The sequence below is a fragment of the Trachurus japonicus genome, chromosome 23 (assembly GCF_045865225.1).
Source record: "Trachurus japonicus isolate A0001 chromosome 23, Traja_1.0".
NCBI classification, from domain to species: Eukaryota; Metazoa; Chordata; class Actinopteri; order Carangiformes; family Carangidae; genus Trachurus; species Trachurus japonicus.
The window spans coordinates 20,605,197-20,749,375 of NC_140929.1; the positions used below are offsets into that span (position 1 = coordinate 20,605,197).

Below are 144,179 nucleotides of genomic sequence, written 5' to 3' on the forward strand. Positions count from 1 at the left end.
CCTGGTTATCCAGTGGGATGTACCTTATAGTCCCAAAATAGTTGCTGTGGAAATCTCCTCTGAGTGGCAAACACATCACCAGCTTTGGCACCACAATCAAACCTGTCCTCCTGCTTGAAGCCAAAGTTATCTGTGAAAAGAAAAGACACGAGTGTTAAAGATCGAAGGTAATTAAAGTGAATAGAAGCAGGAAGACGTTCAAAGTCAAACTCCCAAAGCAGTACTGCATGTCTTTGGTAGATGTGGTCCAAATGTGGTTTATTCATGATAACAGATATCTCTAAAATATCAACCAATTGAACATGTTTGAGCAGGTAAAAATAAAACTCCTCACGTCAATCTACGTAAAACAACGTAAGCAAAAACGTGAATGGAACCTTAATATTAAATTACTGCCTTTTACTGCAATTTTTGCAGTACCATAATCTTTTTTTAAAGGTCATGGTCCTCTGCTGTTCATGGCTGACCTTCTGTTAGAGGAAAGCAAGACTTCCAGTAACAACTAATCAAATTGTGTGAGAGTCTGCTATATTCGCCATAGGTAATTCTGTGGTGTCCTCTGGTGGTAAAAGCTTAAACTACACAATGTTGTCATGTTGTGTTCTATATAGAAATGTTAAGAATTACATGTTAAGAAATGTATACTGTTTTTTTTTGTAATTCACCACATACCAACCACAGTAAGGCCCAGGGAATCCCAAGTAAAGTACCCTTTGTTACATTGCCTTATGGTACAACAGGCAAACAACACACAATTTTGTAATTTTTCTGTCAAGTCTAAACATCTTTTTGACTTTTGGCAGATCAGTGAAAACACAGTGGGAAATAAGACATGAGATCAAACTTTCATCAGCACTGACTCAGAGATACCCACAACACTATTTTGGCTGCAGTCTCAGATTAGACTTCCTGGGTTTGTCATCGCCTCCGTCAGTGTCAGCAAAAAACATGCGCCTTTACAACTTGTTAGTGTTATTGATTATAATTCCTATAATATAGCTATTATGATTTGTGTTACATAGCAGCTGTCTTTTCACTTACTGTATTAATCCTGCTTAATTCTTCAATCAAGGAAAACAAGAAACCAAATATAAAATTAATGAAAAAAAGATATGGCATTAGGTGTAAATAACTTCTATTGCCCACTTTAAACAGCTGTCATATTTGAGGATGCACACTGTCACACATCAACTAAGAATGTGCTTCATAGGATAACTATCTTCAGATGCAGTTCTAGGAGGGACTGCAACATGCGCCTACCGTTTTCTCCACCCTCACTTTTAGATGGCCTGCTGACAGGTCTCTGTGTGCGCGGTGGAGGTTTGCTCCTTAGGGGCTGCTTGTTCAGGAGTTTGATGGGGATTCGTCTTCGAACATCTGGGCCACCCAAATTCCCAGAGCCGTCGCTTCCTTGAAGATCATTGTCTGTAGAGAAAAGAAGGTACAGTTACACTTTGAGTAATCTTTGTAAATGATGAGCACAGATCTGAAATGATTTAAGAAAGAGCTGAGGTCCTGCAAAATGAGGGATTTCTCATGGCAATAGTAGTCAAACTAATATAATGTAACATAACTCATATGGAGACATGATCATTATTTTTAAAAGTAGTGTACAGGAAAAGATGCATGAAGTCAGCATTTGTAAAAGCACTGTAGCAGGGCGTGTAGCAGTGGCCTGCTTATTGACAATGTTAAAATTATATTACACACTAGTATGACACCTTCTAGTAACTTTTAGCTAACCAGCGGAGTTTACATTATCTAAATCCATCTGGTACGGACTTAAATGTACTGTTTTCTGGAGAAGAGCCTGTGAAGCAACGTCAGACTTTCACATCCCTGCCAATATTTTGAAGTCATGCTCTCAGTTATGACAGCAGCCATCGCAACAACATCTCAGCTAGCTCAGTTAGCATCATGCTAACACTGCTCAGGTAGCATTCGCGCCCCAACTCAGTAGCAGCTTTCGGTTACGCCTCCTAACATACGGTAAATGTACCACTCTGCATTCAATATCACAGCTGCACACACATAGCTGCAACCCGACGTGTGTCCCCGTGGGTTTCTACAAGACTCAATGTTGACTCGTGGGTGAACAGAAGTGATTTAGCTTTATTGCAGCGCTAGCCAGCGTTTCTAGCTAGCCTGGACCGAGCTAGCTTCAGCGCTGCCCCGGCGGATAACGGGAAACCGCAGCGAGCTCGTACACTGAAAGAGAGGTGTGTGGTTATCTGAGGAAGATGTTATAACAGCAGCTGTAAATGCATATCCACGTATATAGAGAGGTAAAAGAAGAAGTTTGCTAACGCCGTCCTTACTGGGCATTTTCCTTACCGCTTTGGTCCATGATCCAACGAGTGAACACAATGCATTGTGGGACGGAACAGGCGAGGAGGAGAGGAAGCGAGGAGAGAGGGAAGGAAACGAGCGAGGAAGGAAAGATAGTGAGGAAGCAAGCAAGAGTGAGATGAGACAAGTAATGAGTGGAGGCAATAAGTTAAGTCAGGAGGGGAAAAGGGAATTAAATATTAAAACAAATATTTAGGATATAATGTAGAAAGAAGAGGCGACATCTTAATTTTGTGCAAAGATAATGCGTTTGGGACATGAGTTAAATTGATGCCAGGGTAATAGAGCCACCCTGCAAAGTTGCATCTATAGTCAGATTTGGTTTAAAGTTTTTTTTTATTCTTTAAATATGTTTTAAAATGTTTTGTATTCTTTTTTATTGTATTTTACTGATGATACTTACTCTTATGGTGATATGGACCTCTCTTTGGGGTGTCTTAAATGAAGTTCTTAAAATATTATTAAAATCTATCTATCTATCTATCTATCTATCTATCTATCTATCTATCTATCTATCTATCTATCTATCTATCTATCTATCTATCTATCTATCTATCTATCTAGAGCAGTTGATTCAATTGTACTTTGGTTTTGGAGACAATATAGATGGTGTATTATACTTAAGTTCCCCCAATATTGTATCCACCATGTTTTTATGTTAAAGGGATAGCTACATAAATGACACAAAATTACAAAGTGAATTATTCAGAAAAGTAATAGATTTAAACTTTAAACTTATTCATATTGAATTAAACAAAACATACAGTAGCCTACCTACACTGTCTGTAAGGCATTCCAACTTAATCCTGTATCGCACTTTGTTTACTTTAGTTCAGATACAAAATAGGAAACCAGTTAAAGACTAAACCAGATTAAATCATTGTTAGGTAGGGGCCCCAATAAAGCGTTAAGAAAGAAAGTGTTGTCTTGAGTGTAAGTACAGCTGACGTCAACTTTGATCACTTGAAATCACGCCATCGATCTGCAGGGCTGACGACGACTAGGGCAAAAAGTTTGATTGTGCGAACCAGAAAGTCTGGTCTGACTCTTTACATCAACGTATGTGTACTATTGACATCACATGAAACCTTATAAATGTATAATCAATATGAGTTACGACTTAAATCTCCAATGTTAGTTTAAATGGATGTAACAGGCTGGCTGTCGCGTCATTCAATACACTGTCTGAAGTCGGTGCTCGTCCCCGCGGTGTAGCTCTACTGCGCGCTCCCGTAACCATGTCGCCATTTTGATTCGAAAAATATGACTGAGTTTTTCCTGCCTTGCATGCTAAAGTTAGCCCCGCGTTTGAATTACTTTGTGCGTGAGTACGAACCATACACTCTCTATCTGAAATAACAGGCATTGCTGTTTAGGTCAAGAAGGCGCTGACGTCGGAGAACTCTTTATTTGCTAGACTTCAAAGCAACATTTGGCTAACGTTAGCTAAGTTGAGCTAGCTACCAGCAGCCAGTGTTGTCGCAGACTGAGCCTTCTTCAAAACAAATCACTATCCGCTCACAGGCTAATGTGTGTCAGCTAACACAGATAGCTAATAGTTAGCTGGGTAGCTAGTGACTTCATAGCTGGTTTGCTTGACGCGAAACTCCACCAACAATCCAGCACAGACGGGAGGAATAGCAACGGACTTTGAATCAAAGGTAAGTTTTTGAACGAAAAGATCGTCCCGAGTTGGAGCAACTAGCGAGCGTTTACTCTGCTGCTGCTGCTGCATCGACAAAGTTCAACCTAAAGTTGGAGAGCTATTTAAGTTGGCTACCTCTGCTCGGTACACGTTAACTGTTGGTGGCTAATTAGCTTACGTGCTAATCAGAGTAAAGGAGGAACTAACGTGAATGTTACCCAAACTGGTTGCCAAATCTATAAATAAGTGCCTAACAACCGCCAACTAACGCTGATCGAGAGCCCGACGACGGCCAATCGGCCACATTTACCAAATCAAACTGTTAAATTGTTAGATTAGTCAAGGCTAGTTAACGTAACACAGTCGCAAAGTTAGGGACGATCAGCTGTGTTTTGCTACCATCGATGTTGGTGTGTTTTTTACCCCCCCCTCGTTGACATGTTATGTGTATTTTCGTTGTTATCCAGTAGTTACCTAACCGACGGTATAAGTAGTGTTCAGTGCAGCTTCTCTGATTTGGCAGAGGCCAGCAACAACGAAGCCTTTGCTGAGTTAGTAAATCAAGTACACACCGTGTTAGGTCGGTTTGTACGTTAGTTACCGGTGGATTAAAAAGAAGAAGACGACTGGGTGTTTGTACAGCAGCTGTGCAGTGTAATTAACCGAGAGCACTTCAATTACTGTAACGTTAATCTAAGTCCAGTTTTTTTAATTCTTTAATCTCTGGTAGTGGTGCCTCCACTGGAGTTGAAGTAAACAGAAATCTGAGCTCCTGCCACAAGTCAGTTGATGTGCACTTCATGCCAAGGCTAAGGCAGCTCGGTTTACATTTTTTTAGCTACATATCAGCATGTCTCTCATTGTTTGATAGTCTTGGTGAAGGAGATACATACATACATATTATTATTATTAATTGATCTGTCATGTTAAAGTGCATAGGATTTAAAGTACATTTTGACAAGCGTCCCACTCAGTGCATCAAAGTCTGAAGCCCTGGCTTATTTAGTTTGACAGCTAACCAAGATAATCAGTGATGTGACTGAAGCAGCACCAGGGACTCTTTACATCTGTGAGGGAATATCACACAGCACGAGTTAACAGACCGGCCTTTACTCTCATAAAGATCTCCTTCAGTGCTCTGGGACCATCAACTTGGTATCAAGCACAAGGTACAGGTCTGGTCATCTCATTTTACAACTTCAAGGCACATAAGTGCAAGTGAGCAGCAACAGGCTGACGAAAACTGTAGCTTTTGTTTGTACTCTGAAGTGCACTATTGCAGATTGGTTGATCATTTGCTAGCACAGGCTGCTAAGTATCTGGAACAACATGTTAAACATTCGGTTGTCACCAGTTGCATCTTTATTTACCTTCAGCATGCAAAGGGGAGCTCACATATGGAACAGGGGGGGCGGTTGAAATTCATTTTGCTTGCTGCGTTTTAAATTGCCTAATTACAGACTGCTGTCGACTTGCAACATTTACACGTATGCCCCTTTATGTGTACCATTGTTCCTCTTTTCATCGTCTGTTATATGTGCCAGTAGACTGTTTTTGTTGCGATCGCCTCTAGCGGGTTCTATTTTGGATGTAAAGTCAAGCATTTGCTGCCCTGCTCAGTGTCCACAGGGAGCGTTCAACAGGGTTATTACTGCACTTGTGTACTCTGTAAATGTATGCCAGATGGACGCTGCTCCTGCTGCATGTGCAAGGAAAGGTCCTCCCCAGGAAAAAAGGAAAAGAAAAAGGAGGAAGCACTTTGATTTCCTCCCCGTGCTTTACTTCCACGATCAACAGTTGAGAGCATGTTGCCCAGAGAAGTTTGTTAGGTTCGACAAAACAAAACCAATGCAATTATATTTGCCACTGCCGCTGTACTAGATTGTCCAGAGGTAGCTGCCATAGTTACCACGTGAGGAAAAACAAACCAAACATACTTGCTTAGTCACGAAAGCATCAAGTACTCTTTCTCCATCATTTAAAGATGCATCCTCTGTTTACTATAGTCTGATGGTGTGCACTTCATTGCAGTGCAACGAGAGACCAAAAGGAGACGTTGATTAAATCTTGGTTAGTTGTTTGTGTTGTGTAGCAGTTTAAAATCAGCATGTCCTCAATCTTAAGCTTTATGTTTTGCTAAAGCATATCCTGTAGAACTGTCATGTCCTTACAAGTTGATTACTGAAAGTTAGATAAATTGTTAGCATTTTATTGAAACTGACAACACTAATATTTGTTCAAATATTTAAATACGTCGTGACATGATGTGTTTTAACCATTACATTACCTTTTCATTGACATGAAAACTGAAATCCATGTACGGTATGCATGTGTATTATTTGTTAGGCTATTTCTTTTCATATTTTCCTTTGTTGCAATTTAGTGTAATATGTCTGTGGAGAGGGATGATTGGATTTGCTGTGGCACTGTAGATCAAATACAGGATCACAGCAACAACATGGATGTGTGGGGCGCCTGCAAAATGTGGCAGAAGAGCAAAACAATAGATTGGGTTTTATATAGTTTATTTAATTGTCATCAGTTTATCAAAAATTGAAGACATTTGTCATATATATAATTCAAATGCCTTGTTAACACATGGACACAGTGTTTCATCTATTTCTTCAATAGAAATCTGCATTCTGTAGATTTGAATGTATTAATTTTCTTTGAAGAGATTACTTTATACTAAGGACCAGGATGCATCGTGCTTCACAGATGTATCAGTTTCTTCTGATCGATTTTAGGCTTTTAAAATACGTTTGGGGATCTCAAACTACTATCATGAAGAAATTCACATTTATTTGCAGTATATATGTTTTGTGTGAGTGATGACCAGCAGCAGGGAACAGTGAGAGTCTGCTCCCTGGATATTGTGAGCTTTGAATAAGAAGAAGACCACAAGTAGGGATGGGTGTGGTTAGAATATTTTAACAGCTTTATTGATACTGTTAGAGCTAGATAATGTATCATTTTGGCATCATCATCATCCTGTGTGCATGCCCAATAGTCCCATTATATGACGAGTGAGGCAAATAAACTCAGACATGTCATAGTACAACTTGCAGAGTGAATATGGAAGCGATCAGATCTCACTCTGGTGTTATTTTGTGTGTGAATCCAACTTTCTCAAGTGCTTAAAGCTTTTGCACAGTTTATGCACTGTAGTACTGTATGTAACTGATTTCTTTTTGAGGACAATCAACTCCACATTTTCTTTTGTACAGATCTGAAATCGTATCTGAATTGTTTGATAACAAGGCCATTCTTCTCTTTGTGTTTTGCAGGTTATGGTGAGCGTCTCAGTGTCTCATCTCCTAAAGAGGCCTGTGTTTTAAGAGGAGACCCATGCTGATAAATGCCAGGCCTCGCCACACTCTCTGTTGTCTGCACAAACACAAATGCCTGCCTGCCCGTGGGGGAGGTCTGATTAAAGATATCCACATTTCATCCACTGGTACGTATGAGCACGTTGCCGTTTTGTAATATATAGACTATGACTACATTGACTTGGACCACAGTAATCCAACAGTTGCGTTCATGGTAAACCACGTCCTATTTTCTCAGATCAACATTTTGATGTTTTGTGGAGTCTCACTAGAAGTAAAAAGTTAATGTAAACTTTAAACCGACTATTCCAAAGTTGAATTCAACACCCCCCTCCTCTAAGTGTTCATCTTGTAGCTTAATTTAGCTTTGACTTTTTCCACAAAAACTAGTATGGTACATTAGTGTGAGTATAAACACAACCAGACTGTAAAGTCAGGTCTCTGTAGTCTCATACAGTATAAGCCTATAGGATATGTTTTTGATCACAACTACATGAATTCCTGAAGAGAAAAAGTTTTGGGTTTAGAACTAGGTGAGGAATCAACAGGGTTGCCAGGTTTACTTTTTTAGTGCCGTGGGTTAAAAAAAATTGTCTGCGGGTTTGGCAGACCTGTTGCATACAGATTATATGAATAATGGTTATGAATAAAGATTTCTATTTTGAATGACAAATGTTTATACCCAAATTCTGTTAAACTGACTCTGAGTCAGATCAGCATATACCCAGATACGTCACCTGCATGCCCCCACAGACACACACATAATATTCCAACGCTGTGTGACGCCACCGCAGCACATAACCAACCCGGTCCGGCGGGTTTTCAGTTGCTGTTTGGCTGCTTTTGCCGCACAGACCTGGCAACCCTGGGAATCAGGGTTCTGAGGGTATGAGAGGAGAGGATTTACCACAGTAGCACATGTACAGCAATATGTCATCCACATAAACTTTAACTAGTAGAAACTTACTAGTAGATAATAGTATAACATAATAGCAACCTATAGCTCTAACTGCAGCAGCATCTTCAACAGTAGTAGGGGAAACTGATCACCAACTGCTCTGTTGAATATATCATTGATTCAGCTGACTGAAACTGTGCTGAAAATATTATATAATTGGATACTCAAAACAGCTGTAGGTGATCTACAGGTGTGAAAGAAAAGTTCATTTATTTCAGTTGTCCAATTCAAATAGTGAAACTCATAAATGTATAGATTCATTGATTGCACACAGACAATATTTCATGTCTTTATTTCTTTTAATTGAAATGATTATGGCTTACATTTAATTAAAAAAAACAACAACAACCTAAATTCTTACCATAACCCTTAAAAATGTTAGAATAAAGTGAAAAAGTTCACCTAACCTAATGATGTCACACTCTAATCAGCTGATTAACTCCAAACACCTGCAAAGGTTTCCTGAGTCTGGTTCAGTAGCTGCACTATCATGGAGGACACTGCTGACCTCTATCATATTAGTAGTTATCGTCTTAAATGCTCTAGTTTCCAGTCTGAAGCGTGAGGCCGGTTTAGTTACCTACGAGGTGTGTTAAGCAAACATTTTTATGCATTGCGTCAAAGTGCGGCTTGGAGGACAGGCCTGAGAGAAGTGATTCTAGTCTACATGAGATGAAGATTGTGCTATTTCTGAAAGCCATTCAACTGCTCTTACTCTGTCTGTCCTCCTCTTCCTATTATTGGCAACATAAGAAATAACCACACCCTGAGTGTAGGCCTTAGCCGTGGTCCAAAGAAGATTGGAGGAAACGTCGGGTTTATTATTTTCACTCAAAAAAAAAAAGCATAAACTGCTCATTTAGTGTCTAAATTAACAAAAAACTGAACCGATTGCCAATCTGGGCTGCAGGGCCAAATCAAGAAACATAGGAGCGTGATCAGAGCGAATGATGTCATCAGTGGAACAATAAAACATACACTTTCCTCAGATGTGGTGAGCGGTCAATAATAAATACGAAGAAGCTGACGTCAGTGGAGGCTAAAAATTGGTGCTTGTTTTCCAATTTTATCACCAGTGCTTCAACTGCTTAGCTTATCCCCCAGAGAGCACCGTGACTCAACACTCGAGTCCCTGTGAGATGACTGAAGGAGTCACAGCTCAGCCGACCACCACCGACTGTAGTGGTGTAGGTGTAGCCTGTTGACAAACTTTATTGTTTTTGCCTATTTTTGAAACGATCAAGAAATCCTAGTAGATAAATCAATATAATTTTCTCTTTTGTCATTGATAACAGTTTTAAACACAAGCGTCTTGTAGTTTTTTTTTGTAGTGAACTGAGCTGGAGCTGGACCCCCATCAGCTGCAGTGAGGCTTTGGATGGAGGCGTCATGATTAATGTGGTGTTATCTCTATGATCTCATTGAAGATTGTCTTTCATGCATATTGAACATGTGGAACCTCTTGACAAGTCAAGGTTATCCGCCTTAACTCCCAGGCAGCGTTGTCAGCTGGTAGCTGCATGGAAAGAGCTTTCAGAGGCGTTCGTGGTTGTTGTCAGATCACCAGGTGAAGCCTGAATTTTCCTATCAGCGCAGCCACCACAGACAGGGACGGTTTGTCACTGTGTTGTGAAGAGGCAACAGCGCTGCAGACTTAACACTGAGCAGTCCATGCACACATAAAGGAACAAGATTCAAATCTACAGAAGCCCTGGGCAACATGAAAGCACCGTATAACAGTAGAGACCGTCTTGTTTCTATTGCAGAATCCCATGGAAACTTCAAAACAGTTTTATTTTCATCCAAACCTATACAGATCTTAAATATTCGTCATTATTTCTGCACAAACTGAAATATCTTCCACTTTAATTAGATTTTGCTGAATCAGAATATCAAGACTGTCTCATTACAATAACATTGCACTCCATGTAAACACAGCCTGTGACATAAAAGGACAGGAAAGAGTAATCCTCAAGCTGACATCTTTGTTTACATCAGTGTCTCTCCCCTGCTTCCTTCCCCACCTCTACTCTTCCCTTCCTCACCCGTTTCTTTTTATTTCTGGCCTCTGCTGGCCCTCCCTATGCCTCCCCCCCTCTCTTCCCCTCTACCTGCCTGTTTTCTTCACCATCCCTCCCCTTTGTCTTCCAACGACCTAGGGTTGTGTCCCCCGTCCCAGCGGCAACCATGTTTTGGAAGTTTGACCTGCACACCACCTCCCACATCGACCAGCTGCTGGACAGGGAGGACGTGACGCTGAGAGAACTGATGGAGGAGGACGACGTCCTGCAGGAATGCAAGGCCCAGAACCGTCGGCTGCTCCTCTTCCTCTCCCAGGACCACTGCATGCAGGAGCTGGTCAGCCTCATCACCACAGAGCCGCCGGCTGACCTGGAGGAGCGCAGCCGCTTCAAGTGAGTCCACACGACAATCAGAAAGTAGAAATATTAAGTGCAGTTTACACGTGTTTTATTGTCATTTTTATTTGAAGCAATTGAGTACACATTCAGAATATATATTGGCTTTTACATGAACATATGAACAAAGCTCAATACAGATGCAAAGAGGAAGTAAAAGAATGATAATAAAAAAGGGTGGAGAGAGAGAAAAGACCCCCTCTTGTAGAAAAAAAAAAGGCCTGAAAGTTCAGATAGTCAGAAACCAACTTCTGTGTTTTCCCCCTAAGATTTCCCAACATTGCTTGTGAGCTCCTGACGTCAGACGTGTCCATTATAAACGATAAGCTGGGCGCCGACGACTCTCTCCTGGAGATGCTCTACCACTTCTTGGAGCAGGACCCGCCTCTCAACCCGTTACTTGCCAGCTTCTTCAGCAAAACTATCGGCAATCTGATTGCCAGGAAAACTGAGCAGGTACAAGTGGAACAGATCGCAGCTCACCGTGTTGATCCATTGTCGTGTCAAAACGGACCAAAACAAAAAATACTTATTCATTTTCCCAGGTGATCACCTTTCTAAAGAAAAAGGAAGGCTTCATAGGTCTGGTGCTGAAACATATTGACGCCTCTGCCATGATGGACCTGCTGCTTCGCCTCATCAGCTGTGTGGAGCCTGCCCCCTTGAGGCAGGAGGTCCTCCATGTAAGCAAATAAGCTATCTTTGTGTAACCCCTCCCCACCCCCCCTTCTTTTTTTAAAAAGAGCCTTGAACTCATCTTAATGCAACTTATTGATTTTCCCCTCCCAGTGGCTGAACGAGGAGAAGCTGGTACAGAGACTCACAGAGCTCATCCATACTGGTAAAGATGAGGAGGTGAGTGCAAAGCCCGCTGCGCCGTCAGTCGACCTGTCACCACGTAGCAGTGTTACTAATATACTCAACAATCTTATCTTTCAGAGACAATCAAACGCATCACAGACGCTTTGTGACATCATCCGCCTTAGTCGAGACCAGGCCAATCAGATGCAGGAGAATGTGGAGGCTGACCCACTATTGGCCGTACTAGAGTCGTAAGTATGCTGCGCCTTATTGGTAATACGTCCAAATAGTATTTGGAATGAGAGTGAATTGAAAAATCTGGCATTTACAGTAACTGGCTGCATGAAAGATTTATTTTCAAATAACACCAGATTGGTTTGTTTGGTTGGTTTGGACCACTTCTAAGGTATTGGGGGGGAAACAAGCAAATTCCCCAAGCTGGAATGAATTAGCCTTGAAAAGAAACAGTTTTGATGTTGTGAAATGTGACTTGACCTAAACTTTCTCCACAACATCCCAACCATGAATTTTCCATCAAAAACAAACAGTGTGGTCCAAAAAGTCTGTGGTCACTTCAACAGAATGAGGAAGTGGTCTCAGGTATTTGGACCCCACTGTGAACAGCAGACTAACGGGAGTGTGTGGGGTGTGTTTGCCACCTCATTACAAACTATAATCTCTGAAATATGCTGCAGCGTAATCCTGTGTACGTTTCAGGCAGGAGAGTGTGGCGGGGCTCCTCAAGAACTTGTTTGAGGGGGAGAGGAGTGAGGCCTCCATTGTTAACGGAACTCAAGTGCTACTTACCTTACTGGAGACCAGGAGGTCTGGGTGAGTCCTGTCAAGCTCCTCGTTGGAAATGCTGGAGGCTCAGATCACTTTGGTTTCAGCAGATGTGATTCAAGTCTTATTTTATTTAAGTTTAAAGTCTGGAGGCCTCATGTCTTTGCCTGCTTGTGTCTCCTAGGTTGGAAGGGCTGATGGATCTGTATTCTCAGGGTTATGAAAGGTCTTACACTGTCAACAGCAGTATTTTAAATGCCATTGAGCCCCATTTAAAGGACTTCCAGCAGCTTCTTCTGGACCCCCCCAAGGTAAAGCTGCACCCCAGACTCAACTCACAACACTAGAGCATCTTGCGATGGAATAACACCAACACACATTTTATCACACTCATCTTTAAAGGGATATTTTGGCAAATTGGCCCATTGCCATAATCCCTATAGTTTTAGGAGTAGGTTGTGGAGGTCACAACTTGTCCACCAGAGCGTTTTGGAGTTGTTGGGTTGTGTGTTTGATGAGTTTGATGAGGGAAACCAAGAAATCCCATTAGCCTCCGTAGCGTAGCTCTGAGCAGCTTGCAGCTCTGCTCTGCCATTCTAAAAATAGCTTGCATCGACAATTAAAGGTAACGAACCTACTGCTGTGACTATAGAGATTATGGCAATGGGCCAATTTGCCAAAATGTTGAACTATCCCTTTTAGATACTGGAGTAGCTGATGTTGAGTTGACAGCGCTAATCATTTTTCTGTTAATAATTCTTGCTGATGCTCTTTTCTTTTTGTGTCCACAGAAAAGTGCAATATTGACGACCGTTGGCGTTCTAGAGCAGCCACTGGGGAACGCTCGCCTTCACGTGGCCCGGCTGGTGGCCGCTCTGCTGCAGACCAATGCCCCCAGTATCTGCCAGGAGCTCTGCAATCTTGCCACCATGGACCTACTACTGGTAGGCATTAGGCTAAGCCCGGCTTGACTCTGGGCCGGAAACTCTGTAGCTCCTTCTTGTCGCTGCACACATCCATTTGGCCCGACTCTGTTTGTACGGCTGAAAAGAGTTGCATCAGATTTGCACAAGGTTAGTCATGAGGCAGGGAACCATTGATTATCTTATCACACTCCCTGACCAAAGGGCAGTGGGTGTGACCTCTGTGGAGTAGGTTCAGTCAAACATCATGGGGCAGTGGAGAGTTTCTGGTTCAGATGTTAACACCGTGACTGCTTTCATGACTGTGACAGAAGGGCACAGACGTACTGTATATGTTGCTACAGCGATGGTCAAACAATGCCCTTTGTCTCTCCCAACAGGATCTGTTCTTCAAATACTCCTGGAATAATTTTTTGCACTTCCAAGTGGAGCTGTGTGTGGCGGCTATCCTGAACCACCCTTCCTCAGAGGAGCGGCCCAGCCCGGGCCTCCAGAACCACGATGGGAAGCCCGCAGCGTCCGGCTCGGAGGGGCAGGCGGAGGCAGTGGAGACAGGCAGGACCACGGACCCACAGACCTCCATCCACAACGCCCTCGTGGCACATGTAGGTGGCTTCAGCAGCTCCGTACCAGGAGAATCATACTGCAGAAAAAGTCCCTGAAAGTGGAGTCAACACATAAGACCCAGAGTGACTGTCAGTCTGTCAGTCAAGTCACAGCCACCAGAAAATTCTGCTGCTGATTATTAACGGCTGATATTGAAGATAGTGATTGGCAGATTGGAATGAATGATTCTAGACACCTGCCATCCTAAAACCACCGCTGGTTAAAACTCTAGTCCCCCTGCTCTGTAAATGACAGGACATCAAAACAAAACATGTTGGCCATGGGTCAGCCAATCACACAGAGATGTAGATGATGGGTATTGATATCAGAGGCAATTAATGTGATTGCAGCATCCCTAAATATGTTGTTAATTATTTTATAGTGTAGTCCAGTTGTCCTTACTGTAAGACACTTGTTGCTGCTAGAGCAAAACACAGAAGGTGACTGATAGATGATTGATACTGGTGGGAAAAAAAATCATGATCTGCCATTTTTGAAATGCTCGCTTTCAATTACTTCCTGAAAATCCAGACTGAGGTTTTTATCTCTGCCTAGATGTTCATGTTCTGTATGTGTGTGTTTTCTCACTCTTTGTGTTGTTCAGCTTTTCCAGAAGTGTCGACTGGTACAAAGGATCCTTGACGCCTGGGAGGAAAATGACAGAATACAGTGAGTGTCTTCATGTGCAACAATGAGCTAAACTCCATTAAAACTACAACACTGCTGTGCCGATGCGTTGGATTGTCATACACACTGTGTATTGTTATGCATCTAATGACCATGTGTTATTGATCAGGCCTTATTTTTGTAATAAGCACTTGTGAGGTTGGAAAATTTGTGTCTACAAAACTTTTTTGTATAATTTTACCTTTTCTTCTGACAAATTCTTTGACTTTTTTCAGAAATATTACCTTCTTTCTGAAATTTCAGAATTTTTTCCCTCAGATTTGCCCTAATTTGAACATACAGACTAAGAAATTAACGTTATTCAGTCTCAGAACAAATATTTGTGAATTTCTTATGTTTGTTTCAAAATTTTGTCCAGTGGGGGTCCGTGGTCTAACTTGCGTCAGTTTAGGGGTTCTTGATGTAAAAAAAAACTACTGACATAAACAACTTTAACAGCACAATGAAAATTCATCAAATCACATTCTTCTTCCATAAAGGGGAACAAGTTCACAAGCAAAAATATTTGAATGTATTTGAATACAAAAAGTACAGAGTTACTGCGTTGAAGGTAACCAGAGTGTACCTGTCGATCTCAGGTCTGAGGGCGGTACCAGGAGAGGCAACATGGGCCATCTGACCAGAATCGCCAACATGGTGGTCCAGAACCTGGAGAAAGGACCAGTCCAGGCCCAGATCTCTGACCTCATCAAAGGTAATACCATATTTCACAGTAATGACCCGCTGTACAGTAAACCCAGTGAGTGTTAACAACCCCCCTGTGGCCCCCTCCTCACAGAGCTGCCAGAGGACTGCAGAGGTCGCTGGGAGAGCTTCGTGGACGAGACCCTGAGAGAGACTAACAGGAGGAACACAGTAGAGCTGGTGAGTCGTCTGTCAGTTGCACTCTTTTTTTTTTTTTTTTTTTTTTCTTCCCCCCCCTGAATAAATAACTTTTTCTTAACTGGCTCTTGTTTCCCCTCCCTCTCTCCCAGTGAAGCAGCAGCAGCAGGAGTTACTCAGAAAGAGTTCAGCTCAATGTCAGATGGTCTAATAAATCCAGAAACATGTTCAACAGAAGTCAGAAGTGTTTTTGATTTTAAGACTGTAGAGAAAAGTTATACTTACACTCAGTGTTGCTCATCAACACATATTCAGTTCAACTCATATTCCTTCCTCTTCAATCTTATTTTTATGAAGTGAAATTAAGTATTTTTAACTCTACACTGTTTACACGGTGTTTACTCAGCAACAGTATACTTCCTCCTTGTCTTTGATGGTGCATTGCAGCACTTCCTGCTGTGTAACTGCCACCAGTAGATCAGTGCAGTCAGTGTAGTGTGAACCCGTCGGCAGGAACGTGTACTGCACCTTAACACATGATGTTTCTGCATCACTGCGTGTCCTGGTACTCATGTGTGTAACATGCAATACATCAGGACCCACTCATAGAAAACAGCTGCACAGCACAAGTAGAGGTCCCACAGCCCACAGGGAAGCTTTTAAATCATAGTTCATTTTACAATAAACAGAACTTCAGCTTCACAAAAGACACAGACCATTAAAATGGAAGAAGGAGGAAATTGTGGCGACAACAACAATTACACACAAAGCATAAACAAGAGATAAGGAGGACAAACTGAGATGAGGGCAAGGAGAGAAAAAGGCCAGTGTGAAGTTTACAGTGAAGTCTTCCTCTAACTTAGTCTCACAGATAACTGTTCATTGTTGAGTTAGGAAGGGCTTTAAACACTAGACAGACAGACAGACAGGTAGAGAGACAGGTGGACGGTCTAAACAGAGAACAGTATTGATCCCGTCGCACAACAGAGAACCTCTTAAAGTAGCATTGATCTAACATTCAACAGCCCCCCCCCGCCCCCCCGTCCATAATGCCAGTGTAACGGACCCTTGTGTCCTGTGAGCCCGGTGGACACTGGTAACACACTAACACTGTGTCCTGCAGGTCAGCACCCACAACATGCACTCGTCCAGCGAGGACGACGACATGGAGAGCCCCTTCCCCAACGACCTGTCTCTGCAGCAGGTAGGACGGGCTCAGCGCCATGGCAACGGCATGACAGTACATTGTTTTGGTCCATTTTCAGATTGGGTTATTGAAAGATGCTTGATCTAGTTGTTTTTTCTTTCTTCTTGTTCTTGTTCTTACTATTACTATTACTATTATTACACAGATTAACACAGCAGTCATCAATCTCTTGGTTCACAGTTTTTATCAAGAAAAAAACAGCGTATCAAAACACACAGTCATGGTACTGTAAACATGTAATGTGTAAAGTGCTGAAAACAAGATGTAGATTTTTAAAAATTATTTGTAAAACTTCAGTTGGTGCTAACATTAGCTAAGCAGCTAACTGCTGCGGGTTGGAAACAGCAGATGAGGAGCAGCGGTGACATTTGAAGGAAGCGTCCAATCAGGGGAAAGATCCAAATGCCCCCCCCCTGTGTGTCCGTACCCACATGAGCTCATTAGTGTGGTGTTGTCCCCCCCCAGGCCTTCTCTGACTATCAGATCCAGCAGATGACGGCCAACTTCGTGGATCAGTTTGGGTTCAACGACGAGGAGTTCAGTGAGCACGATGAAAACATCAAGTGAGTCCAACAGCTCAGCTCAGCTCCTCTGTTTCTGTTGTTCTCAGTTAACACTGTTTGGTTCTGTGTGTCTCATCTGTAACCTTGAAGTGTAGTTGTGTTAATCTTCACATCCTCCTTGCCTCTCTTTCCTCAGCGCCACCTTTGACAGAATTGCCGAAATAAACTTCAATCTAGATGCTGATGATAATAGTGTAAGTCTTCACTATGTTAGTTCAAAGATACTGTAACAGGGTAATACTTTATACATGTATGGCATATTTAATTTTAATTTGTTACATTCAAGATGTTTAAAACAGTCTTCTGGTGTCACCAACCATTTTTCCAAATCCAATATGTACTGTCTGTGTCTAATTTAAATTTAATTTGTGGTTTGTGCGCAGGCCAACGCGGCTGCTTTTGAAGCCTGCTGTAAAGAGAGGATACGCCAGTTTGATGATGCTGAGGAGGAGGAGGACATTTGGGAGGAGAAGGAGATCAACTATGCAACACAAGCTAAATCCAGAACAAGGTAAAGACGGAGGGGACATGTCCCGGCCTCTGGTTCCACGGGTTTCAGCGTCCGTCTTGTCTTTGTGAGCTCAGTCCTCTGTCTGTCTCATTCAGGTTTGGAGTGTCCCAGACCTCAGAGGGCAGCTCCAGGAGCAGCATGGAGAACGGAGGCAGGGAGCAGGACCGCGGCTCCGAGTCGGACGAGGACGAGGACTCTGAGCAGAACACGTCAGAAACAGGTAGACGCAGAGACACAGAGGAGGACGGAGGAGGACGGCCGCTCACAGAGCACGGCCTCGTCTCACATCAGCCTGAGAACGACGCTCCAGACTCTGCTTCGTCTCAAGCTGTGTCCACTGTTCGTCTTGTCTCCAGGTCCAGGCTGGACAGCAAACTTCAGGGAATCTGGAGGGACAGCGCCGTCCCAGACCCAGGCAGGCTGGGACAGCTCGGCGGGGGGCGGGGCGGAGACACAGGGGTCGGGCTGGGCCAACTTCACTGAGTTCCAGCCTTTCTCCGGGTGAGACACAGACACAACATTTTCATTTTTCATTTTCCTGTCCAACATCGATGTTGTTTTAATAGCAGAGACACACATGCTCATCTGAGAGGAAACATGGGATTGTGGGTAATAGATGAAGGTGTGGAGAAACACACTGTTGATGCTTGGTTAACTTCAGGCAGTAGAAAGTGACTGACCAACAACAAGATAGAAACGATAGAAACAACGGTCTGTGTGATCATACAGAACGCTTATGGCGCTTTTCCACTAGCACGGTATGGCACGGCATGGATCTACTCGTTTTTTTTGCTTTTCCACCAGCCCCTAGTACCTGGTACCTGGTACTTTTTTGGTAACGCCTCGGCCCTGGTTCCAAGCGAGCCGAAGCGATACTGAAACGTGACGTCAGCCGACTGCCTTCCACTGATTGGCCAGAGCGTTGTCACTGGAAGAGCCTCAAGCACAACGTCCAACACCAGAATCAAACCGGCTAATTTAAAAAACACACTGACAACAGTACTGAGACTGTTGTTATTGTTTTATTGAGTTAAATATCCGCTGTTTGGAAAACTATGCTGTTGTCCGTATTCGAGGTGCAGACGAGTGTGATTGGAGCTGACGCAAGGATCGAAAAGAGAAAGCGAGACGACGAAGCCGTAGACATCATGATAGGACGACCCCGCCCACACCGAGGAGGAGGAATGAAGAATTCAGTTGTGATAGAAAAGCACCTAAACCTAGTCGAGCCGTGTCGAGCCGTGACTGTGTAGTGGAAAAGCGCCATTAGAGATCTGTGGTGTGTAGAGATGTTGATTGTTGTGGTTGTTGGATGAAAACTGACAAAATCCACAACACAGGAGTCTGAAACCTGACGAAGCTGCTAGAAGAGAAGGTGTGAGGTGGAGTTTGTGTCCTTCAGCTTGTTAACACGGATTCTTCTTCTCCCACAGCACAGAAACTAATCCCAGGTGCAGCTCTCCTGTGGACTCGGCCAGCGGGGCCACAGATAAACAAGCCAAACAGAACCACGAGAAGAGCGGTGAGTGCTGTGTTGCGTTGTGTTAAGGCCTTTGCACACTGGGTCCGTTTTTTTTCGTCCGAATTTGCCGCACGTCAAAAAATAAATTCGACCTCATGTTGTGTCGATCATGTTTACACACCGAGTCCGAAACTTTCGTCCCTGATAAAAGTTTTCGGAACAGGTTCGATTTAATGCGTTTTTCGCATCCGTGAAAAGACTTTTGACCAATCACATCAGCGTTTCGAGGTTGGAGAGGGAGAGAGGGTCACCGCTGAGTGTGTGTGTGTGCGCCAGCCACTGTTCAGGGTCATGGAAACTGGTCGTCTTCTGTTTACTGTGTGAGCTAATAATCAATATCTATCAAACTGGACCACTGACATCCTAAAATAAACTGTTGAAGTGATGATGATAGTTCCGCTGCTCATTAAGCAGCAGATCCCCTCGCTACTGCGTCCTCTCAGGATGGACACAATATTTTAATGTTTCTCTTTCATTTCTCAACAAGTGAGAGAACCACAAAGTGCATCACTGCGTGACGATTTTTGTCTCCCTCTCCGAAATTTGGAACAGAATAAAAACGCATGGGAATAAAACGCAACGGACTCAGTGTGCAAGGAGCCTGCACGTTACGTTTTTTGTTGGATGACGGATACGAAAAAAGCATGCGAAAAAAACAGACTCAGTGTGCAAAGACCTTTACTCTGCCTCTCTGACGGAGACGCACGCTGAAATCCCTCACAACAACCCTCCCGTCCGTCAGCAGATGCAGGCGGTGCGTGTCCTGGTGCCTGGCCCGTGGGAGAAGGGAAGAAGCCTCCTACCGCGGCCTCAGACGGCAGCTCCTCCGGGGGGTCGGACAGCGAGGAGGACGACAAGAAATCCGCTGCCACCGCCGCAGCAGCTGCCGCCCCGACCGTGGCCGTCGCCTCGGAAACGGCCGGCGCCCCCAAGACCGCTGACCTCAAAAGGTTTGTGTGTGTTACAGTGTTTAGTGTTGGAAGGAGCAGGAACAGAGAGTGAGAGTGTGACGCAGAGTCAGACGTTAACTCTTTGACTTCCTGTTTGTGTGCCAGTGAGGAGAGTCCGCTGTCTCTGGAGAAACTGTCTCTGTCGGAGCAGCCGCCTGCCGAGGGCTCGCCTGCAAACACACAGACTGACAGGAAGTAAGTACCACTCACTCTACTCATTCATTGTTGTCATGGATGGATGTGATCAGTTTGGTATCAACCTGTAACCACGGCTTTAATTTATGTTCTGTCACTAATGTTTTTTTTTTCCTTCTTTTTTTTTTTAATTAAACTTTTTATTTGAAGAAAAAGTAGGTTATACATGTTGCTCTTACATTTGTATACACATCATTAAAGGAATAGTTCAACATTTTGGCAAATTGGCCCATTGCCATAATCCCTATAGTCATAGCAGTAGGTTCATTACCCTTAATGGTCGGTGCAAGCTATTTTTAGAACGGCGAAGGAGAGCCGTGAGCTGCTCAGAGCTACGCTACGGAGGCTAATGGGATTTCTTGGTTTCCCTCATCAAACTCATCAAATACACAAACCAACAACTCCAAAACGCTCTGGTGGACAAGTTGTGAGCTGCACATTCACCACGCTATGAGATAATAACACAACGTTACCAGACAGAGTTGTTTTCGAGGCAAATTCATATTGTTGGATTGTGTATTTCATGAGTTTGATGAGGGAAACCAAGAAATTCCATTAGCCTCCGTAGTGTAGCTCTGAGCAGCTCACCGCTCTGCTCCGCTGTTCTAAAAATAGCTTGTACCGACAATTAAAGGAAACAAACCTACTCCTAAAACTATAGGGATTATGGCAATGGGCCACTTTGCCAAAATGTTGAACTATCCCTTTAAGTCTTATCATCCAAGTAGATCATGAAAGAAAAATTGATATTTAGGTAAAAAATGAATTGTGTGAAACAGATGTGGACAGCTGAGTCTTAACATAGATGTGTGTGTGTGTGTGTGTGTGTGTGTGTGTGTCCTGACAGAGAGGAGACGCCACCTCCACAGGAAGTGTCAGTGAACGGGCCGGTGTGAGCGCGGACCCCCCCCTCTCCCCCCGGCACAGGAAGCCCCCTCCCCCCCCTCCCACCGAGCGACGGAGCCGCGGACCGTCAGCCTCCTCCAGAGTGACGCCCCCCCGAAAATAACCTCACTGCAACTACGGTGTTTTTACTGAATCACTCTGCCATGTTATTGGACCTGGACACTGCCAATCAACACCAATAATGAGGCGGCGGAACATGTAAAAAAAAACAACAACAACAACAAACAAAACAAAACAAAAATCTCTATATATGAAAAATGAGAAAAAACCAACAGACAGGACGGAGAGTAGAGGAATCATCTTCAAAGCCTTTTTTTTCCAGATGTTGCACATAATGACGTGCGGTTTTAATGTAGCAGCGACAGAATCCGAGGGGTAACATCATTATAATTATTATTATTTTTTTATGTCCTGACAGATTTCTCTCTACCTGTTCACGGCTGTTGGAGCCCACCTGTTAGGGATTTTACATTGTCGCCCCCGAGTGGATAGCACAGGCTAACTTTTAACGATGCCTCAACAATAAACACCGTTTTTGAAACCTTTTTTTTTTTTTCCTCTTCGAGCTTAAGAAAAAGCACTTATGCAGCCATTTTACTGTACATGATAGCACAATGTAAGTGTTCTACCCTCATCTCTGCTGGCTGTCTTATCTGCCCCCCCCCCCAACCACCACCACCACCACCACCATGGTCCCACCCCCCCACTCCCCCCTTTATTTTTTTCTCTCTCTTTGGTTGCTGTTGATGAAACATCTCTTGTCGTACATCACCAGGTTTCTGAATGTTTTGAAGTGCTTCAGGAGGGTCCGAGGAGGGGGCGGGTCAATGAACAGAGTTCTAATAGTATTACTGTCTTTTTGCTCATGTGCAATAATGTCAATTAGCCATTTTATTTAAAAATGAAATTCAACTTTTTTTTTTTTGTTGTTCTTTTTTTTTTTTTAAGAATCAATCTAGCATTGGAGACTCATTTGGTAGTTTGGAGCAAACAAATCTGGATTTAATCTCAACTTGAGGTTTCTGATTTTAAATTCTTTTCTTTCTTTTTTTGTTGTAGTGCATGTATAACTGGTTCTCTGTTGACCTAGCTAGTGAGCTAAGACCTTCTGATTGTATTGACCTTTAAGTTCTTATTGCTATCCCCCTTAAATCAACCAAACATTATCTACCTATATACAAATATTATCTACATTTAAAAGTAATTTTACAAGCAATCTTGAGATTACTATTGTTGTCTGTTCCTTTTTTCTCTCTCTCTCTCTCTCCACCAAGCACTTACTCACAGGGCGAGAGTGGCATCTGTTCAGAGTGATGCTGTACGTTTTTCTTTTTTTTTGTTTTTTTGTTTTTTTCCTCTTTTTTAAAAAAAGTTTTAATTTTATTTCTCTCTGAGCAGCAGGAGTGGAAAGAGGACAGGTCTGGGCTCTGCAGAGCTCCAGGCCTCTTTGGTGTACTTACTTAAATCATTTGACAGCGATCAGGTTCTACGATCATTGTTAAACAATTTGAAATTAAAAGCGTCTGGTTGACCACATTAATACCAAAAGCTCCTCTTCACCCGTCTGTTGTTCTCTGTCCGCAAACACCCACGGCGCCGCCGGCAGCACGGCTGTCGGCCGGCGTCATCCTCACAGGAGCTGGTCTGAGGTCAGAGGTCAGGGTCGGCTACAGAGCAACACCTCGACCTGTGAGCAACTTTATTAATGCTTTTAACCTCTAAACATTTGAGTCGTTGGTATAGACTTTATACAATTTAAAGGGGACATGGAAATATCACTTTTTGAAGACTCAATAACATATATCTGGGTGTTTGTTTTGCCTTCCGGCCCCTAAAATGTGAGAATTGACACAAAATCTGTAATTTTCAGGCTCCTGAGGTTGAAATCCATGTGGTTTTACGAGCTGTTCCCTCAGTTGTCTTCCAGTGATGTAACTAGTTTTTGAATTTGCATAAAACCACCCCTACCTGGTACCAGTAGAAGGGGCGGGGCTAGCAGTGGTTCATTTGCATTTAAAGGGACAGGCACTGAAACCAGCCGTTCTGAACAGGGCTGTTTAGAGAGGATGAAAAGAGCTGTGAGGTTTGATCCTTGGGGTATTTTGACCAAAGCATGTCACAGACATGTCTTTAAGACATCTGGGAACTATTTTAATTTGTGGAAAAGGGGCAGAATATGTCTCCTTTAATTTCCAAACATCAGGCGACGTCCTGCAGCTCTTATCTAAGACCTCAGGTTTACTTCATGTGGGAAAAACAGCCTTGTTTGTGTTTGTGTTTTGTATTGTCACTGATGGAGGTCAAATGTTGAAGGGTCCTTGAACGCACCAGCTGAAGATCATTAACACAACTACAGACCCACACAGACACACTGACCTCATTAGGAACCATGCTGCTGCTCTCTAACTCCACATGATGTTAGAAACTTTCCTCTGAGACTCTTCTCCATGTCAATAGACGTGACGTAGCTGCTGGTAAAATAACAAGGTGGCAAGAGGTCATATTGATATCGTATTGATATTTTACAGCAGGAAGAAGCTGATCACTGATCAATCAGCTGAGCTATAGAAAGCTGTACACTGCTGTGATAAAGGAATCAGTTCAGTTTACTTTGTATATAGTCTAGTTGTGGGCAGCTGTGGTTCAGGAAAAGATACTGAATCATGAGAAAAACCACGATGGGTCATCAGTGTGTGAAGAGTCAGATAGAAACACACAGGATGTAGATAAAAGTGATGTGTGAATGTGACTAGTAGTGTAAAGAATAATAATAATGCAGAGGCATGTTTATATCTAAATCATCTCAGGTACATTGTGATGTCACTCTGATCCTCTGTGTCTAATCTGGTGCTTTAAAGGGGACATATTATGGAAATATCACTTTTTGAAGGCTCTTTAACATGTGGGTGTTTGTTTTGCCTTCCAGCCCCCAAAATGTGAGAATTGACAAAAAAATCTGTCATTTGCTCCTGAGGTTGAAATCCATCTGGTTTTACGAGCTGTTCCCTCTGTTGTCGGAGAGTGATGTCATTAGTTTTTGAATTTGCATAATACCACCACTACCTGTGAGTACCTGTACTGGTAGAGGGAGTGGCTGATTTGCATTTAAAGGGACAGGCAGTGAAACCAGCCGTCCTGAACAGGGCTGATTTGAGAGGATGAAAAGAGCTGTGATGATTGATTCTTGGGGTATTCCGACCAAAGCATGTCACAGACATGTCTTTAAAGGGATAGTTCAACATTTTGGCAAATTGGCCCATTGCCATGATCCCTATAGTTTTAGGAGAAGGTTCATTACCTTTAATTGTCGGTGCAAGCTGTTTTTAGAATGGCAGAGCAGAGCCGAGGCTAATGGGATTTCTTGGTTTCCCTCATCAAACTCATCAAATACACAATCCAACAACTCCAAAACGCTCTGGTGGACAAGTTGTGACCTACACATTCACCACGCTATGAGATAATAACGGAACGTCGTTACAAGACGGAGTTGTTTTAGAGGTAAATTCATGCAATCATCCGTTAGGGGCAGTTTTTCGGCAAGCAGTCTCTGCATTTACCACAAAAACAACTCTGTCTCGTAACGTTGTGTTATTATCTCATAGCGTGGTGAATGTGCAGGTCACAACTTGTCCACCAGAGCGTTTTGGAGTTGTTGGATTGTGTATTTGATGAGTTTGATGAGGGAAACCAAGAAATCCCATTAGCCTCCATAGCGTAGCTCTGAGCAGCTCATGGCTCTGCTCCGCCGTTCTAAAAACAACTTGCACCGACAATTAAAGATAACGAACCTACTCCTAAAACTATAGGGATTATGGCAATGGGCCAATTTGCCAAAATGTTGAACTATCCCTTTAAGACACCTGTGAACTATTTTAATTTGTGCAAAAGGGGCAGAATATGTTTCCTTTAAGAGATGATACACTCTGACTGTGTGAACATCCATCAGCCACTGGTAGAGCCGACACTTCTACTGATGATGATGGTTTATAAAGAGTCAAATCAGCTGCTGAAGGCGGCAACAACAGACAGACTGAGGATTGACTGACTGATTGGTTGGTAGCAGCATCTCCCGTCTGCTGACTCAGCACAGATCCATCGGACCCGGTCTTCAACACTTGAATGGAACCTGGCTTCGTCCATCCACCTGAAGGTTGGACGTGTTGTTCCCTCTACAGCTTCCCTGCTCCAACCAGTCTGTCCAGTTCTGCTGTTGTGTGGGAAAATCAGGAGATCAGCAGTTTGAGAAAGACGATCAACACTCACGTCACTGATGATCAGCTCTAATGTGGATTAACACTGTGATGCACAGACGCCGGTATGATCCTTGTAAACCTGCTGAGTCATGTGTGAATCTGGTCTCTACATCCAAAGGAAACGATTCCAGTCTCTCTCCTCTTTGCTTTAGGAGGAAAATCACAACATAGAAACATCTAGAGCTTCTCAACTAGTCTCACTCTGTGACCCACTTTTATAGAATTCAAACCAAGAATTTTTTTTTAAAGCCTTTAAAAACTCATTTTGCTCCTTATTGAGCAAAGTGCATTTCAGAGCACATGAATGAAACTGAGGAGTTACCATGACAACTGCATGTACGGAAGTGAATAAAATAATATCAAACTGCACAAAATGGAGACAAACAAAACGATATATTTGACTTCTAATGCATCTCTGCATTCAGAGCATGTTCACAAAAGTGAATAAATATCAAATTGCACAAAATAAAGACCCACACAACAAGGTATTTTCACTGCATTCAGGCCACATTAATAAGAAACTGATATCTTTGCATTCAGAGCAAATGGAGCAAATAAGAAACTGAGGAGCATTACAACTGCATGTGTTCACGTGTCTCGTGCCTTTCAAAATAAGTTATTTTTCAAAATAAAAGACATGTCCAACATCAGATGTGCATTAAATATTATTTACTTTTTTGACCAGCTGTCCGCGACCCATCCAGAACGGGTCCACGACCCACCAGTTGAGAACCACTGATCTGGAGAACTGATAACTACCATGTTATGTTCGAGGCGAGCTGAGTCGACAATAAACAGACGTCACAGATGAACATTTAAACCCACGGTTTTTATTTGGATTCTAAAAACTATATTGACATGATTGACAACATAACCCGGCTCAGAATGTCATTTCTAATTAAAAAAAAAAAACAAAAACAAAAAAACCCAAAATAAATAAAAAAGGATTATGTCATATTGCTGTGGTTAATTTAGCCGTCGACTGTTGTAGAGTTACCATGGAGATGAGTAAACTAGAGTGAGAAGAGGAGCTGCGTCTGACTGGATGTGGAACAACAGTCTGAACGCCACACAGGGAGCTCCTGCTCTGAGGGGGGGGGGGGCAGACGGATGATGTCATGTTTTAATTTAGTTATAAAACTGCAACTTAAATATTCATCATTTTTAAATTTAAATCATCAATTCTCATCAATTTAAATCGTTTCTTCAATTTGAAGAATTGATGAAACTAGTTGATTGACAGGTGAGTGATGTTAGCGACATTAGAAGTGTGACATCACGGGTGGGCGGGGCTTTAGGATTTTGAACGATTTATTTCTAAATATCTCTACATTTCAACATCTGGATCTGAGCAGCTGTTCCACATGTGAGCGTTCAGATTCGTGTGATCCACAGCCACACACAGACACAGACACACACACACCCATCGCCGTGGGTGACCAACACAGTCAAAAAATCCAACCAGCCTTTAAAAAAAAAAAAAAAAAAACCACCCCAGAGGCTTTTTTTTTTCTTCTTTTTGTTTTACTCTTCCACTAACACACCACTTCCACTCGTTCATTAACGGTTGGTGTTGAGTAAGGACAACTGTGTTCAGAGAAAAAAAAAAAAAAAAGAATACACTGAGGGTTTACTTGTACATTTTCTTCCAAAAAAAACAAAAAACAAAAGAAAACATAACAAAACCCATTAGTCACATTAATACAGAAATAAACAAATGGCACATTGAATTCCTAATTTTTAAAAATAAAGTGGTGGAACTTTCTTACGGAGGAGACAAGTTAAATAAATTACTACCATAAACGTTACATACAAATCTGGAGTAGTATATACAAAGGAGTTATTAGACAAAAAAAATCTACAATTTCAAATTTTTATGTTCAAGGAGACAGCAGTAGAACCATATTTTACATAGCAGGGGTTGTGTTAACACGTGTGGGTCTCGAGTGGTTTCTCTTTTTCTGGAGGAAGAGGAGGAGGAGGAGGAGGGTGAGTACAGGTGGAGGTGGTGGTGGAGGGGGGGCGGTGGGGGTGCAGTCTGACAAACCATTTAAAAAAATAAAAGAGAGAAAGAGGATGTTTGAAAGCTTCCAGCTACACGTCCAGTTTCTCTACCACTCTACAGATACAGAGAGGACCAGTCTGAGTCCACGCCGACCGACGCCCCCAACGATATGTGATGTCTCCAGCTGTGATGAGACATTTATGGAAACTTTTCGACAAGAATCGTCTCGTGTTCGTCTCCAGGTCCAGATATTTGCTGCTGCAGCTACAGTCGATCAAAATCTAGTGCATGTCAGGTTTGTTAATGTGTGTGTGTGTGTTTTTTAACTGGAATCTTGTTAGAGATGAAATGAAAAGTGACAGATGTTTCTTCCTACAGATGAATAATAATATTGTGTTGGTGATGAAGCAGCAGGAGCTGGAGACGAGTGTTTGAAACGGCTTCATGTCCAATTAACCGTGCGACAGTGAACGCAGCAGCAGCAGCAGCATCACCCAGAGACGCGCGGACGCAGCTACGGGAGCGAGACCCATAGATATATATATTGACTAGATGCCGCGTTCTGCTTCTCAGCGTACGTCAATAGCGCCGCCATCTTGGTCCGGGGTTCTGACCATAGACACATAAACATCTGACCAGCAGTCAGACCCGGTCAGACCCTGTAGAACACATCTCAGTGTATTTATGCATGTGGGTGTGTGTCTGAGTATGTAAGTGTATGTTTAATACATAAAAACAAAAATTATAAAAAAAAATTCAACATTTTTGTTGTTGTTGTATCATAAATATATGTCTGACATTTATAATAAACCAAACGGCTTGAAAATCGGTTGATTATTCGGTGAGTTATGGTGATTTTAATGGTTGATAGTCGTCTGCCTCTGTTGACTAGACACGGCTTCCCCCTGACCAAGATGGCCGCCGTGTTGACGTATTCCACTCAATAGAGCTGCCTGGGAACGCGGCATCTAGTCAGTCTATATATCTATGAGCGAGACCGAGGTGGAAACACGCCGGCAAGCCTGTCTGAAACATCCCATAATATATCACCTGCTCCTCTTTAATGAATTCCCTTCCACATCATCATCACTACAAAACAAACCCGTCCTCCTTCAGCCTCCCTTCGACATGTGAGTATGAGCAGTGGTTGGTTAGGAGAGGGGAGGGGGCGGGGTCACAGGTGTGTGGGGGCGGGGTCAGAGGTCACAGGTGTGTGGGGGCGGGGTCACAGGTCACAGGTGTGAGGGGGTGGGGTCACAGGTGGGGAGGGGGCGGGGTCAGAGGGGTGGGGGGGCGGGGTCACAGGTCACAGGTGTGTGGGGGCGGGGTCACAGGAGGGGAGGGGGGCGGGGTCACAGGTCACAGGTGTGTGGGGGCGGGGTCACAGGTCACAGGTGTGTGTAGCTTAGTGAGGGAGGTTTAGTCTTTGTAAACACCTGACAGGTTCTAATCTCCCACTGGCTCCTCCTGCTTTGATCTCTACGACTGATTCATGGCTTTCACAGTATGTCATCACCATCATCATCATCACCACCATCATCATCACCATCATCATCATCACCACCATCATCATCATCACCATCATCATCATCATCGCCGACATCCTCTTCATCCTCGTCCTGCTGAGGTGATGAGCGTTGATCGCTGTCTGGTACAAATTAAGAGATTTTTAGAAAAGAAAAGAAAAAGGAAATCCTTCATGAGCCGCTGAGGAGCCCCCCCCCCCCCCTCCTCCTCCTCCTCCCTCCTCCCCCCCTCCTCCTCCTCCCTCCTCCCCCCCTCCTCCTCCTCTCCCTCCTCCTCCTACACAGTCCACCTGTCTGAGTCTTCTTCTAGTCCCAGGGGCCCCCGGGGGCCCGGCCGGGGCAGTGAGAGGCAAAGGGAGCGCGGCGCTCCGTCCTCGGGGTCGTTTTGGTCCGTCAACCCGTCAGTCAGTCACTTAGATCCATCTCAGCCTCGGTGTGTGTGTGTGTGTGTGTGTGTGTGGCGGAGTGTTTTACAGGGCGAGCGAGGTGTGTTAGTAGGAAGGAGAGCGAGTGGTTGCTGGGTTACAACAGGCGGAGGTTCTGCAGAGGTTCTTCATGCCGAGGCGGCCAGATGCAGCGAGGGGCCGCAGCGGGAATCGATCCTGTGCTCACGCTGCCAAGTGGTTCTTCAGGGACACAGTTGTTGTTGTTCTGGTTTTTTGTTTGTTTGTTTGTTTGTTTGTTTTTTTTTGTCTTTTTCTGGATTTTTTTTATAACAAAAACACTGAAACGTGACGCGGGGGGGGGGGGGGGGGCGGGTGGCGGGGGGTATTAGTCCAACACTAGCCGACAGAACAGAGCTTTAAGTGGTGAAAGGCCCCTTCCCCTCCCCGTTCCCCCTCCCCTCCCCTCCCCTCCCCCGGCTTCGCTGGGATTGGCTGGCAGAGGTGTCCGTCGGGGGGGAGGGGGGAGGGGGGGCAGTCGCCCGCGGCAACGCTCGGTCCTTTCCTGTTTTTATATTTTATGTTTCCCCGTGCGGCTGCGTACTGAGCCCCTCCTCCTCCTCCTCCTCCTCCTCCTCCTCCTCCTCTAGGCGTCAGACAGGCAGCTCTGCACGCTGTCCATCCACAGCTGAGCGTTCAGGCTGTCCTGGGCACAGAAGTTATACACTCGCTTGGTCGTCTTGAGCTGAGGACACAGAGAGGGACACGTCAGACATGTACACACACACACACACACACACACACACACACACGCACACACACGCGCACACACACGCGCACACACACACACACACACCAGGGTATATACAGGAATCCTGAAGTTAATTTTAATACCCTTTTTAGACTTTTTCAAGACCTTCTCAATATTTTCCAACACCTCACCGCCACTTCAAGCTGTAACCATTTACATCAGTGACACTTTTAACGTAACAGTTTTAGTTTGTGATAAAGACTCTAGACCACTATGATACAACAGAATTCAAAATAGGCTGGGATAATAAATCAAAGGCAAAGTTTATCAAAAAACTAAACAAAAAAACATTGCGCCACTCAAAAAACTAAAATCTTCTTTTTATGTACCGGTTCATCTTTGGTTTTTAATAAAATGAATAAATTCACACACTTTCACAATGTTTTTTAGGACTCAAACTCTTGGACAGCTAATTCAGAAAATATACCTTAAAAATTTAAGACTTTATAAAGTTGTGAAAAGACTTTTTAATACTTTTTAAGGGTCTTAATTTTCCCAAAATTGATTTATCACCTTTTAATACTTTTCAAGACCCCGTGGACACGCTGCACACACACACACACACACACACACACACAGGCAACTGGAAACAGGTAACATCACATGAATGATTTTTCTGAATAGAACTTGTGGACTTTGGGCACGATGTGTTCAAGGACCTCACGGAGACATGAACTTACTGTGTCTTTGTACTTTACTGTCGTGTGTGTTGTTTTATTTCAAACTAAAGGTGCTGCAGCTCAGAGCCTGAAGAACAACATGGAGCTGTTCTCTCTCTGGGTGATGCTGCATCAGATGGAATCTGGCAGACGGCAAACCGGATGTCGCTTTAGTGGACGAAGAGAAGGACGGTTAACTTGGACTTAACTTTTGTTTTTACCGTCCACCGCCAAGGAATTCACCAGATGTGAGGTTTTGGAGGGAATTTAAAGAGGAATTATTCAAGTCCAGTCACTTCTCCTCTGTGTCACTAACCCTCCACCTGGCCATGTGCATTAGTTTTTAACAAAGTTGGCGGAAAATCAATCCATGGAGCAGTAGATAACGTTATATAACATAAACAATGTTACGACGTGTATATCTGTGTAGTCTTAACTGTCATAAACAGAAGATTACGGGTTACGGAGCACGTTTGTGTCGCAGCGCAGAGAGACGAGAGCTCGCAGCAGCCAGGTACTACACTGATGTTGCCAGGTTGGTTTTCAGCCGTGAGACACCAGGTGAAGACAGAGAGCCTCCGTTCTCACTCTAACAAGTCACAAGTCATGTAGTTAACTATCACAACTATCACAACTACTCCGGAGCTGTTTAATGAAGGTAAAAATGTAGCAAAGCCACGGGAGAAATCCTGCTTAGTTCCTCTTTAACATAAGTTTGCGATGCAGTATCAAGAGAAATTAGAATTTTATAGCCATATATGTATAGCTATGATAATAACATGAAATAATACATGAGAATTTGTTGTAAACCATACGGCATCGGCATAGCAACATATTGTCAGGTGTGTATTGTTTTGCCGTTCTGTCGGACCGCTTGTTTGTCTTTGTAGTCCGTCTGCCAGATTCCATGTGAATGCAGCATCAGTCTGGACTGGAAGTTCAGAAAACATTTACAACTAAGAATCCTTTTTGTCCAGAGGAAACTCTCCACATCTGTCAGCGTCCTCCTGCACCGCCGTGTGAGGGAGTTGTGTGAGGGAGTTGTGTGAGGGAGTTGTGTGAGGGAGTTGTGTGAGGGAGTTGTTGTGTTGTGTTCTTCCAGCCGGGTGAACTCATGTTGTGTTAAAACCAGAGCAGAACTTGTTGTAACAGCAGAGACGTCACCGGTCGGTGCTGAGCTGGTGTTCTGGGTCGTGACTGAAGCAACAGACCGACAGACGGACCGGTCGGTGGATCAGGTGACGTGTGGTCAGGCTGCTTCCTGTTACCTGGGTTACCTGGGTTACCTGGGTTACCTGGCTGCACTCGTCACCCAGCTGCTACAAACACAATGAAGGAGTTCCTTTGAATTCTCCTCTTCTCGTGTGTTGTGACGTCACCGTGCTGGAGTTGTGCGTGTTGTTGTTCTCTCTGTGCTGACAGGACGTGAACACGGTGACACACACACACACACACACACACACACACACACACACCGTGGCTCAGTGACTCACATCAAAGAAGGCTTTCTCCTCGATGTTCTTGGGCGCTCCCATGGCCGGTGTTCCCGGGGTGACCGACTCCACGTCAGCCAGCTCGATGACGCCTTTACAGTCCTTATCCTGCCTGCTCTCGTAGTATCTCAGCTGCACACACACACACACACACACACACACACACGGTGTTAGACACAAACACGTCTCATCGGTCTGTAACTTCAGGGTCACTTCAGGTCACCTCGACTCCCTCTCACCTGATGTTTGGTCTTGTCCAGCACAAACCACCGAGGTTTCCATGGTTTCAACAATGCCCCTTTCTTGAACAAGATGCCTTCAAAACTCCTGGTGGAACAAGGTGAAACACTTCATTACACACAAGTTGCCAAAGATGGAGACCCCAGTGATGGAGGGTCACCACAGGTTAGATTCTTCTGAGCCGGCTCTGTTTCCATGGGGACTGGAGAGCGAGCTGTTGTGTGTTAATCAGAGGTGTTATATGTAGGGGTGGTGAATGAAAGTGTATTAAATTCCCAAAAATCGATTATTTTTTGCTTTTTTTTCTCCATTGTTTTTAAATGTTTTTTTTTACTTTTTTGTTCTCTTGTAGAACGGATGAGTTACTATTATGTTTTCTCCATCCAGAACGTCCTGTCAGCTTTAGCTTTAGGACCGATGACTTGTGACTAATGTTGACGAATGATGATTTTATTGTGTTAAATTTTTAAAGTTCCAAAGCTGCATCTTCTGTAGGAAAAAACTCAAACTTATTTGCAAGTGTGGACACTGTGACACACAATTGGACACACAATCTACATTACACAAATTGAAGGCGCAGTGCGGTCTAACTCAATAAAAGAGAAGTTAAGTAGTATTTTAATGGTGTATTTTGGTTTACTGTTACTGTCCAATGGAAAATCAATAATCGGCAATAATCGAAAATCAAATTGATAACCGTTAATAATCAAAAATTGGTTGGTAATCGAGTAGAGACCTCAATAATCGTAATCGAATCGGGACCGATCGGACCGATTACCCACCCCTAGTTATATGTATTATCAACTTAACTTTAAAGAGATAGTTCAACATTTTGGCAAATTTGCCCATTGCCATGATCCCTATAGTTTTAGCAGTAGGTTCGTTACCTTTAATTGTCGGTGCAAGCTGTGTTTTTAGAACGGCGGAGCAGAGCCGCGAGCTGCTCAGAGCTACGCTACGGTTTCTTCTTGGTTTCCCTCATCAAACTCATCAAATACACAATCCAACAAAAAGCAGCTAAAACATATTTAAAAAGTAGGATGTGAATCAGGCTGTGGCTCATAAATACAGTTAGAGAACGTGTGTGTGTGTGTGTGTGGGGGGGGGGGGGGTGGATCTCTGAGTCCCAGTCTCAGCTGTGGTACGGACCTGTTCTCGCTCTCGGTGCTCTGGAACTGGCTGTAGAGGGTGCTGGTGCTGGGCCGGCCGGCGACGGGCGTGGAGGTGGCGCTGGCCTCGCAGTCCAGGGCCAGGTTGATGGACGAGCCCACGCCGCTCTCCTGCAGGTACACGCCCTGAGACCGCCGCTGGTGGCTCAGGTTGGACGACATGAGCAGAGAGCTGGAGAACGACGGCTGTGGAGGAGGAGAGGAGACGGAGAGGAGCAGCGGTGAGAAGAACACATCAACTTCAACAACAAAAGCCGGTCTGTGTGACTTTGATTTCACTCATTTTAGGTTCATTTGAGCTGAAACGCATTGATCCTTGTTTTTTAACCTTTTACATTTGTACCTGGCGATGTTTATAAAATAAAGGCATTTTAATTTTTATCTCAAAACGGAGCTGCCTTGGAATCTTTCAAATCTATAAAAAACAAAACAATATTTAACTTCACTTTGCTTTTGGAAAGAGAGTTTACATCTTAAAAACCAGTGTCTGGTCCTTTAAGCTGCATTCTGCTGTGTCACCTGAAGAGGGCAGCACAACCCACCTGCCTCCACTTGCCTCCATCACTCCCTGTGTTTGTATCGGTGTGGTCTGACTCTGACAGGGCTGAGGTCACTGTGGAGGTTCGTTAGTCGTCACTCAGCTCATTTAGTAACGACTTGTAGTTTCTGCTGTGATAGTTGGAGTTCAGAGGACGTGTGCTGACAGCAGGAGATCACAGAGCTCAGTGTAGCACCGTGCTGTACATAACGACCAGGGAGGTTTTACACCAGGAACACACTGCACTGGTGTGTGTGTGTGTGTGTGTGTGACAGCCGACGTCACTGAAACGTCACTGAGTTGTTGCAGATTCTTTTCAATATGAATTTAATTCTTTCATATTTTTTCTTTTCTTTTTTTTTTACATAAAACACCAATATAATATTGTTGCATGTTGTTGTGACGTCAATATGACATCAACAGGTGTTTTTGTCTGGATGTTTTGCTTAAATGATATTTTGGGGGCATTTTTTTGCCTTTATTTTGATAGAAGAGTGGAGAGAGACAGTGAAGGGCTGGTTGGGAGACGAACAGCGATCAGCGTCATGAGATGTGCTTTCTTCTCTGGTTGTTTTTACAGGTAAACAGGCATCACAGTTGTTACATCCCTTCTTGATTCATCATTGTTCTTTTGTTATCCCACCTTCTGTCTATCTTAAGTTTTATTTTTTACAAACATATATACTTTGCAGGTTTTGTTTTCAGCACTTTTTTTTTAATATTACACAATTATAGTACTGTAACAGCTCGTTTTGATATGCTGATGTTTTCCTTTTATTTTATTTTTTCTTGACAATAACTGTGAACCAAGAAATCAATCTTTATGTCTCCTGTGTCCCTGTTTTTATGTATTCTGATCCTTGTGTCCCTGTTGTTAATTTTAATGGCTTTTTAACATCTTGCCGGACGACTGCAGTTTAGGGACCCCCTCGAAAACGAGATGCTGCATCTCAAGGAGCTATCCTAAATAAACTTAAACTTAAAACTAGCCTCTGGCTAACACTGGCACTTTTACAGAAATGTTAATTAATGTGCACTGTCCTCTCCAAATGAAACAAATAAAGTAAAATAAAATACCAGCTGTGTAATGTATTCTTTGAGAATAATAATAAAGAAAATTTTGGAAAAAAAAAAAGAAAAAAGGCGAGAGCATCTTGAGATCACCGCAGCATGAGACACGTGTCTTGTAGACAGTGTGTTCTGTGTTGCTGAATAGAATAGAGGAACTTTCCCAGCCGACTGCACCTGAATGCAGCACCTGACTGTTTCCTGTGTAGCTGTGAGTTAAACCGAACCCCCCCCTCCGCCTCACCTTGCTCTCCAGTTTGGTCTCGGTCCTCTGCGTGGTCTTGATCTTGTCCCACGTGTCCTTCCACTTCTCCGCCGTCTGTCCCAGCTCGGCCTCCAGACTCTGCAGGTCCTGCAGCAGCTTGGTGATGGCGTCGGGCACCGCCTTGCTCAGGCTGTCGTAGCACGGCCACACGATCTTCCGATGGGACTTGGGCCCGGTGTCGGGCTTCTCCGCCGTCTCCTCGGCGACGCGCTCCTGCCGGCCCCTGGTCTCCCAGTCGTAGGACGGCCCCTCGGACAGCGTCTCCTCCATGTAGAAGTCCCACACCTTCAGGTTGGAGATGAAGGTGTACGGCCGCAGAACCTGCACGACACAGTCACTCACGTTTTAATTCTTTCCTTTGAGACGTTATTTAGCATCTGAATGTTTCTGGGCTCAGCGTCACGTATCCCATCATGCCGTTGGGCGGCAGCGGCGGCGGAGGCTCACCTCGTCATCCTCAGGAGCAAACATGTAGTTGTAGAAGACGGGCGTCTTCTTGTTGAGTCTGTCGATGTAGTCCCACACAGACTTACACACCTGAGGGCTCTTCCTCTCGCCTTTCTCCTCGTACAGCACTCCTACACACACACACACACACACACACACACACACACACACACACACACACACACACACACACACACACACACACACACACACACACACACACACACACACACACACACACACACACACACACACACACACACACACACACACACACACACACACACACACGGTCATCAGAACAACAGAATCTAATCTATCTAAATAAATAATATTTTGGAAAATGGAAAGAATTATGTATAGAATCAGAAATCAAGAACCAAAATGTCTGAAAAGATGGAATAAGTGGATTGACTCTATAAATAAATAAAACTGAAGAGTCCAGCTCTGAAGACATGTTTAGTAGATCTCTGAAGAGAATGTACTGGACATACAGCTCTGGAAAAAATTAAGAGACCACTTCAAAATGATCAGTTCCTCTGGTTTTACTATTCATAGCTATGTGTTTGAGTAAAATGAACACCTTTGTTTCATTCTATAACCTACTGACAAAATTTCTCCCAAATTGGAAATAAAAATATTGTCATTTAGAGCATTTATTTGCAGAAAATGGCAACAGGTCAAAATAACAAAAAACATTCTGTTTTCAGATCTTGTATAATGCAAAGAAAACTGGTTCATATTCATTTTAAAACAACACAACACTACTTTTTAAACTTAGGAAGAGTTTAGAATTAATCAACATTGGTGGAATAATCCCAATTTTTAATCACAGCAGTGTGTTTTTAATTTATTTAGAATCTTTCTTCCTCATTGAATATGATTTGGTTCAGGTGATCAGCTCAGTAGAGTGAGGTGTGTTTGTGTTGGAGTTCAATAGACACTGGAATCGATGGCTGCCATACATGTAGAGAAGCTGATTTATTAAGAACATTTTGGAGTGCTCTCTTTATTTTTTCCAGAGCTGTATATTTTTGTTTATCTTATGCTTATTTCTTTATTTTACTGTCTTTGTCCTACCTTTCTTTTTCTTTTCCTTTATTATTATTATTACAGGTGTTCCTTTTTTTTATTTTTTTTTCTCTGTTACCATGAACTTTTTCATTTTCTTTGATTTTTTTTCACTACAAAATACATTTTGTGGGATCGCTCCAACGGCTAAAAAGATGTGTAATGGAACATGAATCAACAACTTGTGCAATCCTGCAATAAAGTAAACAAAACAAAAAGAACAACAGGATGTGTATGTGACGTGTCCTCACCCAGCTCGATGCGCTCGTAGTCCGAGTCCAGCAGGAAGGTGCGGAAGCGGTTGGACACGTAGTGGTACGCCAAGAACTTCAGGTAGTACTGACTGAACTCAAACTCCATGGGGAACTGGAGGTGGATCTGAGGGACAGAGACACAGAGAGGCGGGGGGGGGTTACATCATCTCACTGTGGTTTGTTTTAGAAACATCGCTCACAGTTTATTCAACCTGAGATCTGATAAAGACGTTTACACGGCGTCTGATTTCACTCTGACTTCAGCTGCACCTGAGTCACTTTTATCTTCAGCTCCTCTGTTGTTACACAGTCACAGTGGAGCAACAGCAGCATCAACAGCAGCATCAACAGCAGCATCAACAGCAGCAGCAACAGCAGCATCAACAGCAGCATCAACAGCAGCATCAACAGCAGCATCAACAGCAGCATCAACAGCAGCAGCAACAGCAGCATCAACAGCAGCATCAACAGCAGCATCAACAGCAGCATCAACAGCAGCATCAACAGCAGCATCAACAGCAGCATCAACAGCAGCATCAACAGCAGCATCAACAGCAGCATCAACAGCAGCATCAACAGCAGCATCAACAGCAGCATCAACAGCAGCATCAACAGCAGCATCAACATCTCTAATTAAAGCCCCGAGCTGCCAGACAGAATATTAACGAGCCTGTCAGACAGCGAGGTCGACAACGTGTAAAGAAACCACACATCCTGTGTGTGAGGAGGACGACGATGAGCCCACGTCACTCAGCAACACAGGAAACAGAGACATACAGACACACACACACACAGTGTTATCAACATATATGGTAAGAGGAAGAAGAAGTTAATTCCTGTTCTGGTCACTGCAGAAAACCTGCTGCTCTTTGTTCTTTAATAATTATACATGTATAGTTGAATAAACTGAGGATATTTAAGCCTCTGGTCTTGTAGGAATCAACAAAGTACAAAATGAAATGAAATAATTTTATTGCTTTTGTGTTTTCCTTCTTTTTCAAGTATATTGTTGGGGCTTTTTTCCCTTTGACATTTAGTTGAGAGAGAGAGGAAATGGGGGCGGGGGGGGCAGAAAGGGGGAAAGTGCCACCTGATGTGGGATTCGAACCAGGGCCGGCTGCAGAGAGGACTGTAGCCTCTGCACATGGGGAGCCTGCTCTACCCACTGAGCTAAACGGCGCCTTTTATCTTCTTCTTTATTCACATTTATAATAAGTACACACTATTTAGCATTAGTTAAGCATTAATAAATACTGAGTTCTTCATTTATAACACATGAATACTCATTAGTATGTAGTTTATAAATACAGTTAGTGCTGATCAATGATGAGTAAAACATTTAACTGTGTTTATAAACTACATACTAATGAGTATGCCAACTTTCAATGTGTAATAAATGATGAAGTCAGTATTTAATGCTTAATAGTGTGTAGTTATTATAAAGTGTTGCCCATTTATCTTGTCATTGCCCTTTTTCTATTGACACCAACCTGCTAGTTGGACTGGAGCCTCAGCTACAATCTCATGTATATTTACATGGAAATGTTCATCAGTAGGTCCTATTTAAAGGCCCAGTATGTAACTTATTTGGCTTTTTATTAGCAAAAATAAAATATTGCTTTCATAAACATGTATTTCACTTAAAGCAGATATCAGTGGAATGTTTTTGTTAATATAAGTCCTAAATAGTCCTATTTTCCGTCAGCAATCACTTACATGAAGTATTTCAGCCTAAACACGAGTCTCTCCGTCACTCTGCTCTGCTGTAACCCGAGGAGAAAATTGTCCTTGTGGGATACAAGTGTTATCCAATGAGGGGAGAGAACGGCATGAAGGGCTGTGTGTGCAGCCAAGGGATGCGCGTGAATGTGGTGACGTAGCACGAGGACCAATTGATGCCTGACAAGGGCGGGGGCTGCTAACTCATGGTGCGTTCAAGGAAACTCGTACTTTGTGTTTTTCCTTCCTGTGAAGTCATACCAGTTCGATCTGGTACGAGTTCACGGGTCGGAAGTTACGAGTGGCCGTTATAGGGAACTTTCACAGACAACAGGACGGTAAAAACACGAGCTACGGGTTACCTGGAACGCTACCAAGTCGTAGTTGTGACTTGAAGCTGTAACTTACGGTTTCAAAAGCCTGCCTTGAACGCAGCATTAGCCGAAACGGCCGTGCCGCTGTTATCTGCTTTAAGTTGAATCACACCCGCATACAAATGAAAGCTTTCTGGTTCCTTAGAATGAGTTGTTACAAGTCGTTACAAATACATAAGGCCGGGGGCGCACTGAACCGAGGCGGCCAAATCTCAAGTCTGAAATCCCAGGACCCAGTAAGAGGACGTGTTCACCTGGTGCACACAGTCGAGGAACTGCAGGAAGACGGGCGTGAAGCCGCTGCTCTGGCTGTTGAGCGTCTGAGCTCCCCGGTGGCTGAACCTGTGACCGAACGACAGCCACTCCTTCTCCACCAGCAGCCGGAAGCCGTCGAAGGTCCTGTAGTAGGGATCAGACAGCAGCTGCACCAGGGACACCACCTGCACACACACACACACACACACACACACACACACACACACACACACACACACACACACAGAGAGGAGTGTGTGTTAACGCTGAGCCTCACTCAGACAGACCACAGCAGCTCGTTGTCTGGGCGTCGGGTCCGACCTGCGTGGTGACGTCCCAGCCGTCCTCCAGGCTGACCATGACCGACGAGCCGGCCTCCAGGAGCTCCACCACCAGGACCGACACCTGCAGCACCCGGTGCAGCTGGACACACACACACACACACACACACAAGCAGGGTCAGAATGAACGGTGCAACAACAACGCTGTGTGAGCAGAGACGGGGAAGCGGCGCCACTGACCAGGGCCATCCACTCCGAGTCCTCCAGGCAGCGCAGGAAGCTCATGTTGGGGTCTGAGAGCTGCGAGCTGGGCACGCAGGCCTTCATCAGCTTCTTGAAGCTGTTCTTCACCTGCCGCACGTCACACACCTCGATGGGAACCACCTCCCACTGCTGGAACGAGTCCTGCTTCCCTCCCTGAACACAACACAACACAAGACTGAGTCAACCACCTGAACCTCTACGGCTCTTTACCTTTACAGTGTCGGCCATTTAAAGAGGAACTAAGAAGGTCTGGTCTCTGCTCCTCTGTGCTGCTAACCCTCCTCCCGCCCATGTGCATTCGTTTTTAACGAAGCCTGTGAGAAATCAATCCATGGAGCGGTGGATAAGTAAGGGATAATGCCCGACGAGGTGTCCATTATCAGAAATTAATGGACGACGCGGAGGCGAAGTCCATTAATCTCTGATAATCGGACACCTCGAAGGGCATTATCCCGCTTATACCATGGTCACTTACGAGATAAATACATATTAAATCAATTACTTGTAATTTAATGTTGTTTTTACCGTTAAAATGTTGTTTTTACCGTTAAAATCATACGTCTTTAAGCGGCTGAGCCGAGCGGACTATTTAATAACTCTAGTCGGCGATAAAAGAGAAAAAAAGAGGGGCCCGCTGTGACCGCAGCGTAACGTTACACAGCCAGTGACTCTGCCACAGCCTGATAGTTGATCAGTGAAGGGAGGTGAGGTGACGGCTTAAATGTTACGGTGACACAAAGTATTATTTCAGACGGCCAGTGCACTTCTTACCGCTGGTGTGTTTACAGACTCCAGTGCCGTGATGCGCTGAAAAAAAGTTGTTTTGGTCCGAGTGTCCGTTGCCATGGTTACTAACAAGCGTTTGAGCCAGCGCAGTAATATTTAGAACGTAATCAGGCAATTTTACCGGAACATCTTTATGGGTGTCCATTATCACTTTTTAATGGACACCCAGCAGCCAATCAGAATCGAGGATTCACCCAGACCATGGTATAATGTTAGATATCACATATACAGTACGTCACAACGTGTATATTTGTGTAGTCTTATCTGCAGTGTTGGGCACGTTACTTTAAAAAAAGGAATTAGTTATAGTTACTTTCCCAAAAAAGTAACTGAGTTAGTTACTGAGTTCCTAGGGTTCCTACACATTTCAAATTTGTGACATTTGAGTAATCATATGTGTATTAATTTAATTTATAAATGTTCATTATTCTGAATTTGTATGCCATTATGTCATCAAATTGTAAGTATTAAGATAAATATATTTCCATGCAATAGTCTACATTTTCCATACATTTCCAGACCTGGACATGTATAAAATCAAATTCAATACTTTTCCATACTTTCCATACTTGCATAGGAACCCTGTATAAAAGTAAATATTGCGTTTCTTTTTTATGAAATGTTCAAATATGTCAAATTACTTGGACTTGTGCTCCTAACCCTAACCGCCCGTTTATCTGGAACAGGAATACTAAGTTAGTGAGTTTTATTGTCAGTATCGGTAACGGCAACGGCAACGGCAAAACGGTAACCTTTTTGATTACTCGTTACTGAAAAAAGTAGCACCGTTTATTTATAACTGTATTGTTCCCATCACTGCTCATCTGTCATAAACAAGAGATCATGTGTTTCAGGTCGCGGTGCTGCAGAGACGAGAGAGAACTGAGACGAGACGAGAACTGACACCGGGTCAGAGGCTCTGATTTTACAAGGTTGGATTTCGGTCAAGAGACGTTAGGTGGAGCTTCCATCCTCCCTGTAACAAGTTACAAGTCATTTATTTAACCATCATAGTTATTCTGAAGCTGTTTAATTAAGGTAACAATCCTCCATAGTTCCTCTTTAAAGCCCAGAAACACACTCCACTGTGTTTGAGCACCTTGAGCTGGGCCTTGTCTCCGATGATGTAGAGGTAGGCCTTCTGCGGGCGGAGGAACAGAGCCTCACTCGGTCCTCCGTTGGGCTGTGGAGACTCTTTTCCAGCCAGACGTGTCCCCACATCTGGATTGTAGGCACTTAGACGCCCGCTGCCTCGGATGCTGCCCCATTTACCTGCAACGTGCACACACACACACACACACACACACACACACACACAGACAGAGAAGGAGTTTACTTTCCAGAGGAATCGTGACACGATGACTGAATCATCTCCAGACTTAATCAGCCATTAAAGCATCATTCCACCTTAAGGAGCTGGAATGATGCTTTAAAACACACGGCGTGTTGTGTTGTGTTGTGTTGTGTTGTGTTGTGTTGTGTTGTGTTGTGTTGTGTTGTGTTGTGTTGTGTTGTGTTGAACGTCCACAGCTTAGTAACGGCCATGCTGCTACACACAGGCAGAGATGGTGTAGAACTACTGAGTCCAGTCTGCTACATGGAGCCCAGCCACAGCTACAGGACGCCGACACGCTGATCGTTGTCCACATTCAACAGAGAAAAGAATCAAACGGCAAACAGACAGTCAGAGCTGCGGCGGCAGCGTCATGCACACACACACACACACACACACACACCCACACACAGCAGCTCTCTGATGGACACAAGCAGGAACAACAGACCATTAGTCTGCAGAGACAGCACACTACCAGGGACGACGCCAGACACACTCAGTCGGTGCTACTGTTAAAGAGATCTGATTGGTTAGACAGGAGGGAAGGGGGAGAGGTGTGGGAGGGAGGGAGGGAGGGAGGAGGAGGAGGAGGAGGAGGAGGGGGCGTGGCCTACTGTACCTCTAGGAGGGTTCCTGGCCTTGCCAGACACTTTGGGCTGAGAGAGGGAGATGACTTTGGCCCTTTGACCCAGAGCTGAGGTCAAATGACAGAGATGACCCGTTAACCAACAACGCCACACAATGGAGGATGGTTACAGGCACAGGCACACACACACACACACTCTCAGATCCTACAGTGGGTGGATCGCCTCATTCACCATCCTCCTGGTCCAGTCCCAGTTTTAGTAACAGCTTTCAGACTTGAAGGGATATTTCAACATTTTGGGCAAATTTGCCTATTGCAATAATCCCTATAGTTCATAACCTTTAATTATCGGTGCATGTTGTTTTGAGATCGGCGGGGCAGAGACGTGAGCTCTACGCAGGGTGCGGTATTTCCGGCTTTCCCTCATCAAACTCATCAAATACACAATCCAACAACTCCAAAACGCTCTGGTGGACAAGTTGTGACCTGCACATTCACCACGCTATGAGATAATAATGTAACATCGGAGCTGTTTTGGAGGCAAATGCATAGCCGGAACTACATCCCAGACACGGCTGCTCGGCAGAGTGACTTCATAAGTGCAAGAAGTTCCAAGTATTTGCTTCATGTGTCGAAATGTTACATAATTATACGTTATTATCTCATAGCGTGGTGAATGTGCAGGTCACAACTTGTCCACCGGAGCGTTTTGGAGTTGTTGGATTGTGTATTTGATGAGTTTAATGAGGGAAACGTGGAAATGCCATTAGCCTCCGTTGCGTTAGCTGAGCAGCCCGCGTCTCTGCTCCACCGATCTAAAACCAGCTTGCACCGACAATTAAAGGTAATGAACCTACTCCTAAAACTATAGGGATTATGGCATTGGGCAAATTTGCCAAAATGTTGAAATATCCCTTTAAAACACAATTCTTCAGGACTTTGATGGAGCACATGATGCGAACAGAACCGACAGCCACACTCACGTCTCTCACCTCTGCTGAAGGTCCCAGGAACGTCCTCCTTGGTGCCCATCACCTGCTTCATCAGAGCGCCGATCTTGGGCTGCCGCAGTTTATCTGACGAGTCTGTGAACACAAGACACCAACAGCTCTGTCACCCTGGCACGTTAAAGACGGGGAGTCCCCGTGTGGCCGAGTGAACGGTGTGTGCGTCCAACCCACCAGAGGTGCTCATGTGAGTGGAGGTGAAGCCGCTGAGCGTGTTCCTGCCGCTGCTCTCGCTGTAGGAAGGCATGGAGCTGATGATGGCCTGCAGGTACTTCTCCTGCTCCAGACTGGTGGAGTCGGCCTGGGAGGGCACTGCAGCCAGAGGAGACAGTGTTTAGTTTAGGGCGAACCGATTAATCGTATTTTCATCGTCATCGCAATATGAACATGCATGATAAACACCGTCTGTTTAACTGATTGATCATTCATGTGCAATTTGTTCAATAAAAGTATGCTCAAATATTTTTTTCTATTATTCTATTCAGTGTTTCAGTACCTATTAAAGAGAAAGACTCAGGGCCTGTATAGTTAATATGCACACTAGGCATGTGTCATCGCACATCAAACATTTTGCTGATATCAGACATGTAGGCCTAATTGGATATATTCTAAATTGTGGCAAAAAGTGGCATATGAGCAGCAAAAGATTGCTCTAAATTTTGAACACTGGAAAATGCACATTATTTGATTCATACAGGTGCATCTCAATACATTTTAATATCATGGCAAAGTTTATTTATGTTAGTAATTCAGATCAAAAAGTCAGTTAGTTTCACTTTTTGATTTGAATTACTGACATAAATAAACTTTTCCATGATATTCTAATTTATTGAGATGCACCTGTAATTAAATGTATTATGGATGTATTTTAAATCCATCCATGAAACATTTCATGTCTTTTGAATTTCTCTTAATCGTAATGATTATGGTTTACATTTAAAGGTTGAATATGTAGAATATTTATTAAAAGCTATATTTTTTCAAAAATAATACATCCATGGGGCCTTTAGAGGGGTACAGAATGAAAGTATTGCTTTTCCATAAAAAATTTTTTTTTAGTCTGAATTATTATTTTTAATTTTTTTGACGGGCTCGACAATGACTTTCTGCCAACGTTCTGTTTACATTCGTACCTGCCTGTAGCCGACACGTGGCTCAGTTCTCCGCTGTTTTCCTGCCTCCTCCCGGTCGGATGCGTTTGTTTCCAACCAAGCCTTTTTAATAATCAATCGGTGAATCAATGGATTATCATATACTACTTGTTAGGATGGGTGTATTTGTGTAGTCTTATCTGTCATAAACACGTTTATCGTCGCGGACTTTCGGTGCCACGGAGCTCCTTTTTTTTTTTTTTTTCCAACTTGAGGAGAGCAGTGACAGCGGAGGCTCTGAGGCTCTGAGCAGCAGCGGTGTGGAAGCAGAGAGCCTCCACTGTCCCTGTAACAAGCTACAAGTCATTTATTATGCTGTTAATGACGGTAAAAATGAAACATAAGGTAAATATCCTGCTTAGCTCTCCTCCTCTGTGTCCTCTGATCAGAGCGGAGTCCCTAGCAACGGCCCGTTTTACCTAGCAACGGTCTGGCAATCGACTGCTGGAATTCTTTTTCTGTTGTTTTTCTTGTAATTCTACATAGTCAACCTTTAATGAACACCTAAAATTCAGTATCTCAAAAAAAAAAGAAGAAGAATATTACAAAAGACGAATTAAAAAAACATTTTTAATATGGAAATGTTGGCCCTCTGAACAGTATGTCCATCTATTCTATATACTTGGTTGGGTCTATTTGACTTGAACTACTGGAAATGAACCTCTCCATGATATTCTAATTTATTGAGATGCATCATTTCCACCAGGGGGAGGGGCTGTGAGCGTCTTTAAGGACCGATGAAGACATGAGGACTAATCCACAAAATATCTAAGCAGCAGCAGCAGCATCGTCAGCTGGATGCAGAGAGTAGAGCTGAGTGTTGTACCTGAAGAGGGGGCGTTGGGGGACTTGAAGAAGCCCACCACCCCCTTAGCGTGGAGGCCTGCGGAGCGCAGCAGGACGGCCTTGGTTCTTGAATTCCTCCAGCAAACCACAGGGAAGCGGTTCTGTCGGTAGCAGCGGCAGATTCTATGGATGGTGGAGTCGGGGATGCTCTGAGGCACTATCAGCAGGCCGGGGTAGCTGTGACACACACACACACAGAGTGAATGAAGCGCTGTGGAGATACACACCGTGTACGCAGCCAGACCACCTCCTCACTGCAAAAACTCAAAATCTTACCAAGAATATTTGTCTTATTTCTAGTCAAAATGTCATTTCTAGTCAAAACAAATCTCATTCTACTTAAAATAAGACTCATCACATTAAAAAGCAGCTTGTTTTTAGACACTTTTTACTTCTTTCAAGCAGATTTTCACTTGAAATAAGTAGAAAAATCTGATAGTGGAGCAAGTTTTTCTTTCTTATTAAAAGCACAAAAAACTTGCTTTCACTGGCAGATTTTTCTACTTATTTCAAGTGAAAATTAGTTTGAAACAAGTGAAAATGATCTAAAAACAAGTTAATTTTTAGGTGATGAGTCTTATTTTAAGTGAAAAGTGTTTAGTTTTGACTAGAAATGAGACATTTTGACAAGAAATAAGACAAATATTCTTGGAAAGATTTTGAGTTTTTGCAGCGCTGCCCCTCGTGGCCCCGCGGCCCCCTGCGGTGTCTTACCTCCGGCAGACGGTGTACATGCGGTTGGCGGTGGAAATCCTGAAGGGCTCGTTCTTGGAGCGTGTCAGGCTGTTACTGAGCGTGCCCAGACCCAGGCGCTGGTAGTCGCGACAACAGGCCCGCTCCACCACGTTGCCCATGGTCTGTCTGTCCGACGAGCGGATGGTGGAGGAGAGGGTGAGGGAGCTCTGGTCCACCTCCTCTGAGACTGGGAGGACACACAACACGTTTCACTGCACAGTCCGCTTTTTATTTCACACTTGTCTTGATCCATGAGAGGACATATTTGTAGTTTTAAAAACCAAGAACCATCTCAGTGTAGTTTAAATCTCCTCTCTCAGGCTTCTCTGAGTGATTTAATTAAAGATAAACTACTATATAATAATATAATACATATTTTAGAAACACACAAGAGAAACCAAATCCTGCTAAGTGTGCAAGGTCTGGGTCGCAGTGGAGAGTGGTGACTGTTTTGTTGTGACATCACAAAGTCACAGGAAGTCCTGACAACTGGTTTTTAAGGCTCAGTTTCTGAATACAGGCTGTGTGCATCACTCTGTGGACTGAGACTTTGATACTTTCACAGTGTTAATATAGAAACAAGAGCTGATTTATAACCCAAAAACAACAAGGAGAACTTCCTTTATACTAAGTGGGACCTTTAAAAAATAAGGTAAATTTCCCTTGTTTTTTAAAGGTCCCACTTAGTATACAGTAAGTGTAGTTTTCACTGTCAATAACAAACATAGTTGCTGCAAAGATTCTGTTACATTTCTGAGTAAAATGTATTTTACCTCGACCCCCTCACAGAGGACAGAGATTCTTAATGTTTGGTATGAAGGCAAGACTTCCTATTTATGTATGTGTGCTAACACTGAAGCAGATGAAATGCAAGTTTAATGGCTGTCAAAGTCAAATAGTGACAGAAGCTGACAGGCATGATAATTAAATGGAAGTGATGAGAGAAGCTGAGATGTCAATGAAGTGTCCAAAGTGTGTGTGTCCTGGATGAAGTGTCAGTTAGGATGTGCTCCCTGACAGCTGATGAACTCTCTATTGAGTTGGTTCAAACTAAAAAGGAAAGCAGTGCAAGTTTGAATTCTGAAAACAATTAAACTGTCATTTGAATAATATTGTATCATATGAATTGGCCTTATGTGTAAGCGGTTAAACCAGAGTTTTTCAACCTTGGGGTTGGGACCCCACGTGGGGTCGCCTGGAATTCAAATGGGGTCGCCAGAAGTCTAGTAATTGATTTTAAAAAATGACTGATAAAAATATATTTTTCAACTAATTATCATTCTTTTTAAAATTATGATTTAAAACATCACAGACAATATAAAATAACTGTATTCTATACTTTCGCTTTCTCGAATATAAATCGAGTTCAAATAAAATGCAGCATATACAAATATCTGAGCTGGAGCATCTTGATTGACGCGGGTCGCCAGAAATTTGTGATGTCATAATGGGGTCACGAGCCAGAAACGGTTGGGAATCACTGAGTTAAACTGAAATTTCACCAGTTGAAGCTTTGAGGTGGACTGAGGGGTATAATCTGAACCATGTCAGCGAAAGCGACATATAAACAATGTGAAAAACGCTCCACTGTCATCACCTGAGATCTCATCCTCGTCCATCTCTGACTGGAAGCTGCTCCTGTTCTCCCAGGTGGGCGGAGAATACTTCTTCTTGGTCACGTACTGCCGACCGATGGTCCGTTTGGCACTCTTCACCAGGTTCTTGGAAAGAGTCCTGAAAGAAAGAGATGAGACGAGATGAGACGGGACAGAGATGAGCTGGACGTTTCAAACACATGGCGGAGCTGATTCAGCTGCACGTCCCGTCCACTTGACGAGCGCTTCCTGTCCAGTGTTTCTGCAGCAGTCTGCAGCTCCGGCTCACAATGAGCCGATTCGACTCAGTGTTCGTCTCGGCGCATAATCGAATTCAATGGGCTGTTGCTGGTTTGGCGTGCCACAGGGCCAGAGTCACAACTAATGTCTGAATGGAGGTTTTTAGCAATCACACACATACACACACACTCAGACACACACACATACACACTCACACACACACACACACTTTTCCCCTCTTTCTGTTCTGGAGAATGAAAGGAGCATGAGAGAAGCCTTTGAATAATTCATCAGTGGAAAAATGTGGCAGCTGGTTTATCAGCCCTGTTGTTTCCATCTCTGCATGGTGTGTGTGAGAGTGTGTGTGTGAGAGTGTGTGTGTGTGGCCCAGGAGCAGGAGGGGACTTAGAGCTGGGTGTTAGGACTTTGTACAAAGATGAAACAAATTATAGAGATCACCAATAGGAAACTAACCTGTATAAGTTAAGATGTAAATTAGTTACAGGTGCGACAGGAAGTAAAAACTCAATATCTCTGGATCTAACAAGACATAAAAAAAAAACTAGATCCTAAATGAGATGACCACAGGATTTCTCTGGGTTACCGTGGTGTTGTTTTGATGCATCATGCTGATGAACTCTCAGTGTGAGGTCACAGGTGATGGGATGCAGCCAGCTGAACTAAAAGCTGTTTCCACTCAGACTCTGCAGACCTGAGCTCACGTTTTCACACTAAAGGCCTGGAGCCCTGAGCTGTGACTGAGGTGAAAACAGCCATGCACATGCATAATATAAAGTACAATGTTTTAGAACAAAAGCTGCTCTGATCCAGACCTGCCTCCTGACCTGCATGAAGTTAAAAACCAAAGACAAAGGAGCAGAGGACGGAGCGAAGCGGTTGTTGTAGATGTTCTGGCTCCTCTCTTAGGATTTTATTATAAATGGTTGAATGTTAATTGGCCTCAACTAGACAATAGAAACTGAGAAAAAGGTGATTGGACTGTTAACATGACTCTGACAAATCTGTAGATTCAACATGATGCCAGCTGGACTATTTTAGCACAGTGGCTGGAAACAGCTCACTGCTCTGTCCATGTTAGAAGTCATTTGTTTTATCTATTCAAGCACCAGAATGGAAAAGGTTACAAATGTTAATGTTTTTTTTTGTTTTTTTTCTTCTCCGTTTTCTTTTTTTCTCTGATATTTAATAATTTCTTTAGTACTATATATTTAAATACTGTATGTTTGTTTGTTTTTATATTGTAAGAATGCTGGGTAGCTTAAAGGGATAGTTCACCTTAGAATGATATTTCGCTCATTATCTACTCACCCTCATGTTGACTAAGGGCTGGAAGAAGTTTCAGAGTCCTCCGTGGCTTCTCTGAGTTACAGGGGGTCTCGGCATAGCAGTGCATGTCCATATAACGGTTGCAAAGGGACACCGGAGCTCTTCGTAAAAAAACACACACAAAAAAACATCCAAATACCTCCATGCTGCTCGTATGTAATGTCCGTCTTGTGCTGAAGCCCCAAATTGCGTAATTGTCCCGAAAAAAATTAAATAAGTCTATATTTTAAGCTTGTTTGTAGCGGAAGCTTCTCGAAGCTCCTCTTCCTGGTCCGTCCAAATCTCGCGTGATTTGCGCCGGCGTCAGCATGCGTCAGTGCGGTTACTGCGAATCACGCGAGATTTGGACGGACCAGGAAGAGGAGCTTCGAGAAGCTTCCGCTACAAACAAGCTTAAAATATAGACTTATTTAATTTTTTTCGGGACAATTATGCAATTTGGGGCTTCAGCACAAGACGGACATTACATACGAGCATCATGGAGGTATTTGGATGTTTTTTTGTGTGTGTTTTTTTACGAAGAGCTCCGGTGTCCCTTTGCAACCGTTATATGGACATGCACTGCTATGCCGAGACCCCCTGTAACTCAGAGAAGCCACGGAGGACTCTGAAACTTCTTCCAGCCCTTAGTCAACATGAGGGTGAGTAGATAATGAGCGAAATATCATTCTAGGGTGAACTATCCCTTTAATTTGGTATGTAGGACAGACATTAATATGCATTATGCTTCTGCCTTTTCAGTCATTACCTTGTTGATAATGTTTGTAGCTATTATGTGATGTGACTGAATAAAGAATTTCATCATCATCATCATCTAACAGGAGGTTCCTGGAGGTCAGTGCTACAGAGCTGTTCTTTTACATTAATAAAAACACCAACACTAGTATTTATTAAGCCTTGAATATGTGTCCTGTGCAGTTTCTGGTCAGTAGAGCTGTTGTACTGTAACAGGTGGGTTCTTTTTCATGTGTTTTCATGTGTTTTCTGTGTGTTTCAGGAGGCTGTCACACACATACAAGTCAGGCTCTGAATCAACAAAAGTTGTGTAGAAGCAGAAGCCTGGTAGTCAGCAACAAGGATGTAAACACTCAAATGAATAACATTTAAATTTCAACTCTGAGGATGTTTTATGAGGAGGACAAATACACTCAACATGTTTGTTAGACCTCAAGGATATGTACACTGAGCACCACTGAATGCTAATAAAGTTTTGTTTGTTTACAAGAGAAATCCTCCTGCTTCTCTTCGTATGTGTGTGTAAATGTAGAGGATGTTTGAGCTGTCACTCTGCCCACAACAACATCAACTTCATTTTTTCAAAAAGTCAACTTCACGCTGTGAGACCCCACCAGTCCCTCTCTATATCCTGTTACAACTGACTTTACAGAAACAACATTTGGCTCCTTAAACAGAAAGATTTGCATTTTGACGTTGTTTTCTTGCAGATTTTTCTCTGTATTTCTATTTAACTGCACAGATCAGATGAACAGAACTGGACTTGACTTTTCCAGTCCCACTTGTTGGTGTCTTGTTGGAGCTTACACAACACGCTGTAACTTCATACGACCTTTCCCCCAGCTCAAACACCAGGTGAAAATTCTTCAGCCTGAGGTGCAAATTAGTGACTCGGGTAAGTAGGGCAAATATGAGCCCAACATCTGGAGCCTGCTGTAAATATAGCTGATATTACAGATGTGAAGTATCGTCTAGGGAACGAGCGCTCCGTGCCCACAGGATGTGATGGGGACAAAGGTCGGGAGTGATTTAACAGCCTGTCAGCTCCCTCTGTGTCACACTGATGGATGGACTCTCAGAGGTGAAGGAGAATGTTTTTCACTTTTTTTTTTTTGTTTCTTACTTGAGCGACTGGTTCTTGTCCTTGGTCTTGTGCTCCACCACCATCTTCCCGCACTGACCCACGGTGAAGGCGAAGGTGCCCTGGACGTGCTGAGGATAACGCAGCTTGTGCATGTGTTTCCTGAAAACCTCGGCCAGGTCTGACGCAACCTCCTCGTCGAACGCGATCTTCATGAGCTGCAGTCGGACGGAGAGACGGTGAAAGTCAGAGAAAGGAGCGGAGGAATGAACATTCTTATTTGTGATGGAGAGGAACAATGGGCCTCATTCACCAATATCTTCTTAAGTATTTTCTTAAATTCATTCTTCACGTTTTGGCAAATTAGCCCATTGTCATAATCCCTATAGTTTTAGGAGTAGGTTTGTTACCTTTAATTTTCAGAACGGCGGAGCAGAGCCGTGAGCTGCTCAGAGCTATGCTACAGAGGCTAATGGGATTTCTTGGTTTCCCTCATCAAACTCATCAAATACACAATCCAACAACTCCAAAATGCTCTGGTGGACAAGTTGTGACCTGCACATTCACCACGCTATGAGATAATAACGGAACGTTATGAGATGGAGTTGTTTTTGAGGTAAATTCATGCAAAACCGCAGTTTTTCAGCAAGTAGTCTCTACATTTGCCTCTAAAACAACTCTGTCTCTTAACGATGTGTTATTATCTCATAGCGTGATGAATGTGCAGGTCACAACTTGTCCACCAGAGCGTTTTGAAGTTGTTGGATTGTGTATTTGATGAGTTTGATGAGAGAAACCAAGAAATCCCATTGGCCTCCGTAGCGTAGCTCTGAGCAGCTCATGGCTCTGCTCCGCCGTTCTAAAAACAGCTTGCACCGACAATTAAAGGTAACAAACCTACTCCTATGACTATAGGGATTATGGCAATGGGGAAATTTGCCAAAATGTTGAACTATCCCTTTAAGAACGGTTTGTGAATGAGGGCCGATGTGGGGGTACGGTACCTGGAAGGTGCAGGATCGTAGCTGCAGCCCCTCCTGGACAAACTGGTCCATGGGTAAAGTGACTGAGATCCTCTTCTCCTTGGTCAGAGAGGCTATGGGGAAGGAGCGGGTGACCACCTGCTCCCCCACTGAGGACGAAGACACGGTTCAGAGGACTGACAGGTCACTTCATACTGACCAGTGTAATCTGTGTGTGTGCGTCATGTCTCACCTAGCGGGTCCGTGGGCGTGCCCTTGAAGATGAGTCTGTAGGTGGTGAGGAAGATGGCCCCCTCGGCGGGGAGCAGGGGGGGGCCTCCCATCGCCCCCGTGGCCTCCTCGCGCCCGTCGGGGATCAGGTGGACCCGCATGCCGTCCATCACCAGCTCCTCACCTGGCAACAATGTCGGCGTCAGCAGCTTCGGCTGCGCGGAGACAAAGACAACAAGCGGAGGTGTTACTGGTGCAGCGGTGGAAGGAAAAGGAATGAAAACAGAGTGAAATGGAAGAATCCCACTGATGGAAACTTTCACTATAGAACTGCAGTTTCTGCATTTTAAGATATGAGACCATCGGCCACTTTTCAACTCTTTGTGAAGCACCAGTTTTGTGGAAGACCAAAGATTTACAGTATATCAACCCAATGTCCACTCATCATGCAGAGTTACTGGTTAAATCACTGTAGTCGTTGCACAACAAGCAGGTCGGTCACGTCAGCACAGGTCATGTTGCAGACAAGACAATAATACACAGCAAAAACATAACTGATGCCGTCTCTATATGAATATTCATGAGGCTGCTTCTTCATTTCATATATCTTTAAAGGGATAGTTCAACATTTTGGCAAATTGGCCCATAGTAGGTTTGTTACCTTTAATTGTCAGTGCAAGCTATTTTTAGAACGGCGGAGCAGAGCTGCTCAGAGCTACGCTATGGAGGCTAAAGCCTACCACACACATAAAGATAATCTGTCTGATTTTGCCCTGATTTTCCGCCTTCCGACCAAGGACAAAAATCGGCTGATTATTTCATAGCGTGGTGAATGTGCAGGTCACAGCTTGTCCACCAGAGCGTTTTGGAGTTGTTGGATTGTGTATTTGATGAGTTTGATGAGGGAAACCAAGAAATCCCATGAGCCTCTGTAGTGTAGCTCTGAGCAGCTCGCGGCTCTGCTCCGCCGTTCTAAAAATAGCTTGCACTGACAATTAAAGGTAACAAACCTACTCCTAAAACTATAGGGATTATGACAATGGGCCAAATTGCCAAAATGTCCCTTTAAAAATGAGAAGCACTGTTGTGTTATGAGGAGTCTTCTTCCCTCACTCCTCACTGTGCTGCTGAGCTTTTCTAAATATGAGCGGATTGAAATATGAAGCCGGCTTTGTCCTCTGCTCCCTTACATCACTTCCTGCCTCCCCCACCCCCCCCACCCCCAAGTCAGGCCCCCGGCAGCTTCCTAAGGAACTCGGCCTGTGATAGGAAATGAATTACAACCTTGGTAACCTGTTTCATAATGTGTTGCACAACACCTCATGCCACACAGACACAGGGGGGAGTTTCCTCTGGACCGTCACTGAGCTTCAACTCGGGGCCTGATCCTTAATGCTCAGGATGTTTACGTGTGTGTTACAAACGCTGACAGACACCCCCACCCCCCCCTCTCTTGGACACACTGCACCCTTCACACAGAAGGCACTCAGGGTCTGCGTCTCCACCGAGCCACACAGACCGGACAGCACGACAAGGGACAGGAATCACCCAGCATGCACTGCTCAGGCGTGCTTTGCGAGTCACACGGTACCTGTCGGGATTCTGTGTGCCTGAGCTGTTGGGATTGGTGGAGAGGGGAGTGGGCGGGGCAGGCTGGGGCTCGGCACGGCTCTATCCAGTGGGACGTAAAATAAGGAATTGGTTACCTTTTGGATCGGAGGCAGTCTCTTACTCTCCCTGTGGACTGCGTCTAGCGTCTCGATGTGCATCTGAACGATATCTGCGGGGACAAAGGAGGGAAAAGGTGTCGTGGGTGACGGATCGCAGATTCCACGGTGACGTCTTGGCCGTGGTGCGTCGGCGCTCTCTTACCTGGTATCATGGTGTGGAGCGCCTTCAGGTGCTCGTTGGTCACGCCGCTCTCGTTACACACTTTGTCTACGAAGCGGTTGATGAAGCGCACCACGGAGTTGGCCACGTCCGAGCTCTCGGCGTCTTCGAAGCCGCTCTCCGTGTCGTAGCTCTCCGCCATGCTGCCTGCAATACTGGGAAACAAACACAACCTGGTTTCAAATTCTGACCATCCACCATTGGCTGTTTTTGAAAACTTGCCTTTATATACCACATAAAAAATCTTGACCATACCCATGTGTTGGTATGACCAACACATCTTTTCCCTGTGTTGTATCATTTTTCCACAGCTGTATCGCTTTACTCTAATTACAGGGAAGGATATTTAAAGATGGCGCCTCCATTAATAACCATTGTAAAGTCAGAGGAAGAGCCTCTAGGCTTGAAATGTTACACACTGATTAATACATGTCTAAAATGGGAGCTCAATGGTGTTCAGATTCCTTTGTTTTGTTTTTTGCTGGTATCGTTTTTACAGCATAACTTCACCGATATTATCTGACAATTATTTTTTCACTTAATTATTATATTTATATAATATTTTTATTAACATATTCGGCCCAAAAATACACAAAAATCATCAAATCCAAAATCCAGTAATTCGATTACTTTTTGTAAAATGAGAAAACATTACGAACATATCGACAATTAAATCTTTATCGCAATTATTTGCACAGCAATTAATTGCAACTAAAGAAGATTGTGGAAGCCCTACTTGATCATTATGACAACATTCTAGTTACAGACTGATAATTGGACTTTTAAATGGATGGATGAGCAGACAGTGAAGGTCTGTGTACCTGTTTGTGACGTAGCTGTTGCTCACGCTCTCCACGTCTCCGAGGCCCGAGCTCCTGAGCAGCCGGTTCTTGCTGGTGTCGAGCGGCAGCAGCAGGTAGCTCATCCTGTTGGCGTAGTGGATGGCCTGACTGAACACCGTGCTCTCCTCCTTCTGCACGCGCTCCGTCTGCATCTCCTTGCTGAGCGTGGGCCACAGCCGGTTCTGCTCCGACGCCAGGTCCAAGGCGCTGATCTCCCTCGCGCCGCCCGAGCCGTCCTGCTGCTCCTGGAGGACACGGCAGAGGAAGGTCAGGGATGAACCGAGACAAATAAAACACCGGACTCGTGACCAACTTTCAACAAAATAATAGAGGTGCGCCAAAAAATCGATTCATATAAGAATCGCAATTCTCATTTAATACGATTCAGAATCGTTATAAAATATCCCAAAATCGATTTTAAAGAATAAAAAAATGAAACAAATCTGCTGGCTGTCGGCCTCCATTTCCTCAGAATTTAAAAGGCAGCATGTTTAACTGCACTATTTTTTTAAATAAAGAGGCACTTTTAATTTTGTTACTTAAGCAATATGTGATATTGCTTTTATGCAACAGTTTCAACAATTGCATCTAAGCATGGATAAATGTTTAAAACTCAATAAAAAAGACACTTTAGTTATTCTGTCTTGCAAAGCAGACTGGAGTAGATCATGAGGATCCTCTAACACAGACAGACTGAAGGAGAACTCATTAGGAATCAAATCGTTTTGAATCGAAAATCAATTTTGAATCGAATCGTAGCCCCAAAATCAGAATCAAATCGAATCGTGAGATAGTAAAAGATTCCCACCCCTACAGAATAAGGTGCAGGATTATATCTGACCGAGTTCTTCTGCTGCTGTCCGTCGTCCGTCTCCAGGTACAGAGCCCTGATGTGGCTCTGGACGTCGCTGTAGAACATGGCCTCCCAGAACTGCATGTTGGTCCACACCATGTGCTCCTGGACGCAGCTGTAGGCGAACTGAGTGATGCCGGCGCCCAGTTTCTGCCAGAGACAGGGAGAGGGACGTTTAGAGCTGAAAGCTGAATGACACATGAAATGACTGACGCTGATGCTTGGTCATGAACTCACTCTGCAGAAGGCCGTGACCAGCGGGAGCAGAGCCGCTGCAATGCCGTGTTCATCCATATGGGAACAGTCCTGAACAGAAAACAGATAGAAACACATGATCACACCAGAGCTGGGACAGTTCCAATGATACGGCAACGACAAGAAAACAGAAGTGCATCCAAGATAGAAGAAGAAATGGAATAAGGGTAGGCAAAATAAGCCGATGCTTCAGCCTACATCTTTCGGTCAAAGTGCATTGTATTGCTTTGTTGTGTTTTGTTTTGTATCTATACTTGTATACTTCTATACTTTGTCTATTGTACTTGTTTTTACAAGACCGAAACAAACCCACTAAATAAAAAAAAAAAAAGAGAGAATCTATGAGTAATATGACAGACCTCCTTCACTGCCCACACAGTCATTCCCAAAATTAATGTGAAAAGAACAAGTTGTTGCAGATGACTCTGCGTGTTTGACTGAGACATAATAACACAAATAAATGTTATCATTATCGATTGCTAACCATCACCACCAAATGTAAATGTTGTTCACAGTAAAAAGATGTAATCAGTTGTCTTTAGTATAGAGAAGTATAAAGTAAAATGACGCACATGAGAGAAAAAACTGAAACTCTTTCTCAAGTTTGTCCCTTTATGATACTGATTTAAGACATGGAGTTTACAGAACACATCTGTTTGATGAAGCAGAAAAAAATTGTTAATAAAATAGTTGATCATTTAATTTGTATTTGAACTATTTAATTTGAGTAGTTGGCACCAGCATTTTAAAGCTGCAGTGAAAATGATTAAGTTCATTTCTTGGTTATTAAATAAAGTGATATAGTTTTGTGGGTCAAAGGATGTTGGGGTCGGCCATGTTTCCTCCACAAAAAGCCAATGAGAGTTTTACTTTGGTTGATACAGAAAATAAACTGTGAAAACAACAGATTATGATACTGATACATTTGTTGTGTTGTTTTTTTTGCCTGTATAATTTTAGCTTGTGTTAAACACAACCATCTAACCAAAAACCCTCTGAACAAACCATCAGCACCAGAGGAGCTGAAATGTTAAATTATTCCTGGGCTGTGTGACTCAGTCCCACGGCAGCTCCATCAGTGTGCAGTTTACATGCAGTGTGGAAGTGGGACGCAGCATATGCTTCACTGCCATGATTCAATCTCCCATGAAAATTTAATGAAGTGCAGGTCATGGTACGTGCTTCAGCTCTCTGAGCTGAGCTCCTGTTGTTCAGAGTATTTTACCTGTAAGGTGCAGTTCATCATGCGGACGATGTAGTCGAACTGCTGGTCGTCCAGCACCGCTCGGTTCTGCAGCACGTGCTGGTTCAGCTCCTGGGTCAAACAAACTCGAGCTGCACGACCCTTCAGAGCCCGCAGGACGGCCGGCATCAGCTGGGGACAGGAGATACAACAACACAAAACATCACATACACAGCAAAGAATCTAAGAATTAAACACCAAAACATACAACTCTGGAAAAAAATCAAAATGATAAGTTTCTCTGGTTTCACTAATTATAGGTATATGTTTGAGTAAAATGAACATTTTTGTACAACTACTGACAACATTTCTCCCAAATTTGAAATAAAGATATTGTCATGTGGAGCATTTATTTGCAGAAAATGACTGGTTAAAATAACAAAGAAGTTCCAGTGTCTTCAGACCTCGAAAGACGCAAACAAGTTCATCATCATTTTTAAACAAAACAACATTAAGTTTTTAACTTAGGAAGAGATCAGGAATCAACATTGATGGAATAACCCCAATTCTTTTTATCGCAGCAGTGGTTTTTATAATCTTCATTAAATATGATTTAGTGCCTCATTAAGTAGAGTGAGATGAGCTTGTGTTGGAATTCAATAGAAATAGAATAGATAGAAATAATAATAGAATCAAATGGCTGCCAATCATGTAGAGAAGGTGATTTATTCAGACACTTTGGAGTGGTCTCTTATTTTTTTTCCCAGAGTTGTAGATTTAGGGAAAATATATTTAAAGGTCAGAGCTACTGGAGAGTGGGTCATCTCTTTGGCAACAATCCTCACATCTTAGCAGCATCACAATAAATAGGGAATGGATAAAAAATACTGAAAACAATAAGAAGAAATACCAAAACACATTAAATCAATAAAAGAGAAGCTAAAAACCATAAAGTGCCTTTAAGCAGCATTTTGTGACAGGATTCACTCAACCGAGTGAAGCTCCTCTCTCCCTGCAGAGCGGCACCACGCTCACCTTCTTTGCCTCCAGCATCTTGTTCTCAAAGATGTACGTGATGCAGTTCCTGACCACCTCCAGCCTGCGGGCGCTGTTGGCCATCACGTTACCGTTCCTGTCCACGAAGTCTCCTGCGGGGACGAGCAGAGGGAGGAAATCAGACGCTCATTCATCACTGTAGCACCCAACTCAACCCCATTAGACTCACCCTGTGAGACAGATTGTTCAAGTCAAAAGTTCACACAGGAAGTTTGAGGTGGAAGAGAGTGAGATGAACTTGGTGTAACAGTTTTTTAAGTTTTACCCACGCCACCATGGAACCCAGCACCCGCAGGAAATACGATTTTAGAAAGTGTTTGCCATTCTGTGTTTCACCAACACCGACATCAGTGCAAATCTTTATGATTTTACTGACTGTCTCGGGATAGTTCAACATTTGGCAAATTGGCCCATTGCCATAATCCCTATAGTCTTACGAGTATGTTTGTTACCTTTAATTGTCGGTGCAAGAAATCTTTAGAACAGCGGAGCAGAGCTACGCTACGGAGGCTAATGGGATTTCTTGGTTTCCCTCATCAAACTCATCAAATACACAATCCAACAACTCCAAAACGCTCTGGTGGACAAGTTGTGACCTGCACATTCACCACGCTATGAGATAATAACACAACGTTACGAGACAGAGTTGTTTTCGAGGTAAATGCAGAGACTGCTTGCTGATAAATTGTCCCCGACAGGAACGCGCATCAGCGGTTTTACATGAATTTTCCTCTAAAAAACAACTCTGTCTCGTAACGTTACGTTATTATCTCATATTGTGGTGAATGTGCAGGTCACAACTTGTCCACGAGAGTGTTTTTGAGTTGTTGGATTGTGTATTTGATAAGTTTGATGAGCTAAAAACAGCTTGCACCGACAATTAAAGGTAACGAACCTACTGCTACGACCATAGGGATTATGGCAATGGGCCAATTTGTCAGAATGTTGAACTATCCCTTTAACTGCTTCACACCAGTGCTAGAAACAGTTTCAGCCCCCCCAGCTCACCCAGAGGGGGCCCAGATGGCACCATGCCCTTGGCCTCGGCCTTGACCACAGGAGGCGCCGTCTTGAGCTTGGCGGCGGCGTGGTCGATGAAGAGCTGCACCCCCACGTCGTCCAGCACGGGGAAGGGCGTTTGAATCTGCGCAGCGCTCTGGCTGTTTTCTGACGGCCGCTGGACCTTGTGCATGGCCACGGCGGGGTAGGGGTTCTCCTGGACGACGGGGAAACAAACAATAGTCATTAACTGATATGAGGAGGAACAAAGAAACCGGACAAAGCACCGAGAGAGGAAGAGAAACTGTTCTAGCGTACGTTTTTGAAGAGCTGCTCCGCCAGCTCCTTCACGTGGCTCATCACTTTCTGCGGACACGTTTCCTCTGATCGTATCCGCTCCACCTCATTGGCCACCAGCTGTGACAACAGGACAGAGAAGCTCAAATGTCGGCATCGATTTCTGTTTCATTCAGCTGCAGCCAGATCACACAGTCACACAGACAAACACATTAAGGCACCTGCTGTAGATGAGGCTGAAGAAGAGTGTATGAGAACAAACTTTCTGTGGTGGTCAAGTGGTAGAAACCAGCAACGCAATGCTAAAATAATGGGAGCTACTACAAAGCTAAACAAAGCAAACTTTAGGATACTCAAAAATTTTACAAATGTTTAATAACTGGTTTATTATATTATTAGGATTTTAAAATAAATGATCACAAGTCTTTGTAAAGCCTACATGTTTCTTAATAATTGATGTGGTAAAGCAGCCAAACGCTAGTGAATTCTAGAGTAAATGATATTCATGGTTCACATACTAATCGGATCATGAAGCGTACAATTACTCAATGGCTCCTATTCAGCCATCTGCTTTTAAATTCAGCCTGAGTGTTTAGACAGCTGAGGATATTACTGTCCGGTGATCAAATATGAAAAGGAGGCTGAAAATCACAGGACATGTCTGTTCTGATGATACAAGTCAGTCGTCTTGAAATGTGTGTTTCTCTTCTCGGAGGAAACGTCTTTCCACATACAGGGTTTTTAATTAATCGTTGCACCCCTTGTTTCGACTATGAGACACTGGTTGGTGCGAGAAAAAGCCAGTCCCACTCACAATGACGTTTATCAAGTGTAAACTGGTTTTACTTTGAAAGTCATGACAGAATCAGAGCGGTGCAGTGACAGACTCACCTCGTCGAACAGGTCGGTGGCTCTGTACGGAGGCCCCCGCTCCGACACGAAGCCTGCGAACGCCATGCCGTCCAACACCTTCATGAGGAAGTCGTCCTCCGACAGCGCCCTCTGACCCAGGAAGGCGGCCTGTGGAAACACACACAGTCGCTGAGCCGATCTGATCTGATCTGACCACACACACACACACACACACACACACAGCTCCTACAGTACTGTACGACTGAGAGCCGGGTTTTCTCCCCGTACCTTATGGAAGCGGATCACTGGTTCGGGGTGGATGCGAATGATGTGTAAACACCAGCGATAGCCCTGGAAGAGGCGAGCGAACAGCCACAGGAAGACGCCCCGGATCTCCTTATCCTGAAACAACAACAACAACACACACAGCAGCTGAGTTAAAGGTCCCGAATACTTCTGATTGGCTTATAGACTCCAGAGAGAGATATAAAACCATACTGAGATGGCCATTTGTCTTCAGTTGGCATAAAACTGGACATGCATTTTTAAGTTAAGGCCAAAATGTGTTTTGTGGGGTCACGGTGACATTTGACCTTTAAATAACCAAATCAAAACCAGTTCATTCTCAACTCCAAAGTGATTTTTTTGCACCAAATGTGAAGATCTTTGTTAATGTTTCTCTTACCTGGATCTTTAGTGCAGAGGGCTGTGTGGACACCGGGGGGAAGGCGTGATCAGCAACTTCCAGCTCTGGGTCCAAAACCTACAACAACAGGAAGCCAAACACTGTCAAACACCACCGACTACATCTCCCTGCTGCTCTGCTGCTGTTGTCTCTGCTCTGGTCAATGGAGTCAGTACCTAAGAAAATCAACAGGAAACTTTGTCGTTGCCTTGGCAACTTGCTGATACCACTGCAGCAAGTTGGATTGCTGTATTATTTGTGCACTACACCTTCTATGGTAATGATAAGTATCATGTTCTCTTACAATAATACAGGGACCAACCAAATTTATGAGGAACACCTGCTGATTCATGCAATTATAATCACTTTAAAATATGTGAAATGTCTTTTTAAGTTGCCGTTACTGCTTATTCTTTTTGTAAAGAGGAGGAAACAGCCGGAATAATCACAGTTTTTTCTAGCTTTAAAGGTCCAATGTGTAATATTTGTCAAAGTTTATTGGCAAAATCTGAATATGTATAGTGTATAATCGCTATAAAATAAAATCTGTTTGGTTTTCATAGCCTTATAATTCTTCTTTTATATAAACATATAGCAAAGAGTGTCGCCATCTTACGTCGCCATGTTTGTACGGAATGGAAAATCCAGCCAACCAGAGAGCACGATTCAAGAGTTTCACGTTCATTAATAAAAATTAAAATTATTTAATAGATAAATGATAGAATCGGAATGCTAAATGTCACTGTTTTCCCTTCATTTTACACACTGGACCTTTAACCCTTTATAGAGTCTCATTTAAATACTTGAAAATTCAAAATTTTAACCCTGGAGTGTTATAGAGGGTATTAGAAGTCTTTTTTTTACTTTAATAAATTCTTCTTTTTTCACTGCAAATTAAGGTCAATGAAGTTTCCATATATGGGTCTTCACCTTTGATGAAGTAAAAAAAAAAAATTAAATAAAAAAACATAAAGATAAAGTTAAAGGAACATTTATTAAACCATAAAAATATGTTAAAAATACAAAAAGAAATATTTATTCTAAACTTAAGCACTTAGCATAAACTTAAATAACTTTATTTATTTGTTACTGAATGTGGTTACTTGTCTGATAAAGGGTTAAGTAAAAGAAAATAATTCCGATCCTCTGTTATGAGACAGAAACAGAAACAGTGGCAGTAGTAACATATCCAGGCCTAAATAAATACTATCTGTGGTAAACAGCCTCTGGACGCTGGCTAATTACATGAACATCCATTCAGCTGAGTGTAAGAGGAGCGGAGCGGCTAAGCCCCGGTCCCTGGTTGCTGCCCAACTATCTGCAGCATCTTCGTTCCCACAGCCCGGCCCCTCACTCACACACCTCCCTCCTTCGATCTCTGTTCTACATCCACAGTTATCTATCTGCTGCTGTGTCTGGTTTCAGTGATGGGGGTCAGTCTGATCACACTGCCTGATACTTTTCAGTGAGTCCAGCAGGTCATTAGTCCTCCACCCAGGTCTGACGGTGGAACCAGGTACAGACCAGCGCTGTTGACAGAAGCTGCTGTGCTGGCTCTGGACCGAGACCCTTCACCCAGTGAACTTCTCTCGTTTCTGACTCGTTTCCAGTTTGACTTCCAACAACACGGAGCAATGACCACAACACAGAAGAGTCTCCAGGTTAGAAGTCACAACACGAAACAGTCCAAAACACTGAACCACCAGAGAGGGTGGTCGTTAGCTTTCACAATTACCTCTTTTATTAGACCTGAGGTTTGTTTTGGAGGGTTTTTTGTTTTGTTTTGTTTGTTTTTAGCTTTGTGCTCTTGGCCGATGCAGTAAGTAAGTCACAGTTCAGTCACAGTTCAGTTCAGGAAACGGTAACTCGTGTCTGTTCAAACACAGCAGCTGTTGTCAGGAGTGGACTGTAGAAAGTAACACATTTTGTTACAGTTTTAGTGGGACAGCAGCTCTAAACCTTCACAAGATCATGTAGAGAATAGGCAGGAATGTGTATTCAGCTGTAATACCATTACAACCGGATGGACATGGGAAAATGATGAATGAAAAGAGAGTAGCATTTGTCTTAACTTGAATATGATATGAAATAGGGACCTTTCAATTAATGAAGTAGTTGTTCATACTTTTTCAAAACTCCTCTGTTATTAATTATTACTGATAACTGCTGTCACTTTCCTTGAAATGCTAAATGTTATCTAATAACTATATTGTTATTTTGCATTAAGTTAATTCATTCTACATGTTTCTTTTTATATAATTTTACACAATACCATCTTATATCACAATTATTATTATGACTATGTGTATTCTCCACAGACTACAGACCATGATGTGTATATATTTATATTTCTTCTTATTTATTATTACTCTATTACAAATACTGCTTTCTTTTTACTGCTATTGCTATCTGCTATTTATTATTTGGCCCATACATTTCTTTTCCGTTGTCTGCTGCTGCTGCAACCTTGTAAATTTCCTCACTGTGGGACAAATAAAGGATTATCTCATCTTATCTTATCTAATCTTATTTTATGATGTTGATGTTAAGTAACATTACAGTCAGTGATGCTCTGTCCTCCTCTCCATCATCTCTGCTTTCCGGGCCAGACTGTCAGGGCGTCCCAGAGCTCTTGAATAATGTATTTTTACAACATGAACAGTCAGTTTAAATTAACACTGTACTTTTTCATTTTATGTTAACCACCCTCCCACGCCCTAAGATAATTAACCATGAGAGAAACTAACCCTGCAGCCCTGCTGAGCATATTAAAATGTGATATTAGGATTTATTGTGGTTCTGCTGCTGTAGACATGACTCTATCTACTGTTCAAGAAGCAAAATCAGGACAATGCAAAGCAGGATTAGAGAAGATCTCAGTATCAAATATTATAAATACTGCAAGAGTTCGTGGGAAGAGCACGTCCAGTTTCGAAACCCCGGGCAAGAACCAAACACGCTGGGCATCTCAGAGCCGAGACGGAGAAGGGAACGCCAACCCCGGCCTCTCCCAAATAAACACATGCTGACCTCTGCCTCAGTGACATCACAGCTGCAGAGCGTGCAGCCCCCCGAGGAAAACCCAGCCAAGCTCTCAGCAGACACACAACAATAACCTAATAAAATGAATCATGTTTTACACGTGACTGCAATCACAACAGACTCCAGAGGGCATGACTGACTGGCTGAGGCATCGGAAGAATTTTCCCACAAGTGACCTTGAGTAATCAAAGAAAGGATTGATGATGTTTTTCCTGAGTTAATTTTTATCTTAATTTGCGATCGGAAGCTTTAATTTGGTTTGTGATCTGTGCAGCTCTGGATTTCTGCTACGGCTTTTACTGTAATCCTGCTGGGAAATAACTGTTCAGTTGCAGTTAAACAGTGTCATAACATCTTTATTATCCAGTAAAGGAATAAAATGAAAGATGGTGAATTATTTTTATCTGTATATAGCTGTAATAATGACTTGAAGTCTCTTATAAACAGTGTCATCACTGCCAGTTGTTTGTCTTAGAGTGAGTATACAGAGTCAGCTCCCACCATTCAGCAGATGTCATTCAATAAACTCCCACCAGACGCCTGACAAGCCCAGTATTGTCTGATTACATAAGTATTCATGTGAAGGTGACTGTAATCATAATATTTTATTGTGCCTCCAGTGAATTATGAGAATTATGGGACAATTTCCTCCAACAGTTCTGTTTTAATCATCATAAACACCATATTCAATGAGGTGACTAACAAGAAAGTCCCGCTGTTTAAATGTATCCCATCCCATAATTGTAATAAAACACATGTGCAGTAAACAGTGCCCCCGGGAAGGGAGGCGTGGAAGAAAATCAGTGCGTAGATCAATGGGATAATAAGGAAGTTGGAAAAATCATTTGTTTACACAGTCAAAGAGATAAAAGTGTTTGTGAGAACGGGCTGAAGCTGCAGGAACGGCCTGGTGTTGGATGAGAGGTGGCGCTGGTTCAAGAGTGTGATAGGAGCTCAACAGAAAGGACGTTCTCTACTGTTCAGGGTGATGTGGTTGGTGCGACAAGAGAATCAATGATAAAACTTGTTTTAGCCCAGAAAGAGTTCATTTTATCTACTGAATTATTACATTATGTGATGTCAACTATATTCTTATTCCTGCACACAAGTAGGAACAGAAGGATTTAGGCAACTCTGGTCAAAATGTCTGTTAATGTGAACAGTGGAAGATGAACTGATCTCCAAAAGGCATAAAGTTAAACATCAAACTTTTTTTGTTGCAATATTTTAGCAATATCAGTGTATTATTTTAGTTCTCTACAGTTTTAGAGTGAAAAGGGGAAACAAAGCAGCAGCCTGCAAAAGAATAGGAAACCCAGGAGACTGCAGCTCTCAGATAACTTTGACCAAGGAATCAGACAAGATATTTACTATTTACACCTGTGATAGTTTCCAAAGGTGGGCTACTAGGTAGGCTACTAACTATGCAGGTGGCCAAACCTTTGCTGAAGGCCCTTTTACTTTTCTGTCATTTTGAAAATGTAAAAGATGAAAATAAAAAAATATATATATATTGTTTAAAATGTAAAAGTGTGTCATCTGTAACTTTATGCCTTTTGGAGATCATTTCATCTTCCTCTTGCTGAACTGTTCACATTAACAGAACTGTTGACCAGGGGTGCCCAAACTTGTGCATACCACTGTACATGGCACACAGGTCAGACAGAGGAGCTGAAGGACTGAATACAGTCGTGCAACAGATGCAAATTCAAAAGAAATGAAAAGTCCAGTTTGAGGACAACATAGAGTATAAACACTCAAAATGAACCACTTTAACCGAGACTAACCTTTCTCTGCCAGTGTGTTACCTCACATGACCTCACATCCCATAACCCAGACTGTCACTTTAAAGTGGATAATGAATCAAATGTTTACAGGAATGATTAAAAAATAAAACAGAGAGTGGTTTTCCACCTCAAAGTTTTGTCTCTAGTGCCTCCTGGAATCTCAACCCATTATCCACCACTGAGGGTTTTATTGGTTGGTAGAAGAAAAAACCCACAGTGGAAGTTAATGAGATTTCCCAGCACTCAGGGGCAGTGTGTGTGTTGTGTGTGTGTTGTGTGTGTGTCGTGGGTGTGTTTTGGTGCGTTCAGATTCCAGCTCTTACCATGGAGAGCGCCGTCTGGATCTGCTGCAGCAGCGGTTCAGGCAGCAGGGAGATGTGCACGCACTCGGGGATGGTCACCGTGCCGCCGTCCAGGTCGGCGATGATCACGTCCAACTGCACAAAACACACACACACACACACAGAGAGAGAGAGAGAGAGAAACACACTTTTTTTTTTAGACGGTTGATAAAAGCGCATGACATGAGCAAGACAAACAGAGAGACAAACAGAGAGACAGACGGAGGACAAACACCGAGACAGACGGAGGGGACAGACGGAGGGGACAGTGGTCTCTGTCAACAGCTGCTCATTACATTAAGCTCCAACAACAGAACACACATTCATGTCTGACTGCAGACGGCAGGAAAGACTGCCCACACCGTAACCTCCCAACTCTAACCCCGACCGCTGCTCGTACACTGATGAGGGGTGTGTGTGTGTGTGTGTGTGTGTGTGTGTGTGTGTGTGTGTGTGTGTGTGAGTACTGTACAAAACACAGCATCTCCTTGTTGTATCAAACAATGGCTCGGTCAGAAGTGTGCAGCAGCAGAATACGCCCCGAGTCTTTATTACACAACTCATCGGACTCTAATCAGATAGCAGCAAATTATTTTCTTTGATCAGTGGATCTGGACACTAATTATTGTGGTTTATGTTGGTGTAATTTATCTTGACGGAGCTGGATCAGAACATACAGAGGTAAACGGGTATCAGATGATACCAGACGGCAGCAGGGGCAGCTTTAATAAAAGACGGATGAACCGTTGCTTAATGGGTCACTAAGAGTTTACATGAAACATAGTCCAGACTGTAATCACCACTCTGATCCACTGCACAACGGTACAGTATGTAAATTTATGATAGAACAGAGTGTCTTCATAGAAATGCTATGGAACAATGTTTTCAGCATTTAAAACTAAAATAATTTCTTTCCTGCAGATGGAAACTCACAGCATAGCAAGTGTTTAATTGAGTCCATCCTCCACACAGTGCATGCTGGGAGTTTTAAATGGTATTGCTAGTTTGTTGTTGACATGATCCAATGTGTTGTTAGTCGTCTATGGAGATACATTCGTGTCTTTATTATTCAATCAAAAAAAAAGTTGATTTAAAGAAAAACAACATTTCAATCAAAGAAAAAAAGGGTTTGAATGCAACGAAATATTTGAGATCCAAAAAATTGCATTTGAGCAATTTTTTTTGATTGAAAAGGTTTCTTTTTGATTGAGGCGAGTTCTTATTTGATTGAAAATATCTTTTTGGATTAAAGTAATCTTTTTTGTATTTGGGCCATATTATGGGTAGGATATTTGTGTCTTTATTATTCAATCAAAAAAAAAGTTGATTTAAACAAAACAGATATTTTCAATCAAATAATAACTCACCTTCCAATCAAAGAAAAAAAGGGCTCAATATACTAAAATACTTTTTTTGCATTCAAACACTTTTTTTCTGATTGAAAAAGTTTTTTTTGATTGAACTGAGTTTGTTTTGACTGAAAATATCTTTTTTGTTTAAATCAACCTTTTTTTGATTGAATAATAAAGACACAAATGTATCTCCATAGTCGTCTACCTGGCAACCCGTTGCCTTGAATACTAATTATTTGGCCCTGAAAATGAATCAGTCGACCCCTCGTCTTCAGGCTGCGTCGGTCATTTTCTGCTCAAAGCTTTTTCATTGTGTCTTTGCCTGCTGCTCCTAATAAAGTGCTCAATGAGCGTAACTGCTCAATAATTGACCAATTACAGATGAGCATGTGTAATACCGGTACATGTTTGATGCTAATTCAGAGAGACAAAGACTCTCTGTCTCCACAATAATAATTCATAGCGGATGGTTCTTTGTTGCTACGGTGACGTACTTGTCACTCTGGTCTATCTACAGCTTAGTGATGAGGACCCACCAGTTCTTGTGTCTCAGAGCGGAAGAAGGAGTTGACACCGATGATGAAGGGAGTGGGGGTGCTCAGGACCTCTAGTAGTTTTCCCGGCAGAATGGGAACGTAGGTGAAGCTGAAAGACACACAACACATCAACACATCAACACAACTAGTTATCAAGTATCTTGTGAAAGTACACAATAAGAGCAGAGTGGAGCAGAGCGGAGAGGAGAGGAGACCGACCTGTATTTGAGGGGGAACATGATGGCCAGCAGTCCTCGGCAGGCGTCCGTCAGCCTCTGGTAGCTGCTGGACAGGAACAGGATCTTATGTTCCGTCAGCGCCGCGCAGAACAGATACAAGACGTTGATGATACCTGAGGGAGAGAGAGAACAGACAGAACATCACAGATGGTCCAGGAGGTAGAACCCTACACATCCTTCACATCCTCATGGGTGAAAGGTTCACTGTCTATTTTAATACAGACCTCCTCTGCCATCTGGATTCACTCTTTAATCTTATTTTATATTTCTTTAACCTTCTTCTTTTTATTCCTGCACTATTCCAGAGCCATTGCAACATAATTTAGTTCTGATGCTCATTGTGTTGTGTACAATCTGAATGACAATAAAGACTGAGTCCTACCTACTATATTTATAAGTTTAAAGGGATAGTTTAACAACATGGGCAAATTGGCCCATTGTCATAATCCATATAGTCATAGCAGTAGGTTTGTTACCTTTATTTTTCAGTGCAAGCTATTGTTAGAACGGCGGAGCAGAGCCGCGAGCTGCTCAGAGCTACGCTACGGAGGCTAATGGGATTTCTTGGTTTCCCTCATCAAACTCATCAAATACACAATCCAAGGCAAGGCAATTTTATTTGTATAGCCCGTTTTTACAAACAGTTTGTCTCAAAGGGCAACAACTCCACAACGCTCTGGTGGACAAGTTGTGACAACTCAGTCTGGTAACGTTGTGTTATTATCTCATAGCGTGGTGAATGTGCAGGTCACAACTTGTCCACCAGAGCGTTTTGGAGTTGTTGTATTGTGTATTTGATGAGTTTGATGAGGGAAACCAAGAAATCCCATGAGCCTCCATAGTGTAGCTCTGAGCAGCTCACCGCTCGGCCCGGCCGTTCTAAAAATAGCTTGCAACAACAAAGAAAGATAACGAACCTACTCCCAAAACTATAGGGATTATGGCTATGGGCCAATTTGCCAAAATGTTGATCTATCCCTTTAAGTAATAAACAACATGTTTATTTTGGAGATTTTAGTAATATTCTGTCTCCAATATGTTTATAAATGAGGTGGTCAAAGCTGTTGTTGTGGATTGAATCAGACTGCACAGAAGCAACAGGAGCTTGTAAAGTAGACACTAGATTTAATGACCTCACAAATTTACACAGAATCCATTGAGGAAATATTGAGCTATCTGCATGACTGGGCAAACACAACTCAACACAGATCTGAAACTCTGGAAACATGAAACCTAACCCTAACTGATAACTGAGAAAATATAATACTTATTACTGTTGGAAATGTTGAATAACTCTGTCTGACAGTCATCATATTCACCACTAATAACTCTTAAATTGGACTCTGGAAAACACCATTTAGAACTGGGACAGGTGTTGAAATCCCATATACGTAACGGTTGTCCGTACCAAGCTGTCTGAAGAGCTGGGCCACGCTGCTGCCGCTGACAGGAAGCGAGTCATTGATGGGAGTCTGGATAACTTGCCGGTCGCCAGCGCCTAATGTTATAGTCCTCTATAGATGGAGAGAGAGAGAAAGAGGGGGGGGGGGACAGATTAAAAACAGGCAGGTGAGAAAATCAGAGGAGGAGTGTCGTTTCTCAGAAAAAAACCGGGGTTTGATAATCACAGCTGTGCGTCAGAGCAGCGTTACTCGGCGACAGAGAGAGATGGAGAATCCCAGAAGCTTAGCAGGTACATGACAATTAAGGCACAAGCCATTCTCAACTCCATGCCAACAACCTGACTGCAAAACAACAACAGCAGCAGCAGCAGCAACAGCAACAGCAGCAGCCGGATCAATCAGCCTTTGTGGGGAAACTGGAACCCCGGTGACATGGCAGGTGTCATGCGCAGGTGATTTTCCACTGCAGGGCGGTTGTCAGGGCGACTGTACGGACGAGTCATCGAACAGGTCAAATCTTCAACATTTAACACTGTGGACGGGCTCAACTGAGCTGATGTGTCCTCCTTAAAGGGACATTGTGTAGGAATTCCTCCCATCTAGCGTTGCGGTTGTATATCGCAAGCAACTCAGTCGTATTTTACATGCTGCATTCACGTGAAATTGGGCAGATGGCAGACGGACGACAGCCGCTGCACGTGACGGCATAAACAAGCCTCTATGTAAACAAGTGGTCGGTCATCACGAGGCAAAACAATACACGTGACAATATGTTGTCATGGTGATGTCGTATTGTTTTACCTGACCCACGTTTTACCGGCTTTCTCTGGACTTCTGTGACTAAAATGACATCTGGTTTGTTACCGACGGCCGTCTGCCCGACTGCAGGTGAATGCAGCATCAGTGTAACGCTCCATTCCTCCTCACTGCGTTACCGCGGTGACTTTTCACAGACGCCACCTTGACCTGAGCCGACAGCACCGAGCTTACCCGCTCCATGGAGATATGAATGATATGAACGGCTCATTCAGAGCTGAAAGGAACACTTCACTTTGTTGATGGGGGGATTACTGATTATTGAAAAACATACGAAAAAAAACGAAATAATCGATTTTCGTGATAAGATAACAGGAGAAGTTACACAATGTACCTTTAAAAAACATACAACTCAACACCTCACGCTGAACACTGTGTGTGATCTGAACTGATTTCTAACTGGATATGTACTGTGCTGCAGAGAGAAGCCGATAAATATCGACCTGTGTGTGGTGTAGATAATAGAGATGATTTAAACCAATCCATACAGTACAGCTACAATCATGGAGTTAACACAGTGTACCACAGCTACTGAACACAGCAGAGCTCGGGGACACGATCTCTGCTCCTGTGGTGATCACTGATAACGTGACGTCCTGCTAATTAGAGAAGACTTCATCAAACCAACAACAGTGTAGGTTCATTTTCATCTCGCCGCAGGGTCACAGACAGTGTGACTGGATGAGAGATTTGTTTCTGTGGTTCACAGTTACCGGTCTGTTTGGCTGTGGGAGGACTAGGTTAGCTGGGGGTGGGGAGGAGGGAGGGGGGGCAGCATTGTTTCATGCTCTCTGCAGCAGCTTTAGCGTCAGCAACAGGAGGCGAGGAGCTGTTAGCAATTCAATACTGTGACTCAACATCTGATCATCCCGTGTGTTTGAGGCTGTTTGAGATTTGATATTAGGAGGCAGTTGCATGGATCAGGTGTTTTGGTGTCAATATCATTAATAACAACATAACCAGCTCTGATCGGAAGGAAGTCTCTGTTATTTAAGTTAAAGGGATAGTTCAACATTTAGACAAATTCACCTATTGCAATAATCCCTATAGTCTTAGAGGTAGGTTCATTACCTTTAATTATCGGTGCAAGCTGTTTTTAGATCGGCGGTGCAGAGCCACGAGCTGCTCAGCTAACGCAACAAAGGCGAATGGTACTTTCGCCTTTCCCTCATCAAACTCATCAAATACACAACTCAACAACCCCAAAACTTGTGTTTTTTAAATCACTCCGCCCAGCAGCCGGGTCTGGAGTGTAGTTCCGGCTATGCATTTGCCTCAAAGGCCACAGGTTCTGTTTTGATGGACCAATGTGACATGGTGGCTAATTTATGCTAAGATAGAGAACTAACAGAGGGCTGGATATAAGTTGAGTTTTAATATATTAGTCTTAAAAACTGTTCTATACACAGATATGAGTCAAATAACGACATAAAATTGACAGATATTTTACATTAATAAGCTTTTTCCACTGACTTGTCCGACATACAGCTCCATATTATGTCATAAGCTCTTTATCAAAGATTCATCATATAAATTCTAGAAAGTGCAATTTAAGAAAGTATTATAAGTATAATCAGAGCAGGATAAGTGAGGTATCCAGTACGCTTGGCTTTCTCCTTCAGGTTTTATCACTGACTCACAGTTTTAAATCACAGTTTAAAAATGTCTTAATCCCTACAATCCCTCTGTAAAACTTCTTTTGCACCTGAAGAGGAGCCAATTCACCTCAAGGCGGTTGCTCTATTTCACAGGGAGGTGACACAAATCAGACCACAGAGGTTGTTTTATGACAAAGTGTTGAATGTGAAAGTGAAAAGAAAGTATTCCCATTTTTGTTTGGAAGCCCCCAGGGACCCCCTCGAGGACCCCTGAGGGTTTGAGAACCACTGCTTTGTTGAGAGACAGATGTGACAGATGTTTCCCTAATGATTTACTTTAAGCTACTTTAACTTTTTGAGGCGGCTGCATTAGAGCCGTGTGGTTATTAGAATAACAGCCTCTGTGGGTCAGGGAACAAAGGCAGGTGTTACACTGTTGTTCTTGGCAGAAGTTAGACATGAATCTCATTGTGCAGCACAGGTTGATGGGATTACCCTTTACCTCAACATCTATTTAAAACTAGCTGAATGACTCCCCCCCCCCACCTTCTCCTCACTACACCTCAGTCAGGAAATGCATCTTGAATTTTGAAGGGTGGAATCTTAACTTTATCACTTTATGTAGTAGGGGTGGGAGAAAAAAAACGATTCACTTAAGTATCGCAATATTTTTTTTGAAAAATTGACTTTTTGAAATATTGTGCAATGTGCATTTGTTCGCCTTTTTTACATACAGAGAGTCCAGGTTTTGAAAAGGGTTTAAGTTCACTTTATAATGGAGTTTGTTAATTTATAGGCTCCTACAGTATTTTTGTGCAGATAAATGTTAAAATGTAGCCGTTTACCTCAGTCTATATCTCATTTTGTCAGAAAGGTTTCAGAAACCTGTTTTTTCTACACTCTTTTATTTTTGCCTCTTTTAAACAGTCCAGGCTTTTGAAAATTGAGTAAACATATATATTGCTGCTGAATAAATCTTAAAAACTGACTTATGTGTATTTTTTGGGGAGATATGGTTCCTGGAATAGTCTGTAGACAATCATAATCATTCAACTGTTTCACTGGTGTTAAAAATGCAGACTAAAAATCGAAAAAATCGGCAATATCGTAGAATCGCAATTTAAATCGAATCGGCATCCAAGAAATCGTAGAAGAATCGAATCGGGAGAAAAGCATATCGTCCCAGCCCTGTTATGTAGTTTCAGTTTCTGTTTCATAAAATAGCTCCAAATTTCATTTTCTAACTCTCATGCAACTGAGAGGCTCAGGCTTGTGTCAGGGATGCTGTTTTTGTCTTGTATGCAAGAAGAAATGATCAGTTGTTGGTCACACATTGAGTCTGTATCAAAGCGTTATGATTGGTTCTCCTGCCACGAGCAGCGTGTGCAGGTAGAGGTGGATTGGCTGCGGGGGGACGGGTGGAGAAAAAAGGAAGCGAGGAAAAGCTCAGAGCTGAGGGGAGAATGAAGTCTGGATGGCGTACCAATCTCTCCTCTCTCTCCTCTTGGCCCGGCTACACAAGCATCCAGCAGAAAGAGAGAGACACACACACACACACACACACCGCAGAACAAGAGCCAGGTTAGAAACAACAGGAGGGAGGGCACTCAACGCCCCGATTTGACAACAATGTGACAGTTACGTGTCGGCACGGCAGAACAACAAAGCTGCACAGATAACTGGCGTTGTAAGAAAAAAAATAAAAAACTGCAGGATGAGGAGCCAGGTCGAAACATAAGGATGAGTGGGACACTGACTGGACGCGTGCAAAACAAAGTGAAGCCATCGTTTGGCATTCAGGAGCAGCAGCAACAGATGATTCCTTGCGTCGTTTTATTCCTCAAGAGACACACAGAGCCACAGCAGCACAAGCAATGGTACATTCATTTTGTCATATAGAAATAATATAACAACAGACAGTAGTAGGGATAGACCGATGATCGGCATGGACAATAATATCAGCTGATATTCGCTATTAGCCATTTTTTCATTGATAACTGAGAACATTTATTTATTTTAAAGGAACAGTTCAACATTTTGGCAAATTGGCCCATTGCCATAATCCCTATAGTCATAGCAGTAGGTTCGTTACCTTTAATTGTCGGTGCAAGCTATTTCTAGAACGGCGGAGCAGAGCCGCGAGCTGCTCAGAGCTACGCTTTGAGGCTAATGGGATTTCTTTGTTTCCCTCATCAAACTCATCAAATACACAATCCAACAACTTCAAAACGCTCTGGTGGACAAGTTGTGACCTACACATTCACCACGCTATGAGATAATAACACAACGTTACGAGACAGAGTTGTTTTCAAGGTAAATTCACTGGTAAAAACACTGATGCGCGTTCCCGTCGGGGGCAGTTTTTCGGCAAGCAGTCTCTGCATTTGCCTTGAAAACAACTCTGTCTCGTAACGTTCTGTTATTATCTCATAGCGTGGTGAATGTGCAGGTCACAACTTGTCCATGAGTGTTTTGGAGTTGTTGGATTGTGTATTTGATGAGTTTGATGAGGGAAATCGAGAAATCCCATTAGCCTCAGTAGCGTAGCTCTGAGCAGCTTGCGGCTCTGCTCCACTGTTCTAAAAAAAGCTTGCACCGACAATTAAAGGTAACGAACCTACTGCTAAGACTTTAGGGATTATGGCAATGGGCCAGTTTGCCAAAATGTTGAACTATGCCTTTAACAGTCAGTCCTTTGGCTCTGATGCAGTCGCCACTGAACCAAGGTTTGTGTTGTAGTTTCTGTTATTCTACAAAAATGGAAGGTCTTTTTTATCACAGTAACTATACTGTAATCAGTCTAATCCCAGGTGTGTTAGTGAAAATTTTGACATCAAAGTTTTTCATTTTTACTGCAAATAAATATCGGTTATCAGTTTCCTTGAAAAAACCATATCGGTCGATCCCTTAACAGTAGTGCGGTTCAAAGGAGTTCACATTCACCCTACAGAGGAACAGAGGAGGAGCTGCAGTGACAACAGTGATTAGTTTTGTCTAATGGGAGATTTTAAATTAAATGGGGATCTATTAAATGACCTCCTATATGCTGACAAGCTTCTGAAAACACACTGTGACAGAGGGGGATTTTCATTTTCAAAACTGTAAAACCACCTGACCGCAGTTTATAGCCTCACCGGCACCATGTGACTGCTGTTAAACCGTAACAGGTACTAAAACTGATACTGGTTACAGCCGAGTTCCTGCACTGAAGTCACGATAAGAGCTAAGAGGAATTAGTCAAGTCCACGGGCTACGTGCCGCGTCCAGGACGAGCGTGTGTCCTCCTGACAGAACGAGCCAATGACCTCCAGCGGTACAATCCGCACGGCGTTTTCTCTTTCTTTCACTCAGCCTCTTCCTCCCTCTGAAACTCACTTGGCAGCGTGACAGACAGTGTCCAGAAACTGGGATTGAAATTTCCTGTCATATTAATTAATCATAGACACAACAAAGCCAAGGGGGAGAAAAAAAAGCACTTGGCTGTCTTCCATATTAAATAAAAAGTCGTCCCACACACTACAGGGAAATCCGACGTTGCCACACATGTACTCAAACAAACAGGTCGGAGGTCAGTGTTTGTCGGGATTCACCACGTTGCACCGTGATGCCTTTAAAAGCCAGTGGGCTGTGTCCTCTCTGCTGATCACAGAGCAGTCACACCGCTCCGCTTTCTCACACCGGGCCCACAGCCTCCAGTTCACTTTGCATCAAGACTTGTGTAAACTACTCAGATACATATCTGCTGTTGTAACGTCCTGTGGTCAACCTGTCAAACACTTGTAGGCAATCAGTTATTTCACAAGCTGTACAGCCGCTCTGCCTGGGACTGGAACTGTTACAGGACCTCAGACACCTTTTAGCCTTGCAGAAGTATTCATACCCCTTTTGTCACAAAAATATGACATTTTATTGGGATTTTATGTGATAGACCAACACAAAGTAGCACATCATTGTAAAGAGGAAAGAAAATGATACATGGTGTTCTAGATTTTAAAAAATTAAAAATCTGAAAAGTGTGGCGTGCACTGCAATATGTATTCAGCCCCCTAAATCAACTACTTTGTTGAACCACCTTTCGCTGTAATTACAAAGTCTTTTGGGGTATGTCTCTAGCAGCTTTACACATCTACACACTGCAGTTTCTGCCCATTCTTCTTTGCAAAATAACTGTTGAGTCAGATTGGATGGAGAGCGTCTGTGAACAGCAGTTTTCAAGTCCTGCCACAGATTCTCAACAGGATTTAGGTCTGGACTTTGACTGGGCCGTTCTAACACATGGATATGCTTTGATGTAAACCAGTCCATTGTAGCTCTGGCTATGTGTTTAGGGTGGTTGTCCTGCTGGAAGCTGAATTTCCATCCCAGTCTCAAGTCTTTTCCTCCAGCATTGTCCTGTATTTATCTCCATCCATCTTCCCATCAACTCTGAGCAGCTTCCCTGTCCCTGCTGAAGAAGAGCCTCCCCACAGCCTGATGCTGCCACCACCATGTTTCACAGTGGGGATGGTGTGTTCAGGTCCATGTGCAGTGTTCGGTTTCCACCACAAATTGCAGTGCTTTGCATGTCGGCCTAAAAGTTCCATTTTGGTGTTTGACACAATGTATCATTTTCCTTCTACTTAACAATGATGTGCTACTTTATGTTGGTCTATCACATAAAATCCCAATAAAATACATTTAAGTTTGTGGTTGTAATGTGACAAAATGTGTGAATACTTTTGTAAGGCAAAATATGCATAATGTATAGTATATCAAGCTCTCCAATCTCTCTGAGTAAATATGCTTTTACAGTGATAACAGGGAATGACTAAGCAAAGTGTATAACCAAGGTAGCCACATCTTAAACTTCCCTAAAGTCCAACACAGCAGGACAGGGCTGCTAACATTAGCCTACATTCAACATTTTGATGTAGCAACATCCTGGATTAGGTTACTACACAGTGAATGCAGAATAAAATATGAGTTGGCTTCGGAGGTAAAGCTACGTCATGTGTTTGAATTATGTTAACAAACACAGAGATAATTGTTCGAAGTGTTCCAACTGTAACTCTAGCTATTCTTTGGAGGATATATTTACATAGAGTCCTCTGTGAGCCGTTGGAAGGCCGGACCATCACCGGTGCCAGAAGCTGTTTTGATGTGCGACAGCGTTGCCAAGACGATACGTCTAATGGCCGAGACAATTTGTTGTGTGTTTTCGAGGGCAGAGGTTGGCATGAACAGACAGCCTCGGAGGTAATGACAGACATTTAGTGAAGCTGAGAGTCCCGTGTGATTAAAGAGTGACTGGAATGTGTGTAAGTGTGTGTTGCTCTTTATAAAGTGGCCTGTCCTCCTCTGGAGTCACAGGAACAGGACTGGTTGTACTTGGGGGCTCTCGAGGAGCTGTGTGCATTTACTGCTACACGGCGGCTCAGAGAGAGACAAACTGGAAGACTGTGTTTGTCTTTATTTTACATATTGTTAAGTCAGAAAGAATCTGGTGTATGTTGGAGAATGATTGAGGGAATAAGCTTTACTGTACATTTGACCTGCGCACTGATGAGTGTTTGTGTTTTCAGATTTGTGTTAGTGTGCTGTTTCGGTCTGTGTGTGTGTGTGTGTTAATACTGATTAGATCTGAGTCTCTCATTCAGACGTTGTTGTCCAGGAGGAGGCCATCTGCTGTCCCATATGGCCTCCCAGCAACTCATCTGCAACCTGCACAGCTTCTGAAGGGTGTGCATGCATGTGTGTGTGTGTGTGTGTGTGTGTGTGTGTGTGTGTTTGTTTGTACTGTAAATAATTAAATCTTAATGGTGAAGACATGTTTCAAGGTTAGTGTATGGGTAAGGGCTAGATTAAAGGTCCCATAGTGTAAAGATTTTCATGTGCTTTTTTTTATTTTATTAAAATGGTAAATTCCTCTATATTAACACCAAGAACGTCTCAAAGCCTCAGTCCACAGAGAAATGCACACAGCTCATTTTCAGACACTGACACTTCAAACCAACTATCAGGATTTCTGTAACTCTGTGATGTCACAACAAAGCAGTCACCACTCTAAGCCACGGCCCAAGCTCCTCCCACTTGGTCTCGCCATCCAACCAGCTAAACGAGGCTGTTAGCCTCTAATCTGATTGGTTCACTGAACTCACTGAACTATAGCTAGAGGAGATGTAACACTACAACAAAATGCGGTATTGTCCATTAAAAACCACAAATATATCTTCTTATGGATCAACAGTTAAAATAAAACTATAGAAATGGGACCTTTACATTTTAAGGTAATGACATGTTTTGAGCTGAGGGTTAGGATAAGGGTTAGTATGTGTAGTACTTATGATTATGGTTAGAGGAAGTCAGGAATTTAATTTAAGACAACATGATATCATATACATGTCCATCTGTGTGTGTGTGAGTGAGGAAACAACTTGACAGCAATCTGTGTTTTAAAATGCTCATTAATAGATGCAACAAATCAAGTTTGTGACAAATGCAAGAGAGGGAGAAAAAAAAAAAAGAAACAGGATGTTTCAAATGATTAACATGATTCGGTGAAAACTGTTTGATCACAAAACACCACAATGCAGGTCAAAAATAGCTGAAGCACCATCAATCACGCATGATTTGAAATGGCTGCAGGAAGGAACACATTCCTTAAAAGAAAAGAACACAACATGGGAAACAACTCTTTTCTGCTCGATCAACAGAATCAAGAACATCAAGCCGGTTGTTGATTGGTGAAGCTTGCAGAACGGTAAAAGTTACCTGGAGACAGGCCAGCAGCCAGTCACAGGCCAGGGCCTGAGGAACCTTGTCTAAACTACAAACTGGGGACTCATCTGTCTGTAACACAGAGGAACCAGTGTACAGTAGGGTGCACAGGAGTGACACACATGGGTTACAACATCTGGAAACCAAAGTGGAAGAGTCAGCTGAGTGGATTCAGACAGAACAGACACTTCCTACTGGTCGTGCACCATGAGCACGGGTCAGGAAAACAGGAAGATATATTTTAGAGGCGTAATAACAATTTCACAATTATTTAAAGATATATTAAAAAAAGAAAAGTTAATGATGGAGAGAAAATGGCAACTAAAGACAGAGAGGGATGAGAAATAAATGTTACATGACATAAATCAAGTTGATTTTAACTTAAATGTTCTCTCACAATGTTGGACCTGCTGCTGCCTGTTACACATCTATGCATTTGAGAAATAAAACGCCAAAAACAAGAACATTCATTCATCTGATGGAGTTGTTGACTCATATCAGAGCAGAGTTTCAGTGCGATGAGTTATCTACAGAGTCTACACTTGTGTCAAAACAAGCAGAGGCCTGGGTGCAAGTAATGTGTCTTGTTCATGGTGCGTTTTCCTGCTCATAAATGGTAGGGTGCGCTGCATGCTTTCCCTCCATGGCCGACACTGCATGTAAAAATCTGATGATCTGCTCTCTATCTGTTTAAGTGGCACAGATGAAAATATCTACACTTGTGTTTACAGGACGGCTGGCTGAGCTCGACATGACACTGCCCCTCAGGGCCGCAGCTGTGCAGCACAACCAGCTGTATGACACAGATTAGTGACATTTTAAACCTCATTACTCAGTAAACAGTAATCCATCAATTATTGAATTACGCATGCACAAAGAAAAGTGCGGGCACATTACAAGCACTTATGCATAATCGAAAGTGTCAGGAACCAAACCTGTTTTTTTTTATCTTTTATCTTATCTCGTGGCAACAACATAACAAAACTGAAAGTAAAGCGATGGCAGCAGTGAGTGCTCGGTGTCCCAGGCGTCCAACCGGCTGGCTGCGCCAAGCTCTGCTATCTGACTAAGCATGGGGTCACATGAGGAGCACGTAGCACCCTGCAAAGCTCAACAGCATCAAATAAAAATACAAAAATGAGACAGAGAAATGTTGGCACAGTTTCTTAGCCCAGGTGGGGTTTTTGTCTTTTGCCTTTATGTGATGGTGTTTGTGTGAGAGAGACATGAGCAGCCTGTGAGTTCTACCTGGGAGCCTCCAGCGATGGGGATGACACAAGTGAGGAGATTTCCGACCACCGTTTCCAAGGGGACAGTCAGGCTGTCTACGTGGATGGTGTAGATCAGACCCAGGCAGTTCTGTTCAAAGAGGGAGGAAAATGCAGTTAACACCGTCTATTATAATAACACACTGGAGGGAGAAACATAATTTACATAATGTATGGCTATTGTATCTGCTATTGCACAAAAAGTTCAGTTCAGCTTTACTCCAATATGTGATAATAACAAACAAAATAAAAAATAAGTAGTCATGAACAAATGAAACATAGGCCAGAAAGAAAGCTATATACACGCACGCACGCACACACAGACACACACACACACACACGTATATGTACATAAAATGGACCAGAAAGAAAGCTCTCTCTCTCTCTCTATATATATATATATATAGCTTTCTATATACAGTATAAATATAAATATATAAATATAAAGGTCTCTCTCTATATATATACGTGTACATATATATATATATATATATATATATATATATATATATATATATATACAGTTATATACACACATATATATCTATATATCTTCCTATATATACACATTTGTGGTTTATATATTAAATAAATTCACACTTCTTCCCACTATTCAAAAGGAGTGGGAAGAAGTGTGAATTTATTTAATCCCACCGCCTGATTACGATACCGCCTTACATTTATTGCTTCAGATTCTATAACCTATTATATCAACTTAGGTGCACATACATGTACACATAGACATACCAACAAATAGCCACATTCCATATGATAAATGACTAAAGTCAAAAGCTGAACAGTTAAAAAGTAACAAGTTTTGGTCCAATGTTGTGTCATTCAGAAAAAGAAAATTGGGTGTGTAGATAATAAGATATTCCAAAGGCCACAACAGAACTAGATACAGGTTATAGAGAATAACTACTGTGTGTCGTACCCTGAACACCTCGGTGTAGTCCAGGCGGGACACCAGCACCAGGCTCTTGGGGCCGTAGACCTTCGCCGGTTGGACCAGGGCCAGGTCCTCGTCCACTTCATCCACCTCGCTGGCCTGGGGCTTCTGCAGCTGAACACAGAGCAGAGCAGAGCAGAGCAGAGCGCACGCAGCTGCAGTCACACCGGGGGGGTTACCAGTGGAGATCACAAGAAAACGGGCGCACGGCAACCACAACACAGGCACAGGTTCTGTCCCCGACTCCCCGGCCTAAGCGCTCATGTGACACGTGTTTCAACAAAGGCGACTGGGAACGCTCACAGGTGGGAAGCATTACATGGAAGTAGTAAACTGCTCTCCCAGCAGATACAACACCAAGTCTCCCCCACTTCCTACAGCGGCTGTTCATGATGTGTGACTGCCCACACACAGGATTCAGATCGGCTTTAGATGTGAAAATGTGTCAAGTTGCCATTAAAAACAGAATTAAAGAGGTTTCTACGTATGTGGCCCCAGGGTGTCACATGACTAATCAACACCCCTTGTTCTTTTTTTTTAGTTTTTCAGTATGTTTTTATTTGAACTTGTATTACAAGTATTTTAAACTATTTATTGCACTCTCCGCACTTTCTTTTTTTTCTCTTTTCTTTCTTGGATATGTGTGCCATTGTTACTACTGTAGTGTATGTATTGTGTGTGTATGTATTGGAAGCACAAAGCAGTTGTTTCGACGCCACTTGCCCAAGACAAATTTCCCTTCCGGGACAAATAAAGTTTATTTGATGTGATTGATGACTACTACGCCACAGCAGCATGGCATAGCATGATGCTGTTGTGGTGTCCGTCTCACCTGCGGGTTGTCCAGGCCCTCCCAGAAGGTGAAGCAGGCACAGTAGTGACGCTCTGAGCTGATGTCAGTCAAAACCGCTACGAAGAAGGAGGCAGGCTGCCGCTCAGGAACCAGCTGCCAACCGCTGGGCTGACAGAACTGGAGGAGGAGGAGGAGGAGGAGTAGGAAGAGGGTGATAGGAAGAAAACAGGACAGAAAAAATAAAGATTAGGCAACCTGGCTGACATATCAGACAGCGCTGGGTCTTTCAGCACCTCTGGGTGATTCATCTGGGGCTGGGCTATCATTAACGCAGCTCAACAGGTTCTGAAAACTTTCCATCTATCAGCTTCAGAAACACGACAAAGCCTCCGATGTGCTGAATGACGGGAAGACGGAAGTAAACTTCTCTCGTTTCTGATCGAATTGAATTGGCTTGAAAATGGGGACAGTTTGGAATTTTCTAATATTTACTCAAAAAACAAGAAATGTTAATGGACGAATCAAAACTGCATGAAGCAAACAACACAGAGTCAATATTAGCTGTGTTTTTAGTTAAGACGCGTTAAGACTTTATTATATTACGGTCATTATTCAGAGGACTGCCTCAATGACTTGACCTGACGTTGGCCTGTAACTGGTATGTGTAAACATGTCACACACGCTGTTGGCTGGTTCCTTTTATCTTCAATCAATCCACATTGAGACCAATTCTGAAGGAATTTTTTAGTCTCAAGTTTGATTCAGTGAGCTCAGTAGACTCACAACTGACCCAAACTCAGGCCCAGAACTGATCTGATACCAGTGCTCATACTTTCTGATAACCCTTCATTTTACAGATTGCAGATTTTACAGGTGCTGAATTGCACTTTTTATTGATGGTGTTGCTTTATTAGATGTTTATTGTGTGTATTGTGTGTGTTGTGCATGCAGCTGACCCTTCTCTCCAAGACAAATTTCTCCCAAGAGAGACCAGTAGAGATACTTTGACTTTGATCTGAAGTTAGTACAAGTGCCAGTTCTATACAAACAGTTTGGATGTGTGAAACTCTAACTGATGGATGTCATCACAGAAACACCCTGATAACCATAGGCAGCCATTCAAATTAAACAAACCTTCTTCTATCCTAAATCCCTTTAAGATCCACCCTCTGTGAATTAGACGGTGTATTTATATTGGTTTCCTCCAATCAGACTGTTTATATCACCGAGGCTTAAGTCTAGAGCCACTGCAGATGGGAAGTACTTAACATCATCAAAACCAGTATTCATCCTTAGAGGACTGTGTATTTCCATACCAAACACCATGCGGTTTGGCTAGCTGTTGTTAGTGGTAGCCTTTTTGCTCTTGACTTCCATCCCATTCATCCACATGCTGGTTTGACATTTAAAGGGATAGTTCAACATTTTGGCAAATTGGCCCATTACCTATACCTATAGTTTTAGGAGTAGGTTCGTTACCTTTAAATGTCGGTGCAAGCTATTTTTTGAACGGCGGAGCAGAGCCGCGAGCTGCTCAGAGCTACACTACGGAGGCTAATGGGATTTCTTGGTTTCCCTCATCAAACTCATCAAATACACAATCCAACAACTCCAAAACGCTCTGGTGGACAAGTTGTGAGCTGCACATTCACCACGCTATGAGATAATAACGGAACGTTATGAGACGGAGTTGTGTGGCCAAAATGTTGAACTATCCCTTTAAATGTCAGACCTGCATGTGAATGAATGGACCGACTGATGGAGAATTCCCTGCATCAACACCTGCCACAAAAAATACCTCTGATCTGGGGCAGCGTGATGAAACCACAGCTTCTTACTATACATTTTCTCACAGCGGTAACACAGTTGCGCCTAGCGACCGAGCTGGCCCACAGGATTTATACGGGCGGTCCCTGACAGGGTCAAGTGTCTCGTACTGGCCACGGAGCTACAAAGGAACATGTCAGCGTGTGTTGACTTACCAGCTCTACGCCTTGTGGGAATGGGCTGTCCTCCCAGTCTTTCTCAGGAAACCGCTGGAGAATGCGACCTTGACCTTCGCCCTCCACCACTGCAGAGAAACAGAGGGACACATACAGAGTTCATTCCCTTTTCATTAAGACTGTTTGTTGTCTGTTTATTTCTGCTAATATTGCTTTTTTAAATCACATCAGCGCACTGTCAGTTTTTGTTGCTGTGTCTTATCTTTTGTATGTTCTTGTTCAAATAATCATGTTAAAATAAAACGTATGTCTTGCTGCACCAGGCCAAACATAATCCTGCTGGTTTGGGACACTGGGGTACAGTCAGAGAAAGGCACATGTCCCCTGTTAGCATCTGACCCGACCCGACGTCACTGTAGGCTTCAGTTTTGTTTTTCAGATATAAAAAGTGGCTGTGAACAGGATGCTACATGCAGTGAGATGGTAAATCTGAATATCACAGGACTAAAACAACAAGTTTTTTTGTCTGTCTGGCACCAAACTGTCTCAGTCTTACTGATGCAAACCCATCTTGGTCTGTAATCTGAAGATGTGTCTGTGGAAAAACACAGCGACCTGCAGTGATGATCAGTTCACACATTCAGAGAATCTCAGTACTGCTATTGGTAAGTTATTCCTTAATTAGTAACTTTAACAATTGATTGATTATTCTTTTTTCAAACATATTAAAAAAAAGAGAAAAGAAAAGACATGTAAAATAAATAACACATGTTATAATGTCCCAAAAAACAAGCATATGCATAAGCTGCCTGCTCTTTATACACATGAACCACTATATGATGATAACCATGAACTTGATCAATGTGCTGTTGACCTAGTTGCATTTATGGTTTAAAGATACAAAAGCAATGGAGCCTGGGGTGATTTAGATTTACATCTCCTCTCTCAGGCTTCTCTCTGGTAGCAACAGGTCAACCAGCCAATCAGAAGAGAGGAGCCTCTGAGCCTAATTGGCTGTTTTCTGAGCAATCCAATTAAAATATAGCACATTTAAGGCTAAAACTATGAAAGCCTTGCAAATGTATGTCCAGGTGGGCGGGGCTTCGTTGTGTCATCACAAAGTTCTAAAAGTCAGCACAGCGCATTTTGCTAATTGAAGACAAGCTGTGTGTGTTTCTCTATGGACTGAGGTTTTGACACTTTCACGGTACTAATATAGACCCTAGACCTGATATATTCTGAAAAAAGACATGGGCATCTACCATGATACAATATGGGACCTTTAACGTTGAAGCCAATTTCAATAATTGAGAGGTTAAAACCATCTGACGAAGAACCAATCTGTGCTCCATGCATCCCAAAACTATCTAACATAACTGTTGGTTTAAATGGATATTTGTTACAATAGCCATACATATACTGTACATTTATCTAGTTTGTGTTCATCAATAGATTTGTTTTCTATCTCTCCAATAGCAGCTACAGGGAAACTTGTCTCCAACATGTCTCTATTGCAAAATATGTCATTTTTAATGATACAGTAAAGTCAGCAAACACTGCTGCAGAAACAAGAGAAACTAGAATTACAGCCTGACAGTTGTTACGCCTCCACCAACAAGTCAAGTCACAGCTCAAATCCATATTATCTATCCAGACTCCTGTCATATACGTATGGTGTTCAGACTCTGAGAGGATTTAGCAAAACGTTTCAAGTGTATTTATTTGTAGATATCAGATGATGTCACGGCGACGATGACCCACCACAAAACGTCAGCACTCCATCATTTCATCCTATGATTAAACATAAACAAACATTTTGTGAATGTTTGTCATACTTTGTGTATGGTTTTCTTCAGGGTGTGGTCACAAACATGTTCTCTAAGCTTACACTGACCTTTGGCCTCCAAAACCTAATCACTTCATCTTTTAGTCTATTGAATGTTTGTGACAAATTGCACCTCGTCTGTTCTCCTCTCTTCTATGACTCTAGACGATGTACGACGTCATGGTGCATATGTGACTTATTCAGTCTGCAGCGACTAAGACAGTGCAACAGTTGCAGTGACTAGAATAGAACAGGTCACTCACCACTGTGTTGAAGAGATAAAGAGTTAACCACACATTCACATGGTTAACATGATCAAGTTAACAAGATCATAAATGCTGCTTGAGATGAAGTCACATATTGTAATAAACAGTGAATATTTTCCAAAAGACAAGCACCAACATACTGAAACAACACCACCACCGACATTACAGCTAATCATCAACTTAGTGCACGTCTATAAATTATTCCACATTGTTTTACCCACATGTTTTATACTACAAGATTTTTTCCTTTAATTTTTCTGATCGATTTATCAGTGAGACACAGACACACAAACACATGTTGTCACTTGTTGGTCGCCACCTCTGCCAAGAGTCTGATGTAACTGCAATGCAGACTGGCAGGGTTGTGATGTAGAGACACTGACTGGTCATGTGACGAAGACTTTGACATTTCTTCTTCTTCTTTATTTTCTTTGAGAACTAAAACCGTTTCAAAACTGAACCACAAATATCAAGGACAGGGCTGTTGCTAGGAATTCTGGGCCCCCTGAAAGAATACTAAAGTGGGCCCCTGCCCCCTGACTTTTCCACTTTTTTTTTCTTAGACTATGTATGTATGATAATTTTTTATTTAGCCTACTTTGTTTTGATGCTAATGCAGCATTACTATGAGTATTAGTCAGGGTCTTATGCAGAATAATTCAGTCATACAAAGATTAGACCACTGGGGTTTTTGTGGGCCCTATGGGCGCTGGGCCCCTAGAGTTATCATCACCTTTCTCCCCTATACAACGGCCCTGATCAAGGACGTCAGTGACCTATCGGGACTCTATAGTCTACTACTCTTACTCCTGCAGTCAGCTGAGGACAAAACTCACAATGGTGACACTGGTAAAAAAAAGAAAAATTAAAGCACCTCTATTTAACTTTCCATCACCAATATATCTGCAATTAGAATCGATCATCTGATAAAATCAGTCCACCAACATATCAGTCGTGCTTTTGTTTGCTGTTGTGGTCATTAAAGCTAAAGCACACCGTTTTAAAAGGGATGATAATGAAAAGCATGCGGGCAACTATTTAATTACCAGACACATCTGTCAGTTACATCAGAGTTGTAAAATATGTAAACGCTCAGATTAGTCTTTTAAGTGAGTCGGTATCTGCCGGTTATACAGTGGCGATGTGTTCAAAATGCTTGTTTGTTGTTTTGCTGCTTAATGAGGCCATTTTCACTGTTGGCCGGGACCAGACTCATCGCGGCGGCACAATGACATGACAAATGCCGACTTATGTAACCAACACAAGCCCCTTTCAGCCTCGTCTCATCCGCGGCCCCGCAGGTTGCTTATTTAGCATTTATCTGCACACAGAGGATGCGCTTTATTCTCCCCAGCACAAATCATGTAAATGTAGCATAAAACAGTACAGTCCTTTATTTGGTGAGCTAAATAAAGGAGAGGTTTTTTTTTTTTTGGTTTTTTTTACCAGCGTTCAGCCCAAAACCTGGATGTTTTGTACTGAGATCTGTCTGGGAGAGAAAAACAGAGCCTGTGGGTCTTTACCAAGGGAACTAAAACAGAAGCACGGACACACAGAGACAATACACAAACAGAAAGTAGGCCAGCTCCCAAAACACACAGCAAAACAACTAAAGTCATCCCCTCTCCCTGGTGAGCCAGTGCACACTTGCGCAAGTGGGTGCTTCGGGAATCGAGTCGGCAAAGTCACAAGGTTCATTTCATTTCAGTTTCATGATGATTGTTGCTAATTCCTGAGCCCTGACCCGCAGAGATTGTTATTTTATATTTATTTATTACATGCTTCTGTTTTGAGTTTCATCTGTTTTTTTTGACACCCAATAAAAAAAATCTAAAAAAAAAAAAAATCCTACACATTTAAAGGTCCAGTGTGTAAAATAGGCATTAGTATTTCAGGGGCATGGAGCGATGAGGTGAAGATCTAAACCATATTACGATACGTCTTCTGCTTCCTACTCCTCCTTCGTTGGTTTATTTATGAATGTGAAACTTGCAAAACCTGCTCTCTGGCTGGTTGGATTGATCCATTCGGGCTGCCGTACAAACATGGCGGCGCAAGATGGCAACACTCTCTAAAGCAGGGGTATTCAATTAAAATTCATTGAGGTCCAGTTACTAAACTTTCATCCAAGTGAAAGGTCCGAACCTTATAAAGTCCAAATGGTGTCTTATATATAAGCTATAGCCTACCCCTATGTCAAATAAATAAAATCAACGAAGTGCATTTTCATATCTATTGTCAATTTTCAACACAGGAAACATTTAACATAGTGCACTTGTATAGTAAACAACTAGCTTTAAATTATTTTATTTTTTTTACCATGAATAAAAGTAGCCCCCAGGCAAATTAATTTAAGGCCTGTTATTTCAATTAAAGAGAACAAAACAGAATAAATAAGGGGGTTTCCCTGTTTGTTTGTTTTTTTGTTTGTTTGGTGCTTTTTTTTCCTTTCTTTTTTTGAGGCCAAGGTGTCAAAAGCATCTTGATAGCTGCACTGTCATTGCATTGTCCCCTTCTATTAAATATGGAGGGAGGCTGAAAATCACAGGATATGTCTGTTCTGTTCTGGTGATACAAGTCAGTAGTCCTGAAATAGGTGTTTCTCTAACACACATTCTACATGTCTGAAGCGACGTCTTCCCGCATACGGGCTTCCTTCTCCTTTCAAACGGGGCAGAGCTCCACGTGAAAACGTTTACAGACCGAGGGAGAACCGGGGTCTGACACAACACCGGCGGAGAAACAGGAAACAAGCACGTGCACCGAATACGCACCGCTACGGCGTCGCTCTCGGTTGTGAGCGCACATGAAAGTAATGGGCTTGTGTAAATTTTGGAGCAAGACATGCTGTCATCACTCCCTCTCCTTTCTCTTTCCCTCTCGGACGCGCTGGTCGCGCAGGGTAAACAAACGATCTGATTGGCTCAATTGAGTGAAGCTGCAGTATTGACTATAGCTGAGCCCGCTGTCCCGTCGGAAAAAAATGCTCCAGGAAAATGTTAACTTATTAGAGATTGGTCTCGGGTCCGGATCGAACCATCACTCGGTCCGGGTCCGGACCGAGGTCCGCCATTTGATGATGCCTGCTCTAAAGCAAGAAGACCCTTGCGATATGTATAAATAAAAGAAGAATTATAATGCTACGAAAACCAACCAAATTTTATTTTACAGCGATTATACACTTATACTAATATATATTCATGGGTGGTATATTCAGATTTTGCAAATAAACCTAGCTAATTATCACACACTGGACCTTTAATTCTTGATAGTATGTGGTTAAACAGTATCCTTGTATGGAGTCAAGATCAACCTTTGAGCTCAGGCTCTAGCATAAATCAAATATGGTCTATACACAAAACCAAACCACAAATGAGTTGTGTGTTTGTGGTCACAGTACATGTAATGTACACAATACATACAATACAGTACATTTCATCTCAGCAGTGTCATATATTCTGCAAGCAGTAAATGACATCTGGATAAAAAATGAAGTGACTTGTAAAATACATGAGTCAGCTGGTCAACAGCACTTAACTCTGACATTATAGAAGGTGATTCAGACAATCCCATTGATACACAGGGATGAATCATCCACAGTTGCACATGTCACCTGGTGCAGTCTTACGCTATGTAGGTGTGTCAGGCACACACACACATACTGTATATAAACAAACAATGAGGAATCATACACACACACACAGTGAAAATCAAGGCTGGTACCCTATCAGCCAATAGCAGCGCAGGGTGGGAGGGGATTATTCAGCCGGTTAAAGCAGGACATCCTGCAGCCGAGGGAGGAGTGTATGAATGAGCCAGAAAATGAGTCTGTTGGGAGTGACACGCAGGCCTGCAGACCACAGACACTAGAGAGAGGCAGACACACACACACACACACAACCACACACACACAACCACACACACACAACCACACACACACACACACACAACCACACACACAGGAATCTGTGGGCCCAGCTTTGGGCTCCTTCCTTACAATGGGAGAGTCTCTTCAGCAAACTGCACGGTGTCTCCACGACATTCAGATTTCCACCCTAATCTAATGACGTCAAGAATGCGTGGATGTACACAAATGGAATCTATGGAATGTCAACAAGAACTTAAAGGCTTCCGACCGACTTCAAAAAGGCAGCAATTACCCCGAAATGAAATGAGAGGGCGCAGAGCGAGACGGCCGCGGTGCCAGAGGAACAGCAAAGAACAACCGCTGCACATTTCAGCTGCAGCACGACTTTCTAAATATCGAAGTTAGGGAAAGAGGAAAAACTAGAGGAAAAAGGACAAAGATCGTCTCATTTGTACTTGTGGGGCCTTTTTTTGTTGTTGTTTAACCTGTTGTTTCAGTCAGGACTTCACTGTAGCCACAGCCCGAGCTATTGTGTGTTTTTTATTGTGATGTGCCAGACCGACTCCTCCCCTCCGTGCTATGGTCTGGTGCCTGTGAGGTTCCCTGAGGCCGTCAGCGAGCTGCAGGGAGCGGTCTGCTCCGGGACCGTCCACTCACAGAGGATGAACACAACCTCCAAGAGTTAGAAAAGACGGATACAGACGCTGAGCATTAAATCAACTTTAAAAAAAGTTTCTCAGAAAATGTTCTCAGCTTTTTCATGAAGAAGAAGCTGGTGACAGGTATTCACATCATTCATATCTGAATGCTGTTAGCACAACTCAGGCTCAGCTGTTACAAACAAATACATCTAAATTGCACCCCCCCCCCCCATTTACTCAGTTTGTTGTCCAAAAAGAAAACAGCAGCAGGACAATAAGGTCAACTACCAGAGGAGACTGTGTTGATCAATACAGGCGCAGCAAGTTAGGACAGACAGTCTTCTCAATTAGAGCCACTCACTACTGGAACAGTCTACCCACTGATGACTGAGAGACTACGAATTACTTCACTTTTAAACATAAACTGAAGACAAGGCTCAAAGCAAATCAGACATGTAACCATGAGTATTCATACCAGAACCATCTCATCTTTGGCGCTGCCTCTACACCCACACACATGCACACATACTGTTTTCATATATGTTATTTCTGTATTGTAGTTACACAGTACGACGGAGTATTAGGGCCACATTGAGAAAAAAACAAAACACAGACTTCGAGAATAAAGTCATAAATTTACAAGAATAAAGTCGTACATTTCCTATGAGAAAAAAGTCATAACATTACGAGAATAAAGTCGTACATTTACGACTTTATTCTTGAAGTTTGTGATTTTTTTTATTTGTCAATGTGGCCCTAATACTCCGTTGTAATACAGACTATTGTACTGCATTTTATTTTATTAACTGTTGTATGATGTTAACAGATGAAAATTTGCCACTCTGGCACATTTACATTGATGGTAAAACTGACAAGTTAATTAATGTGCACTGTCCCTGTTCAATAAATAAATAAATGAAATGAAATTCAACTCAAAATGATGTCTAAATACTTCCACACACCATACATATGGTGAACTGTTAGTTGTGATGCTACAGAGAGAGAGACCAGAGCTGCAGGCTGCTGCCTAAATGTGCAGGTTAAAATGTAACATAGCTGCGTGTGTGTGAGTGCATGATGATCTCAGGCTGTTCTGGTGTCGAGCACAGACGCCATCGCTGAAATTCAAAGTAGGACTTTTTTTTCTTTTTTTTTCTAGACTGGCCCAGTCGGTCGCTGCCTACGTTTCATCATCAGTGTGTGTGCTGATGAAAGAAGGACAAAGGGCCTGGTGGAGGGAGAGCCAACCAGAGGTCCAGACCAGACACAGCTGACATGAGAGAGCAGGCTGCAGGGAGAGCTGTGTTTGCTTCTTCTATTCTTCTATCCAGTCCTTTCCTGAGTCTGTGTGTTTTTATTTCTGTTGCTGAACTGTTTTGCACATGCAGGCCTTAAAGAATATACTCGGATCATGTTTTATTTGTTCAGCCAAATAAAATAAATCTTCAGTCCACAATTATATACCTGCTGAAGAAGTTTCCACCTCAACCTAAAATATCTACAGTTTTATATTCAAGAAAGAAATGTTGCTCACTTACTGAAGGTAGAGGACATACTACCTCCCTGATAAATGAAAAGAAAGTTTATCTGATGTCTGAACTGAATTGAAATGAGTTGATTCTGGGCTTTGTGAGTGGTGATGATTCACATAGGAAGAGGGAGTGCTGATTATCCCGCCCTGTTGCCGGCCAGCCCATAAAACAGAAATAAAATTAGAAACCTGCACCACTCACTCACAGCCTCTCTGCAGCCCGCCACGCCACAAAAATGAAACAAATGAAGCGACCTTGTGCAGTTGTAACCCTTTCTGCAGAGAGCAGAGGAAGGAGCAAACAGCAGGATGTGAACTCTAGTGTTACCTGCCTGCACCACAGCTGGCATCACACTAATGCCACATCTGGATTCATCCAAAATTCAAACAATGCAGCAGCTATTAGGGTTGGGCCATAACACGTTACTAAGGTATACAACACCGCGGTATCTTAAAATACAGCAACAGTATCAGTTTCATTACAATCATTAAAAATAAAATTGTAGTGCACTTACATGGGGGCCTGATATAGTATCTACTAAATAATGAGTGTATGTCCAGCGCCTACATGTGTGTGGTTGAGTTTTCAATTTTACTCCAATAGTAGAATGATTCCTATCACATGACAGCTCAGAGAAGAGAGAGAGGAAAAGACGGTAAGTTGCGCATATTGGTCCTCTAGAAAAACACAAATTCTGCAAAAACCTTGCTAGATTTGAAGCACCATGTTGCCGTAGTTATCATGTGTGACTTGTAGACTTGTGCATTTTTTTAGCAGCACCATCCACATTTTGTTATATAAGCTATTTGTTATTAAAGAGACCCCAAGGAGTTTGCTTTTGGTTATAAAAGAGTCTCATATTAATGTGGATGAATCTACATTACCCACTTGTTAATGGGTCCATTTTTGATTAATATAATATTTTGTCTTTATAGTTATTTTGATATTATTAGTTAGTGTTCGACTCGCCCAGCATTTCCTGGTTTCGGTTTCGCGGGGCACCACCGAATCGCTGGAACTACGACGGTATCTGATCGTCTTCGAACCTCCGACTTTCGTTCTTGATTAATGAAAACATTCTTGGCAAATGTTTTCGCTCATGGGAAATGTAGTGTGAAAACACTTCACTTTCTAAAACTCCTCGTAGTCCCTTTAATAAAAGTTGTTAATGTTGATAATGTACATGTTTTGTTATTGTTTTAGTATCTTTATGTGGTGTTTGGTAGCTGTTCCCTTTCTGAACAACATTTTGGTGACTCCGTCTGAGCTGTACCACAGGATAATACCGTATACCGGGTTAAAATGAGGCGGAGGTTTAACGGTAACAACAATTGGTGAGTGTGTTTGCCGAGTGGCTCATTTGAAAAGCGCTTATTTCCACAAATAAAGAAAAAAATTGCATGACATGTCTGACTGAAAGCCGGGATAACAGAGTTTGGTGACAGATAATATGGGATGTTATCGCATAAATCGTGAGCCGTGAGAGCTCTTTGACTCAAAACACAATTATCCTGATAAAAATTCCCAAATCCCATTAACTGCATCATCATAGCGGCTCAGAGGTCACGGTGCCAATCCAGTGGATGGTAAAGTGAAACTAAGCAGGTTACTGCAGGAACACGGCTTCTCTCACACTGTCAGGGATTTTTACTGGAACTAAATAAGGTCAGTTTAGCTCTGACATCGTCTTATATCATTTTCCAACATATTTTAAGCAGTGAGCTATTTACAGCCATGTTTATACTGCACCAGGTAAATCTTATAATCTGCTTTTCTCATACAAGATTAACTGTAATGATGCTATAAAAAAAATAAATATGTAATTAATGGTAATACCGTTACTGCCAGCAGTGCTACGAAGGGGTTGTAAAGTGTAAAGAGTGTTTTCTATAGATGAGAAACAGCTGATGTTAATGATCTCAGATGCAGTGATGCTTTAGGAGAAACTCATGTGTTTCAGGCAGCAACAAAAACACAATCCGTCACATCCCAGACGTCATGCGGTCACTTCATCTGTTCCAACATGCCAACTTTAAAAACACATAGACTACATCTATCCCTGCTTTGATTTCAGATATGGAAGCGTTGCTGTCAGTTTCTCCACTGCAGCTTCTGTCTGAACTGTCTCCGTACGTGGACATGCAAACATCCTGAATCAAAAGTGAGATCTGTATCAACAGCTCCGACTGTTGTGCTTCACGGATGCATAGCTGGAATGCGTCTTGGATCAAACCGAGTAACTAAATCGACTTTTTTCCATCTCCCTCAGTCGTTCTGTTGTGTGTCACTGGACTGATCAGAGCGCAGCGCTGTGTCTGTTTCACAGCAGGTTCCGCACAAAAACTCTGATGGCAAATGCAGAAACACTGAGAGGAATGAGATTTGTCCTGGATATTTTTGTTTTATAAAGCCTGTCCCTTTTGACCGTTTTCTCTGCGTTTGCTTGTGCAAAGTACAACTGAACTTCCGTCAACCCTGCAGATGAATCTTGGTCACAGAGATCTATATCAAGATGTGTTAAAAAACAAACTCTGAAGCAAAAAGATATCACGGTAGAGTCTGGAGTTTTGTTCGTTGCAGTTTGTAAACAAAACATTCTGTCGGAAGAAACGTCCCCGTGCATAACAAAACAAAGCAAAAGACCAAAATACAGGCAGGGGGAGGGGGCGCCTGCAGACACAGCCACCACCACACAGGACTAGAAGCACATAGGTGATGATTAATTAGGATTTCATTTGTATAAGTCTAGCGTTTATTTTTGGGCAAAAACTCCAGACTCTTCAGACACTTCAAATCACTAAATCACACAAAAAAAATCCTAAAGAATAATATTTTGGTTGGGGCATAAAAAATACAGCAGAACCCAATAGGGCTGACCCAATTATCATATTTTGATAATCGAAGCTTCGCGGACATAACTTCGATCAAAGTCGAAGCTTCGGCGGCCGGGGGGGGGAAGGGGGGGGGGGGGGTGCGATCGTAGCGGAAATAATGAAAGTAATGGCAAACAAACACTGCATATCTCCAAAATCAGGCAGGTGGCAAGTAGCCGACTCATTTTAATGTAACAATTGCCGATGAGAACCGGTGTCAAAAAGGAAAAAAGGAAAAACAAAAAAACAAACGATCACGGACTTCATGATCGATTACCATGGCCGAATCCCGTGTCGGGCAGACCTTTCCTGCATGTCATTCCCCCTCTCTCTGCCTCCCCCTTTCCTGTCTATCTCACTGTGCTATCAAATAAAGGCAAAAACGGCAAAAAAAAAAAATATATATATATATATACTATACCTGGAGTTGACATTAAATTTAAAGTTTGTAGTGTAAATGACCAGTTCTGTACCTGGTACAGTGAATATAGGGAGCACACCCATGTCAGTACAGATAAAGGCAGCACAGCCGGTGCACAGGTTAACTGTAACTAATGCATGACTGATGATAATGAAATAACAAAAGCTGTGACAGAACAAACACCACTTCATTGTTTGTAGGTGATTCTGCAGCCTCACACTGGGAGAGATAAGCTGCATTTCAAAGGGGGCCTGTGCAGTAAAGCCACAAGTACTTAGAGAACTGCTAAACATGACGGGAAATCATTCAGATATCTGTACTCAAAATGATACAGTATCACACAATGCTGTGATAACTTTTGATAATATACCTCTCATGACAGTCTGATAGGATCACTGCTTTTACACTGGAAGACACACTAACTATCGTTTTGTCAGGAATCGTTCACTGGCTCCGATCGGCAATAACGATATGGAAAATCTGACATCTTGATTATAGTGATCAATTTATCACGGTTAGCGATGTAACTGCGATGCAACAAAGTTTATTTATCAGGAAACGTTCCTTCAGTGAAAGTTTAAAGTAACACTTAACTACCTTTAAAACTAATTGAAAACATCACAATAAAACATAAAAAATACAACTTCTTAAGCACTTTTGCCCCTTTGCTGCGTTCTACTATCTCTCAGAGCACAGACACTGTAAACCAGTGTTATTCAACCTTGGGGTCGGGACCCCACGTGGGGTCGGCTGGAATTCAAATGCGGTCACCTAAAATGTCTAGTAATTGAAAAAAAATACAGATTTTTTTTTAAAACTAATTATTATTCTTTTTAAAATTACGATTAATTACACCAGACCCAATCTTAAACAACTGTATACTATACTTTCACTTTCTCAAATATAAATCAAGTTCAAATAAAATGCAGCATCTAAAAATATCTGAGCTGGTGCATCTTGATTGACGGCCGTGATCGCGGGGTCGCCAGAAATGTGTGATGTCAAACTGGGGTCATGAGCCAAAAAAGGTTGGAAACCACTGTGGTAAACAGACCTGTCACCCTCCCTGCACAGTACACTTAAACCATTAATACAACTAGCCTACATTGTGCTTCTGCAGCCCAGGAACAAGGTTTAACGACGCACAATTTCCACGTGAAGTGTATCACAGACAGGAGCACCAACCCAGGGATGAGATACGATGGATTCATGACAACTAGTCATTCACTCTTCCTGCCCTGCATCTGTGTGTGGGAACTGTAGCTGTAAATCCTCTCTGGCAGTATACTATATAATATACTTAAAATACTGCTGCTTATTTCAGTGAAAAAGGTCACATGTGTAAGGGAAACTTCCAAACTGAAGGTCTCATTAGTGAAGCACAGAGGTGTGACTGCATGTTCTCAGGCTAGACACATTAAATGCAAAGGTCAGGCAGCCTAGATAGTAACTGCACCTGTGGCACAATGACAGGAGCTGAATCAGGCTTAACTCTCATTAGACACGGAGCCTCGTCCATCAGACACACACTGCCTCCCACTCACATCCAGCAGGCATATGCACAGATCACACACACTCATACTGTTTGGTTGGGATTTTACTTTGAAAGGTTTTCTGTAGGTCTGAATTTCAAACTTTTTTACTAATGCTTAGCCATGACAAGCAAAGGACCCCAGAGTAACAAAAAAAGTGGTACTGGTCCTCAATGACACTTACTTTGTATTTGAAATGAAACCATCAAATGGAGTTTAGACCTGAACTTTAATTCAAAGGGTTTAATAAATAAAGAATATATTTTTTACATTATCACTCACTCAAAGTAAATGCAGAACCTCATGTTAAAGGTATACTTCAACATTTTGGCAAATTCGCCCATTGCCATAATCCCTATAGTCACAGCAGTAAATTCATTTAAACACTGCACTGCTGCCACATGATTGGCTGATTAGATAGCAGTACAAACAGGCAGGTATAAAGGTCAGGTGTTCCTCATGAATTGCTCTGTGAGTTTGTTTTAGACAGGGATAACGTGGTGAATGTGCAGGTCACAACTTGTCCACCAGAGCGTTTTGGAGTTGTTGGATTGTGTATTTGATGCGTTTAAAGAGGGACAGGGGACCTGTACCATTCACCTCCATTGTGTTCACTGAACAGCTCACGTCTCTGCCCTGGTGATCTCAAAACAACATGCATCAATAATTAAAAGTAATTAACCTACTGCTATGACTATAAAGATTATGGCTATAGGCGAATTTGCCAAAATGTTGAACTATCCCTTTAATCTGGCACTATCTCCCCCCCCCCCCCCCCACTGTATGGATAAAGAGATCACACAAAACAGTCCTCTTAGATCTTAGATGTCAAAAGTGCAGAGAGAATTTGTTTCTCTTACCACAAAAAATTATCCCAATTAAAGTAAAGTAATTACCTCTTAACCACGATCATTCAGCCTGGGGGTGAATGAAAAGAAAAAGTTGGCACACATCCTCTCTGGGTGTGTGTGTGTGTGTGTGTGTTTGCAAGCAGCAAGAGAAAAAAAAACACAGCTCAGCAAAGAGAGCGCTGCTGTTCAGAAAGCAGTGACAGTCAGGAGGCACGACTACATAACAGAGCTGCTGATGATGTAACACAACAGCTTCCACAGACTCACAATGAGCAGCGTGGTGCGGCGTGAGAGGAATGTGAAGCGAGTGGAGCGGGGGCCGTTCAAGAGACGTGAGCCCCCGGGGCTGATGGGTAATGGCAGCGGGTTAGAGACTGGAAGGCCGTCTATCAGTTTCCTTCACAGGCTTTTCCTTACGCATGGGATATCGATGATTATCGTGTTTGTGCACAATGTCTTGTTGACAGCGGATTGTCTTTGCATCCTCTTCCTGATTTCCACGATTTCCTCCCTCGGTATACAGTATATCCTTGAGTCAGGACTCAGGATATGAGCTCGGCCTCTAAGTTTAGCCTCTAGTATCAGTTAATCTCGCTTTTTATCCTCTCCAGAGCAGACACATGCATGACGGCTGTTTATGTTTTTACTCCAACCTGAGTAAAAACTCTCCAGACTGTTTGTTTGAATCCAGAAGCTTCAGAAACCATTAAAGGCATACTTCAACATTGCCATAATCCCCATAGTCATAGCAGTAGGTTCGTTACCTTTATTTGTGGGTGCAAGCTGTTTTAGAATGGCAGAGCAGAGCCGCGAGCTGCTCAGAGCTACGCTACGGAGGCTAATGGGATTTCTTGGTTTCCCTCATCAAAGTCACATCAAATACACAATCCAACAACTCCAAAACGCTCTGGTGGACAAGTTGTGACCTGCGCATTCACCATGATATGAGATAATAACAGAACTTTACGAGACAGAGTTGTTTTCGAGGCAAATGCAGAGACTGCTTGCTGAAAAACTGACCCCTTATCAGCTGTTTTGCATGACTTTACCTCGAAAGCAACTCTGTCTCATTGGAGTTGTTGGATTGTGTATTTGATGAGTATGATGAGGGAAACCAAGAAATCCCATTAGCTATGTAGCGTAGCTCTGAGCAGCTCGCAGCTCGGCTCCACCGTTCTAAAAATAGCTTGCACCGACAATTAAAGGTAAAGAACCTACTCCTAAGACTACAGGGATTATGGCAATGGGCCAATTTGCCAAAATGTTGAACTATCCCTTTAAGCTGCCTACAAAGTCACAAGGATCACCTACTCTCCACATCGTGTCTACAGGATTTTAAACACGGCACTGCTGCCACATGATTTGCTGATCAGATAACAGTAGGAACAGTCAGGCAGGTATGAAGGTCGAGTGTTCCTAATGAATTGCTCTGAGTTTGTTTTAGACAGGCATCTGTGTGTGTAAGGTCCCGCAGTTCAAAGCCGTCACATGACAGACAGAGAGCAGGCAACCTGAGGCCGAGGCTGAAGCCAACAGGCCAGACAACAGAGGACAGGGTTCAGGACCGGTCTGACTGTCCTTAAGTGGCCTCCGACTGATACCTCACATCTGCAGAGAGCTGAAGGCCCTGGACCAGCAGGGAACGATGCAACAAAAACTGCCCAAATCCAGATGAGTCAGACCTGTAGCTGCTGCCAAAGGAGCTTCTACTGATTACTGAAGTGGAAATAACAGCTTTGATTTTCAATTAGGAGTTTTTATGTTGTCACTAGAAGTCGCTGAGAGTAGATTGGTGGGCAGAATATGACTGATGTATCTTTTTTATAATTCAATGTTAAAAAATAACCATAGAAATATACGACATATTAAAAAAATATCACAGAGATAAACCACGCCACAGGCCACACTGATCAGAAGCCAAACTACAAACACAACAAACAGTCTCAAAATTCAACTGATCTGATTTAACACCTCTGATGTCAGACAGGGTAGGGAGCGTGCTGACATCAAATGAAAAGTAACACCAGTGTCAGTGTATTGATGTTTGGACCCCTGAGTGCTCAGAGCTCATTGGTCTGATCACACCAGCCTTTAAAAAGAGGAACTATGCAGGATTTGTAGTTTAACTATGCTGCATTTTTACCTTAATTAAACAGCTTTGGTGTAATTGTGATGGTTAAATAAATGACTTGTAACTTCTTCCAGGGAGAATTGAGGCTCTCTGCCTTCCACCTAACGTCTCTTGGCTGAAAACCAACATTGCAAGATCAGTGGCGTAACCCGTAATCTCTTGTTTATGACAGATAAGACTACACAAATATACACATTCTAACATCGTATATGATATCCACCGCTCCATGGATTCATTTCTCACCGGCTTTGTTGAAAACAAATGCACATGGCCGAGAGGAGGGTTAGCAACACAGAGGAAAAGTGACTTGCATAGTTCCCCTTTAAACTGGACATTCACCGTGATGTCAGCTGCTCACCTGTAAAGTTTTATGACTGTATCTCACACAGCTGCAACACCATAACACTGATGAAAAAACTGTCCACACACACATACACACTTTAATACCTGGCAACGCTCTGCTGCAGCTGGTGTCTCCGAGACACACAGCTCAGGATCCACACACACGCACACAAGGTGAAACAATAGCAGCTATTAGTAGGGCCCTTTAAAATCTGTTTTATTCTTTCACAAATCCTGTTTTTTCCGTTTTAATTTTTGGGAATTCTGTTGTGTTTTCTTTTTTTTTACCTTTTCCTCCTATTTTCCTGCCAGAAATAGTGTGTTTTTAATGTTAATGACTAAAATGTACACAAATTAAATAGAAATAACTTTAAATTTATTGAGGTAACAAACAAACAACACTTTTCCTCCATACCTTAAGAACAAATACTGCATGATGCAACATAAAACTGCACTATAAGGACTTTGAGTAGCAACAAAATATTAATACTTGAGCTGTAAACTGTTTCCAGTAAAATGCATATTAGTTTAAAAAAGAATTCCCTTGTTTTTCACATGGCTTTTGGACAATAGGTCATTGCATGTATTTTTTAGTGGAAATCATAGGCCCTATATATAATAATGCTAATATATTAGCTGGTGTAAAAACACTTCATACAACTGCTGTATAGGGCAACCGCAGTGCCTTGCCCAGTGTGAGTTAATCTGTTCACTGTGTGAACTGGAGGCGGTGCCACGGCAGCTGTGTCTTCAGTGTTAGCAACACAATCAGCACATCACAATTCGTGCATTCAGTTCCTACAGTGCTGAGCAACCACAGACTCAGTGTTGTGAACAGGCTCTTCCTGATGAACTGTCTCGAAGCAGCAGCCACACTTCCTGATTTAACAACCACAACCAGTCTGCTCAAATAGCGGCATGCGAGATTAAATAATCTGAATAAGCCATTAGTTCAGTCAACCAACACGTAGAAAATGATTATGACAGTCATACAACACTTAAAAATGAGAACAAGCTGGATTACAAACAGGATTGTAGAAGCAAACACCACGTGTAAGCATATTAGCACACGCCTTTATCTGTGGCTGCTAATGCAGCGTGATACAAACATGTTTCTGGTCGGTATCATTCTAGAGATTTTGATTATGAGCACCAAGCCCTGATTCTTCAGACTACAATGTTTAATATAGACCAATACAACAACAACACAACCACAGCCTCAAACTGGACAGGACAGAGCAACTGATACAGCTCATAGTCTGAACTTACAGCAGGATGGGAGAACCAAAAAGGAAGGTTTCAAAAAAAAAAAAAACATGAAATGGAAAAGAGAGAGAAAGAGAGAGAGAGCTGTGGAGTAAGAGAGGCGATGTGGGTCATATATATAGTGGTTGTGTAGCTGGGGATGACTACAGCGGCGGTGATGCTCTCTGACACAGGATGGAAGGAGAGCGTCTGGCCATGTGATCACTGACTGATGGCAGAGTAGAAATGAGTGTGTAGTTCAGTGTGTGTGTGTGTGTGTGTGTGTGTCATGCTCTTGGTGCTGAACCAGGCCGCAGCTTCTCGTTTGCAGGCTGCCAAACCACAGTGACACGACATCAGGCAGTTTCCACGGCGACTGCAGCAGGCAGGACAAAAGAGTTCTGACAGAGCCCTCTTCTCTCTCCTCCCTCCCTCTTCTCTCTCTCTCTGTGCAGATTTTGCAGAAGACTGTACAGAAACGAAGGTTCACCGTGGGTTCTGGGGTGAGCTCACTCCTGCACCGCGTCGAGGTCGAAGGTCGACTTCCTACGACAAAAACAACCTCCCGCCGAGACGCTTTTCAATGCTTTTTCCCCTTTATAATGCTACATAACAATCATGTGCTTACATTTAATGATACAACTGCATCATTAGTGCAATCCCCAAATTGGAAGCAGCAGAAATGCATTGTGTTCAGATAACATCACCTTTGGCCGAAGTCATAAAACACTATGACATCATCATATTGAAGCTCCACACGCCCTGACGGTGCTCTCTCTCTCTCTGCTGTCCACCCAGCCTGCTCTTACACACACATTCATTTACACATGAATACACAGGCACTCACTTGTGCACTCTCTGATACACACACACACACACGTGGGACAGTCTTGTTGAGCAAGTGTGAGTCACTCTGAACTACGAGCAGCTCCGCAGCTACAGGCTGAGGCCTCACATCAGAGGCAGCAGCACTATATGGACTCATGTCATAGACTCAGATCAGCTCATCACGTCGATAGTTAAAGGAGACTTATGATGCCACTTCTACACAAATTAAAATTGTTCCTAAAGACATATCTGTGACATGCTTTGGTCAAAATCCCCCAAGGATCAAACATCACAGCTCTTTTCATCCTCTCTAAACAGCCCTGTTCAGAACGGCTGGTTTCAGTGCCTGTCCCTTAAATGCAAATGAACCACTGCTTGTCCCGCCCCTTCTACTGGTACCAGGTAGGGGTGGGATTATGCAAATTTGAAACGTAGTTACATCACTGTAAGACAACCAAGGGAACAGCCCGTAAAACCACGTGGATTTCAACCTAGGGAGCCTGAACATTACAAAAGTTAAAAGAAAAAAGAAAATTACAAAGACAAATACCCAAATATATGTTAAAGAGCCTTCAAGAAGTGATATTTCCATAGCATGTCCCCTTTAACACTCAACATTTGGAGATTCCTGAATCTGGTGTCAGATGAGGAAAAAGGTGGGAACTCTTCTTGGAAAAAAAAAACTGTGTGCAAAACTGACTGGCTGATCAAAGCTGCCGTTCAGAGACCAAACAGAAGTTGAAGAAAAAAGAAAAAAAAGCTCCATCACCGTGGAGACAATGTGGGGCATTTTCTTTGGGCAAAAGCTCTTCAGTAAACTCACATCCTTCCTGTAAAACTAATCCCCCCCCACCACCACCACCACCACCACCACCCCCCAAAACAAAAAGGAAAAGCTTTTCAGGAGAGGGAACGGCCTGAGAGGAGAAAGGCACCGGCTGCTTCACACCGTACAGGCATTGAAACTGTGCTGATGATTAATACCACGAGCTTTATCTCTTTTCACTTCTCTTTTTGGGCCCAGGCAGCGACAGGTGGCTGTGTTTCTCAATCAAGAAACTGTAGCCAATCATAGATATACTACATAAGTTTGTCTGTAATTGCACCACATGGGTCAAAAATAGTAGTATAACCTAAAACAACCACTATGGCAGTGTTTGTAGTGATATTTCAGACTATTTTAAGTTATTATAAGCCACAAAAGTTATCAATTTAGATAAAAGCACAGCTGCAGTCATTCATTCATTTCATTAGAAAAACCACAATCAGTTGATCTGCATGGAGGGGTGATTCACATTTTCTGAATTGTGTTTAACTGATGAACTCTGACACACAAATCCACGGCAGTGACTGGCGGCCGGCTGTTTCGACACCGCTGACATTTACAGGGAACGAAGAACCGCAGAGTCCAGAATACAGGAAGCAATCATGAGTTATTAACAAAGACCTCCTGCTTATTTGGACTCAACTTCCTTTATCAGAGTATTAAGTGTCCTAATGCAGAGGAGTGATCTGCAATACATACTTTACATAACAGGGGCGTATCCACTGGGTGATTTTCAGAGGGCCGGGGCCGTCTCCACAGCAGGAACCGCCCCTGAAACAACCATCTACCAGAACTTCTAGTTCAGAAAGAGTGAAAAACCTGCCACCCAGACGTGTGGAGTTGGCTCCAGAGAAGGCTGTGCCACGCCAGTAAGGTTAACACTTTGGATAATCGATTAATTTAAATGAACAGAAGGTCACCTGGTCTCTAACTGCAGCTGCCATACTCCCTGAGCAGTTCACTCTGATGGGAAGTTTGAGGGGGTTCAATCATGTTGTTTGTCAGTTTCCCCAAGACTTGGGACATAACAGGCTAAACAAGTCCCTGTCTGGGTACAGGTGCTCCGAACAGCCCCCAAGGTGCTCCGAACAGCCCCCAAACCCCCCGGGTGGGGCTTGAGGTTTGATTTTTGCTGATTGGGCATAATCAAAGCTGGATGTGATGCCAACAGAGAGCCCAAAACTTGCTGCATTTTTAAAACCCAGCAGCATTAGAAAGCATCTACACTGCCGGAAAACAACAACAAGAGCAGTAAAAGAAAAACTGCATGAATTATTATGCATTCATTAATTTCCCATCACTATGAATAAGTAAAATCAAATATATTCAAAAACATTACTAATCATTTACACAAAATATATTTGAAGTATCTATTAACACAGGACCAGTTATTAATCCCGCAGGGGAAATATTTAAGTTTATTTTAATCGTTTTCTACCAATTCAGTGTTATGTTAGGTAAATGGACCAGTATCTTTTCCTTTTCTTTTTACTTTGGTGCACATCTGTCGATGTGGTTCCGACATAATCTATATTGGAAAGTGACGGTATTTAGGAATCTTTACGATAAATTAATTGTGGCGTTTAATACAGCGATTAATTGTTAAAACAAGTAGACCAGGAGCTTCCTTCAGTGGCAACGCGGCTAAACAGAGCTGTTAGCTGTTAGCTGTTAGCCTGCTACCTGTCAGTCACAGGCCTGATGAGCTGCTGTACAAACATGTCTGTCACCTGCTGCTCTTGAAGATACTGGGGTTTCACACTCTGGTTTTGTGTAAGACCGTATAACACACGGCCCGGTCGAGAGTAGAGTGCTTGTTACTCTGGGGAGTGCTGTTTTGCATTGATTTGATTGGCTCAGATCAGAAACCGTAGCGCTGCCACGGCGACGCTGTTACCACTGAGGTCAGTTCGTCCCCTCACATCTCCACCGCGGTCAAAGGGCAGCATCTATTAACAGCCACAGGATTTCCAACTCGTGTTGTGATCACCCCCCCCCCCCCTCCCCCCCCTCCTCCCCCCAGCACCCACAGGAGTCACAATGACCGGCACAGTGAGTTAACACAGAGGCTGACAGTCCCAACCAAGCACCAGCTCAGCACAGTTTCAGCCCAGAACAGACACTCCTCACTTCTTTCTCTCATTATAGGAGACACTGTCTCATCAGAAACCGCAGCCAGATCCTCTAGAAACGTCTTTAACACGGTTTATGAAACATTAGGGGCCATTAGTACGATGAGAATTCACCAGGCTCACTGTGGTAAACCGATAAATGACTGGCTGCATCCATGAAGCTTTTAGTGAAATAACAAGATGTCACCAAAGAGTCAGGGAGAAGTGGGGTAGGTCATCCTCTATGAAGTACGCATGATTGCCCCATGTGCGGGGGAGCTGCCACCGAGGTTGATGTGACACCCAGGAGTGATGGGATCAGGGTGACACACAGCAAGGTCTCATGACAGTCACATGACGTTGGAGGCACATGGCCCGCAGGCTGACGTGATGCTGTCACACATCAGGTCCCGCCTCGAGGCTTCAAGTGGACGGGGGGATAAGGATGCTGCCAGAGCAACATATGGGTCTTGTTTGTTATATTAAATACTTCCATTACGTATGTTAACTGCATCTTAAAGGGATAGTTCAACATAATGCCATAATCCCTATAGTTTTAGGAGTAGGTTTGTTACCTTTAATTGTTGGTGCAAGCTATTTTTAGAACGGCGGAGCAGAGCTGCTCAGACCTACGGAGGCTAATGGGATTTCTTGGTTTCCCTCATCAAATACACAATCCAACAACTCCAAAACGCTCTGGTGGACAAGTTGTGACCTGCACATTCACCACGCTATGAGATAATAACGGAACATTACGAGACTGAGTTGTTTTCGAGGCAAATGCAGAGACTGCTTGGTGAAAAACTGCCCTCGACAGGAATGCGCATCAGCGGTTTTGCATGAATTTACCTCAAAAACAACTCTGTCTCGTAACGTTCTGTTATTATCTCATAGCGTGGTGAATGTGCAGGTCACAACTTGTCCACGAGAGCGTTGTGGAGTTGTTGGATTGTGTATTTGATGAGTTTGATGAAGGAAACCAAGAAATCCCATGAGCCTCCGTAGCATAGCTCTGAGCAGCTTGCGGCTCTGCTCTGCTGTTCTAAAAATAGCTTGCACCGACAATTAAAGGTAACAAACCTACTGCTATGACTATAGGGATTATGGCAACTGGCCAATTTGCCAAAATGTTGAACTATCCCTTTAATTGCTGACTTTTTTTGCATCTTTCATTATGATTTCACCTTCACTCTAGGATTAATGGCACTTCATTATTTTTCTTCTTATAACATATCAACAAAAAACTCTTCTTGTAATTTGTATGGCTGTATTTTGTATATTGTCGTTGTTTCCTCTGTGTCACTGTCTTTCTTGTTATGCTATTTCACCAATAAAAGCAAAAAATAAATAAATAATTTCCAACTGTAGACAATTAATGTCTTTTAATGATTGTAGGGTTAAGTGTGTTTAATATCTAATGCAAACAGGAGTGTTGGTAACCCTCCTGTCTTGTCTTGTCTTGTCGAACAGCGTATGGAAAAAACAAAAACTCTGGAAATACATGTTGTGTCAGTGTGTACCAGAAGGAAAAGGATGACATCATTCAATAATCCTGATCACACTGTAGCTGCAACACACACATGCAGTTTCTATCCGAAGGCGAAGGGGCTGATCAGGAGGAGGAACGGCGAGAGTAAAAACAAAAGGATACGGCCATATTCATGAATCTGGTAATCTACTACAGACACAATGAAATGCAGGAAATATGGCATGATTGCAGCAGTTTCTCGAGAACAAGATGCAAACAAGACTTCCGTGTGCTACCCCCAGAATACTGCAACAGGAAACATGAGAGCTGTGGGCTCAACTCCACTGCACTTTATCTCCTGTCACACAGACTTTTGGCTTCACTCAGCAGCAACGCAACGTTTACATCCTGATCGAGCAGTTTGGTTGAGGTGATGATGATGTGAGTCACTACAGTAGTTCCTGATTCTACCTCAGCAGTCACCCACACAGCCCGGAAATGACATCTTCTAACTTGGGAAACCAATGGCCATCATACGTGTGTCTCTAACCAAACAGGAACCAGTGATACAGTGTAGCAGACAGTGAGGCTGGGCCTCAACCTCCACTCAACTGACTCAAACTACACTCCAACTACACGCTGTTTAAGAAATACATAAGTAATCCGAGTTAATTCCTCAAAACCAGACTTAGTTCCTCATGTTGGAATCCTTTCTGCTCTCGGTGCAAGGCGTTTTTAGATCGGCGGCGCAGAGACGCGAGCTCTGTACAGCGCATGGTACTTTCGCCTTTTCCTCATCAAACTCATCTAATACACAATCCCAACAACTCCAAAAGCTCTAGTGAACAAGTTGTGACTTGCACATTCACCACGCTATGAGATAATCATGTAACATTACGAGACGGAGTTGTTTTCAAGGCTAACGCGTAGCCGGAACTACATTCCAGACACGGCTGCTCAGCAGAGTGACTTCAAAAGCGCAAGTAGTTCAGAGTATTTGCTTCATGTGTCATAATGTTACATAATTATACGTTATTGTTTCATAGCGTGGTGAATGTGCAAGTCACAGATGTTTTCGAGTTGTGTATTTAGTTTGATGAGGGATACGTGAAAGTACCGTGCAGCTCGCGTCTCTGCCCCGCCAAAAATAGCTTGCACCGACAATTAAAGGTAAGGAACCTACTTCCTTGAACTACCCCTTTAAAATGACTGCATCACGGTGTTGGTGCAGATTTGTCAGCTGGAGATTCATTCTGCTAATCTCCTGCTCCTCCGCATCCCAAAGGTGTTCCTCTGGGTTCAGATCTGGGGCTTGTGCCTTCTCTGCTGCAAACCTAATACTTAAAGCAGACGTGCAGCGATGACAGGACTGTGCTTAAAATGAAAATAAGCCATCTTCACGAATCACTCCCAGCAACTACAGCCAGTTAAGTCAGCATTAAAATCAACATTCACCGAGTTTGAAGCAAAGTGAATACATCTGTATTGCACGTGTCCACAGCTTCTTCATATTGTAAATAAAAGTCTCTCTGTCAGACCACTGAGGCTCTGCAGTCACCTGAAGGCAGCTGCACATGTGCTGGATGTTTATAACTCTGCACCATCTGATTTTAAAAGAGCACACACTTCATCAACGCCAGCCTTTCAAATCACATGCAAACGGCACTAGGCTGCTGTAGAGCAACAACACAACACACAGCAAACCGCTCCAATACGACTTGAAATCTATTGTTTCAGATGTCACATTAATTCTGTGCTAAAAAACAGTGTGAAAAATGGTGGTCAATGGATGATGCATTAGGGGTGGGAATCATCGGAGGCCCTGCGATACGATGTTATCACGATACTTGTGTCTCTATACGATATGATCGCAATATTAAATAAAAATGTGCAATATGCTGCGATATATTCCAGTTTATTAGCTTATTTCAACTTCAAAAGATGTCTCCAAATGAAAACTTTTTCTTTTTCCAACAAGATAAACACCTCATATTCGTATATCGATACAATATTTCCATGCAAAATATCGCGATACTGCGCTGCATCGATTTTTCCCCCCACTCCTCCTCCTATGATGCATAATAGCTGCAAAATGACCATTTTCACATGGGTGCAAACCGTCTCTGTGATATATTAATAACCACACTGTGATTTATATTCCACCTCGTCTTGCACAGATGGTCCTAGTGAACCTAAGTATCACGTGGGACTGGAGATGCTGAGATACACTCCCTGTGGCTTTGAAATCATTTTTATGTCACTCATTTATATCAACAAAATCTCACTTTATAACTACTATTTGTAAGTACAGCATGGTATAACACATGGATCTTATCTCCCAGTTTGACAGGAAGGAGTGTGCCATGTATTTAAAGACCTGGGCTTCAGCAGTAATCTAAACAACCTTTCACACAGACCTATTTCTGATGTGCCATAAATACCATCCTGGTATCAAGGCAGGCAGGTCTGGACCACTGACTCTCCTTTAATCTGCACATTCAACCCAATCTCAGGTTATACATGAGATTAGAGGCGGCCCAGCGGGAGAGGCCTGGGGGCAGATTTCCTTTACTTTTCTGAATGACAGATTTGACCTAGAGGCCGTCTGAATAAAGATGAGACTTAATCTTCCACCAGCAGTCACCCCCCCCCCAGGTCTGCAGGTCTGATACGTTTATTTAGACACCACACAGAGAGTTAGTGGAAACCCTTAAGCACGTAATCACTTTAAAGTAAAAAAGGGGGAAAAGTGTGAATAAGGAACTAAATATTTATACTTCCATGAAAAAGAAAATAGGAGAATAAAATAACATCACATTCGTGTACAGTGACATCGGTAAACAGTCGACAGCTCTCTTCTCAAGCAGCTACGTGGTGACCGCAGCAGCCAACCAGCTTCTTCTAACTCCACTAATCCCAACAAACCCCCCGTCCTCAGATCAAAACGGTTCCGGACACGCTGGAATCACCCCTGGGGGATTTGAACGATTGCTCCCCGGAGCACCTACGGGCCGCCTGAGAGGGGCACTGACTCAGCCTTTGTCCTGGGAGGGGACAGAGAAATTCTCCGAATTCCAGGGAAACCATCAAAGCACCACGGAGGAGGGCATCCCTTACACCCCCACACACACACACACTCATACATACACACACACACTAACATGAATTTACAATGTTGACATGAATGTTTCAGGGGGGGTCCTTTAATTATCTTCAACAACATTTTTTTTTTTTTCAGTTCTAAAGAACACCAATAACCAATATGTTTAATGCAAATCTGCATTAAAGAGTGTCTTAAATCTAGGGCACAAGACCCCCCCCCCTCTCAGATGCAGATCATATTTACTAACCACCAGAAACAAGAGGAACAGATGTAAAGTGGGCCACGTTACGTTTTGCCTACATGGTATCTGACAGAGGAACAAGTGTCTGCTGACAGGAGAGATCGACACGCTCTGTTTAAAGAAAAAGTGTGTACATTGGCATAATGCATCTGCATCCCTGCCCCCAGCACACACACACACACACACACACACACACACACACACACACACACACACACACACACACACACACACACACACACACACACACACACACACACACACACACACACACACACACACACACACACACACACACACACACACACACACACACACACACACACACACACACACACACACACACACACACACACACACACTCTCCTCTGTATCTGTGTAGTAGGAATGAGGGAATGGGGGCAGCTTTGGGGCCCCGGGGCCGTCGGCTCCCTCATGAATAACAGGCATTCAGCGCGGCAGACGGACTGCTGTAATACAGACACATGCACACACGCGCACGCTCACGTGCACCAGGGCTGGTGTCACATCGCAGCACAGAGAGATGCCATGACACGCTGTCTGTTCAAACTGCACAACTGAATCGCATAATTACGACAAATACTTCTTTTTTATGTTTTTCTGCCATAACAGAGCTAATGCTACAGTAGATGCTAAGATTACTTTTTCAACTAGTGCTTCTTCCTTTAGTGGAGGGCATGAGTATCTGAAGGCTGTCATCATCAAATCTGGAGAACTTTAAAGGGATAGTTCAACATTTTGGCAAATCCCTATAGTTTTAGGAGTAGGTTTGTTACTCTTTAATTGTCAGTGCAAACTGTTTTTAGAACGGCGGAGCAGAGCCGCGAGCTGCTCAGAGCTACACTACGGAGGCTCATGGGATTTCTTGGTTTCAGCTCACTGCTCTGCTCCGCCGTTCTAAAAATAGCTTGCACAGACAATTAAAGGTAACAAACCTACTCCGAAAACTATAGGGATTATGGCAATGGGCCAATTTGCCAAAAATGTTAAACTATCCCTTTAATGAAACTTATTAAAATACATCTGATGCAGGATATATATCATCTACATCAGACTCAAGATAATGACAACATACAGTGGAACAAAACACAAATATACCGGTAAAAACCTCAACAATCACATAATATCCCTTAAATACATAACAAAATAATCCAAAAATAATCTCCCACATTACCTCAAGAAAAAAAAAAGTCTGCAAAAGTCATAAACTTGCTTTATAATTATATAAAAAGTCCTTATTTGACCAGAATGTATCTGGTCTATATTTAAAAGAATTCTCTGACTTTAGCCAAGTTTAGTTATGAAAAGATTCAAATAACTTCATATAAATACAAAACATTAACCACAGTTCACTCCAGCCCAAAGATAAAAGTGTGAGCAGAGTGGTCAACATGCTCATCACAACCCGCAGCCCACAGCAGGGGGGGTGGGAGTAGGGGGGGCAAACATTGCCGTGGTAACGCGGCAAACACAAAGAAAGAGACAGCCACAAACATCGGGGGCGGCCATCTGAGTGGCGGTCGGTGGAGGCAGGTCACGCCAACACACAGGCCTCAGTCGCTCTGCCCCCCCCCCCTCTCTGAAAGGCAGATTGTGAGGGGGCTATTTCTGGAGGGGCTGAAAGGAGGAGGACTGCAGCCCCGCTTCTGCAGCGGCGGAGGAAGTGGCTGCCCGCAAGCAGGCACTGCTGGCAGCATCACACACACACACTCTCTTCTCTCTCTCTCTCTCCTCGGACTCGCTCTCCTTCTCTTCATGGTGCTTTCAGTTCAGAGAGGACTGACTCTAGTACCCCCCCCCCCCTCACCCCCCTCAGCCCCATGGCTTTGTGTGGCCCTTTGCTTTTGTTCACACTCACAGTATGGAGCGCACCCACGTAGTTTAGTCACAGATGTGTCATGGTGAGGGAAATCCCCACTTCAGTGCTGCAGAAATAGTCGATGCTAAATATCTGATGGTCATACTTTTCAAGAAGTGCATCCTGCGTCATGACGCCTTGCCGGCCTCTGGTTTAAGGCACCGGCTGCAAATCACAATGACATTTATTATTGCTTGCATGTGGCCCATCACTCTATATGTCCTCCCATCTCTTTACTGTCAACACATGGATCCAGACTAACATTTTTTAGTGCACAGTTAAGTTAAAGAAGTCTGGTCGCTTTTCCTCTGTTTTGCTAACCCTCCACCCAGCCATTTGTTTACAACAAAGCTGTCGAAAAATCAATACATGGAGCGTGGATAACATTATGCATGTTACGACGTGTGTATTTGTGTAGTCTTAACTGTCATAAACAAATGCTTGCCGGTTACGGAGCGCGTTTGAGACGAGAGCTGGGACACCGGGGCGGCGGCCAGGTACTACGCTGATGTTGCAAGGTTGGTTTTCAGCCATGAGACGCCCGGTGGAAGACAGAGAGCCTCGGTTGTCACTCGTAACAAGTTACAAATCATGTAGTTAACTATCACAATTACTCTGGAGCTTTTTAATAAAGGTTAAAAAAAAATGTAGCAGAGCCACGGGAGAAATCCTGCTTAGTTCCTCTTTAACTTCAAATTTTAGGGGCGCACAACAAAAAAATCGACTCACAAGGCAAATATTCACATTTCCTTTTCATTCATAATCCTTACACACACTGGCCTGAGACCTTGTAATGACAGATTACAGATTCTTTGAGTCGCCCCTTCCATGTTTCACCAGTGTTTAAAACAAAAAAAGGCAAATTTACTAGTTGCACATGCATAGGGATGAAAAATGTACTTGCATTGTCTCAAATTTTAGGGGCAAAATGAAATGCCCCCCACATCCTTCTTCATGACGCCTTGGTGGCCTCCAGTTTTAAGACACCTGCTGCAAATCACAACGTGATCTGTCACCGCTGCATGTGACCTATCACTCCATATGTCCTCCCATCTCTCTACTGTCAACTCTAAGACGAAGACCTGAAAGTAAATACTACAAAACTTGCAGCCTGCTTCATTACATCTAAGATAAAACCCTCTATCACATGCTGGGATAAAACGACATATATGTGCATCATCAGTAGCAATATGGAAATAGATTGAAAGTCTGACAGTTTCACAGATGCATGAGCAAACCCCGAGCTTGTTTCCCCTCGTGTTCATAAACAGCCAATCACAGGCCATGACAGCGGTTGTGTAATTCAGAGGCACCAACGACAACACAGGTGCACGAGGTGGGAGAACAGGAGCGGCCGCTGGAGGAGCAGGAGGTTGTGTGTGGTTCACATGAGGACAGGTGGGCCGGCCGCCTGTCTGCAACACCACAGTGTGTGTGTGTCGACTGAGCAGGAAAACCAGGAGCAGGAATACAACAACACACTCATTTACCACCACAGCCGAGCAACATGTCGTCTAGTCACGACCGTCCTCTGCTACAGCTGAAGAAACAACCCACAGACAGACGGAGACACACCATGAGTGATGCAAAGACATAACAACGTCGGTAGCAACCTGATTTCTTTTCTCCTGTCTACATTTAAATATGATGATAATTATTATGAGAGTGATGTGACATCTTTTGGTCTTGACTAATCAAACGACTTCCTCACACTGGCACCGAAATCCTATCAACAGCTGATGGTGCTCGCTGATTTCCAACACTGCAAACAAACACTTAGGTTAATGCACAGAATCACCAATTAACATACAGTATACACACAGTATGTAGTAGTAGTTGTTTCGTATATAAATGGCACATGCAGAGGAACAGAGAAAACTCATCTTTCAGTCACTATAATGGGATTTTTCTACAGTGGAGTCAATTCCAGTTTCAATAAAGACATGAAGACAAACGCTGTTTTCAATCACTACAGGGAGTTTTCTCACAAACCTCAGTATGCAAATGTTGAACCGTGTCAAACTGAGAACGCTGGCAGTAAAACCGGCGGAAGAAGTGAAATATGAAACTGGTTTTTCAAACGCGATTTGACAACCGACTGACACAACAACAACCGTCGTCCTGTTAACAAACAGCTCCCGGGCTTTTTGGCTTTTGTTTTCCCGTGGTCTTGCGCATGGTTAGCAAATCCTGATGTTACACCTGTATCATCATGACGACACCATTAGTAACAGACGACTTGAGTTTTGTAAACACTACCAGCCCACACATGTGTGAGCTGGGCCTGCCCTGCCAGCCAGCACCTCTGTGTGTCCGCGCCGGCCTCTGATTGTTGTGAATGGTCCCGGCTCGACTGCAAGCAAGCTGTAGGGATGTGTGTGTGTGTTTGTGTGTGTGTGTGTGTGTGTGTGTTTGTGTGTGTGTGTGTGTGTGTGGAAGAGGCAGGGCTCCAGTGGAGAGGATGTGTATGCCAGAGCTGTCACTCCAGCCTGAAAACAACCACCCTGCATTCTGTTTAGGGCCCGCCGCAGCAGTGACCAACACCCTCAGACTGCAGCGCCCGGGGCAAACAGATGGAGCTACAATAGAGCCTGTATGCTCGCTAGCGTCTGTGTTCTTGTTTGTGTGTCTGTGTGTGTGTGTGTGTGTGTCTGCCAGTGACGAAAATAACCGCGATACAAAATAACGGCATTATTAACGCCGCTACTTTTTTCAGTAACAAGTAATCAAAAAAGTGACTGTTTCCTCTGTTATAACGCTGTTACCGTTACAAATGTGTTGTTACTTGACTCAAGAAGTCCCGTCACAAAATAATACACACCCGAGTGTACATTATACACATTGATTTTTCAGTCCATCAACTAGTCGGAAAAAAAGACGTTTATCTGGAACTAACCAACTCGGTATCCCTCCGCATAAGCAGGCTCTTGCCCGTGCGGAAGAATACCGTGTGAGTTGGTTAGGGTTATGGTTAGGGGGAGCATTTTATAAAAAAGAAACGCAATAGTTACTTTTCCTAGTAATTAGTTACTTTTATAATGTATTATTATTCCTAGTAGTAACTAGTAACTATAACTAATTACTTGGAGCCCCTAATTTAAAGTTACAGGGGTGCAAGCAGAAAATTTAGGGGTGCAAACCGTATTTCGACTTGCAAAGCAAATATTTACATTTCACCTTGTTACTGATAAATACTTTGATGATGATCCCCATGATCCTCTAAATCAGGATTTGCTTCTGGTACACTAAGGTTATTATTGTTCGCTTAACCAACATCAAAATTACTGGTTGCACATGCGCAAGTAGGTGAAAAATTTAAATCAAAAAGTTTGCAAAAGACTTGCAATGATAGCACATCTTAATTGGTAAATTTGGGGACAAAATACTCACTTTTCACATGATTGAATGAATGGATTTACTAATTAAGATGTGCTACCATTGCAAGCTTTTTGTGAAAAATGAAAAATTGACTTGCACTGTCTCAGATTTTAGGGGAGGAATGCCCCATTTCGGGGCAGACTGGAGCCCTGTAACGGGCCCAACGCTGGTTTCTGCACTGTCTTGAATGAGACCCCCTTGCACAGATGCAAACAAAAACCAAACAAGCCCCCCCCCCCGCCATCTCTGCCCCTTTCCTGGTTTTCAGACACTCACAAGTGGCCCAACTGATTCTCGCACTACAACTCCATCTCCCTGCGGACCCCTCCTCTGCTTCCTGTTCGGGCCTGGCACTGTGGATCTGATTGGCCGCCGGGGTCTTGGGCCCGAGCGGCGGCGGAGGAACCGCTGTCAAAACACAGTGACATGCTGTGACTGTGTCTCTCAGGAGACGCCCCCCCGCCCCTCGCTATGGGGACCGCACCCACCCAGCAACTACAGGGCTCGTCCCCCTACATGCAAGGCGGCCATCTTGGCTCTAAGTCCCAAGATCCGGGGCAAAGTTAGCATCCAGGCTGAGCACAATGTGAGCAACCCGACACCTCGGAGACAATGTGAGAGCAAGTGAATGGAGGATTCGAGGCCTTGCCCCTCGGGGTGGGGGGGGGGGGTTGTGTCTTTTTTGGACAAGTCAAACCGCTGTTGGCTGCTTTAACATCCCAGAGCAGCAGACAGGACACGGCTCTCTGCCTGCAGGATGTTCTGTTTGTAAACACACCGCCAGGTTTATTCTGACGGTGGCGGTGGCAGCGGCGGCGCTCTGACAGGCAGATGCGCGGCGATTATGCGAGTCCCCGAGAACCTGTCAGTTGCCCACGCTTGCGAAAACATTCCACTGACTGTGTGGCAGAGCCTCACACACACACATACAAACACACACACACACACACGTAGACAGGATGCATGAGATATTTAGACACAAGAGGAAACTCCACTGTGCTGCAGAATTCCTGGTATTCTTATGATTGAGGACCGTTCATTCTTGACTCCCAGCCAAGTGTTTGCTTTTACAGTTACTCGCTGCCAGCAGCACCACAGCTGGAGAAATGAAAATACGAGCAAAAAGCGATCACGCACATGCACAGAAGTAAACTGAACTGAAAATTAGTCCAATTACATCCCATCCTTTCATATCTCCTTGCAGAAATTGATTATTGATTGGTGGGAAAGGGAGTGCAAACACATAAGCAATGTTGTATATCTCTTTTTGGAGTTTAGCAATGATGTCAGAGGAACCAAACAAACCTATAGGAGCAAGAGAGCAAGGCTATTGATCGAACTGCAGAGGCTGCTCTAGGAAGTTAGTAATGGCAGTGATGATAAAGACGGGGGAGTAACGTGATAGCAGCGGCCACAACAACACTTCCACTTCCAGGAGCATGGAATAAAGTTACAGTAAGGCAAGCAACAGTGGGACTCAAACCAGCAATCATCATCACCCTTAAATGTTTGGCTTTACAAGGCACGGGCGCCTTGATCCATTAAAGCCACTGTGGCTTTATTGTCTGGTTCCCAGATGCTTTTTACAGGCCTGTTCTGCTCTGCGTTGCATTCAGGCAGGGTAGAACAGGAAGGAGAGTTTCTGCAGAGTTTGCAGTGTCCACGTTATAACATCCTGTATTCAGCCCCCCCTTCTGAAAAAAATACAAAAAATAAAAAAAACACAAGATGCAGTAAGTGCATTCATGCAATTAGAAATGTGATGTTGGTTTGCCCAGGCATCATCGAGATAAAAGCTGGTTCTCCGGCTGCTTTTAGCCACACTGGGCTTGTCATGTTACAATTTGCCTCTTCTGAATAAATCATAGGCAAAAAAAAATCCACTCTAAATAAAAGGCTGTAGCAATGTTACAAGCTGCATGCTTCCATCGGATAGGCAGGATGAATATTTCATGATTAAACGGGCCATTATACTGCACAGATCTAGGCCAAGGCTCAGGGTGAGAGGGAGGGAGAGGGAGAGGAGGGAGGTGGAGGTGGGGGCTCAGATAACGGTCCAAACCCCCGTCCCAACAACACACAAGAGAGAACAGAGCCCCGGTCCAAGGGGGTGTTCAAGGGAGGGGCAAAGCCCATCTGGGTTAATCCACACAAAAACAAAAAAAAACACAAACAAAGAAAACAATCAGCAAACTCCCAACGCCGAGAAGCATCGATTTCCAGTTCTGGAAAAAGCTTTTTCAATCAAGTCCAAGCGGAAATCTGTGCAGAGTGGGGTTTTGGTGGACTGACTGACTGACTGACTGACTGACTGTCCCAAGTTGTGATCTGAGCTGAGCAGCAGCAGCAGCAGCAGCAGCAGCAGCAGCAGCTCTGCACTGACAGCTACAGCTCCTAGCATCTTTAAAGACCCAGGTTGGACTAAACACGACAGCAGCGCCGGTAACTCTGCTAAAAAAGAGACAGACAGACAACAACTCAGACTGAAACTGGTGAATAAATCCGACTTAAGGTCACAGCCGACCAAACAGACCCCCCCTCTCCTCCTCCCTCCCCCCATCACCCCCCTAGCCGAGCCCGTCCGGCTACCGTTACGTTAGCCTGCTAGCCGGTCGCTGCTGTCAACACTCAAACCGTTTGTTTAGCTCGAGCTAAGAAAACGTGTCGGGGAGTTGCTGCTGCTGCTGCTGGCGGGGCTGCTGCTCTCAGTCTGCCCCCCCCTCCCCTCCCGGTCGGAAATACGGGACAGCGCCTGTCAGCCGAGCATTTAAGTAGACTAATCCCGTGAGGCCTGCGGGTCCCCGGCCTCAGGTCGGCGGCTAACGTCGAGCTGACAGCGCGGTGGTCGGTCAGCTGCGCTCGGCGGCCGGCCCGTCCCCGCCTCCTCGCTGCTTAGCCTCCAGCTCAGCCTCGGCTAACTCAACCTAATCACCCGCCGCCGCTGCTGCTGCTGCTGCTGCTGCTGCTGCTGCTTAGCATGGCGGGCTAACTCACTCAAGCACCCACCTCGCTTGTCGAGGTCGTAGCCGACAACCACAAAGTAGTCGGCGAGCCTGGCCATCTTCGGAGCTCACGGCGTCGGGCCTTTCTCGCTGAATCCTCTGCTCGTTTCGCCGTCAATTGTCCATTCACGTCCTGCCGGCGACAGACACATCACGGGCGACAGTAGCATCCTTCCAGCTGCACCCCGCCGCCATACTGTCAGACTGCCGTGCCCTGACAGCGCAGCCACGAGTCTGCGCACTGAGGGACCCGCAGGGAGGGGCCGGCCGGCGCACAGCGGCCCGTGTGAGGAGCCGGGGACAACTCTGGGGCCACAAGTCTCAACAAAATCTATTAAAATATAAATACTGAAGCTTAGTTGTGTCATTTTATCTCACAGTTTTACTTTTACGCCTTCTTCTATTTTAACTCTTTCATCCAATCTGTTCTCATCTTATCTAGGCTATCTAATAGTATCTCATTTTATTATTTTAGATGAAAAAAAAATAAAAGGGGGTAGGCTACTTTTATTTATTTACTGCATTCCTTTACTGCATTAACTGCATCCTGCATTTTAATATGACTCTTCTCAATTTGTTGTTGGGATCTTGTATTGCCTGTGCTTGGGCGGTCCATCTATGGCTTGTGACATTTGTGGTCTCTATGCTTTTGTCAAGCACTTTGTAAACTTGTGTTTTGAAAGTTGCTACGGTATATAAATAATGTATTATTATTTTTGTATTATTCCATACTAGGTGGTGAATCCAAGACCCCTAAACCAAAGTGGACCAATAAAAACCCAGTGGAGCTGCTTTGTTAAAGTGGATCTGCTCCATCTGAAGCAGAGATACTTTTTACATCTCAGATTCCCATTAGAGAACATTGAAGTGGAATATTGGGCAATTACACCACAGAGAAAGTCTTTCTACATTAGTCCATGTCATAGCATTTCACAGCACCCTGAGTGAACTATGCTGCCTTTAAACTCCCACCACTTAGCCTACTTAAGAAGAGATGAACATTTGACATTATGTTAACCAGACAAAAAGAGACCAAAGAATTAGTCACCAGACAGAAATGAATCTGTAAACATTCTGATGATTGATGAACTGTTGCTTTGAAGAAAAAAAATGCAAAGCTTCCTTGGCACCAGTTTTTACATTAGAAGTCTCTTGTTAGTGAACTAAACACATTTTTGGTTTTGTTTTAGCATTCTTACTTTGTGTGACAGCAATGTGATGAAATGTGACAAACTGTTAAAAAAAAAAGATTAGAGAAAGATCCATCAGTATTAAAATAATCATAATAATCATCGTATGACCCTTTAAAGTGGGTCATAAAGTGGAGCAGGATCTAAATGTGACCTTCCATGTCACAGATTGTGTATAATTCAACAAAGAGTGATGTTTCCTTATCAGTCTCCCTCATTTAGATGCTTGAAGACATGACAGTCCTCCATATCACACCAAATAAGCACTAATTAGAGAAAAGTCATAAAACTATCACTACTGTATAGCAATTGTTTGCCAGGTTTAGACTCATCTGCACCCCCTGCCCCTATAGCATGGAAGGTCACACACAGTCACAGTCATAGACAACTCACTCCTCAACCACAAGGATGACTGAAAATGGCACCTGTTGAGGTTCAGTTTGCACCTCTTTTGTCTTGGCTAACCACTGTGAGCAAATGCAAGAGTGAAGTGTAGGCTAGTATAAGGTTAGAGCATCAATATGGCTATGGAGCTGTTACATACGTTCATTGTTTATGATTGATGCCATATAAGCACTGCAGTAGGATGGCTGTAGAAGATACCCTCATCCATGTGCAGAGGTGAATGGTATATTCCAGTGCCAGTTCTCCTCACTAGTTCCTTGCGAGGCTCAGCCCCTCCCTGGCCCCCACACTGACCTATCGTCCATCATCTCTTCTTCTCAACCTCTGCTCCTGAAATTGTATAAGCCTGTAACACAGGATCTAAGCCAGTCATAGATTGATTTGCCTGAATTGTTTGAGTTTTTTTAATGTGTTTACTTTGAAAAGAATGCGGTCGGGTTCATTTGACTCTGTAAAAGTTCATCTGTATAATATTATGTTTGTTCTGCATCCAGGAATGTAATTAAATCATTTTTTTGGTTGGGCATTAGTAGACTGAGCGATGTGTTGGAAATATGACGTCATTGAAAGGGACACTTCTGGCCGAAATTAAAATTCAGCCATTAATTGAGTCGTCAGTCTTTGGGGGGTTTATAAAAGTCCAGCGCTCAGCCGCAGCAGTTCCCTCCTCCTTGCCAGACCACTTTAGTTAACTGAAACATCCTTTTATAGCTTCAAGAAACATAAAATGCCACTGAGATATATTTCACCAAACTGCATGTGCAGCATTAACCCTCGTTTCTGTAGCCAAACCATTCCCCAACCTCCAACATCACTCTCTTTTATCTCATATAATCCCCCTCTGACGCTCCTCATCCTGGCTGCAGTCGCTGGCAGCAGGCAAAGCTAATCAGTAAGGAAAATATAAATATGAAATATGAAAAATGTCTGCGGAACAACTCCCGCTATAGAAAAATACCGGCACTCTCAATTTGAATGAGCAGATAACATGTCAGTGGGATGTCCTTGGCTGTCACCACTGTAACAGCCTTGAGAGAATTCCAACACTTCCTGTGCTGTGACCTTTGACCCAAAGCGCTTATCACTCCCTGGTTGAAAACAAACCCCGAGCACGAGATGTCACATTTTTCTTCAAGTGCTTTGTTTTGCCAACACTCAGCAACAACTCCCCTCCTACTTTTTCTCACAAAGTTATCAGAGGCTCAGAGCCGGGCCGATTTTGGACGTTAGAGCTGCTCAAACCTCCGACAGCCGAAGCTTTGTTACAGCAGGGAGATAACGTGGATCTCTCGGGCTGGTTTGGGAGTTCTGTTTTCAGGGAGTCACAGTGCGGTCACCGGTAGTTTTGGTTCCTACAGTTGCATCCTGACCTTGAACCCCACTTGACAAGTTGCCAGAGAGATATGCAGCTGGTTAGAAAGACAAAGACGAGAGGAGCTCAGTGTCTCTCAGGCTCTTCCCCCAGGACAGAGAAACACAGGCATGAGGTTGTCTTGAACTCTGCAACTGTTAAACTCTGTGTTTAATTATTATGATGTATTCTTTGACTTGAATAAAACAGGTCGTGCATTCAATTACTTTGACACTCAGTTGCTTTTTCTTGCAGTTCTGCCTTTGTCAGCAAAGAAGATTCACTGAGATATTTTGCAGATTTAGGAGTAAACTAAAGGCTCAGCCAAAACACAGACCACATCTGTGGAGGACCAGGGATGTTACAGCAGGTAATAAAGCAAAGTTTTAAATTATTTTTCATGAATTGGTAAATTTATTCATAATTTTTGTTTTATTTGGTAAGAGTTTTTTTGTTATTGTTTTTATAAATTCAGTTTTAAATCTTATGTAGCCTACTGACTAATACTTTCATATTTTAATGCCTATTGAAATATGAAATTAAGGAAATGCTTCAGTGCTTCTCTTGTGACATCTACCATACATACCCACTTCCTCAAGTAGAGTAAGATAGATATTGAAACCACTCTCATGTCCATACATTAAATATGAAGCAGCAAGCAGCAGCTGCTTAGCTTAGCTTAGCTTAGCTTAGCTTAGCACAGAGACCAGACACAGGGACACAGCGAGTCAGCCTCAAATGGCATTGAAGAGGGGGTTGTCCCCTCTAGATCTATGACTCACTTCAAGAGTTGTGAAGACTTGGAAGCCCACAGGTGCACAACAAGTTTGAGGAAACTGAGGGCAGAAAGAGTCAGGGACGCACCACTCAGGTGCAGGTGCACAAACAGGAGAGGCCAAGAGGGCAAATGTTTTGGGCACCTAAGGGAAGAAGGGCCCCCCGCTGCCCCCTCATATTGGCACATTAAAGCCTCCCATAAAGATATTATGCAGCATTTCCCTACATCATGTGTACTGTAGCTAGCATCTATCTATTGTCTGCATATGAGGTGTTAGGGAACTTCTAGACTCAGCCAACAGAGAGCAGTGAGGCTTTTAGAGGGGGGATCTGTAACTTGTGGTCTCTGCCAATCGTCTCCATGTGGTTTCTGTGATTTCTTCTTCTTTGCCTGGGCCTCCTCCCCCCTGAGAGTTGAAGTTGATCTCCATTGCACTCATGTCTCTCTCGGCTTCCTTGCAGCCTCTCAGTGAAATCACAGTGAACTACTTTGGACCAGACACCCTCTTTTGTTGCCATCCAGAATGACTAAAGGTTTGGCTGACACTTGTACTTTGTCTGACTGATGAAATGTGATCCCTCTACACAACCTCTATCATAGATGATGAACAAAAGCATTGAAACATCTCACAGGTAAAACATGAGACTGATGGGAGTCACCTGTGGGACAGGTGAGCTGAACTGACCCTCACTGGACAGTGGAGTGAGTCGTATCTATAGGAGTCTTCTGCAAAAACCCTGATGCTGGGACAGCTCTAGTGACAACATCCAACAATCAAAAGCATGTGTGGATCTTTTTATTGTACACTGTACACATGCTGTATATTCAAAGCACAGACATTTACAGTCCAGCATGTGGCCAGATGAGAAAATCTGCATCCCTGGAAAAATCCTGGAAACACACAGCTGCAGAAAGTACAAATTACGCTCACTAATTAACGTGTCATATCTCTGCTGGTTGCCTGGCAACCTCATCTGGCTTTTAACCTAAAAATATTCACTTGCGGTTTGGCTCTTGGACCGTAACAGTGTTCTTCACTGAGCCTCAAGTGTCAAAAATACTCATTTTAGAAACTGAGCTCACTCACAGTCTTCACACACCACACCTATGGGTTTGTATTGTGTGGTTGCACGCTGTGGAGGTGTAATATGTAAGGTGACCTCACCGGACCTAAATTGTACTCACAAGTAGACTTTTATAGGTGTGTTGCAGGTAGTATTTTCATACTATTTTGCCACCTTTTATTTAAGATTTCAGGAGAAGAAGAAGACGAAGCTGGCTTTGCACCCGTCACTGATTATCTATGATTCAAACATGCAGCCCAATCAGAGCTCGCAGCCACTCTCTGCAGGATGCAACAGCCATGTGACTTCCTGTAGACTAACCAGCAGACAGGAAGTGGTTTTAAGGCCTCTTGCACATCATTGCTGTTCAGTGGGCTATTCCAGCAGATCACTTCCCCACAGCTCAGGTGAAGCATGGCGCGTGAAACTGCTTCGTTGAGCAGCCACTTGCCCTCGTTCATTTGAATTCCCCCTGAGCTCTGACAGATGGCTGCAGGCAGACAGGCATGTTTTCACTTTCCTCCCTGCTGTAACTGGAAACCCTGTATTTTTGCACAAGCAAAGGAAATGTGGCAAAAGACTGTGTATAGTAAACTGCTGTAAATCTGGATCTGTAGCTACTGTGTTTTGACCTATAACAGCCTGTGAAGATGATCTCAGATAGAAACACATGTCAGAGTCACATTCTTGTTAAGACTCCTGTGCTATGTAATAATAAAAAGTGTATTTTATGATTTAAATTCACTTTCATTTATTTAAGGACTTGACAGAAACTGAAGACAACAGAAACTAAAGATGAAGGAGATACACCATGGACATTTGAAGCTCGGTATAAACTTCACTACACTTCCCATAATGCAGCTCAACAGCAACTTCTCTTTGACATCTCCTAACACAATAGGCTAAGGCCAGTCATCTTGACAGCGCCACGTAACGCAAACATTTTGTTATAAGTTTGTAATCTCTAACCACAACCCGAGATAACGCTGATGACATCACTGTGACATCATCAGGGTTTTTTGTCTCAGGCTGTAGATGTAGATAGCATCGCTATCGACTGTTTACACTACGTATTACTTCTGTGACTACTTCACTGACCTTTATGGTAAATGGTATTTGGACTTGCATTTATATACGGTAGTGCTTTTCTAGTCACTTGGACCACTCAAAGCGCTTTACACTGTATTGTCACATTCACCCTTTCACACACACATTCATGCAGCTCTGTACGCAGACAGGCTTGGAGGCTAATCATTCACACACATTCATACATCCGACGACACATCGGAGGGGAAGTGTGGGTTCAGTGTCTTGCCTAAGGAGTCGGACACTTCGACATGCGGACTGGGGGAGCCGGGAATCGAGCCACAGCCTGAGCTTTATGTATTTCAAACAACACACCACTGATTTTAAAATTCAGTTAACAACCGTTGGTCCCTTCAAACATTGGTCTTTGAATCTTTCAACTGGTGAGAAGAGAACAGGAAGTTCTGTCAGTATGTTAGACACAATCAGTCATGACATCAGTCAAGATGATGATTAAGAAAATCTAATGAGGTTTCAGGAAGTGAAAATCATGAATCAGTTGTTGCATTCAGAAAAAAGATAGCATAAAAGTTAATGTGAGTTTGGGGTGATGAATAATATATATATGTTTTTAATCAACATAACACACTGAGAGATGTGGGTGAGAGGTTGTAGCCACTCATGTCTATATGATCTCTCTGGAGACCACCGAGCTCACAGAGGCAGGAAAGATGATGATAGTGTTGGGGGGGATTTCAACCTGACAGCTATTCTGGTATAAATGCATGCATGCATGCATGCAGGGATGACATGCACACTCTAATGAATGCATGGCACATTACCCTTCTCATTTTTTATTGATGTGGTAATCATATGTATCTTTTTTAATCACTATATATTTTTTAAACCTTGTGTCGAGAGGCATCCAGTCTGCTGACCTGTCACTGAATTTTACAACACGGCCAAATGTTTATGAAAATCTAGGCTGTAGAGGGTTTATCCCACTGATTCACAAATCTATTGATATTCCAGTTGATGCCAAAGGTATTGGACTGGTCTGAGATCACGGTCTGGTTGGTGCAGCTGAGTCAGGCTCCTCCACATCAGTCTGGGAAACCCCTGTCCTTCTGGATCTGACTCTGTGTGCCAGGGCAGTATGAACTTAAAATAAAAAATAAAAATAATAAAAAATTCTCATCAGGTGCTGTGATTATGGGAGCTCCTCTGTTTTCAGCAGATTCTGTCCTACACCATTATGTTTCCCACACTGAAATCCAATCCCTTGGTTTGTGCAGGGAGCTGGCGCAGGCACCGTCCTGGTAGCTGCCGCCCTCCTCCCACACAACGCCGCGCTGGTAAGCAGCCATTCCAAACAAACTGGACTGTGAGTGTTCAGACAGAGACAACAAGGCTTTCAAACAAACCCCGTTGTACACCATCTCAAACAAACACACACACAAGTGTAAATAAAGCTCGCTGAAGCAGCCAAGTGGATGCTATAACGACAACACTTGGGAATTCATCTCCAAACTCACAGGGATTCGTGCAGCTTTGTGCAGAGAATTATTTTGCAATCCAAGACAGAGGCCGAGAACCTGGGTTTGTTTTCACTGTCCAGATATACTGGTAAATGATATTTGTTTTGCATCGGGGAGGTTAAGTCAGACTGGTCCATCATAACAGCTTCACTCAGCAGGAGCTGCTGTTCTGCTGATGTGACAGGAGGTTCACTAGGGGGCAGCAATCATTAGACTACCGACTACTGGAATAAACCTGACTAAAAAGAGGCTGAGAGAAGTTAGAGGATCAGCTCTGTCTAAGAATACCCAGAGAATAAAACACACTTATTGACAAAGATCTCACAGTCACAACATAGAGGATGCATTTTATGGCTGTGTGGCCTCTGGCTGTCACTTATTTGCTCAAGGAGGTGTTTCCTAAGGTGTGGTGTCTATTGCTGGAAACATGACTAAAGGAAGTGGGAAAACTTTGAATGACTGATATAAAAGGATATAAAACAGATTAAAGATAAATGTTATAAAGCTCTGTAAAGATGTAGTATCCCTGTCCACGTGTTGCTTAACTGGAGACGTGAGAAAACATGTCAGTTTTCAGCGAGGAAGTAAAAACATTCCCCACGTGCTGTTGTTTATGAGCTGCAGGTTTCCTCACAAACAGGAGGAACCGGACCACGTGTACTAGACGGGGGGCCAGGACCCCTCCTCAGACCTGCAGGTGGTCTGTGTTTGTATATGAAATACCTTCACCTCACACCAGACACTTCACATGATGGATATTAATTTGTTTTCTATCATCAGCACCAGGACACTTGAGCATCAGTCTGTTTGTTCCTTTTCACAGCAACACCCTTAACACTGTTACAACACAGATGTTTGCACATGCTGATGTGGTTTACTGTAAAAATGAAAGAGTTGCTTCACTCTGATCGGAAAAAAATAAAATAAAAAAAATAAAAAGTTGTCTTGGGGCAAAGTTTTGGTTTCATTTCTCCTGGTTTTGATATTAAATTGAGATAAAAGATTAAACGGAAGCAAATTGAGTTTAAGAGACTCACTGTTTTCAACTATATCCATCTTGCATGGTCGCTGAAGTTTCCTAACCAGCAGTCGTCATGCAACATATTCCAGGTTAAGCACATTACATGTCCCATATTTGCAAGATCTGCTTCGGTCTGCTGCAGAAGACCAAGTGACAGTGAGTTAAGATTGATTTGGTTTCATTTTGCTTAAAAAAAGCCAGTAGTTGAAGTCACAAAGTGTTGATCCATAACATGACATATCTGTTGTTGCATTGCTGAGGGCGGTGACTGCTCTGTTGTGACATCATAAAGTTACAGAAGTACTGATGGCTCGTTTTTAAGACTCAGTTTCGAAGTAGGCTATGCTATGTTTGCATTTCTCCATGAACATTATCTTTAATACTTTCATAGTGTTAATATACAATGTAGATCAACTTTATGTGGCAGGGCGAAGGTGGGCCCGGGCGGGGTTTGAACCCTTAGACTCCTGGGTAAGAGTCCTGTGCACTTGCCATTCGACCAATGGCAAGTGCACATTGGTCGAATGGCAAGTAGCCAGGGCACATGATCAATTGGAGGCATAGTGACAGGACCCTCAACTATCACATTTAGAATCAAAGAAGACATTTATTTACATACAATATGGGACCTTTAAAAAGCTGTTTCTATCACCAAGTCTATAGTTTGGGGAAAAATAACTACATTTCATTCACCTCTGTTGTACAAATATCCTCCCTCCTTCTCAATCTACACATCGAGATGAGACAAGTTTACATCAAACCACCGGCTCATCTTTCTCCCGACTGCTGACCAGCTGCATGAACATGAATGAGCTTTGACACAAGAGAGAGTTTGCTTCACTGTGATCACTGTTTGCTTTTTATCGCGCCTAACCGGACAACACTGGCTATTTGTCCTGTTTACACAACCTTTAAAACAGGCGGTGGCCCGCTCTCACCCATTCAAATATTCGCTCTGACAAAAACAAGACAGAAAAGACAATCAAGCGAAGGTCCCCCCTGCTCTTTGATCAGTCGACTACATCCCAACCTTTCCCTTTTTCAGGCGAGTTTTCAAAGCCTGACCGATGGAGGCTCGTCTAAAAATGGAGTACGTCTCTCTCATGTTCGCTAATTGCCGCGAAAAACAAAAGTAAACGACTGAGAGATCAAACCGGTCCTGTGCTCAGAGCTCGGGCCAGATTCATCGCCTGTTGTCACATGGCTGATGAGGACTGTTACATAAATGGACCAGAATCAGCATGGAAGTGACCTGTTTCCACGGCCAAGTCGCTGTGATAAATGAGCCGCTATCAGCTGTCTGTGTCGGGAACTTTCTCATTCTGCCGTGGCTGCCAGCTCAGTGGGCACCATGCTGAGTGTGGGAGAAGGTCAGAAAGAATAAAATGAAATATTCAATACGAGTGAATCAGCGCTAAACCAAAAGTCAAAGGTCAAAGGTCAAAGATGGGACCCCCCACGCGCTGACAACACTGCTGTGAGTGTTTACAGTTTTAGAATATAAAAAATGAATATGAATTTGGGAACATGATCCATATCAGCTTGTGAAAAATGAATCCAAAGCAGTCGAGGGCCTTTAAAAAAAAAAAAAAAAAAAATCATCCAAAACCTGGATTAGTGTGTCATTGTCAGGTCACAATGTGACACTGGCTCTGATGGTATTAAAACTACTGTAAAACTACGTTTGAAGCTGATAGAGAGGATCAAAGAAAGGTTGGAGCGGAGCTGAGCTGTAAGACGATATCGGCGAGGGTGAGAAGTTGGCAGCCACCGGCACCGAATCTGTCCGGGCGAATATCGCTCACGCAACGCTTCACATCGCACACAAGGCAGGGATCACGTAGCATACCCAAGCTAAAAACCCCAGGTTGGCAATAACAGAATCGTGAGGAGCTTGTGATGTTTCAGATTACTTCCAGCATGTTCTCACTGTTACTCATAATTGATCTGTGAGGTTTACTGCTTTCCAGGAGATGATCCTTTTTTCCCCTTTTTTCTTTTGCTCTACTTACTCAGCTTGAAGCTCAATCCGTGGATTTAGAAACAGGCTTTGTGTATTTGTTTTGATGGATTCCCTCTTGTTGACTGTTGCAAAAGTTTGAAGGTGAAAAGTTTCACATCTGATAATTACGGTTTGAATATATATGATACTATGTTTTAATAAATATAGTAAATATATCACATTTCAGGTAAAACATTTAGAGAAACCAAATCAATCAAGGTTGGGTGGTGGGTCCAGGTGGGCGGGGCTTAGTGAGTGCTTTGTTATGACATCACAAAGTCACAGGAAGACCTGATGGCTGGTTTCTGAATACAGCCTGTGTGCATTTCTCAGTGGACTGAGGCTTTGATACTTTGTATTAACATGGAACTTGGAGCTGATTTATAATCACAGTTTACATGGCCATGTTATTCAATATGCAACTAATTATCACATGGTTATATTACATTCATATTTGGCAGGTTAATACAAAGGAATAAGATCTGACCACATCTGAGGCAAAGACATGAGGAATTAATTTTCTAAAAAAAATAAGGTTGATGGAATTTGACAAAACTTTTCCTGATGGCATCTCCAGATTCAGCAAAACCCCAACCATGATGTCTTTTTATCCGATTCCCAGCTGCGGCTGTTTTCCTATTTTTGCCAGACTGTTAAACCACACGTAGAAATACGTAAATGAGAATGCCTTTTTTTTTTTTTTATAAGAAAATGCATCATTTGGAAAATGTGATCAACATAACCCAAGTTGTGGTGAACCCCAAGGGAGTTCAACATTTTTTCTGCATGTGTTTTACAGGAACAAGCTTAATTTCTGTTTCTATTGTACACCAGACAGATCATTTTAGATCCAGACAGTTACTGTAAAGGAGTTGTTGAGAAATTTTCTTAAGAACAAGTATATTTATTTTTCAGAAAACTAGTTGCATAGCTCTGTGACTCAAGTGCAACACAGAAAAATGAAGCAAGTGGGGTTATTTCTGTCCAAAACTTGAAATTATGCCTTTACATATACTACAAGTGCAGTGGAAGGGATACCCATGTTTATTTAGATGAAGAAGACTACATCGGCTGAAGAGACGAATAACAAACATGACATCGCTGCAGAGACTCTGTTTAGCTTGTCCTGTTCCTCTTCTACATGGATGTGCAGCTTCATTCTCATACCAGGAAAGGAGTCCACTCCACTGGTGACAACCTGCTTGACTTCTGGGAACTGGATGTTGCGTAACCGCATTTGAGGCAAAAAAAAAAAAAAAATCAAGTGTATGTGCCACTAGTGTGTCTGTGCATTAGCCAAATCAAAAGGAAGGAGGGGACTTGGACTTAGTACAAAAATCCTCACTAATAGGCTGAAACATGCAGCAGGATTCATCTGAGTCACTGCAGAGTTGTAAGACACATGTGGAGACCTGTCTGTCTTTTATCTGCTGTAAAAGAATTTTTATATGTCCGATGATGATTCAGTAAATTACTGCACCTCTTATTTACCACCCCTGATAAATCACACTAGTAACAGCTTGTTTACAACCCACAATTTCTGAATAAAGTGATGATAACGGCAACAAACTGTGTACGGGGAAAACATCCAGCGCCATATAGGAAAAATGTATCAATGATGCTGCTTCATGATGAAACTGTAGGCGTGACTTTACAGCAAAGTTCTGGGGATCCTGTGCAGATTCCTGCATCTCTTTCTATCTGAGTGAAACACACGGCTCACAATGATGATAAGAGACAGAGAGAGGGGTTTGGTCCGGAAGACAAACTGCCCGAGAAATTCATGAAAATGTGGGTCACTCACTTTCCTGAGTAGGCACATGCCTCTAGATGATAGTATAAAGTGCTGAGTACTGAGTTCAGAATTACAGGTATTACAGGTATCCTGAGCATCCTCACGTGTTTTTCGATGCTGTATCACTGTCATAATAATATTCCTATAGGGACATCCTGTTGTGCTATTCAATAAACAGTTTATGGTGTTTTATGTTGTATATGAGTCACTACAATATTCCACTGGGAGCTTGTTGTGTTCAGTGTCCAGTTAATAGTAAACTTAACCAAACATTTTTGCTCCCATGTTACTGTTCTGCTAATCATTTTTCCATATGAGTTTTAAATGTGTGTAGGTGTGTGTATGTGTTGCTTCAAACTAAATCCTTATCTTTTCGTTTCACTTTTAATGGCTGTTCCCCCTCCTCACATCTAAACAGCAGATTCCGAGCATAAGACAAGATTAGTCCTCTGCACCTTTCGCCTGTCAAATTGCCCACCGGCGCTTAAACTCCGCCCACTCACTATTTAAACCCACAATGTCACCCGGCACTCAGCTTCTCACTAGAGAACTTGATCTTGACCAACACGTTTGGATTCGTGGTGGGAAAAAAAACTTAACAGCCAAACCTCGGAGTCTGAGTCATAAAACCTGAAAGGGTAAGAATGATCTTCAATTTTCTTTTTTATTTTTATTTTTTTTTTACTCCTCATTCATAACTGTTTGCAAATTGATTTGCATGGTAAATTTAAGATGCACAGAGGAATGTGAACTTTTTTATCCGATGCATGAGTTTAATGGGACTTTATAATGAAGGAGCCAGTTGTTTTAGTGCAGATGTGTGAGTTTTTAAAAAGATCCCCATGAAGTTTCAGCTCCACATACAAGAAATGGATGAAGTTTGCTCTTTCTGCTTTCTGTTATTATTACTTATGAGCAACAGGTTAATTAACCCATGATCACCTCTGCTTCCACCCACAGTCTCTTGGATATCTCAACCCGGCCGGCATCTGTATTTTTGGGGGGACATCTCTCTTTTTTCCCTTCTCCTCCCCCTCCTCATCCCACTCTCGGGATTTAACCCTGTCCCAGTCCGGTGTGGTCTCCCGCTCCTTCCCGGAGAGGGTGTAAAGTTGCCGTCGGACCAGAGATGCGGTGCCTTCTCCCGCTCACTGTGTATTGCATCAGCCTGGTTTCCCTCCAGCGGCTGCAGGCTCTACCGGTCGAGGAGCGTCCCAGCAGCAACAGGTAGGACCCGCTGCCTCACGCGCTCACACACGCCGCTTTATCGCTCGTGAAGACCCGCTGCTCTGCTCTGATTGGCTGCTCCGATCATATAGAAACTCACCTGTGGCCGCGTTACACTTTATTTAAGTAGCCTATTAATGCGCCACTTATAGCCCAGCAGAACAGGATTTTTATATCAATTACTTTAAGATTATCTTCTACAATGTCTCTAGATATTAAATTATGCATGATTAATGAATCATTCCAAACAAAATGCCTTCAGGTAACTTGTTCTAAAGACTTTAGTGAAGTTATTTCCTCAAATTATTTACTTTTTTATTGAAGTTTGGCATTGATGCGTTACACAGCCTATAAAGGCTCATGGTGATCCTCTTTATTTTAGTTTACTGAGTCATAACTTGTGTAATAAATCACACCAGGGTTACTGTTACTGTGCTGTGTTGTTGTGTCGGCCAGATAGTGGATAAATACAGGCTGCAAGGTCAAAGGCTGAGCCATGATACAGTCAAACACTTTCTATCTCCTTGAGATAGCCGGCTGTGGAGTGAGTGACAGTGTTGGACACTGTTACCTCATATTTAAAGACAGCTTATCACTGTTTAAAACTTTATAAAAGAGCCAATCAAATAGATATCTATATTATTTTTTATGATATTGTTTGGAAAAAAGAAGCCTGACGCTGTGATCTGATCAAAGTGGAGGGTTGATGCTGAAAAGTAGGCTGAGTTGGAGTGAAAAACTGTCTTGAATTACAGCAGATCTAATACATGTGGCCCAGACAGAGCTGTAAATGACATCTGAATTGTAGTCAAATCAGTTTTCTGTGAAAAAGATCACGTTTTTTTCCCCCTGCTCCCGATTGTGATCCTTTGTTTTCTGCCCCGTCTTCTTCCTCCACCTCTCAGTCCCAAAGGTTGTCACATGAGTAACTATTTATAAAGGTTTTGTTTGGTTCAATCACCTTGTGATTCTCTATGGAAAAAAAAAATCATTTCCAAGGTTGGAAAACCAGTTTGTCCCCATGAATAGCCCGGGCTAGAAAATACCAGTGTGGACCATTGTAAAGGATCTTTGAGGCTTTGAGTGGCACCTGTACTTTTCCACCACTCGAGTGACTAGAGCTTTTCATTACAAAAGCCCTGAGTAAGACATTAGACAGCAGCCAGTGTTATTCCTAATAGTCTACTACACATATGTGTGAGGGCGGCCTGCCAGCGATGCAATACGTGTGTGTGGTTGCAATGTTGAGGCGCAGTGAGGAATGTGGATGAGTCAGTGTGTGTGTGCCCTCTTCTGGTGGATGTTGGACCCACAGCCTCTGGCTCAGTGTCAGCTCCTCTGAGCAGGGCCAGGCATGAAGCTCTCCCTCATGCTTTTATACAGTCCATTTATACTCTAGGCTATATTTACCTTTTAGTCATGACTGAGCAAAGCCAAGGACCGTGTGGCATTATCACACCTCACTGAGAAATCCTGATACTGCAGTAGCACTGATAAGTGAAAGCTGCAACATTAACACCTTCGGGGGGATTTTTAATCTTTATTTAATAATGTGTGTTAGAGATAATGATGAGAATGAGGAAAAGAGCTGGATTTGTGCCAGGAACATGTTCCCTCTTGTGGTAATTTTACACTACATCATACTTGCATGTCAGTTGTCCTGTACGCAAATTGCTCTTTAATGTTGGTTTTACTGCTTACAGTAGAAGTCATTAATGCGAGCAGCAGGTCGTGATCCCTCACTGGTTTCCCACAGTGGTGCTCTATGGGCACAGATTCAAGTCAAGAACCAACCCTAGGCTCTTTTCTCTTTTTCCTATTAGTGCTTTAATTTCAAAAAGTAGGAAATGTTATCAGTAGCTTGAAAACACCTTAAAGTTCAACATTTTGGCAAATTGGCCCATTGCCATAATCCCTATAGTCTTGGGAGTCGGTTCGTTACCTTTAATTGTCGGTGCAAGCTGTTTTTAGAACGGAGGAGCAGAGCCGTGAGCTACTCAGAGCTACACTACAGAGGCTAATGGGATTTCTTGGTTTCCCTCATCAAACTCATCAAATACACAATCCAACAACAACAAAACGCTCTCATGAGCCTCCGTAGCGTAGCTCGGAGCAGCTCACGACTCTGCTCCACCGTTCTAAAAACAGCTTGAACCGACAATTAAAGGTAAAGAACCTACCTCTAAGACTATAGGGATTATGGTAATGGACCAATTTGCCAAAATGTTGAACTAACCCTTTAACATATAATAAATACATTATACTTAAGTGATGTATTGAATCCCACAGTGAGGCAGGAGAAACAAGGAAAACAAGACTTTTCAAGAAAGTCCTTAAAGTTTAATACAGATAATGTAACAGTGGAATTTTCCTCCAGGTGGGCGAGCAGCACGTGGTCATCTCCTGCATGTGTGTGTGTGAGTGAGTGACCGGCCGTGTGTGTGTGTTCAGACAGCGAACACCTGGTGCTGTAACCCAACAGAGACAACAGGAAGCCAGGCTCCTGTATCCACTGTCTGTTTGCGTTGCCCCGGCCTCCTCTGCCACACCTGCCCTGCTCTGTAACCCCCCCTCAACCCCCCACCCCGCACCCCCCGCCACTTCCCATCTCTGTTTAGTAGTGTCGGGTGCATTAGCAGCATGTGCTTCATCACCGTGGTTTCACTCAGTCTGAGAGAAACTGCTGCAGCAGCAGAGAAGGGCCTGTTAGGAAGAAACGTCTTAAACAGCTCATGTTGTTGTAATCCTCTCTATGTTTCCTATTGGTCACATTATTGTGATTATATATGTATGTATATGTGATATTATATGTGCAGATTTTGCCATTGCGATGTTATATTCAAACATGAAATTGAAGATGAGATTTTTTTTTCTGGGTCTTGTACCCAACACACATCATGTCCCTTCATGTTGTTGTCAAGGACGTCTCTGTAGCAACACAATAGTTATAGTGCTAACAATGCACAACAATGTGGGACAGCTTTATTTAAAAAAAGCTGTGATCTGGATGTTACATTTGGGCATGGACTCATCTCATTTACATTGTGATTGATTGTGCAGCCCTATTGTCTCACTTTCACTTTAAATGCTCACTCAGCAATGCTGAAAATCACTGACGTTGCTTTATCTTCCTGTTAAAATCATAAAGAGGTCATTTTAAATTAGTTTTTTTCCCCCCAATGTGGCCCTTCTTCCTTTTAAAGGGATAGTTCACCATTTTGGCAAATTGGCCCATTGCCATAATCCCTATAGTCATAGGTTTGTTACCTTTAATTGTCGGTGCAAACTATTTTTAGAACGGTGGAGCAGAGCTGCGAGCTGCTCAGAGCTACGCTACGGAGGCTAATGGGATTTCTTGGTTTCTTTCATCAAACTCATTAAATACACAATCCAACAACTCCAAAACGCTCTGGTGGACAAGTTGTGACCTGCACATTCACCACGCTGAGATAATTAAGAATGTTACGAGACGGGGTTGTTTTTGAGGCAAATGCAGAGACTGCTTGCCGAAAAACTGCCCCTGACGGTATCATGCATCAGCTTGGAGTTGTCCTCGCATTGTGTTATTAGCGTGATAAGTTTGATGAGCGTTTGAGTTGAGGGTATTTGATAAATCCCATTAGCCTCCGTAGCGTAGCTCTGAGCAGCTCATGGCTCTGCTCCGCCATTCTAAAAATAACTTGTGCCGACAATTAAAGGTAACAAACCTACTGCTATGACTATTGGGATTATGGCAATGGGCTAATTTGCCAAAATGTTGAGCTGTCCCTTTAACTGTGCCCTTTGGGATGCACTGATGACCTCAACCAAACCTTAGGAAGCACCTTCACCACCCACTACAAGGCACTAATGCAGCAACAAGATCATGATCCCTCACTGGCTTCCCACCATGAGCAGAACTGTCTTTTTGGGGCACCCATCCATGTGATGTAACCTATCCACCTACGTCTCTGCAGCCAACTGGACTCTTATTTCAGGAGTCTGATTCTGGCTGTAAATACTCTGTAGTTGGGTAGTCTCATCTTTAACACCTGGATCTATTCCCAGAGATCTCCCCGCCCCGATGATGCTCCCTCTGAGTCACGGGCCTCCACGTTTCTCATCCCCACACCTCATGTAAAATGTTCTGCGGTTTTAATTAGGACAGATAATTCTCCTTTTTTCTTACCACCACAGGGCACATCCCGTTCTGTTACCGCCGCGGGCTGACTGCATGACGCTGAGTGTGTCTGAGCTCAGATGTCTGTCATTCCTTTCCCTGTTCTGTGTTTATGTCCAGGCTGTCCCTATGTGTCCTGATAAGGTCACTGCAAACACAAAGACGCCGTTAACAATGCCTGACGGGGCGCTTTCCAAACAAGGAGAAATTGCATGTTCCTTGGATCGCACGCAACACATACCCTTAATTGTCGCTTTACATAACATCTTGAGGTTTTTCTTTCGTAAAGGAAAATAGCCGAGGTCCGCGGCCAAACAACAAGTTAAATATGGCTTTAAGCAGTGAAGCGGCTTTACAATAGGAATTCCTGAAATGGGAAGAGGCTCTTTGCTTCGAGACCGGAGGAGATGTAGAGCCGATTTGTGGTCGTGTTTGCTCTGTCTGGACCAGGAACGATGATGATGATGGCTGAGGCCAGAAATAAAATTTTTATTTGTCTAAATCATTAAGTGTGTCTGGATTTCAACAACGTCTGGTCAGATGTTCATGTAGATACTCTCGACATAATATTTACCTCTGAATTTCATTTCACCCAGCGTGGTTTCCTGCGTTGTTGATGTTGCCGAGCCACCCTGAAGATGCAATTGGCTTTAGGTCCGTCCTTCTGATGTGTTATCTCTATTCTGACATATTTACACCTTATCGAGGAACAACAAGAACATCGCTCCCTCTCCATCCCGTATACCTCCTCAGGAAAGCACTCATGCTCGCAGAATGATTGAAAACAGCTCCGTCTCTGCTGTAAATCATCTCAAGAGAGGCCTCTTTTCATACGTCTTCTTTCTGGCTGTGGCCTGCTCAGATATATATTTACGGCATAAACAGTTGTTCGGCTCAGTCGGGGTCACTTTGACCGAACCCAGGCAGGCTGGAGGCTGAGGAGGGTAAAAGCTGCGACCAAGGAGGCAGGGAATTCCACTGTGGATTAATGGCTAAGACCTAAATTCCAGCCTCCACGTCTTTTAAGAGCAGGTTTCCGCTCCACGCAGAGAGCCGGGACGCTGCGGAGGCACGAATGCACATGTATCCTACTATATATGTGCATAAGAGGAGCAGCTTACAGTGTATTGGAAGAGTAGATTAGAAGCTTTGAGGGAAACAAATGTGACTTTGAAGGGAGAGAAAACCTGTCTGCCGGTTGACGCAAGTGTTGTGTCTACTCACATCGGACTGATGTGGTTTTAGAGCAGACATGGTTCCTAACGTGGCGTTCTGTCTGTCCGTGTAATTTACTGGCTCTGCTAAGTATGCTCAATGGCCAGCTTTGCTCGCACAAAGTAAATCACATCTCACTGAGGAGGTTATGAAAGCAGAACTACTCTTGAACAATTAGCACCAGTGTTTTGTGGGAAATAAATAAAGGAAAAACAATCCTCTATTTTGGTCCAACAATCTCCCCACTGTTACCTAGAGGAAGATTACATGAAATGCAGTGACTGTGCTGCTGCTGCTGCTGCTGCTGCTGCTTATTAAGGCTGCTTCAGCCTCTTTGGTAATCATGAAGTGTATCAGCAGCATGGGGAGGTAGGACTAGGATACGGCAGCTGAACTGTGCCATCGATTCAGAAGTAAAAAACCAAACAAGGCAACACAACAGGATTTTCTTTGCTTTTTATTGGACTGTAAAATCTTTTGAAATCTTCCCCCAGTCAAATTGAATATTTCGTCAAAGCCTTTAAGCTACTGCACGACCGTGAGAGGTGTCAAAACTTGGATGTCTTTGATCATTTGCCAATCTGCCAGATCTGCATTACTGTGGAGTTATGGGATAAGGTGGATGACGGCGAAATTTGCTCATCTAGTGAAAATGTTATCTACCCCCCTTTTTAATCCTGACTCTTCCAAGAAGTATTCTTCTTTGTAATTGCTGTTGTAGTACAGTCATGTGGTTCTTGCCTGCAACAAGCCAGTCCGGATGTTCTTACCAGCCAGTTTGAGACCTGCAAAATCCCACCCTTTGTGAGGATTGTGTATAATTAGCAAAGAGCGCCATATTTAGCAGGGATTCAGGGCGATACAGGCTTAAACTCATTGGGATAACCCACTTTTAAAGGTCCCATATTATATAAAATTACATGTCCATGTCTTTTTTGATTATAAAGTAGGTCTGGGTTCTGTGAAAATATCAAAACCTCAGTCACAACAGAAATGAAACTGAGCCTTAAAATCAGCCGTTGGGACTTCTGTAACGTTGTGATGTCACAAGAAAACAATCTCTGCTCTCAGCCCCGCCCACCTGGACCCATCAAACTTTGCAGAACTTTGTTTCTCAGAATGCTTACTAAAAAAAACTGTTATATTTTTATTGAATGACCCAGAAAACAGTCAGCCAATCAGAAAAGAGGAGACTCTGAGCCTCGTTTCTAATTGGCTGACTGTTTTCTGAGTCAAAAAATGGCACTGACTTGTTCTCACCAGAGCTCCAGATAGAAGCCTGAGAGAAGACATGTAAAACCACACGGAGATGATGTTTGGCTCTTTAACCACAAGGAGAAGTTAAAAAGATGAGACATTTAAAGCAATGTAGAAACAGTGAGAACTATAACAATAAATATACATGTATTTACTCAAAATAAACATGTGATTGGTCTGGAAACATAAATAGGACAATATGATGCAGGGCCACCGCTGCTGTGAGGAGTTTTCCTCTGCAGCCAAATATAACCTTCACAGCAGACCAGGTGGGTGTAACTTGGTGATGTGGCAGCAGGGCACCGAGGCCTGTCCTGGAAATAGTGCTGGCTTCTGTCTGTGGCCTGGCATTACACAGCTTTATTCAGCCACTGCCACTGTTGGACAGCAGGTCGTCCCAGACAGACTCCCAAACCTGCCAAGTGCTTAGTCTGCAGCCGAAACGGCCCGAGTAAAGCAAAAAGCTTTGCATTTCAGAGAGGACTCAGAACCAGAACCATAGAGGCACAGACAGTGTCTGCTGCGATGTCTCACGTCTCAGCCCCACAGTCACAGTAAAGGTTTCAGTGTTCATGGTAAAATAACATAAGTCAGCATTTTACAAATGGAACACACTTGATATAATTAGATCAGCTGTGGCTTCTGCCTCCAAGAACATGGGAAATGGTGCCAAACCTGCCACTGTGAAAGAATTTTTTCCCTTGACTCAGAAGAACCCAAAACAAACATGTTGGATATATTTGCCCTCATGCTGTATTTAAACCTCTTTGCACAAGCAGAGGCCATTGTTAACATTTAACATTTTCATCCTATTAATCCAGTGGCTGCCAGGGGCAACAGCACTTTTTACTGTTTACTTCTCCTGACCCTCAGCAGTGCTGACGGGTTAACACTCCGGGACTTGAGTCCCACTGTGCTGTACAAACACAGCGGTGACAGTCCAGTGAGGAGCTGCAGGGTCACGTTGTGAGCAGCGACTGTCTTTGTCAAACAATGAACAGATGGCGAGTCATTTGCCGGGGTGTTTGCTGAACGGGCCGTACCCGCTGGTCCACAGCACTGCAGAGCATGTTCATCTTAACAGCTCATTTACTGTAGGCTGATGGGGAGTCTCAGAAACCCAGTTTCTGGAAAAGGGTCTGTTTACCCCAACCTTTTTTTCTCTTTCCGCTGAGCTCTTCTTACAGTATCTTAAAGGCAGATCTAGATGGAACATCACCTTCAGTAGATTCTATTCAAGGGATCCCACACTCCAATTTAGGAGAGCATGTTTTGCTGTGCAATACTGTAGGTGCTGAGGGGGGGGGGTCAACCCAAATGATCTTTGCGATTCATGCTTCTTCTGCCAATTCAATTTTGGTAAACTGAATTTTGCTTGTTACCTAGACTGATAGTTTGGGTTATTTGATGTGAGGTTGTATGAAGCACTTATCTATAATCAGCGAATTTCCTGCAGTAGATCCAGATCAGCTTAGAGAAGCAGCAGGAGCACCGCTACAGAAGCTGCTGTGGACGAGGTCATCCACTTAAAAAAATGGCCACAGAAAAAAGTACAAATGTACTTTGGAAGTAGATATTTGAGCCTTTAAACTACTGTGTAACAGGGCTTAGCAAATAAATTGATTACCATTAGAACTAATCTGACTCCACTGCTGAGATTTGAATGTTCTCCTGTGGAGCCATCAGCACCTCTTAGCCCCGAGTGGCTGAAGCTCAGCTGGCCATTAAAGCACAGAGGTGCGGGGCTTGATTGTATAATGTAATAAGTGAGACAACGTCAGCGTACGTGTCCACATGTGGAAAACCATTAAGGGATGAACCGTAGTGTCCACGTGAACGGGTCAGCGTGCACGGAGCCACTCTGTGTTTAGACAACAGGCAAAAATGATTTGCTTATCAAAGCTGCTTTGTAGCGCTAATCAGATTTCTGCAGAATTACCAGTGCTCTTACAACATTAGCTGTTACACTAACAATGCTGGCAGGGACATTTTCTACACCTGTTCTGTTGTAGATGCAACAATAATTCTTATTTTGACTGGTGTCGCCAGGCAGGAATTACCGTGCTGGCTGACATTTGTTGTTTTGACGTGAAAGGATTTAACTTAAGTCTTGAGAGTAGAATAACCACTCATATCTGCCAAAAAATGCTTTGGCAATTCTGCTACAAAATAGTGTTTAAAATGCTACAGATATGCAAGGTTACTGCTTTTTCAGAGCAGCAATGCGACTGGCAAAAACTGCAGTACCTTTAATGACCACTAGGGATTACTAGATTTAGTAAGTCGATCCCCATAGACTCCCATGTTAAAATGTCAAACTTCACCTTTAGAGTCTGATACAAAAAACTGCCTACAGGTTTTTATTTTTTAATAAAACTCACTTGTTTGCATTAAATTGTGCACATACGTATGTCCTCTTTGCCCATTCTCTTTGGTGTCACAGATTTTATACTCAGGATTTCCTCAGCATCTCACCCATTTGTATTTTCTCCTCAGGTTGGACCTCCTCAACGAACTCTTTGACCTGAGAGAGGATACGGCCATGGCGTCGGAAAGCCAGCCCAGCGCTGCCACCAGCACTCCTGCTCCCAGCCCATCCCCAAAATGGCTGCCCGGTTTCCTCGGACACCCTCCGGCCTCAGGGGCGAGGACGCCTTCCCCCGGCCCGGGGCGACTCGCCGAAGCGTTGCGGATCGAGAGGAGAGCGCTGAGAGTCCGTCGTCACGCCCACTCGGGTTCTCGAGGGGGTCACCACTACCCTCACCACGCCCAGCTGATGAGGGTGGGCTGCGTCCTGGGAACCTGCCAAGTGCAGAACCTCAGCCACCGGCTCTACCAGCTCATTGGTCAGAGCGGCAGAGAGGACTCGTCCCCCATTAACCCCAGAAGCCCCCATAGTTACGGATGAGTTAGACACCTCCAAACAGCCACAGCGAGTCTATCTATATCTCCAGTTATTTATCTCTTAATGTATTACTGTTAGTCTTTGCATTAGAGTTTGATGTAGTACATAACTTGTGTTAATCCATCTCAAAATGACAATTATACTCCTCTTAAATGACTCAACATCACGCCTCGCTACTTTTTGGGCTGATTGATGGATGTGAAGATTGAAATTCCAAATCACAACTGTCCTTTCGGTTTTTTCTTGGTTTTTTTGGAAACCCCCTAATTTGAGATCTCCCACCATCCTGAGAACATTTGAAAGACATTGAAGTCCTTCTCAATTCCCCGTCCTGAGGAGAGTCCAGCAGGCCTCGGTTTGACATTTTAATCCTGTTAATGTAAGAATGAGGGCTTGTCTTCAACACCATCCAGTGGCCTGGTCCTGTCTGCCAACTGACCTCCCCAGCGGTGGTTATCCCACGGCTCATTGATCAAACACTTAAGCCCCTAATGTGGATTTCAACCTGCACTCTGAGCTGGAGCCCTGTCAAAACCAATGTATTCCCAAAGACCTCTTAAATGACCCAATGAACCCTTTTACCTCTTTTTTTGTGCCACCCCCACCCCCTCCTTCCTGCTTTTGGTGAACTGAGGAACACCAAGGTCATTTCACAACCACAGATTTCAATATGAACACTGACATCCCTGGAACAGTCCAACGGCTTTCATATGGACTGGGAATTCATCACTCAGTGGGACTTTGTGTTTCAGGCCACAGTTTACATTTGAGAGCAGCCACAGCTCTTGGTTTAAGAGCACTCTGAGTCAGGACGTAACCACATGAACTCCATGCCGAAAAAGAAAAAGAAGAAGGTCCAGAATCCAGTGCTCTGGATGGAGCCCGAGTGCCCGAAGGATCAGTTTCTGTGTTGCATTATAGAGGGCGGTTGGTTGACACAGGAGGTGGCAAAGTAAACCTTGGAACCGTGGATCAGCACTTTGTGATCTGCTGGCATTTTCCCTGCCAGAGGCCAAGTCTGAAATACTATAGCCCTTTCACGTGATTTATAAGTTCCCCCCGCAAGTCAGGACTTTGGGTTGACAGCAGTTTAATAAACCTGGCTTAATTACTTCAGTCATATGTACCGCCACAGCAGGGGAGGGAGGGGGGCCCGACCCTCCCACGGTCACACACTCAACAATAACACATAAATATCGAGGCGTACGGCTTCAGTGCACGTGTAGCCTGGAAGGGTCAGTTCACCAAAAACCAACACTTTTTCACTCTCTTTTGTTTGTTTTTTTACGCAGTGACACAGATTCTTATTTGGGAAACCAATAAATCTTTCAAATGTCTATATTCACACACCGCAAACAAAATTCCATTCCTTCTCCATTGTGTTGAGATATTTCAAAACTTGGCCAAATAAAAGCCACAAGAACTTTGTATTGGTACATTTGGTTGAACTGACCCTTTAAATGCTTCTGCACTGCAAACATTAGAATCCACTTACCGAGCTGATGCTTCATAGCAGGGGACCAATTAAGTAAAGTAGACTTAGGGAACAGATAAATACCCTCAAATGCATCTCATAGTGTATTTTCCTCTTACAGCCATGTGTTCAGTTGGTGTACAATGAAACATGTAGAGCTGAAGGTCATAAAGAGGCCAACAAGTCGTCCAATCTTCTAAAAGCCTTTGTATATGGTGGATTACCATAGTTTTAAATTATAATACATAAGAAAAGGACTTAGAAAATAGTGTTGGAAGCAACAGGCGCCACAGGCAGTAGCTATGTTAGGGTGTAGAGCGGCCCGGGAGGCGGCGGCGGCTTCAAGCTCCACTGTTACAATGCGGGTTTTCTAATGAGGGACCACACTGACCAAAAATGTTAGGCGTCAGAAAGCCCAGATTTCAAATGTGTATGCAAAATAGCACAGCGCCATCAAAAATACATGCCCTGACATTTCCCTTTTTTTCTTTCTCTATTTACGTCCCACTTTGAAATGGTGGGCGGAGGATGGACTGAGAATAACTGAGGTCGGGCTGTCCTCACAGTTGCATGCTGAAATTTGACAGGCCTTTAAAAAAAAATAAAAACATGCAACCAGAACTACTAAACCTATATTTTTGGTGAGAAACCTGTTTATGTTACATATTATTTAACATTCTTCTGAGACTTTATGGCAGCCTGATCTTGAGTTGTCAAGTGTTTGATAGTAGGAAGGCCGTTGGCACGCTTTCAGGTTTTATGTGCGCGGCCGTTTCAGTCGTATAGAGGT

At 43.2% G+C, this 144,179-nt stretch overlaps 4 protein-coding genes and 1 long non-coding RNA gene across 21 annotated transcripts in view; 3 read left to right on the top strand and 2 right to left on the bottom strand.

Annotated features, from left to right (window-relative positions):
* cbll1 (Cbl proto-oncogene-like 1, E3 ubiquitin protein ligase) overlaps positions 1–2,437 on the bottom strand; it is a 4,648-nt gene extending 2,211 nt beyond the window's left edge. The window contains 3 exon segments of the mRNA XM_085769688.1: positions 24–130; positions 1,261–1,425; positions 2,335–2,437. Of these exon segments, the coding sequence (XP_085625814.1) occupies positions 24–130; positions 1,261–1,425; positions 2,335–2,347 (285 nt within the window). The 5' untranslated portion in view covers positions 2,348–2,437.
* Positions 2,438–3,587: 1,150 nt separating this feature from the next.
* ppp6r2a (protein phosphatase 6, regulatory subunit 2a) lies at positions 3,588–22,722 on the top strand. Of its 3 annotated transcripts, none has more exons than XM_085769675.1 (24): positions 3,588–4,010; positions 7,282–7,451; positions 10,441–10,695; positions 10,968–11,154; positions 11,244–11,381; positions 11,488–11,553; positions 11,638–11,750; positions 12,217–12,330; positions 12,467–12,593; positions 13,074–13,226; positions 13,586–13,810; positions 14,416–14,480; positions 15,077–15,192; positions 15,277–15,362; positions 16,444–16,524; positions 16,993–17,090; positions 17,227–17,284; positions 17,474–17,601; positions 17,697–17,821; positions 17,958–18,102; positions 19,035–19,123; positions 19,866–20,073; positions 20,179–20,268; positions 21,116–22,722. In XM_085769675.1, exons 3-24 carry the CDS (start codon positions 10,469–10,471, stop codon positions 21,162–21,164), a joined length of 2,688 nt encoding a protein of 895 aa, XP_085625801.1. In that variant the 5' UTR covers positions 3,588–4,010; positions 7,282–7,451; positions 10,441–10,468; the 3' UTR covers positions 21,165–22,722. The 3 variants fall into 3 exon arrangements, with proteins under 3 accessions (XP_085625801.1, XP_085625802.1, XP_085625803.1); XM_085769676.1 differs by having other exon boundaries at positions 19,869–20,073; XM_085769677.1 differs by having other exon boundaries at positions 3,588–3,673; positions 19,869–20,073.
* A 5,709-nt stretch (positions 22,723–28,431) lies between these two features.
* LOC146962902 (uncharacterized) lies at positions 28,432–28,988 on the top strand. The gene is made up of 3 exons (XR_015035102.1): positions 28,432–28,605; positions 28,664–28,685; positions 28,791–28,988. It is a non-coding gene; the product is annotated as an uncharacterized LOC146962902 (long non-coding RNA).
* Positions 28,989–29,624: 636 nt separating this feature from the next.
* Positions 29,625–119,209, bottom strand: sbf1 (SET binding factor 1). Of its 15 annotated transcripts, none has more exons than XM_085769649.1 (43): positions 118,987–119,202; positions 84,659–84,744; positions 82,716–82,853; positions 81,869–81,997; positions 80,915–81,025; positions 79,661–79,738; positions 74,394–74,423; positions 70,502–70,607; positions 69,074–69,206; positions 68,855–68,963; positions 66,949–67,062; positions 61,797–61,874; positions 61,400–61,513; positions 61,151–61,279; positions 60,281–60,379; positions 59,972–60,179; positions 58,943–59,055; positions 57,950–58,099; positions 56,707–56,775; positions 56,458–56,619; positions 55,596–55,861; positions 54,757–54,929; positions 54,591–54,664; positions 52,907–53,099; positions 52,696–52,823; positions 51,734–51,909; positions 48,291–48,427; positions 46,673–46,880; positions 45,939–46,135; positions 44,136–44,273; positions 43,947–44,039; positions 42,988–43,062; positions 42,135–42,307; positions 40,226–40,402; positions 40,026–40,127; positions 39,704–39,889; positions 37,354–37,480; positions 36,032–36,162; positions 35,564–35,905; positions 33,694–33,899; positions 32,544–32,631; positions 32,305–32,436; positions 29,625–30,086 (listed from the first exon to the last, which is right to left on the bottom strand). In XM_085769649.1, the coding sequence occupies exons 1-43, from the start codon at positions 119,039–119,041 to the stop codon at positions 29,988–29,990; spliced, it is 5,832 nt and encodes a 1,943-aa protein (XP_085625775.1). In that variant the 5' UTR covers positions 119,042–119,202; the 3' UTR covers positions 29,625–29,987. The 15 variants fall into 15 exon arrangements, with proteins under 15 accessions (XP_085625775.1, XP_085625776.1, XP_085625777.1 ...); XM_085769650.1 differs by having other exon boundaries at positions 84,659–84,732; positions 118,975–119,202; XM_085769651.1 differs by having other exon boundaries at positions 81,869–81,991; positions 84,659–84,747; positions 118,987–119,201.
* Positions 119,210–131,688: 12,479 nt separating this feature from the next.
* The window catches only part of adm2a (adrenomedullin 2a), a 13,791-nt gene continuing 1,300 nt past the window's right edge, over positions 131,689–144,179 (top strand). Inside the window, exons 1-3 of the mRNA XM_085768901.1 lie at positions 131,689–131,790; positions 132,113–132,379; positions 141,507–144,179. The exon at positions 141,507–144,179 is cut by the window's right edge and continues 1,300 nt beyond it. Coding sequence (XP_085625027.1) covers positions 132,282–132,379; positions 141,507–141,918 — 510 coding nt within the window. The 5' untranslated portion in view covers positions 131,689–131,790; positions 132,113–132,281 and the 3' untranslated portion in view covers positions 141,919–144,179. The remainder of the gene's footprint in view (positions 131,791–132,112; positions 132,380–141,506) is intronic.

Excerpts from the sequence above, each read along its gene's own strand:
- ppp6r2a (XM_085769675.1), top strand. The coding sequence starts at position 10,469 with ATGTTTTGGAAGTTTGACCTGCACACCACCTCCCACATCGACCAGCTG. Across the intron at positions 14,481-15,076 it reads GAGGAAAATGACAGAATACA|GTCTGAGGGCGGTACCAGGA; the intron begins GTGAGTGTCTTC and ends TGTCGATCTCAG. Across the intron at positions 15,193-15,276 it reads GATCTCTGACCTCATCAAAG|AGCTGCCAGAGGACTGCAGA; the intron begins GTAATACCATAT and ends CCCTCCTCACAG.
- sbf1 (XM_085769648.1), bottom strand. The coding sequence starts at position 119,041 with ATGGCCAGGCTCGCCGACTACTTTGTGGTTGTCGGCTACGACCTCGAC. Across the intron at positions 40,128-40,225 it reads ACTCGGAGTGGATGGCCCTG|CTGCACCGGGTGCTGCAGGT; the intron begins GTCAGTGGCGCC and ends GTGTGTGTCCAG. Across the intron at positions 39,890-40,025 it reads GCTGGGACGTCACCACGCAG|GTGGTGTCCCTGGTGCAGCT; the intron begins GTCGGACCCGAC and ends GTGTGTGTGCAG.